This window comes from Pinus tabuliformis, chromosome 4_2, assembly GCF_031772625.1.
Source record: "Pinus tabuliformis cultivar Carrire ecotype Pingquan chromosome 4_2, CPIR1, whole genome shotgun sequence".
NCBI lineage: Eukaryota > Viridiplantae > Streptophyta > Pinopsida > Pinales > Pinaceae > Pinus > Pinus tabuliformis.
The window spans coordinates 1,093,630,412-1,093,774,590 of record NC_142304.1 but is presented as its reverse complement, the minus strand read 5'-3'; the positions used below and the strand labels follow the sequence as shown (position 1 = coordinate 1,093,774,590).

General features: G+C 38.4%; 3 protein-coding genes across 3 annotated transcripts; 1 reads left to right on the top strand and 2 right to left on the bottom strand.

Moving 5' to 3' along the window:
* Positions 1–26,538: 26,538 nt before the first annotated feature.
* On the bottom strand, positions 26,539–121,828 carry LOC149173457 (SUPPRESSOR OF GAMMA RESPONSE 1-like). The gene is made up of 7 exons (XM_089427944.1): positions 121,605–121,828; positions 87,268–87,400; positions 28,605–28,791; positions 27,972–28,438; positions 27,308–27,643; positions 27,114–27,210; positions 26,539–27,007 (listed from the first exon to the last, which is right to left on the bottom strand). Exons 1-6 carry the CDS (start codon positions 121,610–121,612, stop codon positions 27,145–27,147), a joined length of 1,197 nt encoding a protein of 398 aa, XP_089284070.1. The 5' UTR covers positions 121,613–121,828; the 3' UTR covers positions 26,539–27,007; positions 27,114–27,144.
* A 6,133-nt stretch (positions 121,829–127,961) lies between these two features.
* On the top strand, positions 127,962–133,071 carry LOC149173456 (uncharacterized). Its single transcript, XM_089426704.1, has 2 exons — positions 127,962–131,932; positions 131,991–133,071. The coding sequence occupies exons 1-2, from the start codon at positions 127,962–127,964 to the stop codon at positions 133,069–133,071; spliced, it is 5,052 nt and encodes a 1,683-aa protein (XP_089282830.1).
* A 3,486-nt stretch (positions 133,072–136,557) lies between these two features.
* Positions 136,558–140,219, bottom strand: LOC149173455 (uncharacterized). The gene is made up of 2 exons (XM_089426703.1): positions 136,973–140,219; positions 136,558–136,853 (listed from the first exon to the last, which is right to left on the bottom strand). Exons 1-2 carry the CDS (start codon positions 140,217–140,219, stop codon positions 136,558–136,560), a joined length of 3,543 nt encoding a protein of 1,180 aa, XP_089282829.1.
* Positions 140,220–144,179: the final 3,960 nt, after the last annotated feature.

The window sequence follows — 144,179 nt, the reverse complement described above, 5'->3', positions numbered from 1 at the left end:
TTGTTAAAAATTATTTATTCTTAAAGGTAGGCGTGGTTTTCTTCCCACCTTGTGTGGGGTTGACTCAACATAAACCCTGGAAGACGTAAAATGGTCAATTATGCTTCTTTAAAGAGGTGATGTTTGCATCTCAAACATTATATGTGAGTTTTCAAGCATGTTTCCCTTGAGATGCAAGATTTTTACCTAATTCTTTAAATAGGTAGAAATTTTGTATCTCAAACGCTAGTATGAATCTTCACGCTTATATTTTTCTAAAGGAAAGTTTGTAAAACTTGTTGTTTCTAAAATGGTGGCTTGTTGTACACATTTATCCTTTTGAGCAGTAGGCTTGTTATTTAAGCTTATTCTTAGAAATAGTAGGCTTGTTGTTTGAATTTATTCTCCTAGGAGGTACATTGATCACCCCTATATTTTCGAACAAGTAATGTATCACCGTTATTGTGAGATAATTTTTTCCCCTATCACAAGGTAATATTTTCCCACTATAGCAAGGTATGTTTTTTCCCATGTGATGAGGAAAGTTGATTTTCATCGCACAACTTGTATGTGAGTGGTCATTAGGTTCACCCTTAGGGAAAATTTCTTCACCTTTATTGGTACCCATCATAGGATAATATATATATATATATATATATATATATATATATATATATATATATATATATATATATATATATATATATATCTGTTTGAATATAGAAGAGATATGAGACACAATTGATACAAATGAGGGCTCACTTTTATACCTAGGTAGGTGCCCTTTCATTGAATGGTCATGTCCTTAGAGATGTGCCTCTTCAATACTAACTATTAGCTAATTAATCATTATTTATGATTACTTATTGTTTACATTATTTTTACTATTTTTATATAAATTATAATCTTAACAATCCTCCCTTACTCCTCCTTGTTGCCCATATGCAATATTCAAAGGTGAAGGTGGAAAATACCTAAATAAATTTCAAATGGGGACTTATCATTGAAGTGTGGACTTCTCTATTATAAGAGTGTTGTATATATGCCAAATTTTCATCCCAAGTCTTTGGATGCTTCCGATCGTAATCCCTCAAAAGTTGCACCAAATTCATATTGACTACTTTTGTCTACCCATTTATCTATGGATGGAATGTTGTAGACCTCTTCAACCTTGTTTCCATATTCTCCCATGATACAGTCTAGAATGCACTAAGAGATATCGTTTCTCTATTTGAAACGATGCTCCTTGGTATATGAAATTGCAACTAGAATTGTCCAAAGGACAAGGGATCAGGAGCTCTAAATTTACTAAAACTTGAAAGTTGTAAGAATGGTGTGGAACCTGAACGACCACGTAGATCCCGTCATCCTGAATCTGGCGCAACTCGTTTCACACAAAACGGACAAAGTATGCTCCCAGAAACGTGATTTGTTCACTTTGTTAAACAGGTAAAAAAATTGCAGGTTGCTGACAAGGATGATGGATGGGAATCCATGCCGCCCAGGTGGGAAGGGGAATATTCATGGAATATTCCTATAATATTCTTAGAATATTTTGTTGAGTTTCTGACGTCCTATTGATCCATTTGTTTTCGTTAGGGCCAATGAGGAGTTGACACGTGGCTAAGTCGGAGGTCGCCACGTGTCCTCATAATGGCCTATTAAAACTTTTGGATGGAAGATAGGGTGGAGGTCGGGCTCAACCCCGCGACCTCCCTTAGCACAATGCAAAAACTTACCAACAAGCCCGCACATTGGTTCTTAACCAATTATGGTGACGGGTTGTATTTAAAGTTTGTTGCGGCAAGATATGGGGGGGCCGACGGACTTAACCGTCCCCCATGTGAACACCAAAATCGCCAGTCGTAGACTGTTTGATGTGACTACCATGATCACCTCCACTGCCCACCTGACTTTCAGACTAACCTTCCCCATGTGAACGTGTGGCTAGCATATATTGTGACCGCCGACGGTCACCACCACCGCCTAAACCGTTGGACTAGCCATCCTTATGTGAACCCTTCTTCATAACCACTAACAGTATCTGTGACCCCCCAGAGGTAGGGGGCCAGCATCACGGGTTAGCCCTGGGCGCATGGTCCCCATATGACCAAGCTTTTGGTTCTAAGGCCTCAACGGAAAAATTAACGGTCCTACAAATTTGTCCAAAATACAGGGAATTTGTCACTCCGTTAGCAGAAAATGGGGCGAAATTGTAGGATGATGTCGTATTTTGTGCAATTTGTAGAGCGAATAGTGGAGAAACTAGGAAAGGTCATAACTTCTCCAGTTTTCGACCAAATTGGGTGCAAAAAGAGGCTAGGTAGCCATTTTTGGACATTTTGGACTCATTGGAGTAGGTTTCAGAGTTTGAAGATGGAAATGACCTTGTAGGGATTTTCTAGCCTCCATGTGCTTTCTGAAATAGCCATTACATCAGTGTTGTAGCTTTTATTCCTCTTAAATTTCTCTATATGTGTTTTGGAGAAGAGACTTGTTTATGTACTTCAAGTGGCTTGTGGTATTGTTTAAGCTCTTTGAAGTTCGAGTATGGGGTCTTGGTGCAAGATGCCTATATTTTCTGAAGGTTTACATTTTTTACTGTAGGTTAGCATGTGTATGGAGTGATAACTCTTGTAGAATTTTTTTCTTTGAAGGAGAAACTAATCATTCCATTTCAGCATTTTATGTACTTTTCTTTTTCTAGACATTAAGCATAATGAGAAGGGGACATGCCATTTGAGTTGATCCAAGGAGATGTAGCCCAGGAGGGGTGAACTCATTTAACAATGGCTAGTGTATTATTGATTGATGCATGCTTCCATTCAGTGTTTTGATTTCGTGTTTAAAGTTTTTCATGAAATTAACTTAACAAAACACACATAAAAACTCATATTTTTACTTGTTAGTTTGGAGTACAAACCTCAAGCACATTTTTCTATTCTGATGAGGATCTTAGCATAGAAATCTAATATTCCAAATTGAGATAAAGTTGGTATTAGAGCACTGGTTTTCTTTGTGCAAGGAGAATTTTATTGTTGTTTGCAAGTGAATGTGTTTTGAAGCTCAAGTGAGGAGAAGGTTTTGGAAAGGAGAGTAAGATTGTTACAATCTCTACCACCAATTCTACCACAAGTTGCAGTAGAAGCTTCAAGTAAAGCATGTCTCAAGGAGGAGAGCCTGCAAGAACTTCACAAGATGTGAAGTCTTTTATAAAGGCTTTCTTAGATATGGCATAAATGGTTAAAGTCCTCTATGAAGAGAGGAATACCAAATTGCAAGGTGAAAGCTCTAGACCTCCAAGAGGAGAATGTTCTCCAAGGGAAGCAGGTAACAAGAATGGTGATAAACCACCATCTTGTCCACAATCTTCATGTTTTTCTACAACTCTTATGCAAAATGCTAGTGTAGGAAGTCCCTCAAAGAAGGAAGATTGACAAGTTTGTACCTTTTTTCCACGTGATGTGGAAGATGAAGTTCTATCAACACCCAAATTCAAGGAGCTGAAAGAAGAGAGCCAAACAGTCCAAGAGGACACATCCAGAATCAAAAGAGATTTTGAAAACATCTTTTTATGTCAATCAAAAGATGAGGCAAATGGTAAGAATTTACATGCTTCTTCTTTACATGAACGTGTTGATGTAAATTCATTTGCAGCCTTTGAAAAACATAGTAAACGCATTGGATCCAAGCTCTTGACCAAGATGGGTTACAAGGGTGGAGGCCTTGGAGTGAACCATCAAGGCATTAAAAAACCAATTGAGGCCAAGGATAGGCCTAAATATGAAGGCTTAGGCTATGTTTAAAAATAATAATGGTCTTCTAGTGACAACTCATGGGTATTATGTTCCTTTTGCCATAGAAGAGGACATGAGGAGGAAAGATGTTGGGATTTGCATCTAGAATTGGTACCTTCTTGGTTCCTCAAGAATAATGAGGAATTGAAGTGCAAAACATCTCCAAAGAGAGATGAACAAGTTGAAGAAGAAACAAAACTAAGTTCTTCTTTCCATGAAAGTTCCTCACGCAAGAAGCGTAAGCCAAAGGACAACAAAAAGAGGTATAATCGTCCTATTAATTCAAATGCTTTTCATAATGGAAAACAACATGATGATTTGAATAAGATGTTGAGGAATGTGTTTCCATGCACCTTTTTCATTTCATCTAACCATTGTGTAGGTAAGTGAGATAAAAGGAAATAAATCATCAAGAAGATATTTATGTCTACTGGAATTGAGACCGAAAAGAGAAAATCTCATCCAAGGTTAAATACATGTGAGCCAAGAGAAGCTCAAAAGAAATTTTGCACACGTTGCAATATCAGTGGGCATTGGGTCGAGAAGTGTTGGAAATTGTTTCCACAACTTCATCCTGGCAAGGGCAAGCAAATTATACAAGCACCAGAAGAGGAAGAGACAAAAGAAAAAGTGGTGCAAGATGCGACCATTCCTGAAGCAGCTTCAGAAAAAAGAAAAAGTTCAAATAGAGGGTTCATTTACCTAGTTGGGTAAGAAATGGGCGAACTATTTGTCCAACTGAAGTTTGTAAATCTTTGTTTTGCACTAGTTTCATATCCCCATAGTTGGGAAATTTGTAAAAGTGATGTTCATAAATAAATCACTTATATGCAACAGTGTTTTCTTTGGGCATTGTTATGCTAGTTTGACTTGTTGATAGTCAATTTGAATGGAAAATTTGGGAGTCAAGTTTATTCCATATTGTAAAATGCATTTCTATTTGTAGTTTAAGAAAGCATTTTAAAACTGTTGTATGAGTAGTTGCAGCACATTTAGTATGTTACAAATGTGTTAAGCACTCAAGTTATACAAGTATTCACTATGTGAAACTTGTTTTGGTTCATTTGTCAAAGTCTTTTTGGGATCTTATCCTTGATAAGGATTTTGCAGAAGAGTGCCTTGGAATTCTTCTTGGGAAGGATGTTGTTGTGGATGGCCATAGCGACATGGACAAGCCGAGAAGAACATTGAACTTGAATTCTTTGGTCAGGTTATATTTCAAGTTTAGCTTGAGAAAGAGCCAAGACAAGTACAAGTCAAGGCACTACAATCATCGATTGGATCGAGTTTGGAAAAATGAAGGAACTGTACCTTCAAATGTTGAACAATTGAAAGTGAACTTTTGGAGACCAAAAGTTTTTAGTGGGGAAGAGTGATCAGGAGCTCAAAATTTACTAAAAATTCAAAGTTGTCAAAATGGTGTGGAACTCGAACGAACACGTAGATCTCGTCACCCTGAATCTAGCGCAACTTGTTTCATGCAAATCAGACACCATATGCTCCCAAAAACATGATTTATTCACTTTGTTAAACAGGGAAAAAGTTTGTAGGTGGCTGACACGGATGTTGACTGGGCATCCGTACTGCCTAGGTGGTAAGGGGAATATTCCCAAAATATTCTCACAATATTCTATTGAGTTGGCGACTTCTTATTGGTCCATATGTTTTCGTTAGGGCCAATGAGGAGGTGGCATGTGGCTAAGCCGAACGCTGCCACATGTCCTCCTAATGGCCTATTAAAATTTTGGCATAAAAGACAAGGTGGAGGTCAGGCTCGACCCCGTGACCTCCCTTAGCACAGTGCAATGACTTACCAACGATCCCACACATTGAGTCTTAACCAACTATGGTGACGGGTTGTATTTAAAGTTTGTTGCGGCAAGATATGGGGGGGCGGGCGGACTTAACCACCCCCCATGTGAACACCGAAACCGCCAATCGCAGACTATTTGATGTGATTGCCACAGTCACTGCCACCGCCCACCTAACCATCGGACTAACCATCCCCATGTGAATGCACGACTAGCATATATTGTGACCGCTGACGGTCACCACCGCTGATAATCGCCACCACCTAAACCACCAGACTAACCGTCCTTATGTGGATGCTTCTTCATAACCACTAACGGTAACTATGATCGTCGGAGGTAGGGGGCCAGTGTCGGGAATTAGCCCCTAGGTGCAGGGTCCCCATATGACCAATTTTTTGGTTCTAAGGCCTCAGCAGAAAAATTAACGGTCCTACAAATCCGCCCAAAATCTGGGGAATTTGTCGCTCTGTTGGAGGAAAACGAGGCGAAAATGTAGGATGATGCCAGATTTTGTGCAATTTGTAGAGGGAATAATGGAGAAACTAGGAGAGGTCATAACTTCTCTAGTTTTCGACCAAATTGAGTGCAAAAAGATGCTAAGTAGCCATTTTTGGAATTCTGGACTCATTGGAGTAGGTTTCAAGATTAAATGAGCACTTCTAGATAGTTTTTTTGCAAATTTAAATCTATGGGTGCCATGGTCAACCAAAGTGTTGATTCAGTTTATGGAGGAGTTTGAAGATGGATATGACCTTGCAGGGTTGTTCCAGCCTCCATGTGCTTTTTGCAACATCCATTACATCAGTTTTGTAGATTTTATTCCTCTTTTCTCTATATGTGTTTTGGAGAAGAGACTTGTTTATGTACTTCAAGTGGATTGTGGTAATGTTTATGCTCTTTTAAGTTGGAGTATGGGGTCTTTGTGTAAGATGCCTATGTTTCCAGAATATTTACATGTTTGACTGTAGGTTAACATGTGTATGGAGTGAGAACTCTTGCAGAAGTTGTTTCTTTGAAGGAGAAACCAACCATTCCATTTCAACACTTTAAGTACTCTTCTTTTTCTAGACATTGAGCATAATGAGAAGGGATCATGCCATTTTAGTTTATCCAAAGAGATGTAACCTAGGAGGGGTGAACTCATTTAACAATGGTTGGTGTATTATTGATTGATGCATGCTTCCATTCAGTGTTTTGATTTCATGTTTAAATTTTTTCATGAAATTAACCTAACAAAACACACATAAAAACTCATGTTTTTACTTGCTATTTTGGGGTACAAACCTCTAACACATTTTTGTATGTTGATGAGGATCTTAGCATAGAAATCTAATATTCCAAATTCAGATCAAAAAGTTTGTTATTTCTTTCTCGTTGATGGTATTTTTATAGGGCATCAGAATGCACATCTTGCTAAACATGTCAACTACCACAAATAGGTAGTCATGTCCCTCCTGGTTGGTAAACCTCCCACAAATTCCATGGAAATGCTTTACCATGGACAAGTGGGTATAAGTAAGGGATGGTATAGACCCTAATTCTTGTTACTATGCATGTTGGTACAACAAAGCATGCATCCTCTTATAAACCTAGATACCTATTCTTACATCTTGGGCCAATACACATACCTATGAAAGTTGGCCATTGTCTTCCCTACACCAAAATTCCCTGCAACCTTGGAGGTGCGAGCCCCTCTAATTATCTACAATGGCTCAATTTTAGGAACATATAGCTTCTCCAGCCTGTAGAGTAACCCATTTTGGAGATGGTTTTTAATGGTGTTTTCATCATCATGCACATGACTCTGACTCTACAATTATTGAAACACCTACTTGAAGTCATCATCCTCTGAATATGCCTCTTTATATGCATCATGGTTGAATGGATTCAAGTGCATCATAGTTCCCAAAGTTGTGATCTTTGATGTGGGTAGCCTTGAAATAATGTTTTCCAACTTGTTTGCGTTATCATTCTTATACTTGATGACTAAATGAAACTATTGTAGAAACCACATAAACTTGTAATTCCTAGTCTACTGTAACTTACTTTGGGCTTGCAAGTATTATAGTGGCTGGTGATTTGTGTGGATGAATGTCTCATTTCCCATCAAATAGTGCTTCCACTTCTTCACAGCTTGCACCAGGGCATCGAGCTCCTTGTCGTAGGTAGGATAGTTAAGAACTATCCCATCAAATACTCCATAATGGTAGCACGTAGGCCTTCCTACTTACTTCAAGACCGCTCCCATAGCATACCCACTCGCATCTATCTCCACTTTGAAAGTTCGTTGCAATTTTGGTAATACTATAATTGGTGCTTGATTGATCTTCTCCTTTAACTCTTCAAAGGCCCACTACTGACCCTTTCCCCACTAGAACTCTTGATACTTGTTGTTATGTCTGGAGTGGTGCTACTACCGTTGAAAATGAGGCTATGAATTTCCTCAAGTATTGTGTCACCCCAAGAAAACTCATAACCTCAGAAACATTAGTAGGCACTGGTTATTTCATGATGACCTCGATCTTAGCAAGATCCATCTTTAGCTCTCATCCACCCAAATACACCAATGACTGTTGTGCAAACTCATACTTCTTGAGATTTTCTAGTAGTTGGTGTTTCTTTATTATCTCCAACACTTATGTCAAATGTGAGATGTGCTCCTCCCAGGCAGCACTGTATACCATTATATCATACAAATAGACAATAACAAATAAATCTATAAAACTTTATACTATATCATTCATTAACATCATAAACGTAGTTGGTGCATTTCATAGGAAAAATGGCATGACTAACCACTTATACAAACATTGTCTGGTTTTAAAGGTGGTCTTGTAGGTATCTTCTTCTCTGACTCGAACCCAGTGATATTCAAACTTTATGTCTATCTTGGTGAAGTATTTCGCTTGCTGCAACTGATCTAACAAATCATCTATTCTAGGTAGGGGGTACCTATCATACATTCCATTAGAGAAATTTTGAAGTCTAAAATGGGCCTCATAAGGAATATTATAAGACAATTGTGGAAATAATAAATAATATCATATTACATCATCAAATTTTAGAAGGAAAAATGAAAAAACTACTTTTTCAACTCGTATTTTCAACTTATCTCCCTACGATTTTACTCAAATTTCAAGTGGGATCACTCGTTGGATGCATAATTTAATTCCTCATCCAAGTAGTACCCATGTTGCATACTTTCAATGTATCCTGTTCTATGAAAAATGAGAAATAAATGAAAAATGTGATTGCAAACACGTTTTTCATGTATTTCTCATTTTTTGTGTAGCAGGGTCCATCGAAAGTATGCAACATGGGTACTCCTTGGATGAGGACTTAAATTCTACACCTGCTTGAAATTTGAGTAAGGGAGATAAGTTGAAAAAGTAATTTTTTTTAATGTTTTTGCTTTTTTACTCAAAAAATGGTGAATCATCCCATATGGTTGACGTCATCATCTTGAATCCTATTGGTTCTTATAAATTTGATTTTGGTTATATGTTTTTGTTTTGAGGCCCATTTTTTACGTCAAAATTTCTCTAATGACATCCACCAAGTCCCATCCTTCTTTGACACAATGATGATGGGTGACCCACATGGTGATTTACTCGGTCAAACGACACCCTGCTCCAATTAATGTTGCAACTATTTCCTTACCTCACTTTATTCTTTAATATATTTTTTGTACAGCACAATTTTTGACAATGGGGAGTTTGGCAATAGCTGGATCTCGTGCTCCACTTCCCTCTTAGGTGGTAACCCTTTAGGCTCCTAGAACACATCATTGTATGCATGTAGAAACTCTTCAAGTTGTTTTTGTTTCTTAGTACACCCCTCAAGGGATGCCTTTTCTCTTATCAACTCTTCTACAAATTTATTTTCTCTTAAAAATAGTAAAACATACTTCATCTTGGAACTGTTCAATTTCTTGGCTTGGTTGGCACTTACTAGCAAAATTTTCGATTTACCTTTGTGTGCGTTGATGGTGAATGATTTTCCATCCTTGATGAGTCGGTATTGGTTGTCTCTCTGCATGAATATTGCATATTGCATATACATGTTGGGACTTCCAAGCACCATTCCACATACATCAAGTGGAACTACATCTAGTTCTACTTCATCAACAAAATCAACATTGATCGAAAATCTAATTTTGCATTGTTTTCTTACCTTTAACTTTGCATCCTTACTTACCCATCCCAATGGATATGGGGTTGGATGATCATGAAATTCCAATCCCAATTGTTGACCAGCTTTGCTACAATCCTATGTCAAAGAGAACATCAATATTTGTCTTCTTAACTTGTATATGTATGTGAAAGAGTTTGGTCGTTTCTTTCTCTTCATGTTGTTGAAAGCTACTCAAATTCACCTCCTTTTTCACTGACGTACAAAGTATCTTCTCATCCACATATGAGCTACTTTCAATCTGGTTTCTCAAATCAGGGGCCACGAGATTCTTCTTCTTATTATCTTTATTTTTTTTCTTGGGGTTAAGCTTTGGATGCGATTTCCAACACTTCTAGTCTATATCATCGTCAATGTTACAATGGCTATAGTGGTTGTTGAGATCTTTGCACTGGTGTGTGAGAATTTATCTTTTTATCTTTTACCCATTTCCACTTCTTCTTCCCTTTCTTAGAAGCATTATGTTCCTCCTTTTGCTTTGATCTGCTTTATTTCCCTTTCTTTTGGCCTATGTTCTCCAACTGGAAGGTCGGGCCACTCTACACTCTTTCTCTAAATAGAAAATCAATGTGAGTACAAAGAAGTATGAGATGTGGCATGTGGGATACTACAGTGCACAAATCATTTATGTGTGCTCTCTCAATATCCCTCTCGGCTACTCTACTCATTTATGGAACAAGATACACTCGAAAATAATGGAACCCCTTTTCCTCCTAGTGGTTCGGTTATAACATAGCCTAATAGCCTATTAGTGGTTAAGTTTAATTTCATATCTTAACTAGAGGTATGATATTAACCCTTCTAGAGTCTTTTTCATCATAATCATGTGGCTAACCCATTTTCCATGAGTTATGGGGGCTAACATGGCAACCTCTTAAATTACGATGGCCAAAACAAGAAAGTCAACTTCCGGGTGGCATAAATTTTGCATACAGACTCCAATTGAGGCGATTATTGAACAACTTATAAAGGGAAATGGATTTGTGCGACTAGGGAAAGGCAGATTCCCTAGTTTCCTTTGCCCTAGTCCATGCCTCCTTTCCGTTGGCGTTCCCTTACTGCTATGAGGTCCATGGCGTGCGGTGGATCTTGGTGTGTGGCGTCTCTTGGCATGGACGTCTAGTGTTCAATTGCAGCATGGACATAAGGTTCAGGGTTGGAGCTTTGTCATCTTCTAGTGCAGGCTCGTTTCTTAGCACGGTAGTTTTGGGGTTAGCGGCTCATGGTTTCACCCCCATCGTCAAGATTTTTGTGCAAGGGTTTATTCCCTTATTTTGTTATGTATTGGATGCATGTCTTGGGCTCCGTTTGTCATCTTTGACATGGAAATGGGAGCTGAGGGGGCAGGGTCGATGTGACTTCTCTCCTGTGTTGGCCCTAGTTTCATATCCCTTGTCTCTTCCCTTGTGGTTGATCCCGATACTATTGTGTTTTTGCCACAATTTCTTTGGGGTTTTTTGGGTTATTTTGGCGGCATGTGCCTAGGTTTTGTCTAAAGTTTACTGCCAGTTTTTTGTTGCCTGCTAGGTTTTTGTTTCACCATGAGGCATTTATTTTGGTAGGCTTCAGCTAATGTATCTATAATGCCCCCGGGCATCTGCAAAAATGTAATATTCTCTATGAATAAAGTTACAGTTTTTTCCTTTTGGAAGAAAATAATAATAATAATAATTTGAGGTGATTATTGCGTCATTGGAAAGGTCTATATGTGTAGAATAATAAAAGAAAGGAATTGCAGTGAAAGGGAGGAATTTTACCCCTAAAAAACGTCATTTGACGCCTCAAATTGCCCCAGAAGGTTTCAAACCCCAATTTGCCAAACACGGTCTCGCCCATAAAAATGGTTCTATGACTAATTCCTCCACTTTTTCCACTCTAAAAGCATCGATATCGATGAAAAATAATACAATGATCCAATCTAGATCATTCATTATTATAATGATTTATTTTAATATTTAACATTTAACAAATTTAATCTAATGTTAATGTCCCCGGTATAAGGTAGATGTGTAGACATAAACATTTAACTTTTATATGTCAGCTCGGTTAAAAAATAATAAAAGGTTAAAAGTAATATAGGAGATGTTGTAGTGTAAAAATTTCAATCTTGGCTCAATTAATAATAAAATGTTAAAGGTAATAAAAATAATAAAATTCAAATGGTTATATTTAATAATAAAAATTTAAAAGTAATAAAAATAATAGAATTCAATTTGTTATGTTGTAATTATTCCATAAATAATTATAAGTTACATTGGCCATGCTAAATTAATAATGGTTGATAGACAAATCATGTGAAGAGGATAAGTAAATTGTTTGCTCAAGCATAAGAACTTGCATAAATTTTGGTGGGTAGTAACCACTTGTAAGTCTACACACTTACAATTTTACTCCTACATGTGCGGAAGAAAACATAAATAATGGTGTGAAGTAACTCTTGTAAGTATATTTTTTACATCTTATTCCTATCTATTTTTTAAGCAAAAACTTGCTTAAATTATGGTGGGAATTAATTGGTGGTAGACATGTTATTTACTTGAGGACTAGGTTTTTTCAAGTATTTTCTTTTGGGATGGTTTTCTTGCAAAGCTTAAGAATAAAAAATCACTACATAAATAGATGGAAGGAAGAAAAAAGACAAAGAAATAGAGGCAAAGAGAGAGGGAGTGGCAAGGGAGAGATGGAGAGAGAGGGAGAGAGGAGAGGGAGGGAGAGAAAGGGAAGAGAGAGAAGGAGACATAAATATGGAGGGGGAGAGGGTGGGCGCGAGAGAGAGAAGGAAAGAGTTAGGTAGATAGTGATAAAGTTGAAGGGTAGAGAGAGAGATTAGGGGAGAGACAAAGGGAGGTGGGAAAGAAAGAGTGAGTAAGGAAGAGAGAGAGAGAGGAGAGAGGGAAGGAGAGAATATAGCAGGAGGGAAGAGAGAGAGAGAGGGAGAGATAGATCTAGTCTAAACATGGTATGTGTGTATATAAAACCAACCTAGATCCATCTTAACCATGGATCTATCAAGCATCGAGAGGGATCAAATATCTTTTCACTTTAAAAGAGGTTTGTAACTCGAGATTTGATCCCAAAAGAGAATTATCCCTCTCAATGCTTAATAGATGTGAGGTTAAGATGGATCTAGGTTGGTTTTAAAAACAATATTCTCATCTTTAATTTTGAAATGGTATATTTAAAAAATAGAACATGAGCATAGAGGTTATTAAAGAAGTGTCATTCATTAAGACTAGAAGTATCCACTGATATTTGAGATTTGTATCGCATAAGTGTGAAAAAAGTGGCTCATAGGGCTTTGAATCAATGGTGAATGGATGCCCTATTAAGGCACTTCGTGCAAAAAATTCAATGGGTGTTTACCCTAAAAAGAAAGTGTGGAAAAAGTAATTAGATAACCACTATTAAGATATAAATATGAGTTCAATTTTCATTTTGATTTCCAAAATGGTTTAAATTCATCTCTTAAATTTATTATGTATTCAATTTTCAATGAAATTTAAAAAATGGTTTTCATTTTGATTTCCAAAATGGTTGAAATTCATCTCCTAGATTTTGATAAGAAGTCTGGAGAATTCCATTGATTCAAATGTTGGAATATATGCATTAATTCATTCAATGAAGGTTACATTTATACTTGAAAATATAACTAAAACAATTATAACTAGAAATACCTTATTTATAACTAAATCCCTAACTATACAGAAATCCCGAAGGATTACAACATTTCCCCCCTTAATCTGAAGGGACATCTGACATACCAAGTAAAGATCTAAATTTATCGAACTTTTCACGCCCCAATGCTTTAGCAAAGATATCTACAATTTGTTCTGATGTTGGACAATGTGTCAAATGAAATGTTTTGGCCTCTACATGATGTCGAATCAAATGATACTTGGTGTTGATATGTTTGGTTCGATCATGAAACTTTGGATTCTTGGCCAATTGAATTGTAGAATAGTTGTCAACAAATAAAGGGGTTGAAGCTTTTTGTTTCTCCTGCAAATCTTCAAGTATTTTCCAAACCTAAATGATTTCCTTAGTGGCTTGAGCTATTGCAACATATTTGGCTTTGGTGGTAGAATCAGCATGAATAGATTGCTTGCGTGATCTCCAACTGATGGCTGCATATCCAACATTCATCAAATAGCCAAAAGTAGAGACTCCATTCTCTTTATCTCCATCAAAATTTGAATCTGAATAACCAGCAAGATGGAAGTCTAAAACTTTGGTATATTTTATGTCGTAAGTTTGGGTTCCTTTTAAATATTTTAGTTCTCTTTTTGCTACTACCCAATTCCCCTCACAAGGATGATGCATAAATCTGGAAAGTATTCCTACAACAAATATTATATCAGGACGAGTAATAGATAAATAAATCAAACTTCCAACAAATTGTCTATACTTTGTTGGATCTTCAAATGATTTTCCTTCTTCTGAAGTAAGTTTCAAATTCTGCTCCATTGGTCTAGCAACAGGATTACAATCCATCATACTATATATGTTCAATAACTTACCAGCATACTTCTTCTGAGAGATGAAAATATGTTGTGGTTTTTTATCAACATCAATTCCAAGATAATAATGAAGTAAACCTAAATCTGTCATATCAAAAAGCTTTTTAAATTCCTTCTTAATAGATGATATATATTCATCATTGTTTCCTGTGATCATCAAATCATCAACATATACAATTGATCTTCCAACTTTCTTAACGAAAAGAGTTGTATCATCTAGGTCAAAATGTTTATAATTTAACTTTAGAAGATGTTCAGTTAGTTTCTCATACCATGCTCGTGGCGCTTGTTTCAAGCCATACAAAGACTTCATTAGTTTGCAAACCTTTTGTTCTTTCCCTTTAACGAAAAAACCTTCTGGCTGAAACATGTAAACATCTTCTTTCAAATATCCATTTAAAAAAGCAGTTTTGACATCCATATGATGAATTTTCCATTCTTTCTGAGCTGCAATAGCAAACAAAGATATAATAGTGCCCCATTTAGTTGTAGGAGCAAATGCCTTTGTATAGTCAATACCCTATTTTTGTGCATATCCCTTCGCTACAAGTCTTGCCTTGTGTTTGTCTAGTGAACCATCAGCTTTATACTTAGTTTTATAAATCCATTTGCAACCAATAGGTTGGATGCCAACAGGAGGATCCACCAGCCTCCATGTGCCATTTTTTATGAGAGCATCATATTCCTTTTGCATTGCATCTTTCCACTGATCATAACTAGTAGCTTCTTCAAAACAAGTAGGTTCACAATCCACAGAAAAGTTAAATTCACAATGAGAATAGTTACCTGAGGAACTTCCAGTCTTAAACTCATCATATTTCTTTGGAAATGTTCGAATATGAGATGATCTTCGCAAAGGTTGTGTAGGAAGTTGCTCATCTTCTTCATTATTCTCAGTTCTTTCCATTTCTGTCCCTATCAACTCTGTTGTAGTTTCTGTTCCTGTCATGACTGTAGAAGCACTTGCATCAACCAATTTCTCATCAATAGAAGAATTATCATCATTGAGAGAAGGAAACTCCACAGACTGATCTAATATAGGTATCCCCCCTTCAAGATGTGGAAGTATATTATCTGATTCATAATAAAACTCTTGAGGCACAAACTTTTCTATCTGATTAAGTTGTATATCAACAGTGAGGGAATCTTTATCAGATTCAAGAAAAATTACATCTCTTGACAAAATAAATTTCTTTTTCTCTTCATCATATAATCGGTATGCCTTAGAAGTCATAGAATACCCTAAAAAAATACATTTTCTGCTCCGTTCACTCAACTTAGTCCTCTGTTGTTTAGGAATCAAAGCATAACATTGAGAACCGAAAACTCTGAAATGTTTAACAGCAGGAAGACGATTATACCACATTTCATATGGAGTTTTGTTGTTAATGACAGAGGATGGGCACCGATTTCTAATATATGTTGCACAGAGCGTTGCTTCTCCCCAAAACATCAATTTTACATTCTTAAAAAACATCATTGACCTTACCATATTAAGCAATGTTCTATTCATTCGTTCTACAACACCGTTTTGTTGTGGATTATATGGTATTGTGGTCTGGTGTTTGATGTCATTCTCTTGCAAATATTTTTCAAAGACATGTGAAGTATATTCTCCTCCATTATCAGTTCTTATAGTACCAATATTTAGTTGAGCTTCATTTGTAATCAAGAGATGAAATTTTTTAAACACATCAAAAACTTGTGATTTTTCCTTAAGCAAATAAACCCAACACATCCTCGAATAATCATCAATAAAAGTCAGTATGTATTTATTGCCATTTGTAGTTGGTACAGGCATAGGCCCACATAAATCAGAGTGTATGAGACTTAATTTTCTTGTAGCTCGAGAAGTAGAATTCTGAAAAGATTGTTTGTGATGCTTGCCCAATATACAAGCATTACATGGGGTCAATTTTTTGGGAACTGTTGGAAGTCCTTTAATCCCTTGCTGTCTCATAATTCTAATACTTTCATAATTAATATGACCAAAGCGTGCATGCCACAATAAAGAAGATGACAAAGTATCATTTTGTTGAACCAAATAATTAGTGTTCAATGTAACAGACGACACACCTTTCAATTTCAACAATTTATCTTCTTCTACACCAGTCATTACAGTTTTATTGTTGGCTGCTCTTCGAATTTCCACTTTACCATCAAATATGTGGATGGAATGTCCCTGTTGTCTTATTTGTACAAGAGATAATAAATTTCTTTGGAACTGAGGAATGTAAAGAACATCATTCAAAGTATAATCAGAAAGTCCAGGAATTTTTAACTGAATAGAACCAATCCCCAATGGTTTGATTTGAGACTTATCAGCAAAATACACTACTCCATCAATATTATCACTGAATTGTTCAAACAAATCTCTTCTAAAGGTCATATGACAAGTGGCACCTGTGTCTAAAATCCAACTGTCATGCCATGAAGAAAAAGAGGTACTAAATATATCTTCCATATGAAAATTACAATGAACAACAACATAATGTGCATTCTCAGAAGACTATCCTTTTTTTGGAATTAGATGATCTTTCTTTTCAAGAATTTGTTCTCTTCTTTCATTAATTTTCTCCCAGAGAATTCTACAATTTGCAGCTTTATCTCCAATTTTACCACATCTAAAGCATTTTACAGCTGTTTTATCAAGAAAATTTCTTTGTTTATTATTCTACTGTCTATCTCCCTGAATATTTATGCCCCCCCCCCCCAGCTCTATAATTCTTCCTACCTCGATGTCTATTACCCTTAGAATTTCTGTCAGATTCTTCTTGAGGTTTTTGGTATTTTTGTGCAAGACATAAGGTTTCAGTATTAGAATTATGTGATGTTTCTTTCTTGCCAAAAGCCTTCTCTCTTTCTGCAATTTTCCATACTAATTTATCAAAATATAAATCTTTTAACTACCCACTAGCTTGGAGAGATTCCAAATAGTGTGAATAACTAGGGTAAAGAGCTTTTATAAAGGCAGTGAGTTGCAGATCAACTTTAACTCCAGTAGATTCAATTTCATGATTGATGGCTTTAATTTTAGAAGCAAGTTTTAGAGTATCATTATCTTTCATTTCCAAATTAAATAGCTTCAACAATAACTGAATTATATCCAATTCAGAACGTGAATCATAAAGCTCTTTTAGTTTTGTTATGGCGTCATATGTTGTTTTATTATGAGCAATGTATTTGCGTACCTCTTCTGAGACTGAAGTGGAAATTAAGGCATAGGCCTTTTTATCCTTACTTTGCCAGATTGCTAAAGGTTTCTCATCGTTAGGTTGATCTGGTGAATTCCCTTCTTTTCCTTACAGATTCCATCCCACGTATCATTAAAAATAAGTGTATTTTTAACCTTCCTGAACCATTCCTGGTAATTTTCCTTTCCGGATAGAACAATCCCAATTAAAGATACCAAGGAGTTCATCTTCTCCCTTTTTTTTTCTTTTTCTTTTTTTTTAATCCAGATAATGACAGAATTCTTGAAAAAAAATTGTTATGATTACAGGAACAAAATTCTTTAAAAAAATAATGTTTCAACCATTATTTTTTTTTTTATTTTTTTTTTTTTATTATTTTTTTTTTTTTCCAGCTGGTTCACGGACCCTGGTCAGTTGATCCGCTACTCCAGGTTCTTTGCAATCTGGGTGGACCCCACCCGAAGGGGGTCCACCCCTCGGTCACCACAGACCTAACCCCAAGAGCTTTCGGGTTTCGACCCTGTGACCTCCCATTGGCGAGGCCCCGACTTGACCGATTGAGCTAACCCTTGGGGCTATAATGTTTCAACCATTACAACATAAATTTCCTTCTTTTTTTTTAATATTTTATGTATTAACTTACAGATTCAATAGCCACCAATCTGTCTGCTCCAAGGCACCATATGGTGGTCTTAAAAAAACTATTAACAACCCAATGGCTATATATTAAAAACAGCCATAGCAGAGTTTCCACCAATATTAAAAATATTGCCAAAGCAAAGTCTCCACCAAGCACACCTTTACCAACGCTGCTGACTCCACCAATGTTGTTGCGCACACTACCAAGTCACGCCTCTACCAACGCTGTTGACAGTTAAGTATTCAGGTCAGCGAGCACATCTTCTTTGCTGGTTTACAACAATGGGGGATCTAGGCATTCTGGTTCAACGGAGTTCGATCCAAGCTTCGATACCACTGATAAGAAGTCTGGAGAATTCCATTGATTCAAACGTTGGAATCTATGCATTAATTCATTCAATAAAGGTTACATTTATACTTGAAAAATATAACTGAAATAGTTATAACTAGAAATACCTAATTTATAACTAAATCCCTAACTATACAGAAATCCTCAAAAATTACAAAATTTATTATATATTCTAGTTTCAATCCAATTTAAAAAATGATTAAGTTTAAAAGCAATAATCAAATTTGAAAATGCTATAGTCTTAAACTACATTTAACTCAATAAATGTTATGACCAATAATATAAAGAAATATATATATATAAAATTTTCTCTCCATATATCATAATGTGAAGTTTATATCCAAAGATTTTGAAACAATACATTAAAAAGATTAAAACATTTTAAATTATATTCAATTTTATAATCGTTTATTTAAAATTTTGAATAATTTTTGAATTTCCTAATTAATTTTATATTTTTAATTTAAAATTTAAAATTTAAAATAATTTTTAAATTTCCTATTCAATTTTAGGATTTTAATATAAAATTTTAAATTTTAAATTTTAAATCATCTGAAAATAAAAATTTTAAGGTACATTATGTTATTATTCACATATTTCGAAATGTTGATTATCACATCAAGAAAATCTTCCTAATGCACTCATTCACTAACTAATCTACACATCCTAAAACACAGTTCATATAATATTCAATACCTATTTTGTTTTTTCTTTAATAATGTTCTTAATGTGTTATAGTTGTTATTTTTGTTAATTAATCTGGACTTTCTTATAAGTGGTTAATTTGACTTTCATTCTCCAGATGTACTTTTCTATCTCGAGACATTAGGTGGTACATTTTTTTATTTAAAAAATAATTTTCCGGTTTAGTTTTTTAATAATTATGGTAAAACTCAACAAACTCGTTCACCAATGACTCTGCAAATTGTGAAACACAATTCATATAATATTCCATACTTATTTTGTTTTTTCTTTAATGATGTTCTTAATAAATGTGTTATATTTTGTTTTTTTAAATGATGTTACCTTTATTAGTTAATTTTGATTTTTTGAAAAGTGGTTAATTTAATTTTCATTTTTGAGGTATATTTTTCTATCTCAGAACATTACATTATACATTATATTATATATATATATATATATATATTTAAATTTTTTAACAATTATTGTGTTGAGAGGTGCTTTTTGTTAGTATGAGAGATGTTGTAATGTAATATTTAACATTTTAACCAAGTCAAATTACATAAACATAATATAAACATTGTAGATCTTTATATCTCCTTAATATAATACATTTAGATTTTCCTTCTGAAAAAACATAAAAAAATAAATTAACAAATTAATATACTGTAATGTAAACATTTTAATTGACTCAAAATAAAATAAAAAATATATAAATATCAAAAGGAAAATAACCTTATAAAAATAACATGGCCCATGATATTGAGAACCTATGGTATTGACCCATGGTATTCATGTGGAATATGGCCTATTTAAAGGGGGAAATTAAACCAGCCTAGATCCATCTTAACTTTAGATTTACCAGGGATCAAATCTCTTCAAACCTCTTTTAGATTAAAGAAAGATTTGATCCCTCTCGACACTTGGTAGATCGGGAGTTAAAGATAGATCTAGGCTGATTGTAAAACTCAATATGTGTCTTGCTTTTTTAACAATATTCTCAAAAAATAAACTATAATTGTGGATTTTGTTACTTTAATCTTAACTTTAATAAAAGTGATTAAATTAAATTCAATTCTATCTATGATGGGTTTACTATATATTTTTTAAGCCATGGTATTGAGTGACACATAATATTTTTCCATAATATTTGATATGGCCAAAGATATTTAAAGATTTTGTATACTGCATTGTAAAATGTTGCAAATAGTAATATACCATAAGTGGCCTATGGTATTTGAAATAGCGAAATGTATATAAAGATTTCGTATACTCCATGGTAAGATGTTGCAAGTAGTAATATGGCCAAGAATGAGGAAAGGATATTTACAGTTTTCACATATTCCATTATATTCCAGTGGCCCAAGGAGAATGAAGTTATTTTCAAATGTTTGATTTTGGAGCTGAGAATGAGGTGGTAACATAATGATCTAAGGATATTTAAAGATTTCATATATTTCATTATATTCCATTGTAAGATGTCGCAAGCGGTAATATTGGCCAAGGAGAATGAAGTTATTTTGGAGTAAAAGTTTGCACAGTAAGTTTAAAGTAAAAAGTTTTCATGGTAAGTTTTTGGTAAGTATATTCAATCAATATATTGTTTATATTTTTTTTATTATTCTCATTTTAATAGTTTAAGTATCAATTATATTTTTATTTTAAAAAAAAATCTTGATTTTTCTATTGTTAATTATATTTTATTTTTGGGCTTTTTTTTACTAGGGTTTGGCAATACAATAGTGGGTGTTAGTGAATCATTTTTGCAGTTTGAGGCCTTAGCATCTTATCTAAATATGTATATACCCTAAGATTTACCAGTTGATTATTGGCTATCTTTACCCTTATTGTACTTTGTAACTTTCTTATATGTATATTTATGTATTATTATGCACTTATATAATATGATAAAACATTGTTCGATATATTTTTAATGTTTGTTATGCATTATTCATTTGTGAAATTGTTTTGTTCCAGGAACTTTAAGCAACATTCATTTTTATCATAGAACAACCAAGACTTATACAACTAGTGCTAGTAAGCATTCAAAAATTGACCATTTTCATTGTTTCAAGACAAGAATTACAAGGATCTTACATGAAAATAGAGAACATATAGAATGTAAAAATATAATGATTATCTAGGTGACTTTAATAGGAATCAAACGTGGAGAAAATAATTTGGATGATGAGTGAATGTCATCTTGGCACTCTGTAGAATGAAAAGGAAGATTCTTGTTTTAGTTGGTAATAGTTCATATTTTGTTCCCTGTTTTTGAAATTGCTACTCCAACATTTAATGGCATACATTTATGCCTGAGTTTTGGAATTTCATTTTTTATATGGTTTAGATCTTTTACACAAACTTCATCCAAAACATTAGATTAAAATTCATTAGTATTTTTTTTGTGAATTTTAGTAAACATCCAAACAAATGCATTTGAACTTCTCTATGTTGACTTGTCTATTTGAATATATGTACGTTAATATATTTGACTCCTTAAACTCTCTCAAAATAAGTTGCAGACCTTTATGCAACAATTCATTGGCCTCCCAAACCTAGTGAAGCATAATGTGATGGGAAAACTTACCTTGTAGGTGTGAATATGTGATGGGCAAACTTACCTTGTAGGTGTGAATATGTGATGGGCAATTGAATCTCAATATTTTGAAGACTCTTAGGAACAAGTGGATGGGCCCTTGTCAACAAATACTTAAAAACCAAGCTTATGAGGACAATGTTGAATGAAGAAATGGCATCCTCTAATTGTCTAATTGTGATTAGATTGGTGGGAATGCACTTGAAAAAGAAGTGCATCAACCTTCCTATTATGATCCAACATGCATAGACTTTGATACACCACTAGATGGGTATATTCAATATGTAAGCACTTGGACATTTAAATTACATTTATGCCCTTGCCTAAAATGATTACTTTGTTTTCCTCTGATTTTTACTTCATTTTATATAATGAGCTTTTTTCATTTATTAGTTTAAGAAGCTAGACCATAACTCGTATAAATAAATTATACATTTTGTTAAATTCTATTTTAATTCATCCAAACTAACTATTGTATGTAATCATTTGCATATTTGAATAGGACATTCATGGAAGCCATTTTGTTTTGAGAGCTCCATATTGTTTATTTTGTGTATGTCATGCTTGAAGACCATTATGTTTTGAAAGGAGTTGGATATTGTTTCTCTGAATAGGTCATACTTGGAGGCCATTACGTTTTGAAAAGAGTTGGATATCCAATCAACAAATTTAATTTATTATTTTAATTTACATTGTATTAAAAGTCATTTCAATATCTTCAAATATAATATATATAATATTAATTTTGATTTCTTTCTCTAATATATAAATACATTTTATATAGAAAGAAAAGCATACCTCCATCCCCGTTTTTATTATCTAAAAGTAATAACCTACCTTGAAAATAAAAATAATAACCTATTTTTAGAGTTACCTACCTCTTCCATAATATCATTAACTACTTCCATAATATCCTTCTCCCAAAAATGAAAGAGAAGACTTGAAAGTCTTGTCCACCTCTTCCATAATATCATTCTCCCAAAATGAAGGAGAAGACTGGGAACTCTTGTCCAAATAGAACAGTCTAAATGACCATCGAAATGAATTAAACTCAAAAAAAATCCAATTCTTACCGTTTCTATCGTCAGTTTTTTAAAGTAAATTAAAACCAAAACTCTAGTGCAGAAATTGGACATTCTTTTTTGGCATTAATGTATTTTCCCAATGGATCTCCATTTAGTCAAGCCGGTTGAACTACACAAATAGCATTTTATGTGAGAATTTGGAGGCCTTATTAGGCAATGTCACTGGGAACACTGGAACCAACCACAAGTTTTCAATGGTGAAGTTGCCCCTGAAACAGCGGTCGTTTTGCACAAAATGTCAACATGTCTATGCGCCGTGATTAACTATGTCCCACAGACACAAATTTGTGCCATTAAACAAGGGAACCTTTAATCTCAATGTTAAGAAATTCTTGAAAAGCAAGAGTTAACAAAATGTAATGAGTCTTGACACAAGAAAGAAAGGGATGCCTAGAAAAGGCAGAAAAGATCCCAAGTCCTCCTAGCTAAGCCAATAAAAGAATCAACGGCCTCTACCCCATCAGCACTAGCAGAGTGGACCATGTCAACTCCATTATAGCCACATCATCTTAGACATAGGTGTGGGGGCAAAATTGTTAGCGTTCTTGATTAAATGAGAGCTCCAAGAAGTAATGGAAGTAATGAAGATGACAGTCATGATCAGACTGTGAATGTTATATCAGCAACCAAAAGGTTTAGAGCTAGGATTGTACAGCGATGCTGTGATAGTGACAAGTAATACTGTAAACCGAGCTGGCAGTGAGAGATAGCCTAGGTATACCAAAAAGATCAATACTTACCAGGGTAAAAGTGGGTTGTATGTCACACAAATTTCTCAAATGAAATCGGGAGTTTTATTACCCATGAGAGATTTTTTCAATTCAGTTTTTGTTTTTCTGTTGTTAACTGTGCGCATTATTGTTGTCATTAATGTCGGTCCTTATTGTTGTCTCTTGTCGAATCAGCCTGAGCTACAAACAAATCAAACATAGAAGTGTTGAATTTTAAATCCTTAAAAATTTGAAGATTGTTTTGACAAATTTGTTTGAGTACCCACTAGATACGAGGTAAATAGATCTGTACAGGAGGGATGCACCATGTCTTCCTCCAAGTTTCATTTGTACAGCAAGGGTCTATGTCGCATGCATGCCAATGATTTATCTACACAGCGAGGCAATTGATTTCTATACCAATGAGTTAGATGGCCTAATCGATTTTTCTGCTTATCATGGAAAGGGTGCCCCTTGGCATACTATCTCCTTGATCTCACTGCAGATGCCATTGTTATTTTGTTGGATGTCCATTGTTTGCAATGGTTGATTGTTGATGTAGACTTCCAAGTGTTTTTAAAATAATCACTTTGTAGATGACTATTTGTTATTCGTTGTGTTATAGATAGCTTGTCCATGTTTTGCCAATGCCCCAAGGTTATGGTTAGTGACCAAGAGATTGATTACTGATTGGTCGGCCTAGATTAGCCCCTTAATTGTATTCTTTTGACTTTGAGATATCTTAGCATCATTTTTAGTGTGGTGTTTCTCTCGAGTAATTACGTGATGTTGGTGTTAAGAGTGTTTGTAGTATAAATGTTTTTTGGTAATAGAAAAACTTTTCCTTCTATCCAACACTATCACCATCTTCTTCTTAGTCAATCCTACTCTGATCATAAGATTCTCCCCTTTACCATGAGGGAAGAGATATTTTTCCTTGCATAGGGCAAGTGGATTTTCTTTTCCATATCTCTCCCTACTCCCTTCGAGATAGATCTCACCAGAATTCCCTTCACCCCTGAGAGCAAGCTAATGATAATAATGTCCTCAAGATGTTTTTCTTATAAATACACATATGACAAGCATATACTCCATATTCATTGAACTACAACCATTTTCATAATGTTCTCTCGATCTTTATGTATAGCATCATTTCCTCTCATGTGTCTCTCACACATATATCTTTGCATTTTATTTTCAGTCTCTAATTGATGCTTACATGGATATTGACATTAGACAATGCATGAACATACTAACCCCACTCCACTGTACCTTATCCTATCAATCAATTATTAACAACATCTAACCCTAACCCTTCCTTCGGTTTACATTTGTGGTTTATATATGGACTAGGTGTGTTGGTTAGAGGTGTACCCATGGTGTGTGGATTAGAAGTGTACACAAATAACTGTTGTAAAATATTATACAAACAGTACACTAACAAATAAAATATATATAGATAGGTAGATATAGATATAATCTCTAATATATATACTAATAATGCAAAAAAAAAAATGAAAAAAATACGTATAACTACTGAAGTAATCAACAGTATAAACAATGAACTAACTAGTAAAATCAACTTCCTTACCATTAAAAAAAATACCTACTCATTTAATTTCACCCTTTAAAATATAACTTCACTGCAAAATTTTTCCCAGATATAAGATACTTTTCTACGTGAACTTAAATTGAATAAAATGCAATACCCATTAGATGTATACCTAAACGAATTTCAACCATCCATCGAACAACCAATCAAAGAAATTATAAATACCAATCTTTATGTAGGGGGTCAACTGATGCATGTTATAGGTTAGTGGTTTTACTGTTATCTCTTGTAGTGCACTTTCAAGATGAAAAGCTGCAACTCTTCGGCAAAATTTGCCACAACTTTCTATTTATGTGAATCAATCTGAATTTCATAATGTTGGAAGGAGATTAGATCTCATCTTCCATATATCGTATCCCCTCCCATAGATGGTTACAAGGCAATGTTGTTGCTCCCTTCTCTTTCCGACGTACCCCACAGGCGGGAGCACAATACCAGGTTTTATTATGCTGGGAACCAGTGTAAGAACAGTCAACGAAAAGATTTTGGTTAACTTCGAGGCTACTACCCTACTGAGCCCTTCTTGGCCTCGACGTTCTCCAGCCAATATGATCAAGGGCTCAGCAATGTAGGATCTGGTCATTCTATATTCTCATTTCTACACAAGGATTTTGAACATTATTGTTCCATGTTTCGGGGGTTAGCCTTTTCCAGTTACCTTATCATGCTATCTGTTTTATACTTCTAGTTTGGATTGGTTAACCAGGAATATATGTTTTATACTTCTTGTTTGTTGTTATTGTTGGTTTTCAGAGCACAAACACGATTTAGCAGAACAATAACGCAAAAAGAACTATAATAGTACCCAAGAGTTTCCGTAGTACAACCTGACACTTTGTCAAAGAAACATCCACGAGCAAAGCAAGGCAAAGGTTTTATTGCGGGCGAAATAATACAATCACGCTTACACCCACACAACCTCCTAATATCTAGAAATCATATAAAAAATATAGGCACTGTTACAATAATTTTTTATAATTATCTTATGACCATCAGAATGACCACAACAAAATAGCTAAACATAGTTTTACATTGACATTTTCTTTTAACATATTGTTATCATATTCTAACAGTTATTACTCCTTTCATAAACCATTTTCTATGCCCATTTCTGAAAACTAGTAATTTCATTTCATTTAATATGAGACTGATACGAGGGTTTTAAGAAATGACTGTTCTCTATGCATGTTATTGATAATATTACGACTTTATATTTCATACATGCGTTGCAAACAGTGAAATGATTCTGAGTAGTCTATGGCATGCAGAAAGAAAACAACAATAATTTGAACCCTTCAAGGTAACAAGTTCCCAACAATTCTCCAGACTAGTACTGAATTGCACACAGTGGTAATGGCATTCTTAAATATAAATTATAACTGAAAACTGGCAATGAACATATTAGATGGGTCCTATTTTTCTGTCTTTCTATATACACTGTTCATATAATAGAGATAAATATCAAAATCAATAGATTGCTAATTGCTTCCGAAGACGGCAAAAATAGTTGAGAGACCCCAATTCACCAGACTAATTAGTTCATTGGCCCAACTTCGGTGTTTTACCAAGTTGCAGACTGTCATTTTGGGAATATAAATGATAAATTATAATTAAGCAAATGCTGGCACACATGTGACCATACTATATCGGTCCATTTTTCTGTTCCTCCATAAATAGTGCTGATATACTAGAGATAAAAATGAATATCAATAGGGTATTTATTACTTCCGAATTCGGTGAAAAAACTTTTTAACGGTTTATTGATTCCAAATGTAAATCGAAACAGTAAATCTGTAGATGGATATTCAACTCCTTTGAAAACAAAATAGCCTCCAAGCATGACCTGTACAAATACGCAAATTATTAGATACAACAATTACTTGAAATGAATTAAATTGGAATCTAGCAAAATACATAATCTTGTTAAGGGTATTTGACTGGCTTCTGACCTTAACATGCATGAAAAGTTCATCATATACTTCATTGGCTGTTACCAAAGTTCTCTAACCATCCTAAAAGGCTTTCCTGGGAACTGAACTGTGAATCCTACAGAATAATGAGAGTTAAAAAATAAAAATCAGAGGCAAAAATGAACTAGATATTGCAGATGAGGACGTCAAGTAATTTATATCTAAGTACTTACAAATGCAATGGGCCCATCAGGTGGCGTATCAAAATCTAAGTTTGCTAGATCATAATATGAAGTTTGATGCATTTCCTTTTCATGTCCATTCCCTCCAATCCGACCACAATCAGACAAACCAGGGATGTTGTTCGTTTCTTCAACATTCTCCTGACAAGATCCGCTTCCAAGTATCTCCTCGCAAGAAAAATGGCCAACCATCTGCTTCTGTGAATCTTCGAAACACTGAGATTCCCCTGCCAACCATGAAGTCACGCCTTGAATATAGATCTGTCCATCACATTCTGCTTCAATAGGTTTGGAAGGCAAATGAAATTTTGGATCAAGATCTGCAGCCTATTTCCAGAAAGTTTAAGAAATCACAAAACAACAACTGTATCAATAAATTCATATATTGAAGGCCATTTGAAAATGCAAATTGATTTGAAAAAATCAACTAAAATTTATAAATAAGAACCTATTTTTTAGTATAATATTTTGGATTGACACTGTCAACGACCTAGAAGTATATGAACAATGGAATTCCCAAATTTTCTAAACTCAAACAATGTATACCGTCAAATGTTGAAGTGACAATTTCAAATGCCAACATGGAACACAACCATGAACTATTGTCAATCAGAGCAAGACCATGTTATTTAATATTATTCAGCAATGGTTATACCTGAGGTGATGATGCACGGAACATATGTTCTTCCTCAATTCGATCGAGACAAGAATGTTGCTTCTTTGAACATGGTTGAGGAGTACTTGTTGTAGGTGTTGATGGATCACCTTTGCTGTTTGAAGTCCCAGCATCCTCCTCTTTAGGTATGCCTGGAACACTTTTATCACAATGCTTTAATCGTATTTTTGACACAACAAACTCATCTTCTTTTTCATCCTCAGTCCCAAGATGGTATTGGTGCATCACCCAATTTGTTTTCACTGATTTTGAGCCTTTTGAAGGAATCGTATAGAGGACCATTCTTTTTTTGCAACCAATCTGTTCCCCATTTTCACATACCTTCTCTGTTTCTCCTGTCTTGTGCCAACGAAAATTGTCAACCTTTCGACGCTTACGAGTTCCAGTTGTATAAGCCTTGCTTGTCCTGTGAAAGAAATGGGTGCTGCTTCCGTCTTGCTTGACCCCTATTCTTCCAATAAGACAATTGTACAAATGAATATTACATATCAAAAAATAATGGGATATTGAGCAATGTTTGACCCTATTATACAAGTTCATAATAAATGCATACATATAACATGCATGCATAATTAATGCATGCATAAAATATATAAGATAGCCAACAATCACCTGGCAAATTCTCAGGGTGTGTATAGCAAATGCCATCACGTTCCTCTATTGTCAAAATGAATTCATTGATGAGTGGGTGAGGGCTTGATTTTCCTATTCCAACTTTTGCTGCTAAATGTCCTACAAGCTGTTCGTCACTAGGCTCAAACTTTACACCAGAGGGAAGCCCCGGCCACTCTTGAGTCACCTGAAAATAATAGGGTCAGAGCATAGCATATGCAAGGAATGAATTTTCAATAAATAGCACTTCAACTATTTAATCGTGATTTGTTTCAACTTTCTTCTTTGTAGAAGAAAGAGAGCTATCATATAATTCAGCTATAAAAGCAAAGTGATAAAAAGGATCAGCAATTAAGTGCATCATATATTGGCGTATCTCTTTCAGATTTTCATAAAAAATTGGATCAGCAAAACCTTATAAATCTGAGCGTGCTTTGGATTCCTCTACCTTCCCTTCATTGAAATTTGGAATGACGAGGGATTCTGATGTCCGTAGTCTGCACAATGCATAGGGCCTTGGTAAACTTTATTCTAAAATGTCAAGAGATGATGGACCAATTTAAATTTATGCCTATTTATATTGGAGGAATCTTTTCCTTCATTTCCGGAACTTCTTTTTTAAGCTCTGGGCTACATGTCTCAGATTTATCTCAGGTTGTTAAATTTGGCAACTAGGGCCAATCATCACTTTGAGGAATCCAAGAGGTGTAGTATTGATCTAAAGATCATCCCATTCTGACTTGTACAAATGAAGTTATAAATTTATTTTGATTATGGACAAATTGTCAAGGTCGGCCAGCCATCAAATTAGCCTCCTCCAGCCTTCAATGTTGCATATAAATACAAGGTGCCTCCTCATTTAGGCATCTCATTTCATTCATCTTTCTCTCTCATCTTGATTGGGTACGGATTTCTGAGCCTCTCTCTCTCCAAACATGCGAAAGGAAGACTGTCTTTTCTAGCTGCTGCATTGACCAGATTTGACCGAAATTTCAGGAGGCCGTAATTTCAAGACACTGACTTTGACCAGTGTTGACCTTGTTTGACTTCGGTTTTGTGAGGGAGACTTCTATTTGGACAGGCTGCTGTTCTGGGCACAGAAACCGAGGCAGTTTGACCCCTGTGTTGACCAGCATTGACTACCCTAACTCAAGTTGCTGCATTGACTTTTGTTGACCAGATTTGACTGGTTGTTTTTGCACTGTTTTGGGCTGCATTATCTTGCTGTTGGAGGCTGAGTTGACCAAGGTTGACCGAGCTGTTTTGGGTCAATTTCAGCCCTGTTGACCAATGTTGACTTTCTGGTTAGGGCTGTCTGTTTCTGCTGTTTTGACTCATCATTTTGGGCAAGTGAATATTGTAAATTGTACTCTCTTTCTACTGAACTTTTGAAGAATTATAAGAAGAATTTATCAAGGGTTTCCCCACATTGGGGTTTGTCCCTGGTTGGTGCCATATCTTGTGTCCTCTTGTGTTGGTTTGTCTTCTACTGTTATTGTTTATGTTCTATCTGCATTTTACTATCATGTTGATGTGACTGCTATACTGGGTATGATATTGGGCTAATAAAGAACATTGAAGTAAAATTGCTCTAAGCATAAAACATACCATTGTTATCCTAGAATTAACATGGTATCAGAGGTGAGGTGAAGACAAAGCCCAAGCAAGAGTGAAAAGCAATCACTAAGAGGAGCAATTACTGATCAGGAACAAGTCTCAATGGCCTCCACATCCTACTTCAAGTCTGATGATAAGCTTCATGATAAGTCTGATTATCATGCATGGAAGATGTCTCTTGATTTGACTTTAGAAGAACAAGATGTCATGGATTATGTGCAGGGAAAGATTCTGGAACCTCCTTCAAATGCATTGGCTACTACTAAGACATAGTACAAGAAGGGTGAAGTTAAAGCCAAGAAAATCATGAAGGATTCTATTCATAAGCACTTAGTCGCTTACATCTCTGATTTAGCAATGCAAATCAAATTCTTTTCCTCAAGAACAAGTTGAAGCATATAAAGAAGGGAAAAGGTGAAGATATTCAATCCTACTTCATGAGGATTACCGAGATCAAAAAGGATCTTCTTTCGATTGGTGAAGCTATTGCTGACAGGGAGGGAGCTCACTCTCATTGCCCTTGGAAGTCTTCCTCCTGAATGGCTTGTGTTCAACACTACTATTCTCAATAACGACAATTCCAGGTTTAGAAGAATCGATGACTAGATGTTCTCAAGAAGAAACAAGGATGATGGAATTGGAGATGCCTTCGAATAGGAATAATCCTACCATATCCTCCGCTTGTGCCAAGAGGAAGAACGATGCAGGTTCAAAGAAGCAAAGTCAAGGAAGACTGGGATCCAAAAATGGAAGGAAGGGAAGATGCTTCGTTTGCAACAAGCTTGGTCACTATGCCAGGGAGTGTCCAAATAGAAGGGACACATCTCATGATGATGATCACAATCATTCTAGGGGCAACAACAACAATCAAAGGAATGGCAGGTTCAACAACAAAGGGAAAAGGAATGCTTCCGCTACTCAACTTGGAAATGATCGAGCTTCTAAATTCTAAGCAAAAGGAATTTTATCTTATATCTGCCCTCTCTACTGCCTCTCCTCCGAATACTTTGGGAAATTGGCTGATTGATAGTGGTGCCTCAAGGCCCTTCACCCGGTACAAGGAAGCTCTTTCGAATTTGATAGAGAAGGATACAAATTTGGAAAGTACCCTTGGAGACAATGCCACCTATCCTGTGAAGACAGTTGGGAATGTTAACCCTTCAGTTGAATCAACATAACACCATTCATCTTCAAGAAGTACTATATGTACCTGATCTAAATAAGAATCTAGTGTCTATCTCGGCGATGGAAGACAAAGAGGTGGCATTCATCGATGGAAAGGTACGTGTGTGGAAAAGAAATTTCAAAGAAGCATTTACTCTTGGATTCAAGGTTGATAGTTTATATCAAATTGGAGTTAGTCCACTAGGAACCATGTCTTGCAACACATCACTTCAATTTGAACTATGACATCAGAGGTTTGCTCATCTTCACCGTAAGCCTCTACTCGATGCAAGGAAGATCGTTACAGGTATGCCTGAATTCAAAATAGAGCATGAAGGTGTATGTCAAGGATGTGCCAAGGGAAAACATACAAGAGGACCATTCCCCTCAACTGATAGCAAGACCAACACACATTTTGCAATTGGTTCATTTTGATCTATTTGGTATGTTGCCTGTGACATCATTAGGAGGATATTTATATTATGTTGTCTTCATGGATGACTTCTCTCGCAAAACTTGGATATATTTCTTGAACAAGAAGGATGATCATTCTCATGGTTTTGTGCCTTCAAAGCCTTGGTGGAAAATCAAACAAGGAAGAAGATCAAGATATTGAGGAACCGATAAATGGAACCAAGTATGAGTCAAATGAATTTAATGACTATTGTAGAGACGCTGGCATTAAGAGGGAGACTACTACTGCATATACTCCTGAGCAAAATGGTGTTGTTGAAAAAAAGAATCGTTCCATTATAGAAACCACTCGTGCCATGCTTCATGATTAAGGACTTCCAAAGTTCCTATAGGGAGAAGCTGCCAGCACTGCTGTGTACGTTCAAAATCAATGCCCTCATCAAACATTGGACTCCAAAACTCTTGTAGAAGTTTTCACCGGTAAGAATCATGATGTTTCTCATTTTAGAATTTTTGGTAGTCCCGTATACTTTCATGTGTCGAAAGAAAAGGGAAGTAAATTGAGGCATCTAGGAAGAAAGGAACTTTTGTGGGCTACAGTGAAACTTCTAAGGGATATAGAATCTATGTGCCTGGTCAAAGAGAAGTAGAGTTGAATCATGATGTCACCTTTGATGAGGATGTTGCCATGAGGGCAAAGAAGCAAATGCAGGAAATTAGGGTGATTCGCAGGATGAGCCAATGAAAACCGATGGATCCCATTGATCCTCCTCCTCCTCATGAGCCCTCCTCCTCCAAAAGGAGACCCTCATGGTTGAGGGAAACTCTCAAAGATGCCGAGAGACATGTTGCACCGAGGGGGACATTTCGTGAAAGCAAGAAGCCTAATAGGTACCAAGGGTACATAACTGCTATGAGCACCATTATTCAGTTTGAACTTTGCTCATTCGAAAAAGTTGTGAAGCAACAAATATGGAAGGATGCTATGAACGAAGAGTACGCATCAATTATGAAGAATGATGTCTAGGATGTGGTCCCTAGACCCTAGGACAAATCTATTGTCACCTCTAAATGGCTCTACAAGATCAAGCATGGTGCTAATGGAAGTGTTGAAAAGTTCAAGGCCAAATTTGTTGCTCGAGGCTTCTCCCAAAAGGAAGGTGTATATTATGTTGAGATATTTGCACCCGTTGCTCGCTACACCACCATCCGTTCGATTATAGCCCTTGCTGCCTCGCAAGGATGGAATCTACACCAGATGGATGTCAAGACTGCCTTCTTGCATGGTTCACTTAAGGAGGAAGTCTATGTGGAACAACCTAAGGGGTTTGAAGTTCAAGATCATCATACACATGTATGCAAGTTGAAGAAAGCCTTCTATGGGTTGAAGCAAGCACCCCGAGCTTGGTATGAGAGGATCGATAGCTATCTGATGAAGCTGGGATTTACAAGAAGTGAAGTTGATCTAAACCTTTACTTTAAGGCTGAGAATGATAGACCTTGGATTTAAGAGATCTGTGGTTTGTGTCTTTTAAATCAGTGATCGGAGAATCCACAGTTTGAACATCTTTATACCTGGACGATCTTGGTACTCTATGTGGACGATCTCTTTCTAACAGGTGCAGACCCTCTTATTCATCAATTTAAGGGAGATTTGGCTTCTGAATTTGATATGAAGGACTTACAACTAATGCATTATTTCCTAGGGTTGGAGGTTTGGAAAAAGCCAAGGGAGATTTTCCTTTTTCAAAGGAAATATGTTGTGAAGCTACTTGAAAGATTTAGGATGGTGAACTGCAAATCTGTGACTACTCCGTTGGAACTTAACTTCACGAAGTTATGCAGAAGTGTTGTAGGGCCCGATTTGGGAAATCCTTCTGAGTATCGTCAACTCATAGGGACCCTGATGTTCTTGGTGAACTCCCGTCCAGACATATGTTTTGTAGTGAACACATTGAGTCAGTTTATGGTCGAGCCTCATCATATACATTGGATGTCTGCCAAGAATCTCTTCAGATATCTCCGGGGCACAATCACTTATGGACTAAGATACATTGTCGGGAATGTGATGCTCCATGGTTACTCTAATGCAGACTGGGCTGGCAGTGTGGTGGATCGCAAAAGCACATCAAGATGTTGCTTCTCTCCAAGTTCTGCTTCAATATCATGGATGAGAAAGAAGCAAGCGTCGATTGCTTTAAGCACCGCTGAGGCTGAATACATCGCTGCTAGTTTGGCCCCCTGTGAAGCTGTCGGGTTGAGGAAGCTCTTTAGGGAGCTATTTGGAAGTGTTGGATTCTGTGATCTTCTGTGACAACCAGAGTGGGATTCGTCTATCTGAGAATCTTATGTTTCATGATCGCTCCCAACATATTGATACTAGGTACCACTTTATTCGGGATATGTACAGCGGGGAGCAATAAGACTCCATCATATTGGGACCGATGAGCAGGTCGTCGATATTCTTACAAAGTCCCTCGAGAAGGTCAAATTCTTAACCTTCTATGAGCGACTTGGAATTGTGGAGAGACCCTCTTATGAGGGTCTTGTATGATAGTGAGCTCTAGGAGCTCTACGGGGCTTGGGGTACTTCTTGGAGCGATGAGCGACCATAGGGTCACTCACCCTCCGTAGATCTAACCCAGAAATACTATAGATCTGATATGAAAATATAAGAAAATGCAAATAGACCCAGAAATAATATGAAATGATTCTTTATTGATCAAAACCCTTAAGGTAGGGCAACACCATACATTCACTCCTTAAGGAAGGAGAACACTCCACAAGCCATATGTCTATTCATACAATATTCCTTCACTATATTCCTTGACATGGAGTCTCTAGCCTCTATATAGGCCTCATACATACAATACCATGGGTCATTACCATGGTTCCCTCATACCATCAACTAATACCATGGGCCTATTACATTATTATTAACTACTTGTAGTCCCCTACATGATATGGGTTAACCACCTTATTTATTACTATGGCCCATCCCATTATTACCTTGGGTACCTCCCTTGGTACCCCATATTATCCCCCCTAGGTATATAACATGGTGTGTTGTGTACAGGGTGAATGGCTCAATTTTCCCAGTGATACCCCATGGTGGCATATGCATAGACTGAGTGGTTCACCCTCCCCTATCGCATATAAGCAGGATGAATGGTTCACCTTCTCCTATCGGCACATCCTACCCATGCAATTCGGGACTCATGGGAAGTACCTCTCATCTGGTCAATGAGTAAGGAAATGAGGATAGGGACCATAGTACTACTTATGGATGCATCGTGTACTACTGTACTCCTTATGCTAGGATGTTGATATTGATCTAGGATCAATGGACATTGACTATGGGTCAGTTAAGAGTGGTATGACACACTCTGTTGTTCGAGACTGACTTCAGGTCAGTGGAACGAAACTGAGAAAAGGAGAAAACAAAACAAATAAGAAAATGGACCCGAAGAAAAAGGGAAAATGCAACCAGTGTAGGGGATTTTAACACAGTTCTTGACACGAAAGGACAGATAAAAGATTGCATCCAAGCGTGGTGGAAGGAAGAGCAATCACGCAAAGAAAAAGAGAGGATCAGGATGGATAAAGAAAAACAAAAGAATCGGAAAAAAGAAACACTTGAAAACATTTTTTAGCAAAAGGAGAGAGAGAAAGAGGTACGATATCTCAAAGATGAAATACTGAAGATCCTACAGCTCCTTTACTTGTCAAGGAAAATGAGTTTCAAGATAATGCAGATAAACAAAAAGGAAAAAGAAAATACATTCTGGAAACAAAAATCAAGAGTCACTTGGTTAGGGGAAGGAGACAAAGAAAATTATTTTAAGAAATAGGGGTCAGAATGGGAAATCACGAATCCAAAATGCTAATGGTGTTGTGATGACAGATTGAAGATGCAGCAAGAGACCCTATACTGGTTATCGTCGAGCAAAATTTGAGGTTATGGAGAAAAAGCTTCCCTTGAAGAAAATGTCATCTTTGATCTAGAAAAGAACAAAGCTACAAGACCAGATGGATTTCCACTTGATTTCCTTCCCTTTTCTACAATATAGTGAAAATACATGTATGGAAATCATCAAAGTTAAAACAATCTAGACAACTTCTAAACTCACATAGGTCCACCAGCACCTTCATTGATCTAATTCCAAAAATGTAGGTGCATACTTTGGACAGCATTTGCACTAAGTTGCAGGAAATGCCCAGACAACCCACATACCATTACCAAAAACGCAGAGAAATGCCAAGAGAGCTATAAAGTCCCTTGGAAACGCCTTCCCTCGAAGAAAAAGGTCATCTTTGATCTAGAAAGGAACAAGCTACAAGACCAGATGGATTTCCACTTGATTTCCTCCCCTTTTCTACAATATAGTGAAAATACATGAAGTAAATCATCAAAGTTGAAAAAAATCTAGACAACTTCTAAACTCACGTAGCTCCACCTTCATTGATCTAATTCCAAAAATGTACATGAATACTTTGGACAGCATTTGCACTAAGTTGCAGGAAATGCCCAACCAACCCACATACCATTACCAAAAACGCAGAGAAATGCCAAGACAGCTATAAAGTCCCTTGGAAACACCCCCAAGTCTTTGGAAAGACTGTACAGTATAGCATTGCCCTAACTTGCAGGAAATGCCCAACCAACCCACATACCATTACAAAAAACGCAGAGAAATGCCAAGACAGGTATGAAGTCCCTTGGAAACACCCCAAAGCCTTTGAAAACCATCATGTTTCGACATGTTTTTTAAGTTCTTCGTGTTCATGCAAGTTCTCACAAGGAGTGTGGGATCCATAGGAGATCTAAAAATCTCTAATATAGGAGCTCCATAGGTGATCCAAGATTGAATGATAGGAATTGCAGATTTAAGTAGTTTTGCCATATGAGCAACACCTCAACAAATGCAACATCTCTCCTTTCAGATGCAACAAATGCATAGAACTATTCTTCTCTAATTCACTTTCTACAACATTTGCTTGTTTCTTTCTTAACTGCCCGCGGTTGTTTTTTTCATCCCACAACCCTTTTCTATAATTTTTTCTAATATGAGCAAATTTATGAACATAAATTCCATTTTATTCCTGTGTTGTGAATTGGAGGGATTGTGTTTCTATTTGTAATTGGAAATTTCCTCCTGCGGAGTTTCATCCTAAATTTCCTAGGGCTCTTTGCTCTGTGTTTATTTCTGGTTGTCTGGGCGAACACTATGGTGTACCTATCACTCTGGTTTAATTCCTTTTTTAAGAAATCTTGGCAGCTCTGTTTGTTTCCCATAGGTTGCAGGAAGGCTTAAGACTTTTGAAGAGCCTTCCCTAAGCATGAAGAGACCATTCATGGCAACAGGGGCTTCCATTTTTCCAATCACCACAAAAGTTCATGAAAATGAACATCAGTGAGCAGCTCAAAACTCCATAATCATGACAACTCTAGCACAACATAACCAGCAAACATATTCTCCGGAAAGGGAATGCAAGATGCTCAGGAATTTGGTAATTAATTTGAGTAAAAGTTCTCAATCTATGGCATCAAGTTTCAGGATCTCTACCAATTCAATTCACTTGCAGGCCAAGGAGGAGGACACTATTCATCGGATGCTTATCAAATCTTGTGGCTGGAATAAGCATAGACTTATCATGCCTTTTGTTAATTTTCATGTTTTACAAAATATTTTGTAGCTTGGGAATCTTTCTATGAAAGTTAACCAGTAAGAAGAATTGGGATATTCTTTCTGAAGACTTATCATGCCTTTTGTTAATTTTTATGTTTTACAAAATATTTTGTAGCTTGGGAATCTTTCTATGAAAGTAAACCAGTAAGAAGAATTGGGATATTCTTTCTGAAGACTAACTATATGTATGCAGATGATAAAGAGCAGACTAACTATATGTATGCAGATGATAAAGAGCAGACTAACTATATGTATGCAAATGATAAGGAGCAGGCATTTTTGCTTGAAATCTACAACTAGCAATTTTTGTAAAATCTGTTGTTAAGCCTCAGCTACAGCCTTTTATCTAATATAATTCTATCCTAGTTTCTGTAAAAATAAAAATAAAAAGAGAGAGCTCTCTCAATATCTAAGCATTAGATCAAAAGACAAACAACCTTGACTCTGTCCAAGTATGTATCCTAATTTTCTAAAGAAATAACATATATATTTCATATAATGTATCTGCACCTATGCAAGTTAGTGCAAAAGGCTTTGCTTAGTAGGCATAGGTGAATTAACAAAAATGTTGATTACAATTTGAATGGTGGCAAATATGGCAACCTTCTTTGATTAGAAAATTTATGTGATCTGGAAGCAAAAACATAACAGCCCCAAGGGTTCGATATTGTAGATAAGGAGTATCTGTTGAATATATTGATAACAATCCTTTAGAGGTTGAAACAAGCTCCAAGAACCTAGTATACAAAATTTGAGAAAATTCTTATAGCATCGAGAGTCAAAAGAAATCCTTTTGATCCAAACCTTTATGTTAGAAGCATGGACAATGACTCGTTGATTATACTGGTTTATGTGGATGACATAATCAGCATATGCAGTGAGGTTGACATAGCTCAAAAGGTAAAATCTGATTTGTTCTTAGTTTTTGACATGACTGATTTATGCCACCTTCATTACTGAGGTCAAAACTGTAGAATTTTCTGAAACTAATGGATGTGTAATTGTGTTAAAAATCAAGTATGCCAAGAAGAGTTACTTAAGGCCGAGTTTGAGCAGTGTTTTGACTTGTTGAAGCCTGTCTTGGTCATCTCAAGGACTGCAATTTGAAGCAGAGGTAAGGCTTGTCTCTGGACTTGTTGAACAGCTATTGAAGGACAGATCTCTTGACAAAATCTGAAGCAATCAGTGGCAGAAAAGGCACACCTCTCATCAGCAAACTAATTAAGGTATGAAACAAGCTTTTGTAAATTGTTCAGTTTGTATTAGTGTTGAATGTTGAGGCAAGACCTGGATAAAAGATTAGTAGGCAGACCTACAGCAGGATACAAGAACCAGTTTTGAAATTTGATATCTCAGGTAATAAGTTTGTAACAGTTTGACAATTTGACAAAGTTGATTGACATTATACCATTACATATCTGACATACATCAGCAGAGACAACAGTAAGGGTTTATTTGTATATCATTGTAAGTGGGTCATTGTCCCTAGTACAAGAGCCCACATTTATTTTTCTATCTTTTATTTTCAAGGTGCTTGGGTGGTGCAAGGCAGAGATTGGAGAATCCTCAAGTTGGAGCCTGAGAACACTTCAATTGGCAGGGTGGTGCTACGGCAAATTTGAGCTTGCAGGGTGTTGGAGCATCCTTTCAGTCGGAACTGATAAAACCAGTGTGTTGGAACATCCTTCCAGTTGAAGCTGATAAAAGCAAGGTGTTGGGGCATGCTTTCAGTGGAAGTTGATAAATGAGGGGGTTGGATTTTCCTCCTAGTTGTTGGAGAATCTTGGAAGTTGGAACTTCCTGTTGATGTAATTTTCAAGACATATATTAAAAGTGTTCGGTGGTTTCTCTCTTGGAAGGGTTTCTACCTAAAAATCCTTGTGTATTGTTCATGAGATGTGATGCATTATCTTATTTGATTTGTGGTTATAGTATTTAATGCTCTGAAAGAAATTAAATTTAAGTGAAATATTGATTCAAACCCTCCCTAACAAAAACAAGTGCACCTTATATCTTCCCTTCATTCATCCGTCCAACCCAAAGAATATGTGGGTGGGAGGTGAGAAATGCACAAGGGTTGATTTTTTCATCTAATTCTTTAGTGGTCATGTTGGGTTCTGTTACTCCTCATTTTTACTTTAGTGTATCTCATTTTCCTTGCCAGATATGACCAACATATAAGCAAATCTTGTGCCTAAAGACATTAACATGTTGAGTAAAAGTTTCAAGCTTTCAAACTTTAGCTTTCACTTTTCCTAATTTTCAATTTTGTAGCTACAGTAAAAACAAATTTATTCTTGTCATCATATTCAAGCATGCAAAACTCGCTAATGTTGTAGTCAAGCTTTTGTCTAGTTTCTTCTTCAATTTGTAGATTTTCCACAGAATTCTGATCTGCTAGTATGAACAATCTGAAAACAATTTTTTTTCCACATAGACACATAATTTCTCTACCAAATAGCAATGGAATAGAACAGAAATAATTGCACAAATTCACACAAGAAAACAACACAATTTTTCTAGGAAACCCAACAGGGAAAAACCTTTGCTTGCTCCAGAATTTTATTAAAGAATAATAAGATACAGATCTCTTACTACCAGCTTGTTTCAATCAGAAAAAATACAATATTCTGTCTGCCATAAACTAGGCTTGAAACACATGCTAGAATACTGATCTGCTCCTCGAAAACTGTGCAAACCTGAGCTCCAAATTTATGTGCATTCCTTAGGAAATATGTCCCTATTTCCTAGCGCATTCCTAGCTCCTAAAAAATAGGAATTTCCTCCTATTTTTCAGCGCACTTCTCAAAGCTGCCTTCCTTCTCCAACTCGCACAAGAGAAAACTTCTTGGCTCGTTCCTCTCACAACCTCACTTGCTCACAAATTCATGCTCAATAAATTATTAATACAAAGTGTGCCTTCGATCTCCTTATAAGCAATTTGATTTGGCTATTGTTAGTGAGTTTCTAAATTAGGAAGTTGAACTGGACTTTTTCTAGTTAACAAAAGTCAACACACTTAGTTAATTGGATCCTCCTAAAATTTAGGAGGCTAACTCCACTTAGGCATTCAGTTCCCAATTTAACTCACACTAGAAGACAATTAACTTGTTCTACCACAAACTCGCACTAGTCAAATTGCTTCTTGAACTCGTCCTCATCACTGGAACTCGTGCATGATTAAGAAGATCAAAAACTTGATTCCATGAATTAAGGCACAAATCAAGGAATCAATTCTTTCACTACTTTTCAACACTCCCTCTCAGCGAGGAAGGAATTTTGTACAACTCCTAACTTATGTATGTGATGAAAAAAAGTGCTTCTTATTAATGCTTGGTTAAAATATTTGTTGTTTGCTCCCCTATTGGAATTTACAGTGGCTTGACTATCCCCTTTTGTACGCAATCTCTAAGATGGTGATACTGGATCTCGATATACTTTGAACGATCATGAAACCCTGGATTCTTAGAGAGTTTAATGCAACTATGATTATCACAATGTATCATGGTAGCCTCCATCCTTTGTCTAAAAAGTCCAACAAGTAACTTCCTCATCCAAATAGCCAAAAAAAGTTGTCTAGCTAGCAGCGATGTATTCGTCCTTTGTTGAATTGAGTGCAACTGATCTCTGCTTCCTACTGTACCAAGAAAGTGTAGTTGACCCAATGTTGAAGATACCACCTGAAGTACTCTTCTTGTCTTTGGAGCTCCCTGCCCAATTTGCATATGTGAATCCCTCAAGCCTCACTCCATCAACCTATGTGTACCACAATCCATAGTATGTTGTGCCTCTGAGATACCTCAACACATGCTTTGCAGCAACCAAATGCACTCTGGTCAGTTCAACCATGAACTGACTCAACTGGTTGATTGCAAAGGCCATGTGTTGACCAAGTACATCAATGACCCAATGAGTTGCCTATATACTGTAGGTCCACTCGTTCTCCTCTGCCAGCATCCATCTTACACCAATTTGTGATTGGCGGTGTCACCATGGGCTTGTAATCCTGCATATGAAATCTTTGGAGAATATTTGTTGTGTACTTGCCTTGTCCCTCGAAGATCTCACCATCACTCTGCTAAACCTCCAAGCTAAGGAAACAGTGCATAAGCCACATATCCTTCATCTCAAACTCCCTTGCAAGGTCCTCCTTACAATCTTGGATCGAGCTCTCATCTCCAGTCAATATAAGGTCGTCCACATAGGGAATTAGAATGAACGGAAGCCCTCCAACCATGATGTAGTACAGGATAGCATCTGCCTCACTCTTAGTGAAGCCCAATCCTCGAAGGTAACTGTCAGTTTGAGTCTACGATGCTCTTGGAGCCTACTTGAGCCCATAAAGAGCTCTCTTCAAAAAAGCACACATGTGTGTCTCTATTGAACTGCTTGAACCACTCTGGCTACTTTATATAAATCTCCTCCTCAACAACTCCATTGAGAAAGGTTGTCTTCATGTCCATCTAGTGGATCTTCCCCCCATCTGTGTTGCAAGTGCCAGAATAGTCTTGATGGATGAATATCGTGCTACTAGGGCAAAATTATCCTCATAGTTTATGCCCTCAATATGTGAGAAGCCCTTGGCCACAAACCTGGCCTTGAACTTCTCCATGCTCCCATCTACTCCATGCTTCAACTTGTACACCCATCTGAATCCAACTATTGATTTCCCCTCAGGTCATAGAACAACCTCCCAAACATCATTCTTCATGATAGAGGAATACTCCTCCACCATGGCATCCTGCCAAACTTGCTGAGAAGTTGCCTCCTCATAAGAAGGCTCAGTGTCCACCAACTTAGTCATCAGTGCCATATAACTTGTGTACCTCTGTGGTTGTTTACTCTGCTTAAACATGGTGCTAGGAGCCTCGACCTGCTCCTAAGCCTCCTCGATCAACATCTCAACCCACTTGACCTTCTTCCTCCCTGTGGTGGGTGGCTCTAGCTGATCTATTTGCTCTTGGCCTGTCTTGTCCTCCTCATCCTGCTGCAAATCCTCTTGCCACTGGATTGTGGTTGTGGCTAACTTTGAGGTGCTTGTTGTGACTCCTATTTGGGAGCAAGTAGCTCCTCAGGTACTATAATTTTCTCACGCTCTAAAGAAACTCTCATAGCCTAATCCTCCTGGAATCTCACATCTCGCCTGAGAATTGTATTCCTAAGTCCTAGAAGATACACCCCGTATGCCTGAGATGTCTCACTATACCCCACAAAGATACCCTTCTATGTTGTGGCATCCAACTTCGTCATGTTATCTTTGGACAAATGATAGTAGACCTCTGTGCCAAAGACCTGAAAGTGTGAAACATCAAGTTTCTTGCATGTGAAAGCCTCCTCTAGTGTGACTCGTCCAAGCACCCTGTGTGGGCTCCTATTCTGCAGAAATACTGCAATATACATGCTTTTGCCGACAAGAATATAAGCAAATCTTGATCATGCAACATATCCCTAGTTGCTCCAACAATGCTCTTGTTCTTCCTCTCGGCCACCCCATACTACTGAGGGTTATGAGGTGCTATCAACTCTCTGCTAATACCTTCCTTTGTCACTTCTCACTGCCTTGATTTTCTTCTCGGTCTACTTCTCTACCAGGGCCTTAAACTCCATGAACCTATATAAGACAACATCATTCTTTTTCATGAAATAAATCCAAGTTTTTCGAGAAAAATCATCAATGAAAGTAACATAATACCTATGCCATCATCAATGATGGAGAAGAGAAGGGCCCGCACACATCTGAATGCACCAGCTCCAAAATACCTTTGGCTCTACTATCCTAACCATGGAAGGAAGACTTGGCATACTTGCCAAGTGTGCACCCCTTGCACATTCCACCCTTGTCAAGGCCTCTTGTTGATAATCATGTGGCAATCTGCTAAAGAATCTTCAGCGCCCCATGAAGCAAGTGTCCCATGCGCCTGTGCCAAAGTTCACCAACATTTGCACATCCTGCCTTGATGCTCAAGGTTGCATCTGTCTCTACCTGCAACTTGTAGAGATTCTTCACCCTCTCACCTATTTGTTTCTTATATCCAGAAGCCAAGTGATAGAGGCAAGCCTTACCTCTGCTGAAGATGACATCATACCCTTTATCCTCAAGGATAGCTACTGAAACCAAGTTCTTCTTCAACCCTGGAACAAAAGGAACATCTTAAGGAGAGTGCTCCCAGAGTCCCTCTCAAAGCTGAGAGTATCAACCGCCTTGGTCGCATACTTGCCATTATCTCCGAGCTCGACATTCACTGGCATATCCTTCTCATCTAACTGGCTGAAATACTCCATGTTCCCAGTCATATGGAAAGAGGCCCTCGAATCAATATACCATATGTTGATCCCTATTGAGTTTGCCATGCAAATTATCAATGAGAAATCCTTCTCAAACTGAGAGGCAAACTCATCTACCTCAATTGATGCAGCGACATGCTCTTTATTCAACCCCTTCTTCTTCCATTTAGGACACTTAGAAGCATAGTGTCTGAAAGTATGGCAACGGAAGCATTTGATCTTACTCAAATTTGTTTCTTCTTGTCACCCTTTTGATTGTTTTCACTTTTCCCTTTACCTTTCTTGCCTTTAACTTTACCTGCAAGAGCAAGATTATCTTCCTCCTCAACCTTGGAACCATTGCCATTACTACTAGAAGTCTCAACTAGCCTAAGCCTTAGCTCCTCCCGCATGAATCCACTCCATAGGTGTTCCCAATTCGACAACTTATCTCATCTAGTAATACTTTGAACAAAAGTATGACAATCTTTGGTAAACCCATACAAAGCCACGGGCATTAGCTCTGTGTCCATGGGCTTTTCTCCAAAAGTTGCTAGCTCATCACGGACTTCCTGGATTTTGGTGAGATGGGCAGCTACACTCTCACCCTTCTACATCTTGATTGTCCTTGGGTTCTCTTTGAGGACCATCTTTTGATTCTCTAAAGAGTTTTGGTAGAGCTTGATTAAGGCATCCCACATGTCATTACCTGCAACATGAGGAACTACATGATATCCAAGTCCATCCAAGATCATTCTCTTGGTCTTCGCCATCTATCTTTAGAAGAGCATCAGCTCGTCTTGCAACACCTTTCTTAGCAAATTCTTTCAACCCAAACTTGTCCAACAAAAACAATATGCGGACCTTCCAAACACCAAAATTGGAGGAGCCATCCAGTCTATCCTACTCCCTCAATCCTAGTCTTGTGTGAGTTCTCATCTTGAAGACTATATGCTGATTGATCTTTGTTCGTAGCTTTAATACTGTGCAGATTTTCCACGAAATTTTGATCCACTAGTATGAACAATCTGAAAACAAAATTTCTTTTCACAGTCACAAAATTTCTCTACCAAATAGTAGCGGAATAGAACAGAAATAATTGCACAAATTCACACAAGAAAACACAGAATTTTCTCACCCAACAGGGAAAACCCTTGCTTGCTTCATAATTTTAATAAAGAAGAATAAGCTACAGATCTCTTACAACCAACTTGTCTCAATCAGAAAAAATACAATATTTTGTCTACCTTAAACTAGGCTTGAAACACCTGCTAGAATATTGATCTGCTCCTCGAAAACTATGAAAACTTGAGCTCCAAATCTATGTGCATTCCTTAGGAAATACATCCCTATTTCCTAGCGCATTCGTAGTTCCTAAAAAATAGAAATTTCCTCCTATTTTCAGCGCACTTCTCAATGCTGCCTTCCTTCTCTAACTCACACAAGAGAATACTTCTTGGCTTTTTCATCTCACAAGCTCACTTCACAAACCCGTGCTAAAGAAATTATGAATAAAAAGTGTGCCTTCGATCTCATTATAAGCAATTTGATTTGGCTATTGTTAGTGTTGAATTGGAGCTTTTCCAGTTAACAAAATTCAACACAATTAGTTAACTAGATCCTCCTAAAATTTAGGAGGCTAACTCCACTTAAGCATTTAGTTCCCAATTTAACTCACACTAGAAGACAGTTAACTTGGTCTTCCACAAACTCGCACTAGTCAAACTGCTTCTTGAACTCGTCCTCATCACTAGAACTCGTGCATGATTAAGAAGATCACAAATTCGATTCCTTGAATTAAGGCACGAATCAAGGAATCCATTCCTGCGCTACTTTTCAACACAATTCTCTATAGGATCAAATCGTCTTCAGTATGGACTCCCTCACTAGCCAAGGGATCATCCTCACAATATAAAGTGTTTCACATATTCCAATAATATTGGAATTATCGCGATACTATCAAATTGCCAAAAGACCCTCTACCAATATTATCGCCGAAAATGTCCTTCATATCTATTTCTCTTTCAAGATCTTTTACAGATGTTATTGTATTAGACATTTGATCAATTATCGTTTGTTTTTGCTAAGTGAGTAAGAGCTTTGCAACCAAAAACCTAATGGCGGCAAGGCGGTAAACCTTCGGGGAGGAGCGAAGGATCGGCTAGGGAGCAGACATCAGAGTGCTATTGCAGAAGCAAAGGCTGACATCTGAGAGACAAAAGGCATGATAGAAGATGTCAGGAGGGGAGAGATCCCCTCCTATTGAGATACTGTGACAGGAGACGGTCAGAGCAGTCAGGCTACAAAGGAGAAACAGAGCGTTGGACCAGTGCTGGGAGCAACCTGGCAAGCCGGCCGAAGGGGAAGATGCCTGCCATGTGCAGAGGAGAGACCCAGGTTCGTGATCCCATCGAATAAACTGGAAGGGTACAGAAGTTATATGAAGGATCATGCCCTTATCTGCAAGTTCGTGGGCGTTTGGCCGTCAGAAAGAGAACTTACCAAGTGGATTCAGCAAAAATGGCAGCCCCAAGGCCACATTGAGCTCAAGCTGGGAGCGAAGGGTTTCTTTACGGTAATCTTCTCAAACCTAAAAGATAAGGAAAAAGTTTTTGAAAATGGCCCTTATTTTTATTATAATGTTGGTCTGTTTATGCGTTATTGGGAGGAATGTTACAACCCTGATAAGGAAAAATTTCTAGTAGCGCTAGTCTGGGTCCGACTATTCGGGCTTCCTATAGATTTCTGGGACTTGGAAATATTGGAGGGGATAGGAAACTCAATAGGAAGTTTTGTAAAAATAGCAAAAACCACGAAGAAGGGAAGGTACACCTCGTTCGCCACGATTTGTGTCTACATGAACTTAGCAAACCCCATCCCAGATTCTGTGGAACTAGAGTATCATGAAGAAGTCTGGCAGCAAAACTTAGACTACGAGCACATTCCATTTAGATGTCGTAGGTGCCATGACCATGGCCATCTGGCTAAGGAATCTCCGATAACACGGGAAGAAGAAGAAAGGAAAAGTTACCTGCAGAAGGGAGGGCCAGCTGACCAAGAAGGATTCCAATAGGTGAAAAGTAAACAGAAAATGAACAAAAAAATCTCTAAGGAAGACAAGAAAGAAAAACAATCAACCCCAGAGAAATCAAACAGCTTTGAAATATTACAGGAAGAGGGCGAAGAGGAGGACCAAACCATGGAAAATCAAGAGGAAAAAGAGTCAGACAATAGTGCGAGTAGTGAAAGAAACCACACAAAAAGGAAAGCCTCAAGCGAGACCATGGACAAAAGTAAGGAACAAGAAGAACTAACAGAACAGATGGAGATGAACTTAGAGACAAACAGGGAAGATTTAAGTCAAGAGGAAGAAGTCCTAAGAAAACTCCTGAATGAATGGAGGAACTTGGATGAAAGGTTCATCCCGGAAGATCAGAAGAGGTTGTATGCGGAAACCTTTCAGCAGTATAAGGCTAAACTAGAAAAAGGTAAAGCTACGCCAGAAGAATATCCAGAGAGCCAGAGGGAAAGCAAAACAGATCAGCAAGGTCAAGGAAAGGGGGGGGGGGAAGAGGAAGGAAAAATCTTAAGGACTCCATCCAATTAATGGGAGAAATGTTGGTGAATACAGGGAGAGTGGTACCACTGTCAGCGGTGTTTCAAAACCTATCCCAAAGTAATCAATGATTTTGACATCATGGAATATTAGAGGCCTAAACAACAGACGGAAACAGAGACATTTAGCAGCAAGACTGAGGAAGGACAAACCCCAAATCATGCTTATTCAAGAAACTAAAATTTCAGGACAGAAACTAGAGGAAATTCTTAATAAAATAAAACCAAGATATGAACTAGTTACCATAGACGCCAAAGGAAGTGCAGGTGGGATAGCAGTTATCTGGAATCCAGCAGAAATCCTATCAGACTGGTGGATAGGAATGCCAAGAATCATGACTGGAAGATTCAGACTCATTGGGCAAAGTGAATGGGTGGTGGTGTCGGCTATCTACGAGCCCCATACCCAGGCTGATAGGAGCCTATTCCTGACCCATTTAGAAAAAACTAAAAACATGCACCAGAAGCAGCGATGGATTATTGCAGGGGACTTTAACCTGATAACATCAAGAGAAGAGAAGAAAGGAGGAATAAGTAGAGAAGATCCAGAGATGGAAAGATTCAGAGATGTTCAAACAGAATTAAGGCTGGTAGATATTCCCACTATAAACGGGAAATTCACCTGGAACAATAGAAGAGGTGGGGCCAAACAAATCGCGTCAAGATTAGTTAGTTTCGGAGCTCATAATAGGGATGGATATCTTCTATGAAGCCCTCTATCCTACCCTCTATAGGGTCTGATCACTGGCCAATCAAGCTAGAAATAGCTTTGAATGATCAAAATAAAAAGAGACCCTTTCATTTTGAATCCTTTTGGCTCAGAGCCCCAGATTTCTTGGACAAAGTAAAGATCTGGTGGCAGGAAAGTAAGATGGGAACAGAAGGCCAGAACAAAATGCATTCGTTCCAGCTCAGACTTAAGGAAATAAAGAGCAAAATCAAAAAATGGAACAAGGAAGAATTTGGCAATATACAGCAGGAGAAAGGTAAACTTCAGACTAGAATGGAAGAAATACAACAACAAATCATTAAAGACAGAAGGAATGAGGAAGTAGCTAAGGAGGAAGGCAGGGTAATCAATCAACTAGAGGAAAGACACAAACAGGAAGAAATTCTGTGGAAACAAAAATCTCGTGTCCAATGGCTAAGAGAGGGAGAAAAGAATTCCAAATTCTTCCACAAAGCGATGTTGAATCACCGGCATCACAATAGAATCTTCTCCCTGAAAGATAGTCAAGGAAACAGAGTGATGAAGCAGAAAGATATGGAAAGGCTCCTGGTGGAGCATTTCAAAGGCATCTTAACAGAACCAAACATTAATAGAACAGAGGAAATAGACAAGGTGTGCCAACACATCCCTAAGAAAGTCACCAGAGAACAAAACATGGCTCTGCTCAGGGTAATCACCAAGGATGAATTAGAGGAAGTGGTTAACAAAATGGCAAAGAATAGGGCACCGAGCCCAGATGGCTTTACCATTGACTTTTACCAAGCAGCCTGGAGCTTTATAGGAAATGACCTGTTGGACTTGGTGGAGGAATCAAGGTGTTCTAAACGAATGCACCAGGGATTGAATGCCACTTTCTTGGCCTTGATCCCGAAGAACGGCAGTTCAAAGGAACCGCAGGGATTTAGGCCCATATCCCTGTGTAATGTAGTGTATAAAATCCTAGCTTCAATTATGGTAAATAGACTCAAGCCGATTCTGCCGGAGCTCATAGCGCAAGAACAAACAGGCTTTGTCAAAGGGAGACAGATTACGGACGGAATCATAGTGGCCCAGGAAGTGATTCATTCCCTGAAAAATTCCCGAAACCCAGGTATGCTTATCAAATTAGACTTGGCTAAGGCGTACGACCGCATTAGCTGGAGATACTTGGAAAGCATTCTGAAAGCCCACGGATTTGATCAAAGATGGGTAAATTGGATCCTGTCAATGGTAAGCTCCCCAGTAATGTCAGTCTTGTTGAACGGTACCCCCTCTGAAGCTTTCAACCCATCGCGTGGATTAAGGCAGGGAGATCCCCTATCTCCTTTCCTCTTCATCCTGGCCGCGGAAGGTTTGGGTAGGCTGGTCAAGGCCCAAGTAGCCAGGGATCAGATAAAGGGGTTACGAATATGTGGGAATGATCTCCCTGTTTCGCACCAGCAATTCGTCGACGATGTTATGTTATATGGCCAGGCCACACTCAAGGAGGCCCAGAAGATTGTTAAAACATTATCAGAATTTAATCAAGCGTCTGGGACAGAGATTAATAAGGAGAAATCTGAAGTTTTCTTCTTTAACACCCAACTAGCGATCCAAAGATTCTTGGAACGCACCATGGGGTTCAGAATTGGAACCTTCCCGACCAAATACCTGGGCATTATGTTGAATGAGCACCAATACAAGGCCGTTAACTGGGAACCCTTAATTAAAAAAATCAGGAACAAGATGGAAAATTGGACCTTTCGCTCGTTGAATGCCCCCAGCCGGTTAATTCTATTAAAAGTTGTTCTGCAAGCTATCCCAATCTACCAGATTTCGTGTCAAGCTATTCCCAAGTCCATTAGTCAAAAGATGGTCGCCATGTTCAAGAAATTTCTTTGGCAAGGAACCAGCAAGACTAGGAAATGGGCCTTAATTTCGTGGGAATGGCTAAGTAGGCTATCCAAAGACGGAGGGTTAGGATTAAGGGACCCCTTCGTTCTCAACCAAGTGATGGGGGCGAAGCTTTGGTGGAGATGGACTCAGGGTGGCCAAGATCTGTGGAAGGTGATATGGGAAAGGAAATATGAGGTAACAAGGGAACCCGAAGATAAAATGAGAAGCCAGACAGAGGCTAGAGGCTCCACAATTTGGAACCTAGCAAGGGGCAACAAAGATCTTATAAAAGATTATAGTTTTTGGGAGATAAGAGCTGGAGATAAAGCCAAATTTTGGGAGGAATCATGGCAGCAACGTGAAAGGCTCATCCATAAGAAGAACCTTAAAGTCATCCATGATTTCACGTCCCAGACAGAGGAGAAGGTTGTTGGCAAATTCTGGAAACCAAGGGTAGGAGGATATTGGCGTAATTGGAAGCAGAAAGAAGACTGGGAAAGGGCCCCTGCCACAGACAGATGGCAAGATTATTACAAAGAGATGGCCTCTCGAAAACTGGCAAGGAAAACGGGGCCAAATATTCTAAGATGGGGCACCCGAATTCAAGGCACTTTCTCAATAACGGAAGGATATTATCACAAAGCTAAACAGAATCAACAGACAGAGACAAAAAAATGGAAAAATCTTTGGAAAATTAAACATTGGCCGAAAGCATCCTTCTTTGTCTGGACTATGCTACATGGCAGGGCGCTTACTTGGGACCAGATACAGAGGAAGGGGCGGCAAGGTCCGTCTCGCTGTGCGCTCTGTAATTCACAGGAGGAGACTATGGAGCACTTGATGAACCGATGCATAGTAAGCAACACCCTGTGGGAAAGCCATTTCAAATTGTTTGAGCGCCGCCACAGAAATTATCAAAACATCATTAAAACCATAGAAAACTGGCCAAGGAAACCTTACCAAAACCCAGTGGTTAATCGTGCGTGGATCCTCTCCGCTGGTTTCATGATCTGGAACATATGGAAGGCACGGAATAGTATCATCTTCAAGGCAGAAAACCGAGCTCCAGCAGACATATGGGAGCAAACCCTCAAGAATATGAGAGAAACGATTTTAATGGAGAGTTGGAAGGACGAGGACTGGCAGGCATCACAAATAGAGGAGAAAATTATAAAGAGATTAGAGGTAAACCAGAGTATGGTAAGCGGGAGTGTCCAAAGAAAAGTCCAAGTCAGAGAGGTGGCAGAAATCACAAAGTACAGACGACCCCCACAGGGATTCATGAAACTAAATTTCGACGGTGCTGCCAAACACAACCCGGGAGAAGCAGGTATCGGGAGAGTCTTCAAAAATGACTATGGAAACACCCTGAAAATATATGCAATGGACTGCGGGGAGGCGACTAATAATGAAGCGGAACTGCATGCCTTGAAGCAAGGCCTGGAAATTGCGGTACAGGTAAAAATTAAGAATCTCCAAATTGAAGGGGACTCAAAATTGGTGGTAGACATGGTAAGGCAATTACAACAGCAAAAACCAGTGGAAAAAATCAGTAAAAGCTGGCGAACGGCGTGGCTCATCGGAGAAATAGGGAAACTCCTGACCAAGATCGACTATCTCATCCCGTCCCATGTTAGGCGCTCGGGCAATAAACCAGCTGACTGGTTGGCGAACTGGGGTAGTCGGAATCGGGGCAAGTCGATTGACAATGAAGGAATGGATGTGCTACTCCCGGAGGAGCGCGAAAGATTACAGCAATTACTTGACGATGATAAGGGTGGCAATGGTAATCTTGGGGCCATCGGCCAAAATCAGATAGGACGTAATAGTTGCAGGGAAAGATTGCAGCGAAAGGACAGTGTATTCGTAAGAAAGGACAGGAGGGAAATAAGTGATGGAGCAGGGCAGATGACGGGGCAAGGGCCACCTAACGGGGAAGTAGAGAGGACCGAGGGAGTGTGGGAAGTCGGGATAAACGGAAGAGGAAGGACGACAGGTGGCATCAGGGGTACAGAAATGGTACGGCAAGAGCAACCGGGAGAATGTAGGAGTAATGAAAAATAAAGGAGGACAAACAGGTATCGCCAAATCCCGAGGAAGGGTTGGGGGATGAGAGCCAGGCAATCAATTGGCCAAGTGGCAGTCAAGGTGAAAGGACAAAGGAGAGTTTACAAGCAAAGGCCGAAGGTGGCAAATAGAAAGTTCATGCAGCATAGCACGAAGAATGAAGGATCGACGAAAGGTGGCAGCAAGGCTCAGCGTCCAGCCCTCAGCTCAAGTCTTGGCGAAGAAAGGTAGACAAACCACAATAAATTCAAGGTTTAAGGACCGCAACACGATGGCTTCGAAGAAGGTGAAGCAAGCTCGAACCAGGGAAGAAGGCACAAGCATCAATCCAAAGCGGAGAGGAAGGCAGCCAGACTCTGAGAAAAACATGTTCATGATAAATGCGTATATGGCAGGGAACTCCCTGGAAACTCACGCTCAAATCCATGGGTGGGAATGGGAGCTGAGGTCCATTAGTGAGAACAAGGAAATCCCCAGATGGGAATGGGAAGATCTAATTCCAGACCCCGGGACAACTAGGGGCAAAAATTCTTTGTTCAATAAGACATTACAACAGTATTGGATAATGAAACACGTGGTTGCCCGGGCTATGGAAATGAACCAGGCAGTCCGAGAAGAAGAGGAGGAGGACAGAAAGCAGAGAGAGGAACAGGAAAAAGCCAAACAAGGGAGGAAACAGAAAATCTAAAGGCTTCCCTCCTGAAAGAGATTGTGGCCGTCCAAGTCCAGACCGCGAGAAACCACGTGCTGCTGCGAAAGATGGAACAAATGTTACAGGAAATGAAATGGACTATGGAACAAAAGAAGGTGAAACCTGGGTGCAGCGCCACGGCGCCCACCCCGGTTAATTCGTCAGATGAGGATTGACAGAGATGAGTCTCTGGTTTTTGTGCTTAAAATGATGTTAAAAAAGAATTGTGCCTGGATATTTTGTTATGGTCGTGTAGTAAGTTCAGTTAGCAGTAGTCAAAAACGTGGGTATGACAGTATGAAGGAGAAAAACATTTTTAAATTTTGGTCTGGTTACAATGCTGATAGGTGGCGGTCTGGTTTCCTGCGGGCAGACTAGCCACCTGAACAGTAGTTTGCTGTAAATTTTTGTTATCGTAATATAGTAAGAGGAATGCCTAAGTTTACAAAAAAAAATATTATCGCCGGAAATTATTGCGGTAATTTGCCATGGTCAAATTATCGCGATAACTGCGGGCAGACTAGCCACCTGAAAAGTAGTTTGCTGTAAATTTCTGTTATCGTAATATAGTAAGAGGAATGCCTAAGTTTACTAAAAAAAAATATTATCACCGGAAATTATTGCGGTAATTTGCCATGGTCAAATTATCGCGATAATTCTGATCCCAAGCCAATGGGAAATTATCAGCATGCTAGAAAAAAACATGAATATAAGTTGCGGTTTGGGTTTTTTCTGGGTCATTTTTGTTTTTTCTTGTGTTAAGATTGAGCTTTGAGGATTGTGTGAGTCTTGTGACCATTTTTTATTAAGCAAACAAGAGGAAATCCGTAGTTTTCTTTGCCATCAATTGAGCATTTCTGGAGTGGAGATTTACTCCAGTATACCATATCCATATTTATTATTTCCAAGTATATAAAAAAATATCTTGCTTTTCTTTGTTTTCCAAGATTAGTATATACTATAAATTTAGAGTATACCTCTTCTTACCCTTTTTTGAATTTCAACATTTGTTTTGTGTGATAGGTCCAAAACTTCAACATTTAATCAAAGCTCTACGAAATGACAAAGCCATTGGACCAAATGTGGGAGTATAGTGAGCCCATGTAAGAATGATAATAGAGCAAAGCTGAGATTAGAGGGAGGAACTAAGGAATTTCATGGGAACCACACGCTTATCAGATTATCGTTATAGACTTATAGTATCTAGAATTTGAATGCCTCGTGATGATCATCTCATGAGATACATTTATTTTTGTTTTAATGTGATTTTGTATTAAGTTTTAACTATTATCTTGTCAGTACTCAGAACTTATGACTAAGAAGTCAAGACAAAATGACAAATATCATATTTCAGACTTTAGTATCTACATCTTATACATTTTGTATTGTAGTTTTATTTTCATATTTGTGTGACAATGTGCTTGTTAATTGTTTGATGTTGATGTTTGCTTTAAAAGAATAAAAATTTGAAAAAATGTCAAGATTCGAACAAATATCATATTTCAGTATCTACTATCTACTATCAATGATTGATGTACCACTTGACATCCTATACATTTTATATTGTAGTTTTATTTTCATATTTGTGTGACAATGTGTTTGTTTGATGTTGATGTTGCTTTAAAAGAATAAAAATTTGAAAAACAAAAAAGATTATTTTTGTATTTTTTTCAAGTTTCCTAATAATTTCCGATATTTTCCCCAATATTGCCAATAATTTATATTTTGGACCCTTAGCTATAAATTGTCGATAACGACACATGTAACATTGTTATAAACTAAATGTGTTTCACTCTCTTTAATTTGATGGGTGTTATGTCAATCAAGATCACTAATCTTTTCAATTTTTCTCTTCTTCAAGGAACCAACAATTCCCATGGCATGCTTCTAGGTCTTTTAGAGTGCTTAGGGATCACCATCATTGCCACCTCCCTCACTTCCATAAATATCACTTTTTTTAAACAAAAAGAATGGAATTATGTTCATTGGCATACTATTTGCTCCAATGGGAGTAGTAGTATCACTAAAAGAACATGCGAAGCTTCCAAACAATTCTCCCATAGTGGGCTCATGAGTAGCTCTACCTAAGAATGTAGGGCCAAGGATGTCTCTCCCTATAAAAATCTCAGTATTGATAGTTTCTTGCATCCTCAAAATGATTGGCCTAACTAGCCTAGCTAAATAAGTCTTGGATATAGTGGCAAAAATAGTTGGTTGTGTTTGTAGGGAATTAGGCAAATGACAGGCTAGAATGTTAAAGGCAAGGTAGTTGTGTTTGTAGGGAAGTAGGCAAATGACAAGTTAGAATGTTAAAGGCAAGGTACCTTCCTACTAATAGAGTAATAAGAGGAGAAAAAGTAGAGGATTCTACCTATGAGTACTCGTATTGCTATTGTGATACTTCTTCATCCCTTAACCTACAACCTTCATAACTTGCTTGTCTGTCGCCATTTCCTCTTGTGTTGCTTGAGGTTGTAAGGTTGTCATCTTCATCTCCTAATTTGGTGAGGTTTCTCCTTCAACTTTGGACCATTTCATAGCCATCAATGTTTTTATCCCTCTCATTTATAATACAATGAATAACCTTCCCTTCCAAAATAATTTTGGAATGTGATATCAAACATGGAATTCAAAAAATAATCAAACTTGGTTACATTATCCAAGTGCCATTTGTTACCAACACAATAACTTTTTAATCCAAACAGGATGGTTATGAATTCTTTCTACCCTTCTTGAAGGCTACATCATGCAAATGTTTAAACAAACTTGCAAGTTCTTGAAGAATATATTAATCACAAACAAATCTAGGAAGCTTGTAGGGATTGACATAAGATCCATATAATGTGATATAGGTATTTTAGTTAGCCACAAAGAAATTTGTCGTTCCTTGTAGGAATTTCTTGGCATCTTATATAATCCTATTAGTGAATTGGCCAATTATTATTTCCTTGATAGAAAAATAAACATATCCTGCATTGTACAAAAAATTTTGTTTTCCTTCCACGACATTAAGTGACAATCTACATAGGGATTCTCTTTGCTCTCACCCCAACTTTGTAGGAAAACCCTCATAATCCAGAGAGAAAAAGCATAAAAAGGTCATGCTTGCAATCACTTTTGGATTACTCCAATGCTCCTTAAGAAATAAATTCCCTCCAAAGAAGTAGAGCTCTCATCCACCTTTTCAACAATGTAAGTCAGATACAATTGGAACATTTGTGTGGACCAATATCTCATTGCACTTTACCATGATCCTAGCTAACCCCTTATATGGATTCCGCAATTGTTTCATCTCAAAATTCGTGGCAAGGATCATGCCATCACCCACATGATTTTCTATACGACATATTAATCATAATAGTGATTCCATGAGCGTAAATGTAACAATGTGGTGCTTGACTAAAGTAGTGATTTGTAGCACAAGGAAGATAGGACATCTATTTTATATCACAGGGTTGACAAAATATCACACTTACCTCCTTCCAATGAAGGAATCCTTCTAGTGGTACAACTTTAGCAATGAACACATCAGCACACTACTTTGTGTTTAATGATTTCAAGTTCACGTGCATTATGAACCAACCCAAAATTACACAAGCAATTCTTTACATCTCTCTTCACAACATTACAGTGCACTTGTAAGTTGTAATTCATATCAAAGCCTTTCCTAGTCTTCTCATTATCTCCTACAAATGGTTGTCCCTTTTGTGACCTAGTAGTTGTTGCTCATAGTGGATAGGAGAAGTACAGTGAAATCTTGACTCACTTATAAATGCAGTGAAGACTACAATTCAAACTCAAGAACAATATCAAGATAGCTCAAATGCAATGAAAACGGAAAAACGCTATTACTTTACAAAAGTTACATGATAGATAACAATGTTATTCCTTTTAGTACCTTGTATTTTATATCTTGAAACACATATTATTGCATTATTACTATTGTGATTTCACTACATTTGATTTGAAGAATGAAAATCAGATTCTATGTAGATTTCCATTTGAAACTATGCCCAAAAATCATGCCATGTGAACATGTATCAAAGCCTTTGGCAATCTAAGAATATATGTAGAAAAGTTCTAATGGTGTATATCAAGGGATCCACATATATATAGACTCAAAATTTCATAATTTCTAGCAATGGAAAATGTTGAATGTAATGCCATAAGAATGCCACATATCTACATACATTAGCACCTTACTCATTGGATGAAAGACAAAAGGGGCAATCAAGGGGGTAGGGGTTCTTCAAAACAATGCCTTTCCTTTAACTTTGCCAATTTGTTGATTAAGCTTTAATCAATTGTAGCTCGACAAACATTTAGTATCCAATGGGAGAGTTTAGGTATTTATCGACCCATAAATTACTCAATGTACCTTGATAAGATGGTTGACCTCCAAAATAAAGGCATGCAAAGGAAACCTTATCCAGGTCAATGATCTACAATCCCAAAAGATTATACACTACAAATTAAATTCCCATTGGGTCTTGTTATCGCTCGAATTGTACAGGCTAAATGTGACAACAATCAAGGTGTGGGTTGTCACTTTGATCCCCACCCTCTCCGTTCTAGTTGTCTCCCTACAACAAGCTATGGGGGCTATTCCCTATGAAATGTGAAGATGGAAAAACCCGTTGACAACCGACAAGTTCGGGAGACACCACTGAATGGCCTAGCAACTTGGTTACTTTAGCAAGTTTAATGATTAGATTAGATTATCTTGAAAGACTACCGCTAGCAACTTCGTTACCTTAGCAAGTTTAATGATTAGATTAAATTATCTTGAAATATCAATGCCTTAATGGAGTTAAATAGTTGCTTTATGTTAATTATATACCAAGCCACCGGATGAACCACTATTGTTTTAGGATGTTTCACTATCCTATATGAAATGTAACACCTAAAACAAAGTGAAATGCAAGACTTTGATTAATTTTAAGTTAGATGCCTAACTAGATGAATCCTTTCCCTTGGCTATTTTGAAACTAATATCTAGAGTAGGTTGTGGAGGGAAACCCAAGGAAAGATAGCAATGGCTATATAAATGATACCTCACTTGGAAATCTAACCACTCGATGCCTCCAGCGCTGCAGAGACTGTGGCTTTGATGACTACAAGGTCACCTTGTAAATTAATTAAATGCAAGGCTAATCCTAAGATGCAAATGCAAAGTGAGAGATTACCTTTAGTGAGATTTGTTAAAAGTCTCAAGCACTTAGAGACAAATTACAACAATATTTATCTTAGAACCATGAAGTACATAAACCAATGTGTAATGACAATCTTCACTAAAAGCAGAAATATTCAATGATATAAGATAGAAGGTGCCAAAATGTTGTCAAGACCAAGATAGACAATTGCTCATGAAATAACCATAAATACAATGTTTCTCTCAACAATTGGAGCATTACAATTAATAATAAAGTGTCGATGTGTCAATTAGATACACAAGATAGAGAGCTTAAACACAATTAGCAATATTTGGATTACCACAAGACTACTCTTATTAGGATTAAGATTATCAATTGAATTGATTAGCAAAAATGGAAACTTAGATAAGAAGTTCGCTTGCGATACACAATATCAGCTATACTTGTCACAAAAGAAAGAATTCCACAAGAAATGCTTATTCCACCAATTCAATTAGCCTTTGAGAGAACTTGCACGCAAATTTGTAAAGATGCCAAAGATGAATGCAAAATGTTTGTGCAGAAGTCACAAGACACTAATGAACCTTTGACCAAATTGCAAGTCCAAATCACTTCAATAGTGAATGTTCATGAATTAGATTTGTTCCTTAGTTACGTTTAGAGCCTTTAATGCAATTTATTACTGCTGCAACCTTGTATTCAGAGGTCTGCAATTTTATATCAGGCTTTGAAATTATTATATCAGCCCTTACAAAATGATGTGAGATGTCAAGAATGAGCAAAAAAATCAAAGCAAGAGTTATAGATCAGACTTTTAAAATTCAGATCAAACCTTAAAAGAGCATATATCATACCCATACCAACTCAAAAAATCAATGATTCAGTCCTCCAAAAAAGCCAACAAGGTGCCAAGAAGTTAATGGTACATGAGCTCCAATGATTAGTTAGTGAAATTAAGTGATTATTTGATGATCTTTTGTCACTTTTAATATATTTTTTTATTAGTGTTATGGGACTGAATAGATGGCTGTAGCAAAATCAGAGAAGAAATGGAGGGATAGAGGAGCAAACCAAGAGGCCTAAAGGCTTAGTTGAGGGCTAGAAGGCTTGGAGATTACTTCCACTTCCCGCAACCACAATATTAGCAAGAAAATCACTGCAACACAAGATGTTAGTTTACTAAAATAATGCAAAAATCAGAGATGACTGAATATAGGGCTAGGGCAAGGCTATAAGGCTAGAAGAGGCAAAAGATGAGGCTAGAGGCTAAAGAAAGGCAACAATGGAGGGAGAAAAGCCTAAAAGGACCGCGGATGAGGGAAAGAGTCCCACAAGGGCTAACATCAAGCCCTAGAAGGCTGACACAGGGCAAGGGAAGGCCCCTAGAGCGCCCGCAGCACAAGGAAAGGCCTCCAAGAGGCCACGGCAAGGGCAAGGAGGGTATGAGACCCCTCTAAGGGCACGAAAAGCCAACAAAGGTATGCGACCTAGAGAAAAGGCCCTAAAAAGGGCATCCGAGAGCCTAAAAAGGCTTGACAGCAAGGGAACAAGGCCGAATGGGCCTGCGACCCTAAGGAAGATGGCCAAAAATGGCTTGTGGCAATCCTATGAGGGCTAGCGGCTGACCTAAAGGAGGAAGGACCACAACTAGGATGGAGGAGGGGACAATTAGGCCTTAGAAGCCTTAAATGATTTTCAAAACCCTGCAATCACAAAATTTCTCCAAAAAATTGCCCAAAAATCACTTCCTTGGGGTCTCAAAAAGTTGGACAACTTTCCTCTTCAACTGGATGTTGAGTTGCTAGAAGTTTGGGAGGCTAGATCTTACCCTCAATGGCCTAGATCAGCCATCCTTGCTTGGATGAATAGCCCAAAAATGATTTGTTGCTTCAAACCCTTGAGCTATCACCTTTTTTTTTCCCGTAGAAAAAGTCGTAATTTCTATTAATCAAAAGAAATTACATTCTGTAGATGCTGAGCATATGCATACTGAGGCTGTTTGCCTCTCAAAAAACTTCTAACAAAAGACTGTTCATTGTTCCAGACAACTAAAAAACCAGATAAGCTAGACAGTAGTCACTCCTCTCACCAAACTGTTTGTCCACGCAGGGAGTTTGGAGAGGTATATATCCAAAAAATAAACCAGCAGAGAAGATTTACATAAGATTTCCATTGTTTCGGTCATCACTGTGCAGCTGTAGCTTGCTGCCCAAAATAAACAAAAAATAGCTGTGTTTTACCACCATAGTCCATAACAGAATATATATAAAAACATGTAAACAAAAAACCAGTAAAAACTGAGCATGTTGGGACCCCTTTCAGATGAGAGCATCCCTTTGAGCCTGATAGTCATCAAAGGGTCTGTGATAGTGCTGAAAGTAGGTGCCATCCAGATCTTCTTGTATTAACCAGTCCTCTTCTTGCCTCTGCGCTGCTTGCTTGGATAGGTAGTCCGCCCGAGTGTTGCGCTCCCCGAGGAGAAGACCGCTCCCTTTGCAGCTTTTGAGCGCGTCAGAGGAGGAGATGGAGGCCGGGGCGCGTTTGATGCTTGCTTCCTGCGGCGAGGTGCAGAGGGCGCTTCCACCGTATCCGAGGTGATGATATGATCCGTTCTCGGTGCCATAGCAGCCGGAGGGTCTGGCATCCCCTCAGAGGAGGGTAAATCCTGGCCTGTAGCTGTCTGCTGAGTCTTCTGGAGGAGGGGGCAGTCCTTATATAGATGTCCCACCTGGTGACACCTTCTGCATCTGTAGGGTATGCCCTCATAATCCAGCTTCTGCTTCCTAGAAGTGGCTTTCCATTGAATAGTAATATGTTCAGGCACTCCCCCTCTGGTATCCATATGTACTAGGATCCTTGCAAAAGCCATAGAGCCCGTCGAGATGTAGGATTTATCTGTTTCCATGAAAGTTCCGAGGGCATTCCCAATTCTTTTGAAGATATCTTCCGACCAGTACTGTAAGGGCAAGCCCGGAAGCCTAACCCAAACTGGTCCAATGCCCAAAAGCTCCGTCTCCGGGTCGAAGAGGGGCGTCCACCGTTTGAGGAGGACCGGGGCCTTCTCAAAATGCCAGAACGAGGAAAGAACCCAGCTCGTGTGGTCCGCCCTTGCAAATCTGAGCGCAAACCATCCTCGTACGAACGTCTGTACCGATGGGATCTCCACAAGGTATTGCCCCCAAATCTCGGTCGCCCATTGCTTGATTCCTTGAGCTATCACCTACACAAATCAATAAAAGAATTCCAAACCCTATATATATATATATATATATATATATATATATATATATATAATTTTAAAACCCCAAATACCCATGTGCTACAAAAAAAACAAGGGTTAGAAAATAATTTACAATATTTTACAAATTTAAAATTACAAACTCTCATTAGCAAAATAATTCATTTTTTAGCCCAGGATAAAATAAAAAAAATTTGAAAAATATTTTTTAAATGGATTACAATGGATGAATAATTTCGAAAGAAATATTGGCCAAAACCCTTTTGCAAAATGATTCACCACAACAAAAGCTTAGAGCCCAAACAAGGTCAGCTCTTCCTCACAATCTATGAGCTTGAAGCCTAAGGGCTAGCATACCTATAAATCTTTATAATTTCTCAAGATAAAAATGTTAGATCATATAGTGAATCAGATCACCTAAAATAACTCATATCAATAGAATGTTCTTATCACCGACAAATGAAACAACAATTTAAAAATTATTCTACACAATATAGGATAAACAAATAGCTAACACATACCACAGATCAATAGATAGAAGAACACCATGAACTGAACCCCAAAGTCTTTCTATTATGATAAAAAAAATGTTCCCAACAGAGCAATAAATCAATACCAGCTTTACAAAATTGCCTCATCCAAATAATGGAAAATAGAAGCTCAACAATTTCTTTATATAGAGAAACCCCTCCAAGTGGAAAATAAAGGCTAGTTGGCCTGATCCTCATCAAAATAATCTCGACCATCAAAAATAACTTGATCATCTTTTAATCTCCATTGTCGAATTTTTATTTTTGAGGAAAAAATCGAATTTTCTTAAAAAAACATTTTTTATTAACCCAAAAATTAATATTTTGGATTAATTTCCTCAAAAGTTTGACTTTGACTTAACCACAAGATCCAAGGGCTCAATTTTTCTTAAAATATCCATTTTTCCTTTGGTGGGGGACCTCCAAAAATTGACTTGTTTTTTACCCACGAATTTTTTTATTATTTTCCACTTGGAGAGAAATTAATTTCTCTATAATTATTTTTTGACTCAAAATTAATTAATTTACTAGCTTAAGATTTTAATTCAATTTAGCCAGAAAAAATTAATTAATTGACTCTAGAGGGGATTTAATTATTTTTCCACCCTCAAATATTTTAGCCATGGTGTCTGACTGTGAGGGACCATGCACTAAAATATTTTTACATCCAAAATATTAGAATTCAACCCTTGAAAGGGAAAACACCTTTAGACATAGACCCTCAATAATTTACCCAATTTTGCAACACAATATCATCTAGTATGAAACTAAATGTGCTTATAATAGAATAATTTAGCCAGTGTCTGACTGCAAGGGACCATGAAATAAAATTATAACACACTTTTACAATAGACTCGATAGAATACTAGGACTCACCTAAGACCTTGTCAAAGAATTCCACCTTAGCTTTAGGGTTTAAACTAGAAGTAAAACTCTGCCGATTAGGCGTGTTTACAAACACACATAATTTGGGGAGGTTAAAAAACTTCCTAGGATGAAATTCTTTGCCAAAACCATAGGCCTACCTAAGTGTTGTTACATAATTAAATGGTCATAATAGCATCATTACAATAAAACTTGCAGAAATTGGGTTTACAATGATATATGTTGACACTTAATCTTTGGGATTAGGTAAATCCATGTAAAATAGTGTAAATATAAAATAAGGATAGAAAATAAGGAGAGTTGGAATATGAAGAGACACTAGGAGATGAAGCCCAAGAGTCTCTCCCTCCGTGCATATATCTATCATCAACCTTAATGCAAAAACACAATTCGTTTTGAGGAGTTACCTCTTGGCCTAACATGGTATCAGAGCATAGGTCCCAACCTCTATTTTTGGCTTCCTTTCTATCCTTGTAACTCCCTTCTACCATTTTTTTGCAATTTGTCATATTTGTTTTTATCTCTGTCATTATCCTCTGTCCCTTTGCATTCTATCTAACTGTGCGTTAATTCCAATTTTGTGCATTCTATTCTAACGATTGTTGCGTCGAATGGTTGCCTGGAGATGCAATGTTGCACGACTTGTACTCGTATAAGACTCATGACGGCATTGACTCGTATAAGACTTGGGAACGACCCTTATAAGACTTGTATAAGACTCGTCAAAATACACAACAACAAACAAACAAAGTAACACAACAAGAAATAAACACAACCAACAAAGAAAGAAAAAATACTTAAAATGTGGTAAATTTTAAGCACAAAAAAGAAACTAATGACAATTCCAATCCTTATAAGTTATAAAAACAGCAATATGTGCAATAATTCATAACATCATCTCATATCTATAAAAGTATGTCATAACATATTCGATTTTTGTAAGCAAAACATTAAGATACTGAATAAGAAAAGGACTCATGATTCCATAATTAAAATCAAAAATATCAGCAAGTTCAAAATTCAAATACATATGTCATAAATGATAAATGATTGTCTCATAACAATCTTGAGTCTCAGCACTCATGGACGACCATGCCTAAAATAAGCCCTCGTGGAGCTAGTGGTAACATCGGAAGACTGAAGCAACTATGAAGCAGGTGTATTTGGAGTCTCCATTTGAGATGACAAACTAGAGAGATCCTCAGTCTCTTCATCAAGCCAACTCAAATCAGGGGCCTCCTCCTCCATAACCCAATCAGACTCTAAATCAATAGTATCCAATAAAATTGGATCTGTATCCTTCGGTTGCACTTGTTTTGTGAGCATTCGAAGGTTGTAGTAAGATGAAAACCAACTTCTCCAACCTCTCATGCTCCAACTTGTTTCTCTTTTTGTTGCGGATGTGCTCAAACACTGACCAATTGCGCTCACAAGAAGAAGCACTACAGGGTTGACTTAGAACTCTCATGGCAAATTCTTGTAATTGTGGTGCCTGAGTGCCACAATCTATGGATACCAATGAGCTGTAAAAAAAATAACAATAAAGATTATCAATTTGCAATGCCAAACATATAAAAGAGAACTAGCAAAATTACAGGCTAAGTTCTAACAATTTGCACTTACAAGGCATTTTCTTATCCTTGAGACGTTGGCTTGAGCTGAATCCAAACATGCCAGATGCTTCCTTGTACATATCTCATTGTAAGTTGATTTTGTCCTGAATATCTACATCTGGGAACATCTTCTCAATGCATATTATGACACCTCTCATCACCTCGGGATCTCTTTGAATGCTAGACCCCTCATTATAGAATAAGTTTGGATTGAGATATGCTCCTGCTACATGCAATGGTGAATGTAGTTGCATGTCCCACCTGGAATCAATAATTTGCCATATAGAGAGATATTTAGATTCATTTCCCTTATAGAAAGTCTTGATGGCCTCTTTGGCCCTGTCCATGCCCTCATAAATATATCCCATTGCAGGTTTCTCTCCATCCATCAATCTCAAGACTTTCATAAGGGGCTCAGTGAAGTTGACAATCTCAGTCACTTTGTCCCACAAACTATCAGCAAAGATAGAGGTTTTCATAGACATTGCTTCCGGTTTTGTGCTATCTTTCCAGAATACCCATTGTTGGCTACAAAACATTCTTCTCAAAGTTTGGTACTCATACAAAAGGCTTTGGAGGGAAAGAAAGATTGTAGCAAACCATGTGACAGTTGGGCGACTAAGCTCACCCTGTTTGAATTCCCTCATAAGGTTCAACACCCAAGCATGATTATAATATACTTGGTAATATGCTTGCATTCTTGCACAACGCCTTGCACCCACTCCAATTTCCCAATGTCCTCTAGCATCAAGTCTATGTAATGGTCAACGCATGGAGTCCAAAAGATGGTGGGATATTTGGCACAAAGCAACCTTCCAACTGCCACATAATTTGTTGCATTGTCCTTGATTACTTAGACAACGTTTGCAACCCCAACTTCCTCCACCACATCAGTCAACAATGAAAAAATCAAATGTGCATCGTTTACACTTGTAGATGCATCAATGGATTTTAGGAACATGGTTCCTTTAGGGCAAGCTACAACAAAATGTATTATTGTTCTACCCCTCTGATTTGTCCACCCATCAGACATAAGTGTACAACCTGTAAACTTCCATGAGCTTTTAATGCTCCCCAACTGTTCCTCGACACACTCAAGCTCCTCATCTAGCTCTTTCCCCCTAAGTGCATTATAAGATGTGGCTTTGTATACAAGGCCAGCACATGCAATGGAATCCACCATGGGCTGATAAAAATAAGACTTTGCATAGTTGAATGAAAGAATGTTATGGTACCAAAACCTCTTCACTGCCATATCTACCTCCTTCCTCTTCTTATCATTGAAACTATCCAAGGTTGGTTGAGATCCTAGAGTTGTACGAAGACTGAAAAAAGAAGAGGTTATACTCCTGTTTGCCATAGCAGTTGAAGAGGAGTTACCAATACCTAGAATTTGAAACTGTATTTCACTCTGAGATGAAGATCTACCTATCCCAACAATCTCATCCTTCCTTGTTGCCCTCTTAGAACTTGTTTCTTTAATGGATTCCAAAGCAGCTACCATTTCAATAGTGACTTCGTCAGGGCAAATTTAAGAACATTCCACACCATGCCCAGGAATTCTGGCTAGGTGGTATTTCAGCCTATTTATGCCTACATGCATTGTGGCATTGCAATAATTGCACTTGTTATTGTGGTTATTACCGAGAATGATTCATTGACCATGTGCCCATGTCAAATCACGAGACTGTTTGTAACCCTTTGGTGGCATGGTAACAAAATCTGGAAGAAAAAGAAATAAATTTAAGTTTTTTTTTTGGTTTTAAATTATTTTTTTTGCAGAATTTTTTAGTTGTGTGGGTGGGTCTCAGCCACACAGGGCCACTATGTCGACGAGTTTCTCAGCCACACAACGGCCCTATGTGGCTGAGAAACTCAACCATAGGCATTCCCAAACAAACAAACAAAAATTGCAAACATAACAAAAAAATAAATACATGGAAAACATTCTAACTAGGTTCATGAAGCCTACCTGAACCTTAGTCTGATCCGATGAAACCTCCTTTAGCCTCCTTCACGCTCCTTTAGCTTCACTCTCAAGTTTCAACATTCACACAAATTAGCCAAACACACAAATGACAAGTGAATGAGAAATGGAAAAGAGAGAGGTGCTTATAAAGCTTTTTTTCCCCTCCAATTTCCCTTTTCCTCCACCTCATTTCCAAAAAAAGAAAAAAATCGAATTTCTAGACAGTTTGGGTGTTTTGATGCCCGGAGGGTCTTATAGGGGTCCGATAGGAGTTTAATAGGCTACCCACGGGTTTGATGTGGGTACTCGGGTCTTGTACAAAACCCGTAGTGTAAGGGTAAAGACCATGGGTTCTATGCGGTTCACCCGTTCTTACCCGCAGGTAACCACAGGTTTCATAAGTGTGGTGCTTCACTGCGGAGATGTTGAATGTGTGATTACGGTTCAATAAAGTTTGAACATGGCGTGTGAGGGACCCATTTGTTCCGGTAGTTAACACGTTGAAGTCGAAGGTGTTGTGGCTGGTCTGCACGCCATTTGGTATGTTTGTATCGACTCCCCTTGTGTTGTAACATATAACGCTGCAAACCACCATACGCCGTAATAATACCGCCACTTCAATTATCCTCTCCCAATGTCTCTTACCACCGATTTTCCCTTACCACTGTCCTCCTCTCGTCCATCTTGCGGCATCAATTATCACAGTTACCACCGCAAGAACGTTGCAAGAACGATGGTGTAAGAACGTTGTAATTGGCATATGTATTGGTCTTCCCCTCGGTCGAGCTTGTGGTGCAACGGGAGATATACCATTGCATACCACCCATCGTGGCCCCATAAACTACCTCCTCCACACCACATATCAACCATCATACCACTCCTTCCCCCGTACGTTAAATAGCTCATGCAATTACGTATCACCTCTGGTATACTCCCCAATATCGTATCACCACTGGTATACTCCTCCCCGGTATCGTATCACCTCTGGTATCATATTACTCCGACAGTCATAATATACGATGAATGGTATTACGTAAAGTTGAATGGTATTACCTTTGGTAATGTTTTGTGGTGGCTGACAGTCATAATATATCATAGTTATATTACCACAGTTACGTTGTCTGCCTCACCTCCCCTTCCCCATATAACCCTCCCCCATATATCAATTCTGCTATATATATATATATATATACACCAAAAGTGGATTTTTTTACACACATTACCACTCAAAGTGCAATTTTTTATTTTTTTTACTATATATTGCCAACAGAGTACATTTTTTACACAATACACAAATTTTAAAATGCATTCACTAATATCAATTGTTGGAGTACTTCTCTCTAGAAAAGAGAACTATTGATCCAGGAGCATGAGACTTGGAGGGAAAATCTTCAAACTTATTCCAAAAACACAAAAAAAATCTACAAGCAAAGAAGTGGGATCCTTTAGCCATCAATTTCCATGTTTTTCTAGTTTAGCCTAGAGATAGGATTTAGGAATAAATCATGATATAATAAATACTAAATAGTTAAGCCATAGTGCAGGTTCTTGGGGGGATGTCCTCACTGAACAGATAGGATTAGTTAAGCATAGTGGAGGTTCTCGAGGAGGATGTCTTGCAGAATTGGTAGTTGTATTAAATAAAGCCCCTGTTTTAGGAACTAGTTGTTAACATGAACCAGTACATATGTGAGTTTAATGTTATTGTAATAGGATTTTGACCGCATATCTTTATCACATATTTTTCCAAAGGAAGAGGGGTTTTTCTCTGTGTATTGGTCGATCCCAGAGGCGTGGTGACCTCCGAAAGCCTTTCTGTGCATCAGAAGTTTGTTTGTTGTTAACTGGTATTTGTATGTGTATTTGGTTTCAGTTCTTTTCTTCTGAACCTTATTAATGGTGATTCGGCCTTGTTTTCCTATTAACACTTAGATTTAAGCCTGTTGGAGTGATTTCCTTTCATATCGGCATGCATGTTTCCCTTACATGCATTGTTGAGTTCCGTGGCGAAAACTCTGTTTTACACAAGAAAATGGTGAAAAACCTTAGCCGGAACTGAGTTTCAGACTTGAAACTCTATCAAATAGGGTTGATACCCTTATCGGGTCTGCCCCCATTATCGCATCACTGAGTTGAAGCAGGGAGGAATGAGCCTTTGAAGTGCCGAAGTCTGAAGTGCGACTTTCAGACCCGAAACCTTATGCGAGAGGCTTTAATAATATATCGGGTCCGCAAGGCTTGTCACATCGCTAGCCTTTAACGGGAAAAGCTTAGCGTATCGGAATCGCCGATTGCGATTTCCGACAATACATGTGTTATCACATCGGGTTATCAGAGCGTTATATTATTATATTGTTCCATGTGGAACTGCCGATAGCGATCGCCGATAGTGCCTTTGAGTACTAGCGCGTCCCTTTAGAAAAACTGTGCCGATAATGTATTTTATATGTTAACGCTTTCCTTTGTAAAAGTCCATCGATAGTGTATTTACATGTGGAATAACATTTCGGCAGGGAAACTCTGCCGATAGTGTATTTCCACGTATAATCACATTATGGTGATTTCAACCCGCCGATAGTGTATTTTATACACAATCGTGTTAATTCCATTTAAAACCCCTCCGATAGTGTATTTTATAATTCCTATGGAATTATAGTCCCAATAGTGGAAAAGACGCCTTATTGTGAAATTTGTTCCCACTAACAAGGGTTGGGGTGATTAAGAGGGAAAGAGTGGCGACTGATACTCCAGTGAGAATAGAAGAAGGGTTTCAGCCAAAATTAGAGGAAATTATATCTGGATTTGGGCGTTTGTCTATATTGCCTGCACCCAGGCCACCATTAGTGGTATCAGAGCCAGGTTTTGACACTGAATTGAATCTCAGAAGTGGAAGAAGAAAAGCTAATATGGCTTTCAAAGTTGGAAGAGGACGTGGTAGAAAAGGACGGCCAGTTGCAAATGCTAAAGTGATGGAAGCTATGCAACAAATGCAAGCAAGATTAGAGGCATTAACAACAGAGAGAAATATAGACGATGGGGATGTTAGTGAGCCTAAGGTTGAAGCTGGAGAAGAGGAGGAAGCTGTAATAGTTACTCCTGAGATGAGATTCTTCCAGTCAGTGTTGAGATCCACAGCTAGGCCAAAGACTGAGGTTTCAATATATGAAGGAGGACTGAATCCAGAAGAATTGATAGACTAGATTAATGACATGGAGAAATTCTTTGACTATGAAGAAACAGAAGATGAGAAGAAAGTAAAGTTTGTTGTCACCAAGCTAAAAGGCCATGCAGCACTTTGGTGGGATGGAGTGCAGGCAGAAAGGAGGAGACTTGGCAAGCAACCAATCAAAAATTGAGGTAGAATGGTAGCAAAGCTAAGAGGTAAGTTTTTACCAAGTAATTATCAGCAAACCTTGTTCAGACAGATGCAGAATCTTAGACAGAGGTCTATGACAGTGAAAGAATACACAAAGGAATTCTATAAGGTAAGCATAAGAGCTGGACAAACTCAGGATACAGATGAGAAGGTGGCTAGGTATGTGAATGGTCTTAGGATGGACATTCAAGATGAGATAAATATATTGTCTCCTAAAACAATAAAGGAAGCTTATCAGATGGTACTGAAAGCTGAAGAAAAGCTCATGAGGAAGCAGTCTGCCATAGGAAGAGGTACTTTCCGAGGAAGGAGAAGTCAAGGTGGTAGAGAAATATCTACAGCACCTAAAGATGGAGCTAGCAGCAACTCAACCCAGCATGGTGATGCAAGTGGCAGAGGGAGTTTTTCTAGAGGAAGAGGAGGCAGAGGAAGAGGAAAAGAAGTAAGATGTTACAGATGTAACAAACTGGGACATAGAGCTTTTGAGTGCCCAGAGAATGCAGGAACAAGCCAGAGGAATGCAATTGTTGCTCCAGTTGAGGGAGAAGCAACAGCAATAGCAATGGCAGAAGAAGAAAATATACCAGAGAGAGGAGAATCTTTGGTAATCAATAAAGTCTTGCTCAAGCCAACAAAGGAGATAGCTGAACCATCACAAAGAAAGACCTTGTTCAGAATAGTGTGTAAGGTTCAAGGGAAATGCTGTCAAATGATCATTGATAGTGGCAGCACTGATAATTTGGTCTCTACAGAGGTGGTGGAGAAATTGAAGCTAAAGACAATGAAACATCCAACACCTTACAAGGTGTCATGGCTACAAAAGGGACATCAGCTGTTAGTGAATGAACAGCGTGAAGTAGAGTTGCAGTTGGGCAAATATAATGACAAAATTATATGTGATGTGATGCCAATGGATGTGTGTCACATATTGCTTGGAAGACCTTGGCAATATGACAGAGGAGCTATGCATGATGGAAAAAGAAACACCTATAAGTTTGGTAAAGATGGTATCAATCATACACTGCTGCCTATGGAAGAAGAAGATGCATCAGCAAAGAAGACTGATCCAAAAACTCTATTACTGGGAGGAAAGGAATACTTGCAGCAGATTGATGAGAATGGGGTAAATTTTGCTATAATTTGCAAGCCCAAGTTAATAATGACTTCCACTAAAGTTTCTGATTTACCCATTGAAATTCAAGAAATGTTGGACAACTATTGTGATATAATTGTTGATGATTTACCTAATGAGTTGCCACCCATTAGAAATATTATCATCATATAAATTTGATTCCTAGAGCAAGTCTACCTAACAAAGCAGCTTACAGAATGACTCCTACAAAAAATGAATAGGTTAGGAAGCAAGTTCAAGAACTGCTTGACAAAGCCCTGATCAGAGAAAGCTTGAGTCCTTGTGCAGTACCAACAATGTTAAGTCCAAAGAAAGATGGAGGCTAGAGAATGTGTACAGATTCAAGAGCCATCAATAAAATCACAACCAGGTAGAGTTTCCTTTACCTAGGATTGAAGATTTAATGGATTGTTTGAGTGGAGCAAAGTATTTTTCAAAATTAGATCTTAAAAATGGGTATCATCAGATAAGGATAAGAGAAGGGGATGTGTGCAAAACTGCCTTTAAGACAAATGAGGGATTGTATGAGTGGAGAGTAATGCTTTTTGGGTTATCAAATGCACCAAGTATGTTTATGAGACTCATGAATGAAGTACTTAAAGAATTCATTGGTAAATTTGTAATAGTATATCTGGACGATATATTAGTGTACAACAAGTCTAAAAAGGAGCACATGGGACATCTGAATTATGTATTATAAAGGCTATAGCAAGGGAAATTATTGCTGAATTTGAAGTGTTCATTCATGAGAGAAGAGCTAATGTACTTGGGTTTTGTTATTTCTGTTGAAGGGCTGCAGATGGATCCAGAGAAGATCAAGGCAATCATGGAGTGGCCTTCACCTAAAAGTGTCTTTGAGGTAAGAAGTTTTCATGGTCTTGCTAGTTTTTATAGAAAATTCATAAAGAATTTTAGTAAGATCAATGCACCTATTATTGAGACCATAAAGAAGGACAAACAGCCATTTAGATGGACTGCTGAAGCAGAAAGGAATTTCCAGCTGTTGAAGAAGAAAATCACTGAAAAGCCTATTTTGGTTCTACCTGATTTTAGTAAACCATTCCAAGTGAAGTGTGATGCCAGCGGAGAAGCAATTGGAGGTGTTTTAAGTCAGGAAGACAGACCTATAGCCTATTTTAGTGAAAAGCTGAATGATTCCAAAAATAAGTATTCTTCTTATGATAAAGAGTTCTATGTAGTTGTGCAGTCATTGAAGAAATGGAGGCATTATCTAATGTCAAAGGAGTTCATACTTTATTCAAATAACCATGCACTACAATTTATTATCTCTTACAAGATGGACTGTTGTTTAAGAGAAATCAGCTGTGCATACCAAACTGTTCTATGAGGGAGAATTTAATCAAAGAAAAACATAGTGGAGGACTTGCAGTTTTGGTATAGAGAAAACTTATGAACAGTTGAATAGATTTTATTTCTAGCCAAAAATGAGGTCTGATGTGGAAAACTATGTAAGAACTTGTAAAATCTATCAATATGCAAAGGGAAGAAGCAAAACACAGGTTTGTATGTTCCATTACCAATTCCAGATAGGCCTTTGTAAAAGTTTGCCGATAGTGTATTTACATGTGGAATAACATTTCGGCAAGGAAACTCCGCCGATAGTGTATTTTATACACAATCGTGTTAATTCCATTTAAAACTCCTCCGATAGTGCATTTTATAATTCCTATGGAATTATAGTCCCAATAGTGGAAAAGAGGCCTTATGGTGAAATTTGTTCCCGCTAACAAGGGTTGGGGTGATTAAGAGGGAAAGAGTGGTACTTTTGAAGGTAAAGGGGTATTTATAAACAGTCAGCCTAGAAATAGGTGACTGATACTCCAGTGAGAATAAAAGAAGGGTTTCAACCAGAATTAGAGGAAATTATATCAAGATTTGGGCGTTTGTCTATATCGCCTGCACCCAGGCGACCCACTGTCCTGAATGAACAAGGAAGATAAAACACACTCTCACAAAGCCCACTTCAGATAAAGAGATTTCCATTTGGGAAAACAAAAACAGCAAGGCCTATGCCTTGATCGCAACATCTGTAAATGAAAAGGTGAGTCGCCATATTTCACCATTTTCAAATGCTTTTGAAGCCTTAAAGAAGCTGAAGGAACTGTATGACTCACGCTCTGAACTTGAAGTTGTCCAATTGATGATTAAATTGTTCAATCTTGAATTAAAAAATGATGGCCCTCTTGCCTTAGCATCAGAAGTAAGATCCATTATGCATGATATAAAAACCACTAGTGTTGAAATAGACATTCCTCTCATAGCGTATGTCACGGCGCCATATCCCACCTATTCACATTATCTTGTGTCATTGCAAGCAAATGGAAATTTCAAGAAGATTACCTTTGAATCCCTTGAAAAGAAGTTTGTTGAGAGAGAGAAGATGTTTGGGAAGAAGACAGCTCCTCAGTCTTCTGAAGAAGTCATGTGTCTTGCACATAGAGAGAAGAATCATGCATGAGATTCTTCTAGAGGAAGAGGAAGAAGGAATTTTAGAGACAGGGGGGTAGAGAGTTCCAAGGAGAAAAGTTTGATCTTCATTGCATACGTTGCAATAGAGTTGGACATGATGCATCCACATGTAAGTTGCCTTGGGACAGAATTGAGCAAGAAAGAAATGAAGGCAACGGTTAAACCAATGACAAAGGGAAAGGTAAACCACCCAAATCCGCTCACTATGTTGTGGCACATTGTAATAATAATGGAGTAACTGAAGACTTGTTTAATGCTTCACTTGCTTCTTGGAAAGACGATTGGTTGCTTGATTCAGGACCAACTTGCCACATGACTCTTAAGAGAGATTTTTTTGAAGAATTCACTGGCAATGTTGATGGAGCTGTATATTTTGCAGACAATTCAAAACTCAAGCCATCAAGGCTTGGCACCATCAGGCTCAAATTGCCTGGTCTTCCAGACTTTCTTCTGCAGGATGTTTTATATCTCCCGGAGCTAAGGAGAAACTTGTTGTCTTTGGTCCACATCCATCAACAAGGACACTCCATTCATATGTTTGATGGCAAGGTTGAGGCCAAAAAAGCATCAAATCACTCACTTGTCATGACAAGGATAGAAGAAGAAAGACTTCAGAAGCTGCAAGGAACCTTTGCTCATGCACAGAACTTCTCATACAATTCTCACTATGATGAAGGTACATTTCCATCAAATCTTTTACGGCATGCTAGATTTGGACACTTGAATTATGACAGCCTTCGTTTGTTGAAGAAAAATGGTGTTACTGGTTTGCCTACAATTCCTAAGAAACTTAAGCAATGTGATGCTTGTATATTAGGAAAGCACAACAAACAATATTTTCATGATTCTCATTCCCAAGCACATAGAAAACTTGAACTCGTTCATTCATACTTATGTGGCCGAATGCATATGTTCCTTCTGCAAATGGTAATAAATATATGATGACATTTATTGATTACTACACCAGAATGTGTTGGGTTTATTTATTGAAGAACAAGTTTGATGCTTTTGAAATATTCAAGAATTTTCATGGATGGATTGAAAATGATACACAATCTAATATTGGCTATATTCGCACTGATAATGGAAAAGAATACACTTCAAATGAATTTGAAAACTATCTTCGCCAGCATGGTATCAAACATCAGACAATTGTGCCTTATAATCCCCAACAGAACAAAGTAGTTGAAAAAATGAACAAGACAATTTTAAATATGGTACATTCGATGATGTTTTTCAAGAATGTTAAACTGATGTGTTGGGTTGATTTTGTTCTATATGTTGTGTATATAAAGAATAGGTGTCCATCTAATGCTATTAGAAACAAGACTCCTTATGAAATATGGTATGACCACATTCCTTCGGTAAAGCATCTCAGGGTCTTTGGTTCCACCTGTTATGCCTTGATACCTAAGGAACAAAAAGAAACAAACTTGGTGCAAGGAGTCACAAGTGTATCTTCTTAGGGTACTCAAATACCTCCAAAGCATATCGTCTCTATGATGAAGTTAATAAGAAGTTATAGTGTCTAGAGATGTGATATTTCTTGAATCTTCCAAGACTAACAATGTTGTTGAGCGGCAGCTTGATCGCTTGGATAGATTCGGACATGTAAAATCTTTTCAAGAATTTGATAATGAGATTCCACATCTTGAAGGGGGGATTCCTATACTGGATCAATATGTGGAATCTTCTTCTGAAGCACTCTCTCCCCCACATGAAGTTCCACCCACTGAGGAGCCTGGGCCATCTTAGAAAAGTCCTCCAAAATGGCTGACAAAGACACTGGAAAGTGTTCATTCTGATGAGGTTGGAAACACAGGAACAAGAAGCTCAACCAAACAGAATGGAGGTGATGTAGACGATTCTAATTCACCTGTTGATATGGATGTCTCTTATGATTGTGAACTGAATTTTTCTACAAATTTTGAACCAACTTCCTTCAAAGAAGTCGCTTCTCATGATGAATGGAAAGAAGCGATGCAAAAAAAATATGATGCCCTGATAAATAATGGCACCTGGAAGCTGGTTGATCCTCCATTGGGAACCAAACCAATAGGCTGCAAGTGGGTCTACAAGAACAAATATAAAGTTGATGGCTCACTTGATAAGCACAAAGCCAAGCTTGTGGCAAAAGGTTTTGCACAAAAGCAAGGGGTCGACTATGAGGAGCCTTTTGCCCCCACAGCAAAATGGGCTACCATCCGGACACACTTTGCCTTGGCAGCACAGAACAATTGGAAAGTCCATCAAATGGATGTAAAAACTGCTTTCTTAAATGGAGATCTGAAAGAGAATGTTTTTATGCCCCAACCAAAAGGATTTATTGTGAAGGGTCGAGAACATAAAACATGCAAGCTTGTAAAATCCTTGTATGGCCTCAAGCAAGCACCGCAAGCCTGGTACGAGAAGTTAATTGAGCATCTTCTGAAACCCAACTTCAAACATTATGATCTTGATGATGCAACCTTGTTTGTCAAGAAAGTTGGCAAAACAGTTGTATATATTGTGGTGTATGTAGATGATATTTTGATGACAAGGAACAATGAGAGCTATATTGCATCCATAAAGAAGGAATTGAGAAAAGGTTTTGAAATGACAGACTTGGGGTATGTTCACTACAATCTTGGTATTGAAGTAACTCAACATCCGAAGTTTATATTCCTCTCTCAGAAGAAGTACATTGGAGATCTGTTGAACTAGCTAAGTGCAATCCTTCGACTACTCTAATGGAACAAAACTTAAAGCTCACATCCATTGAAGGAAAAGAATTTGAGGATGCAACAAAGTATAGACAGCGTGTAGGAAGTCTCAACGACCTGACTACAACCAGACAAGACATTTCATTTTCTGTTGGAATCCTCTCCAGGTTTATGCAAAAGCCTTGTGAGGGACATTGGTCTGCTGCAAAAAGAGTTTTACAGTACTTGAAGGGAACTCAAGACTTTAGACTTAAGTATACACAGGTGGGTGACTTCAGCTTGATTGGATACTTTGCTTCAGCTTTCAATGGAGATAAGGAAACAAGGGTATCTACTTCAGGTTAATGCTATGAGTCTTGGATCAAGACATGTCTCCTGGAGGTCACGCAAACAATCAATTCTGGCAAATTCCACAATAGAGGCAGAATATGTGGCAGCAGCTAAAGCAACAAAGGAAATTGTGTGGCTCAGGAAAATTCTGGCAGATTTGCAGGAGAAACAAGTGCATATTCAACTCCTCTCATGATTGACAACACTTCTACAATAAAGTTGGCCAAAAACCCAAAGTTCCATTATCGAACAAAGCATATCAATACAAAATACCATCTGATTCGACATCATGTTGAGGCCAAGACAATTCACCTACGCCATTGTTCCACAAATGAGCAGATTGCAAACATCTTCACCAAAGCACTTGGAAGAGAAAAGTTCGAAAGATTCAAAACGATGCTTGGACTCACCAACATCCCTTCAAATTAAGGGGGGAATGTTGACACCTAATCTTTGGGATTAGGTAAATCCATGTAAAATAGTGTAAATAGAAAATAAGGAGGATTGGAATATGAAGAGAGACTCTCCCCCCATGTATATATCTATGATCAACCTTAATGCAAAAACACAATTCGTTTTGAGGAGTTACCTCCTGGCCTGACAATATATTTATGTTGGCTAATGACTTTGATTCTTGAAAAGATTTGTACACTGCTTCTTCAGACTATTGACAAAATTGAGGATAGCAGGTCTAAAGTCCCAACACATAAATTTTACAAAAACCTTAAGAACTCCCTTTGTCGAGCTCAATCCTATTGCCAAATGGCATAACCTAAAGCTTCCACTTGTCCCCTTGACTTGTACCCTATTGATGCCATGGAATCTCATGTCAACACTCTTGGTCTATCTCGACATCAACATAGTATATGACAGATTTTGAGGCTACCACATGTTATACTAATATCAACTCCTCTATCAAGCCAATGTCATCTACTTGTTGTCTGTGCACACAACAATACTTTCAAATTTGTCCTTTCAATTTGGTACAACCTACTTGGTATTCGAGCACACACAACACTTTCAAATTTGTGCTTTCAATTTGGTACCACTTGCTCAAATTTGCTAGCCCCTTTGTGCATTAGAATGTTTCATAAGCATCCCTAAAGTATTGTGAACACAAACAACGGCTTGTGGATCTAAAATTTTTATCAATTGTAGCTTAAGCAAGCATATGGCATCCAAAAGGAGATTTTAGGTCCCAAAGTTCAATTACCCAACAATACAAAACCTTGAAGTTTTATGTAATGCACATTAATCAAACAGCTAACCTTTGGAATAGAGGCAAGTAGAGGCACCCTTTCCAACTCCAAAAATCCATGAACTCAAAAGATTATGCAATGCAATTTGAATTCCCATGGGGTGTGCACTCCAACACCTAGAAATTTTCATGAAAACCTTGAGGACATTAACATGTCAATCATATGGCATCTAAAAGGAGAGTTGAGGTTCTAAAGTTCAATTACCCAACAATCCAGAACTTTGAATATCTATGTAATGCACCCTTGACCAAACATCTAACTTTTAGAATACAAGTAAGTAAAGGCACCCTTTCCCACTCCAACAATCCATGAACTCAAGCAAACATATGTCATCCAAAAGGAGAGTTCAAATTCGAAAGTTGAATGGCCCAACCAAAAGAAGAATTTAGGTTCTAACATTCAATTACCCAACAATCCAAAACCTTGAAAATTTACGTAATGCAACTTGATCAAACAACTAACCTCCAAAATAGAGTTAAGTAAAGACATCATTTCCAAGTCCAACAATCCATGAACTCAAAAAATTACACAATGCAATTGGAATTCCCATGGGGTGTGGGTTCTGACACCTAGAAATTTTCATGAAAACCTTGAGAGCGTTAACATGTCAAGCTCAATCCTCCTATCATATGGCTTAACATGAAGTTGCCACTTATTCCCTCACTTGTAACTTGTGGATGTAATATGGTCATGCATCAATACCTCACTGGTCCACATCCCTACCCCATTATCCATGTTGACATCATCATAATGATGTGGCATCTTTTAGGATTGTCACATGTCCTATTGAGACCATCTCCTTTGTTGAGTCAGTGCCATCTAGTTAATGTTCTTGCATTCATGGTACCTTCAAGTTTGTTCTTTCAAAAGAATGCAACTTGCTTAGACAAACATACCTTTCTATACATTTGAATATTTAGCAAGGCTCCTCAAAGCATTTGCGGACATGAAATATTATGGGATACAATAGTGGTAGAGATTAGACATTTGCCACCACCTTGGGGAGAAAAGGAACAAACAAACCCTCCAAACATCTACAAGCCAAAAACTTTATAAAATGCAACGAGTGCAAAACTTTGGGAGCAAAGAAGCCATTATGACTTCAATTTTTCATATTATTAGAGGTCCAAAGAGTTTTTCATCATCATGACATTTGACCCAAACTATTACAAGATATCAATGGCAAACGTTGTAAATCCACCACCTTGGCGACCAAAGGCACAAAACAACTCGTCCAACCATCCATAACCCCAAAAATTTGTAAATAATAGAGTAACAAAGCCATTCAGTATTTAACACATCTAACGGTCCAAAAGGGAGGTTTTTCATCATCATAATATTTGATCCAAAAATGATTAGTGCAAAGCACAATCAACCCCAAGACCAAAAGGTGAGGAAAATCTACAAGATTAAAAACAAGTCCAAACAAAAGACACCCTAAACCAAAATTATAGAAAGGATTGCTAAACTTTGGAAGGTAAAGATGGAACTCACATCAAAGGAAAAGTGTGTTATTCAACTTGCATTGAAACTCCTCAAAAAAATTAAGAAACAAAGCATTCCCTCAAATATTGGGGGTAGTAGGTGCTTCCACACAAACAATACATATCACATGGTCCAGCTAGCCCAATCCCATTTTGTAGATTTCCTCCTTCCTACTAATCTCAATGCTTACTAGGAACAAGTATCATTCAAACACCCTGACTTTAGACACACACAATACCATATTAGTGAAACCATCCAAATCCTCCACTTCAATTACCAACAAACTTGCTTCCACAAGACTATAGAGTGGAACCAACAATCAACCAATACTTGTCTAGCACCCTAACTTCTATTACTAGATTCTTCTCAATGACATCACATGTTTAAAGAATTTCTATTTATTGCATATGGTTTCTTCTTAGGATCACCTAGCTAGACCTTCTCAAACCTCACAATGATTAAGGCAACAATAGAGGCGCCTAGCAAAGCAAAGGGAGTGAGCATTCGTCCTACACTTCTACATCATACTTAATGACAAAGTCCCTTATATTTTTTATATTTACTTTACCTTCTTACTTGCTAACATTTTTATTCTTTCATCAAGAGTACCGTTAGCACTTCCATTGTTTGTTATTATTGGTTGTTTTTCAGTCACATTGACATATTTTTTTGGGTTATTCCTCCTTCCTACCTATCTCAATGCTTACTAGGAACAAGTATCATTAAAACACCCTGACTTTAGACACACGAAATACCATATCAATGAAACCATCCACATCCTCCACTTCAATTGCCAACAAACTTGTTTCCACAAGACTATAAAGGGGAACCAACTTTTAATGTGGAGAAATCGACCAATACTTGTTTAGCACCCTAACTTTTACTAAATTCTTATCATAATCTTTTTTTGTGTAAATTTGGCATTGGTGAGGCTACATCATGGTCATGTCCAAGAATAACACCTGAATAGGGTGGGGAATTGAATCAGTGACTTAACATCTAAGAGTGCCTTAACAGCGCACCCAATCCCTTATCTTTTTTATATTTACATTAACTTCTTGCTAACATTTTTATTTTCTCATCAAGAGTACCCTTGGCACTTCCATGGTTTGTTAATACTGGTTGTTTTTTAGTCCCATTGACCTATTTTTTTGGGTTATTCATGGTCATTAATGAAATTATCTTATCTCATCTATTCTACAGAAGCCTTATCATCATAGCTCCAACTTCAATTCTTGCTAAAATAGACAAAATTAGAATAAATTTTCAGAAACAAAAAAATGCCCAAGGGGTCAACTCAATCAACTGCGACCAATGTTGCCAAGCATTTCACTAGTTCCAAGCCAACAAGTGCTCAGCTCAAATCCCCTCAATTAGGTGCACTAGTCTATGTCAACAAGTTTACTAGGGATGTCATCAATGAATGTGGGGAAGCATCCCTTAGGTTTTCCCCACAAGGTTTTCCTTGGAAAAAAAATTATATACATATATAAAAATATAAATATAAAACAAATTGCAACCTACACTTATATAATCACCAATGACAAGTCTCAAAAGGTTACACTTCGAGGTGAGAATCAAATCAAGGTTGAGATTTGCAAATGTAATAAACCAGTGTTGCGGGGGAGCGCCCCCCCCCTTCGAACCCACTCCCGAAGCGCGCTCAGGGCGGGAGCGGCTCGGGAGCGGGTCGGGAGCGCGCTCCCAAAATCGCTCCCGGATGGGAGCGATTTTCGAGAGCGCGCTCCCGTAAAAAAATTTACACTCCCTGGTCTGTTAGGGAGCGATTCAGGGAGCGATCGCTCCCGGAGCGTTTTTTAATGCCCGGGAGCGATCGGGGAGCGATCGCTCCCTGATCGCTCCCAGGCATTAAAAAACGCTCCGGGAGCGATTTCAGACGGGCCAGGAGCGGTTCGGCGGAAAAAAAATCCGCCGGACCTAAAATTTCCAAAAATTTTAGAATTTTTTTTTTATTTTATAAGCCCAATGGGCCAAAAAAAATTCATTTCAACTTCTTTGAGCAAGAGATTGAGAGTTGGAGCAAGAGCAAAGGAGCAAGGAGCAAGAGCTGAGGAGCAAGGAGCCAGAGCTGAGGAGCAATGAGCCAGAGCTGAGGAGCGAGGAGCAAGCCTGCAGAGGTAAGTAACTTAATCATTTAGTTAGTTTAGCTGGTTAGGTAGTTAATTTGGTTAGTTTAATTTAGCTGTTTGAGTTTAAAGATCATGTATTTAAATTAAATTAATAAATTAAATGAATTAATCCCAATAAACTAAATTAATTTGCAGATTCAAGACTCAAACCCTACAAACATCAAACACCATGGACCTGGGGATATTTATTGGCATTTTCCTCTTCCTGGTCCCTTTTATGGTTATTATGGTGGTGGAGAGTAGGAAACGGAGGGGGCCTAAAACTGAAGAGGTGGATGAAGAAGCCGGAGGAAGTCAAATGGGTGAAAACCCCAGTGAGGAGGAGGTGGAGGAGGGTGAACATGACCCTCAAAAAACTAAACAAGACCAAACTCCATTGTGGAAATATGTTCACAGGGCTGAAACAGGGAGAGGGGGTAGAACCACTAAATTTCATTGCCCCCATTGCAACACTGATTACACAGGCTCATACACCCGTGCTAGAAGACACCTCTGCGGGAAAAGGCCATGGGATGGAGAGAAACAAATAGGAATCAAAACTTGTGCAGCGGTGTCAACGGCAGATAGAGCGAAATACATAAAGGAAGAGGAGGACGCCCAATACAGAACAAAAGGATCAAGGGGTTTCTTTGAACCAATCTCACCATCACAAATAACTCCTTCAGCATCCTCCCAAGGCAGTGGATATGGACATGAAGGCACAGGGTCATCATCTTTAAGGCGTAGAACCATATCAGATTTCCTTGATGAGGGGTGTAGGAATGATGTGGATTCAAAAGTTTATAGGTTCCTCTATGCATGTGGGATACCATTCAATGTTCTACGCTCACCTTATTGGCACGAAATGGTTTCTGCCATAAATGATGCCCCTAAAGGATACAAGAGCCCTGGGTATGACAAGGCAAGAACTGTTGGCCTTGATCATGAAAAAGCAAAAATATCACATTCTTTGAATAAAATGACAAGTTCTTGGACTGACAATGGGGTGTCCATTGTATCTGATGGATGGACAAATGTAAAAGACAAGCCATTGATAAGTGTTCTTGCTGTGTCCCGAAGTGGTCCCATCTTTCTAGCTGCACATGATTACTCAGACAAGTTCAAGACCGCTATCAACATTGCAGAAGCATTGCTTGAAACAATTGAGCGTATTGGCCCATACAATGTCATCCAAGTCATCACTGATAATGCTCCTAATTGTAAGGCAGCGGGAGCAATTATTGAGGTTAAATACCCGAACATATTTTGGTCTGGATGTTTGGTTCACACATTGAACCTTCTGTTGCATGATATTGTCAAAAACAAAAATGAACAATACGAATGGATTGGTGATTTGTACAAGAAAGGAAAAAAAATGATAAAATTTATTACAAATCATAGCAATACCCATGGCCTTTTCCGCAGTCACTCGAGATTGGAGTTGCTGAAGATTGCAAGGACTAGATTTGGTAGCTATTACCTCACCTTCAGGCGCCTTTTGAAGGTAAGAGAGGCATTAGCTAGCATGGTATCAAGTCCACATTGGCAGGTGTTAAAGGAAAGGGCTACAAATGTAGCTGACATGGCAGGTTTTGAAACGGTGGAGGAGGCCGCTCTTGATGGGCAGTTTTGGACAACTGTGAGACATGTATTGGATTTCACCAAGCCAATTTATAACATGATTCGGTTTGCAGATATAGACAAACCAGTGATTGGCGAGGTGTATGAGCAAATGGATACCATGTTGGGGGAAATAAAAGACATTGTTCATAATAAAGATCCCAACTTGTACAAACTGATTCATGATTGTGTGTGTGAACGGTGGAATAGGCTTAACCTTCCACTACATTGCTTGGCGTATATCCTTACGCCAAAATACTACTCAGAATCTTGGTTGGGCAAACCTGCAGCAGGGGGTGGTGTTAGGACCAAACCCCATTTAGATCAAGAGGTAACTAGAGGATATCTGGAAGCATTAGAAAAGTTGGTGCCTGACAGGGAGGAATGTGCAGCTGTGCGCCTTGAAATAGGCAGATACTTCAGTGGCAGTGGTTTGTATGGTAACTTCCATGCAATGGACGACAAAGATAAATTTGATTCTCTCACATGGTGGGAAACATATGGCGGCCACGGACTTTTGCCAAAATTGGCAAAAAAAGTTCTTTCACAGGTTGTAAATTCTTCTTCTGCAGAGAGGTGTTGGAGCACCTACAGTTATATACATAATGTGAAAAGAAACAGACTCAACGAAAACCGAGCAGAAAGCTTGGTTTATGTGCACTACAACTTGAGGTTGTTGAGCCATTACTGTGATCGGGCTAATGAAGATCCCACATATAAAATTTGGGACAATCACCCTGAGGACGACAATTTGGAGGATGGCATTGTACATATTGAAGAACTAGAAGAGGATCTTGTACGGGATAAAAATGAAGCAGCTGCAGCAGCCATGCCACCTCCACCTCCACCAGCCAGTAGCAGTTCTCGGGGCCCGAGTCTTGTTCCATTGCTGTCGCCACCTCCATCGACACCCTCGCGTGGAGGCTCTAGTTCTGGTCGTCGGTCTGTGCGGGAGACTCCTAGAAGACCACCACGACCTGCTTATACTCCTGGAGACTCTCGTGGCAAGGGCAACTTGTAGATTTACAGTTTACTTGTCTTTTTTAGTTTCTATTAGACTTTAGTTTTCATAACTGTTGAGTTTTGAGTCCTTGAATCTTGACTCTTGACTCTTTCATATCATTATGACATTATGATATTTTTTGTAAACATTATATCATTGTGACAATGAAAATTTGAAGTTTGAAGTTGGGCCTTGGCAATTATAACTCATTGGTAATGATTGTGAATTATGAATATGATGCTTTGTGAAAGACTAAAGTTGTTTCATTTCATCTCATTATTCATGTTTCATTTTATAAATTTTTAACATTTCATATCATGTTAACAGTTAGAGGTTAGGACTTAGAAATATCTTCGATATTACTTCTTGTAATGGTTAAACTTGGCTTACAAGTACAACTTGTTACTTTGGTGATCAATGATGATAAATGTTATTGAATTTTCAATTCTGAAAGCTTGAAGTTGAAACTTTAATATTGAATTTGATGAATCATGATTTATAAGACTCAATATGTTGCAGTTGTAATATGTATTTTACTAACTTGTGGACATGGTTGATGACGATTATAATTTCTAGATGATTGATGTGATATGGTTCAATGATCAATTTATGTTTTTTTATGTTTTTTTATGTCTATTTCATCATTCTACATGTTTTTGTTGACATATATGTATCAAAAATTAAAAAATATAAAAAATATATATATTTTTAAAAAATCGCTCCCCGATTCGCTCCCAAACCGGGAGCTTCTGAAAATGGTCGCTCCCGCTCCCACTTCCGCTCCTGCTCCCCGCTCCCGCTCCCGCTCCCAAGTAACATTGTAATAAACCAAACATTGATTAAACATTCCATTCTAATTCCACGAGAAACCATCAAAAGCTTATGGTCCATGACTCCAATCACTCCTAGCCTTATTCCTCCCAATTCTATTCAAAGCAAATGTTGATTGATATCTCCATCAATAAATATAACTAAAAGAAGTCAAGCAAATTGTACACAGTGACACATTACTTTAGGATTGGGTGAAACTTGCAAAAATTTCTAACCCAATGTCTAAGTAACACCATTATTATATTGCACAAAATAGTAACATGATTGCAACTAACCTTGAGCAATATTGTTTAAAGAGGTTTCATCTACTCAACCATTATTTAACCCAATCGGAAAGCTACAACATGAGGGACATGTGGATGATCCCTTAAAATTTTCCTAAATTTTTCCTAGAACTTCCCCTAAAAGACCTCATGCACCCAACAAAGTCCTTAAGCATTCTGGAATGTTTAAAGTTCCAAAATCCCCAAATGTCGAAACAATGGAAAGATGGGTTTTAAAGGTGGGGATGTGTCCCATGCAATATAGACAAATTCGAGGTAACTTTCTATGGCAAGGAATGATAGAAACTATTGAAAAGTCACAACACCTAAAGGGTGCTAAAAGATGTGGCAAACAAATTTTTTGAGGCTAAGTTGTACTAAAAGATGTTAAAGGATCCAAAGCTTTAGAGTAAAATTTAGAGATCAAATTACATTATCAATGCACCAACAAAACTTATAATCAAACAAAATCCTCTTCTCAAAGGGGTGAGTATTTGGAATGTAATTCAAACGAGATACCTTAATAGACAAATGTCTCTTTTGGGGACTTATAATTACAATATTGTAATAGCTCAAATTGTTGGGAGTTAGTTCTAGCACTCTCCACACCTAGGTTCAAATCCCTAATGAGACATTTGACCCATTGCGATAATACTAGAGAGGTAGATGCACCTAAGAGTGGGGCCCTCGTTGTGGATGTGTCTTCAAACATTTCGACCCTTGCTAAGTCATAAGTTATTGGCATATCTGTTGCAAATATTTGGATATACTCTTGAGTTGTAGTGGCAAGCAATTGGTTTAACCCTAGGCCTGGCCCAACGTACTGTAACAAGTTATCAATTTCCTGGGGTTTTAAAAAAATTTATAATTCCAATTCTAGCCAGAGTCAACTGGTGCTATGTATCAAAAAAAATTATTATTTCAAACAAGACTAACCTACAATAAGTGATCCCATGGGAACATGTAGACCAAATTCAACCACAAAAAATTATCCTCCCCTAGAAGCTTGACGAGCTCAATATGATAACCATCCTAGCCCAAGTCGGTTATGATAAGACAAAATTTCGAAGAGCCCATCGATGTTGAGACCTCAATTTAGATCTTATTAGAGGATGAGGAACCTCCAAGTTGCCCAATGGCAAAACACTATCATCACAACCAATAAGATGTCTCGATTATCTAATTGGTCTACAAACAACTCTCAATTTTGTTATCTTGAGTGTGGAAATTTTGATGTACATCTTTTGTAGTTCACTGAGTCCTCTAAAAGTTGGGCAGCTAAGCACTCTATGTGTGGTGGTAGTTTGGACACGGTTGCTTTTGGTATGGACAGTCATGATGAATATTCTATGTACAACACTATGGTTACAATAGGTTGGAAAGCCAATCTTACTCTTAGGCATAAGCGGATATTTCCAATGATAGAGAGAATCTATGTACAACACTATGGTTACAATAGGTTGGAAAGCCAATCTTACTCTTAGGCATAAGCGGATATTTCCAATGATAGAGAGGATCTATGTACAACACTACGGTTACAATAGTTTGGAAAGCCAATCTTACTCTTAGGCATAAGTGGATATTTCTAAGAGAAAAAGATGCAAGATTCGGTATTGGAACTAAAGAACATAATTCATCTCCCTAAGCAACTCTAAATGAACTTAGAGAATTGCATTAGATAGGCCATTTATAGGGGATGGAAATTGAAATTTGTAGTTTTCTGCTTAAGTTAAAAATATTCTCAATTAAAATTTGAATAGTTATAATATAAATATTAAAAACTATTGAAACGAGCAAATCGAGATAGGCAATAGCGTTGAGGTGAATCAAAACATTTGCAAAATCTGCATGCCACTTACATTTTCCTCAATGTTGAAAGAGAAATGCGAGCAGTTAAATTTGCAACCCTCATCATTATCCGTGAGCCCAAATAAAGAAGTTATATCAAACTAATAATAATCTCAAATAGCCACATATACCTCTGGTGGAATTTCATAGTCAAACTAACACTAAAAGCTTATATCCTTGTTGTAAAGCGACCTCACCCAACAAGTTTCAAACTGTGATTTATTTAATCAATTTGGCAAAACTGACGATTCGAGAACGAGATGAATGATTTGAAACTAGTATTTGTGATCTATTATGTCACTAAATGTATAGAATTGGAGTTGTTTACTTGCACTCCATGTAAGAATATATGTTTGTGAATGACTGAAGCTACTTATACTGTCATTTTATGGCATTGAAGTTTATTTTGTCAATAATTGGCCATATTTAAAAGATCAAGCAATGCCCTTTTACTCTATAAAAAGCACAACATAGTTGATTAATCCCCTTACCTGGGTATTCTAAATTTCGATTCTACACCATACATCACAAAATAGATAATTTACTGTTGACAAGATAGACTCGTACTCAAGCTAGTTAAGAGACCTCTTCGTAAAGCTATTTCATCAAATGATTGAAATAAGGAAAATAACGTCAATGATGAACAAGCATCGTTATTCAAAAACCATTGCCATCAGCAAGTAGAGTGCTCAGTGTAGTACATGGCTATTGTCAATTTCATAATCGCAATTGGGGCAAGCTATCCTGACATCATTTCTCCCGTTCTCGTTTTCGAGAAGTTGTGTTGGATTTCTTATTTTCATTGCGATTCTCCTACCATCAGTAATCCATGGTCTGCATTCACAGAAAAGAGATTGTTAGACTCCCTTTTATGGAGCATAATAGAACATAAACAAGTGCAAATTTTGAAAACCAGTTACATTGGCTATGCATTAAAACAAATACGAAAACAGCAATTAAATATACCAAGCAATTTGTATGCAAACTTGGTCGCCATAAATTATTGGAAGCCAACTCCTAGAAAGCAGTTTTAAGCTGGATATTTTACCATCACAGAGACGTTGAAGATTGTTTTATGCCAAACTCATAAGCAACTATATAGGTGCTCAAGTGGAATTTCAATTTTCATTGTATTGCAGACAAAACTCTCATGTTTCAGTAGACATGGAAGGTTGTGGGAGTTTTACCCAACAAACATCCCGACCGAGTTTTAGAAACCAAATCAAAATGGTGGCGAATGACCAAATTCCAATCTCAGTTGGCATTTAGCCACCACAAAGGTGTTCAAATAAACGTGTAATGCTCATAGAAGCGGATGTGTAATGATTACATGCCTTTGTTTAATGCTCATAGAAGCGGATGTGTAATGATTACATACATTTGTTTAATGCGCTCATTGAAGCGGATGTGTAATGATTACATACCTTTGTAAAACAGAAAAACAAAGATGATTCACAAAAAATAATGTACTCCGACAGTTACATTAATGGACTTGAAATAAGCATTGGTAAAAATCATTTACCAAAAAACTAATTAAAATTTCGAAAAAAATCAAATTAAAAATATAGAATTTTGGGTCTAAATTTAAATACGCAACATATTTTTGAAGTGAGATTAGAAATAACAAAATACGGCAATGTGAATAATAAAATTAGAAAAGCAAAAGGAATTATGTGGGTTTTTTATTCACAAGTTTGTCAACTAACAGTGTTGACATGATCATTGCTCGTGAGAAGTGAATACATGTGGATAAAGATTAACCGTACCAAATGCACTACCTCATTATAAGAAAAATATATATTAAATCATTTTTAATTAAATAAATATGAAATAAATTTATTTTAAATTGTAAAATTAACAATCTCAACTCTCTTAATATAAAAAGTTAAATGTAAAAATTAAGAAGATAAAATTCGGTACCCTATTTTCAACCCCACAGCAGAAGCACTTCCTTTCACCATTGTGGTGGGTTCTTAACTTTTAATGTTTGAATCATTAAGAACAAACAAGGAAGGATTAATTAAGTTTAATTTTCAACACCCTGTTAGGTTTCCTTTTCACCACCGTGTAATAGTGAAGAGGCCTATCCCCACTTTTTCAAAGATCTGCGTAGACATAGACTTTCTGAAGTCGAATTGCAAGAGACCCAGCCCAAAAGCTAAATATTATCTCTGGATACAAAATCTCGATTACGAGCAAACTGCCTTTTAGTGTAGATCATGTTTCAAAGTAAGGCATGTGACAACCCTCTACGCTAACCAAAAGTCCAAAAGGCTTCATGCCCAAAAGCGGGGCAATCGAAGACCTACCAAGTGGCAGAGTGCCACTGAGCAATACCACGTTGTGCAAACACAGACACCCAAGGAGGAGATCCTGGATCTTAACAATACCATTACTAATAATAATAAAAAAGCACCTTTGCCATTGAAGTAGTCATCAATATTGAAACACGAAAAAGGAGCAAGATGCGAAGGTTTCTAGCTCTCTATGGGAATAATCACAGATGTCAACCAGAAATACAGATTTTTGTATCTAGCAAGAAAACCACCACACAATCAGAAAAAGCACTCGTATTCATTTGCCAAGTAGACCTTGGGACCTCAAGATCTTGCAACTAGTGAGATGACATACAAAATGGGAAGAAGTAGTAGCCAAGATCAATCTAGCAAGAGAAGCTATTGGATCTAGCGAGGAAACTCCAACATGGGCGAGGAAGTTGTTACTCCTGTCTATGCGCCAACCATTCCATTTCCGGATAAACATGAGGAATGGACCAATGAGAAATTTAAGAATCATCAAAAACTGACTTTCAATCAATGTTTTAAGACTCCGACTCGGCCGAGGATCGACTCCGACTCCGACTCCGAAACGGTAATGACTCGGCCGGCTCGATTTCAATGACTCGGTCGTTGTAAAAAATACATTAAATATTTATTTTTTTTATAAAAAAACATAATTTTAAAGATTTTAAACATAATTTTAGAGATTTTCATTCATGTTTCCAAACACACCTACAACTGGAGTCCTTGCTGGCTGTGAGACTGAGGATGGTGGATTGGGATCTGCATTCAACTGAACAACATGTTCAAGTTCAATTGATGTCTCGATATCTAAATCTAAATCAAGATCCTCATCAAGATCAAACTCTGCTGGACGACTCTCCACTACCCAATCTCATGTTGGATCAATGTCTTCCAACACAATGGGATCTGAATCAGGTCTTTTGTTCAGCAAATGGTTTCGTCTGAGCCGGAGGTTGTATTGGACATAAACTAGATCATTTAACTGTTTTTGATCCAAACGGTTTCTCTTCTTTGTGTTACTTGGGAGCAGGAGCGAAAATGGGAGCGGGAGCGACATTTTCAGAAGCTCCTGGTTTGGGAGCGAATCCCAGAGGAGTTCGACAACCAATGTCACTAACATCAAGGTACATAGAGGGATTGGTGCTCTTGATTAAATAAGAGTTCCATACCCTAATACATGACAAAATTCAATGGAAACATTGCAATCCTCCAATCCTGAAATCCTGAAAAACTGATAAGTCTGCTGGATTTTGAATGAAATCTAAAATTCTACTTTCTCCATATGAAATCCAATGAGGCCGAAACCACTCTCAAACATCCTGAGTCATTTCATGGTAATGTTAAAAATTTAAGTAAAAGGATGAAAATGAAGATTAAGGAGAATGTCACTTTTACTTTAAGAATTTAACATTACCATGAAATTTGAATAGCATATCAATAGTAGAGAGCATTGAGTGTGTTAAATAGGGTTTGGGAGGGGGAATGGACCCCAAATGACATTTAGCAAATTCATATAACACCTTGGAGTCCAAACCAATCAGAAATCACCTTAAAAATCCATTAAAATAATATTAAATTGCTGTTTAACGTGTTCTGGGCTGGCTTTTTGTGACTCAGACGAGTCATAACAGAAACGACCGAGTTGGCCGAGTCATGGCTGACTCGGCCAAACGTACCGTTTCAAAGGCCGAGTCATGGCTGAGGGTATCGGCTCGGATCAACTCAGCCGTTTCGGTATCAAAACGGCCGTTTTTTAAAACAATGCTTTCAATTACATGAACAAATCCCAGAAGGAGAAGAATTTATAAATAAATGAACAAATCCCCGCAAAGATTTTATTTTAAATATATTATTTTTACATATTTCTATCACCAATTTATAGGGATCTACTTTCTTTATCTTAAAATTTTGAATCATCCCTATCCCATTTGGAATGGGATATAAGATAGATTTTAGAAACACCTATGAACGAGGACGAGGAGTCCATACCCAAGTGAGCTTTTTAATTAATACAACCAGAAACAATCCAGCGTGAAGTTAAATTTAAAAATGGATTTTTTAAACACCTATGAATCTAGTAAAGATATTATAATGGACGAGGAGCCCATACCCAAGTCAGTTTTTTTAATTAATCCAACCAGAAACAATCCATCACAAAATTAATTTAAAATTTTATTTATAATAAAATAAACTTGAAACATAAGATAAGTTTAATAGGTCATGACACTTGCTCAGTGCATAAGTGATAAAATGGAGTGGAAGTAAGAATGCCATTGTCATAAAATGGAAAAGCAAAACTGATCTATAAAATATAAGCTCTGCACCCAGGCAAAGAGGATTTATAAACTGAACAGTAGTTAGCATAGAATTTGTTTAAAATAAGTAAGAAATGGAACTGGAAAATAACTATAATGTAACTGAGGGTGGTTCCTCAACAGTATGAGGCTGCCAGCAAATATAAATAGGCAACCCAGAATCAAAAGTGGGGTGGCTGCCATCTAGATGAAAAAAAGGAAAGAAAGCATAACTTTGAACAATTTTTTTTTTTTTATGAATTTAAAGAAAGCTTACAGGTATTCACTGTTTCAGAAGCAACAAGTATAAATTACTGTGCATAGCAATTAAACGACAAATTGTGTGATAAACATTCAAACTACACACCGACACTGAAAGGATCAAATACGACAGAGCCAAACCATCCAAGTACATTACCAAATACATACTATTTGATTTAAATTAGAAATTTACAATATATATATAATCATTAGGTCCACGGAAGTACAGGACAGAACTTCCAGATTCCACACAGGCCTCAAGACACAGGGCCCTCAAAAAAATAACCAACAATCCATACAAAGGAGATAGGCCAAAGAGGGTTTCCACAACCCAGATAGACCAAAGCAGTACACAGACGAAACAACAGACACGACAACCAACAGCAAAAGGCCAAAACACATTCCCAGAACAGAAAACAAAATCGACAAGATGGGCTCGTTGCACAGGAGGCAACCAAGTATCGACAGACCAACAAACTAAAACCCCAAGGATTAAACAACTATAGCCCAAAACCAAAATGCAACCACAGAGCGCAATCAAGGAAGGACCCTACGCGATTTAAGCACATCGGACCCAAATCTTCAAGGACGAGACCATGGCGTTTCATCCCTGAGAGCCAGCGCCTTTAAAGAGGAGAGGGATATCTGCACAGTGACAAGAAGATTGTTAGAAAGCAAGCATGGCTATATAGCACACAACAACACCAGAGAAAAAACAAGGAATTTGACCCACGACGAATACCTGAAGGGGAGGTCGGACTCCACAACCGAGCCACGAGTTGAAACCCCAACCTGAGCGCAACCAACGGCCGAAGTGCCATGATACCACAGCCTGCTCACCAAGAGTAAGGCAGTTAATAAAAACTACGAGAAGGCGAAACAGTGGAATTAGAACAAGGTTTTTACCTGTCAAATAAGTAGCCAAGCCATCGACGAGAGTAACAGGCGGAGGGCCTGTGAAATGTGACCAAAACCCAGTTAGAAAACATCACCTGCAAGTTGTAAAAGAATCGTTCACAGACAATCAAAATAAGGCATACCCAGAATGACAAACCAAACCTGAGACCTCCACAGAAAACCAAGTGTACAGCAGCCACCAAGTCCAACGAAAAACATTCATATAACTAGCAAACGATAGAGGACCGGAACCAGAGAAGAACCAAGAGGATAGCGGGCAACAGAGACCCATCTTCTTCCAGAGCCGAACTAGACGAGCCACAGAGGAATGGAAGCATAACTCAAACAAACAACAACGCAAATGAGCCCAAGTCGAGCCATACCATAGACGTCGTGCTCACACAAAACGAGACCAACCTCAGGCCGGATGCGCATTGAAGGCGCCATAAACCCTCACCAAACCTTGATGTGTGCTAGCACGAGAAGGACCAAGGATGGGCCAACTGCCACGTAAGTCTTGCCACGCAACTGTCTCGGGATCGCCATCAAATTTTGGTATCAGAGCAAGGTCTTTTTTCAAAAGAAAAAAAATGGAAGTAAGAAGAAGAGATCGAGGTAGAGCTATCAGGAGAGTAGTTAATGAAGCGTTGCGAGAAGAAATCAAGATCCTAAGTGCCTAATTGGCAGTAGTGGAAGCAGGGAGGCATAGGGATCCAGAAGGTGGTGATGATAGTGAAGAAGAAGTTGCAGCCACGACGGATGGGTCAGACAAAGAGGGACCAGAGATAAAATTATTGAGATCAGTTTTGTTGGCAAGTAGCAAGCCGAAGCCAAAGCTTTCGAATTATGATGGCAGTTTATCTACGGAGGTATTGTTGGACTGGATTAGTGAGCTGGATAAATATTTCGAGTGTGAAGAAATCAGTGAAGATAAGAAGGTCAGGTTTGCAGCCACCAAACTGAAGGGACATGCAGCACTATGGTGGGACAGTGTGCAGGCAGAAAGGAGAAGGTCAAATAAACCATTGATCAAAAAGTGGAACAAGATGATTGCCAAGATGAAGAGCAAGTTTCTACCCAAAGATTATCAGATTGCTCTGTGTAGGCAGGTGCAGAACCTGAAGCAAAGAGCAACGACTGTGAAGGAGTATACGAAAGAATTCTACAGAGTGACCCTACGAACAGGTTATGTTGAAGATACCCCGGAAAAGACAGCAAGGTTTGTGAATGGCTTACGGATGGAGATACTAGATGAGATTAGTAATCTTTCCCCAAGTCCATAGAGGAAGCCTATCAAAGTGCTTTGAAGGCAGAAGAAAAGATTGCCAGAAAGCAGAATGCCAAAAGAGGACGTGGATCTGGCAGAGGAAGAGGACAGTCTTTTGGCAGAGGCAGAACTGTCAACAACAATGAAGAGGGCAGCAGTTCAAAAACTGCAGGACCAACTGAAAAGGAAGGTAACACTAGAGGAGGAAGGCCTTACCAACAAGGAAGAGGTAATGGCAGAGGCAGAGGAAATGCCTATCAGTGTTACAAGTGTCACAAGTGGGGACACAGGTCTTTTGAATGTCCTGAAAGTGATCAACCAGAAGAAGCAGAGGCACCGCCACAAGAAGTGGAGAACATGCCTGAAACGGGAGAAACCTTAGTGTTAAACAAGGTATTGTTGAAACCGGCTAAAGAGTTAGCTGGCCAAACACAGCGGAAAGCACTGTTCCGAACTGTGTGTAAATCACATGGGAAATGCTGCAAATTGATTATTCACAGCGGGAGAACTGACAACCTGGTAGCCACTGAAATGGTAGAAAAATTGGGTTAAAAAGATTAAAGCACCCAACACCATACAAGGTCTTGGTTACAAAAAGGACACCAACTGCTGGTTGATGAGCAGTGCGAAGTGGAGTTTCACATTGGTAGGTATAAGGATAAAGTAACTTGTGATATCATGCCGATGGATGTGTGCCATATACTGCTGGGCAGACCATGGCAGTGTGACAAGAAAGTTGTCCGCGATGGGAAGACAAACTGTTACGAGTTTGCTAAGGATGGGATAAAGCATACGCTAGTACCCATGAAAGAGGAGGATACGGCAAAAAACAATGGAACAAAAGCATTACTGTTAGGAGGAAAAGAGTTTCTACAACATATTGGAGATGATGAGGTAAAATATGCAATTGTGCGAAGGCCAAGAGCGGTGTTAATCCATACTGAGATTACTGACTTACCTGAGGAGATACAGGATATGCTGCAGGAGTTTAGTGACATTGTGGTGGATGATCTACCAAATAAATTTCCACCAAAAAGGAGTATCAGTCACCATATTGATTTCATTCCAGGGGCTAGTTTACCAAACAAAGCTGCTTACCGGATGAGTCCAAAGGACAATGAAGAGATCAGGAAGTAGGTACAGGAGTTGTTGGATAAAGGGTTGATTCGGGAGAGTTTAAGTCCTTTTGCGGTCCCAATTGTTTTAGCTCCCAAGAAAGGAGGTGAATGGCAGATGTGTACTAATTCTCGAGCAACTAAAAAGATCACTATTAGGTACAGGTTTCCTTTACCGCGTATGGACGACATGATGGACTGTTTGAGTGAAGCGGCATATTTTTCGAAGATTGATTTGAAAAACGGATATCACCAGATTCGGATTCATGAAGGGGATGAATGGAAGACAACTTTCAAGACCAATGAAGGCCTGTATGAATGGTTAGTCATGCCATTTGGACTGAGCAACGCACCTAGCACATTCATGTGCTTGATGAACGAGATGCTGAAGGAATACATTGGAAAGTTCGTGATTGTATATCTAGATGATATCCTTATTTTCAGTAAGACGGAGGAAGAACATTTCCGACATGTCAGGTATGTCCTGGAAAAGTTGCAACAAAACAAATTGCTGTTAAATTTGAAGAAGTGTACTTTTTTAAGAAAGAATTGATTTATTTAGGATTTGTGATTTCAGAAAACGAATTAAAGATGGATCCGGAAAAGGTTGCAGCCATAGTTAGCTGGCCATCCCCCAAGAGTTTGTTTGAAGTGCGGAGTTTTCATGGGTTGGCAAGTTTTTATCGAAAATTTATAAAAGATTTCAGTGGGATTTGTGCACCCATGGTGGATACCATTAAAAAAGCAAATCAACCTTTTCATTGGACGGAGTCAGCGGAAAAGAGTTTTCAGCTGCTGAAAAAGAAGATCACCGAAAGACCAATTTTGAGGTTGCCAGATTTCAACAAACTTTTTCAAGTTTGTTGTGATGCCAGTGGGACAGCCATTGGAGCAGTACTCAGCCAAGAGGACAAGCCAGTGGCCTATTTCAGCGAGAAGTTGAATGAGAGTAGGCAGAAGTATACGTCTTACGACAAGGAATTTTATGCAGTGGTCCAAGCACTGAAACATTGGAGACATTACTTGATGGCGAATGAATTTGTTTTGTTTTCAGACAATTCTACATTGCAGTATGTTATGCAACAGCACAAGCTGAACCATAAACATGCGAAGTGGGTGGAGTACCTCCAGAGTTTTACATTTGTATTGAAACACATCAGCGGTCAAGCCAACAAAGTGGCAGATGCGTTAAGCAAGAGAAATTTGATTTTACAGGAAAGCAAAGTGCAGGTGTTAAGATTTGAGCATCTTAAGGATTTGTATGAAACAGATGCAGACTTTAAGGAAGCATACGAAGCTTGCCAGAATCCGTTGTTGAGAGACAACAGTTCATGGCTAGACTATAACATACAGGAAGGATTGTTGTTCAGGGGAGGACAGTTGTGTATTCCGGAATGTTCGATGAGGGAAAACTTAATCCAGGAAAAACATAGTGGGGGTTTAGCCAGACATTTTGGCATTGATAAGACTTTGGATCAAGTGAGCCACTTCTATTATTGGCCAAAAATGCGTAGAGACGTACAAAGATTTGTGGCTAGGTGTAAGATGTGTCAGCTTGCAAAGGGACACAGTCAAAATATAGGATTATATACACCCCTGCCTATTTCGGACAGACCATGGGACTCAGTCAATTTAGACTTTGTCTTAGGTTTGCCAAGAACACAGAAGGGGTTCGATTCAATCATGGTGGTGGTGGATCGCTTCACCAAGATGGCGCATTTCATTCCCTGTAGGAAGACCAGTGATGCCACACATGTAGCACACTTGTTCTTCACAGAGATTGTCAGATTACATGGCTTGCCAAAGTCTATTGTTTCAGATCGGGACGTGAAGTTCACAGGTCATTTTTGGCGGACTTTGTGGAAAAAGCTAGATACCAAACTAAACTTCAGCTCAGCTTATCACCCACAGACTGATGGGCAGACTGAGGTGGTGAACCGAAGTTTGGGGAATCTATTAGGTAGTCTAATTGGTGAAAATTCTCGACAATGGGATCGCATACTCAGACAAGTAGAGTTTGCTTATAATGATTCACCCAACAAGAGTACGAGCAGAAGTCCTTTCCAGATCCTATACGGGATGCACCCCCGTGGTGTGCACGAGTTACGGGATTTGGGTCGGTTGGAACGAAGGAGTGCTAATGGTGAAGACTTCGCGAAGGTGATCAACGAACTTCATGAACAAGTGAAATCCAAATTACAGGACAGTAGCCAAAGGTATAAACAGAAGGCAGATTTAAAATGGCAAGAAGTGCAATTCAATGTAGGGGACCTGGTACTGGCACATCTACGCAAAGAAAGGTTTCCTAAAGGCGAATATAACAAACTGAAACTGAAAAAAATAGGACCTTGCAAGATACTACGAAAGTTCTCTGCAAATGCATATGAACTACAACTACCCTCGACTATAGGGATCTCACCCATCTTCAATGTGGCAGACCTGTGCCCTTACATTACTGCTAATGTGGAGAGAGTTCGACAGAACACACACGGGACACCCAGGGAGACACTGAGTCATGGGTCAAACAAATACCTCCAGCCAAACCTCTAGAGATCGAACAAATATTGGATACTCAGGTGACCAGGTGGACTCAACGGAAAGAGTACTTACAATACCTAGTCAAATGGAAGGACCGTCCAATTGAGGACAGTTCTTGGTTGGATGCAGGTCAGATTCAAAGTGTTGACTACTTGATTGAAGAGCTCATGGACAAGAGCCATGAGATTCATTCACCCCGGGAGCCTGATGCAGGAGCATCCAACTAGGGAGGCGACAGTTGGACAAGCTGTTTTGATTAAGTTCACTTTTAGTTAGTTTTATTTTTATTTTTAAATGAAGGTTGTTACAACCAATGTTTTTATTTATAAACTGAATAGTAGTTAGAATAGGATTTGTTTAAAATAAGTTAGAAATGAAACTGAATGAAACTGGAAAATAACTATAATGTAACTAAGGGTGGTTCCTCAACAGTATGAGGCTGCCAGCAAGCATAAATAGGCAACCCAGAATCAAAAGTGGGGTTGCTGCCATCTAGATGAAAAAAAGGAAAGAAAGCATAACTCTGAACAATTATTTTTTTTTTATGAATTTAAAGAAAGCTTACAGGTATTCACTATTTCAGAAGCAACAAGTATAAATTACTATGCATAGCAATTAAACAACAAATTGTGTGATTAACATTCAAACTGTGCACCGAGACTGAAAGGATCAAATACGACAAAGCCAAACCATCCAGGTACATTACCAAATACATACTATTTGATTTAAATTAGAAATTTACAGTATATATATATATATATATATATTCATCAGGTCCATGGAAGTACAGGACAGAACTTCTAGATTCCACACAGGCCTCAAGACACAGGGCCCTCAAAAAAATAACCAACGGTCCTTCATACAAACGAGATAGACCGAGGAGGGTTTCCACAACCCAGATAGACCAAAGCAGTACACAAATGAAACAATAGACACGACAACCAACAGCAAAAGACCAAAACACATTCCCAAAACAGAAAACAAAATCAACAAGATGGGCTCATTGCACAGGAGGCAACCAAGTATCCACAAACCAACAAACTGAAACCCCAAGGACTAAACAATTATAGCCCGAAACCAAAATGCAACTGCAAAGCGCAGTCAAAGAAGGACCCTACCCGATTTAGGCACATCAGACCCAAATCTTCAAGGACGAGACCACGGCATTTCATCCCTGAGAGCCAACCCCTTGTAGCCACAGTAAAGAGGAGAGGGATACTTGCACAGTGACAAGAAGATTGTCAGAGAGGAAGCATAGCTATATAGCACACAACAACACCAGAGAAAAAACAAGGAACTTGACCCATGGCGAATACCTGAAGGGGAGGCCGGACTCCACAACCGAGCCACGAGTTGAAACCCCAACCTAAGCGCAACCAACGGCCGAAGTGCCATGATACCACAACCTGCTCACCAGGAGCAAGGCCATTAATAAAAACTACAAGAAGGCGAAACAATGGAATCGAAACAGGGTTTTTACCTGTCAAATAAACAGCCAAGCCATCGACAAGAGTAACAAGCGAATGGTCTATTAAATGTGACCAAAACCCAATTAGAAAACATCACCTGCAAGTTGTAAAAGAATCGTTCATAGACAGTCGAAATAAGGCATACCCAGAATGACAAACCAAACCTGAGACCTCCACGGAAAACCAAGTGTATAGCAGCCACCAGGTCCAACAAAAAACATTCATATAACTAGCAAACGATAGAGGACCGGAACCAGAGAAGAACCAAGAGGATAGCAGGCAACAGAGACCCATCTTCTTCCAGAGCCGAACCAGACAAGCCACAGAGGAACGGAAGCATAACTCAAACAAACAACACCGCAAATGAGCCCAGGTCGAGCCATACCATAAACGTCGTGCTCACACAAAACGAGGCCAACCTCAGGCCGGATGCACACTGAAGGGGCCATAAACCCTCACCAAACCACGGTGTGCGCCAGCGCGGGAAGGACCAAGGACAGGCCAGCTGCCACGTAAGTCTTGCAACACAACTATCTCAGGATCACCATCAGATTACAATGCTGTCAAAGAGGGAACAGATAAAGGAGCCTCGATGCTCCAAGTGCATGTCATCAGAAGGAAGAAAAAGAGTGTTGTACAAGTGCATGTCATCAAAAGGAGGAAAAAGAGTGTTGTCCTTTTCTAAAGCTGAATATGCTGCTCTTACTATCCCAGGCCTAGTTTATCTCTAAATAAAGGGTTGGCTGGAAGAGTTGTATCTTGCTCGCTATTTGGAACCTGGGGGAGTGGTGGGGGAGGGCCACCTCCTAGTCTGGCTCAACCTGCTATTGGAATATAAATAGAAAATAAGAGAAAAAAAAGGGTAAATATAAATAAATATTGGCAATCTGCTTTTGTAAAGCTTGTAGTTCAAATTCAACTGAAAGTCTTGTGGACCAATGTTATCAGAACTGGAGTGGAACCAGTCAATTCTGCAGTTTTTGGCCCAAAACAACCAGGCTCCGAAGTGGAATAATCCGAACCAGTTGGTTCAGGACCCGGTTCCATGTAGATTGTACTTTCTATGGTCTTCACCTTAATATTCAAGCCTATGGTCTTATTATTGCTATGCAATTCATGGTCATGTTTAAAAGTGACATTCTCTTTAATTTTTCATTTCCATCTTTTTACTTAAATTTTTAACATTACCATGAAATGACTGAGGATGTTTGAGAGTGGTTCCAAGTTCCAACCTCACTGGATTTCATACCGACAAAGTAGAATTTTAGACACTCAAAATCCAACAGACTTTTAACAGCTTTCCAGGATTTCAACGTTTCCATTGATTTTGTCGTGTACGAGGGTAAGAAACGAGTGTTTGATAAAGAGCATCAATCCCTCTATCTACTTTGATGTTAGTGGCACTATCATGACTACTAAAAATGTACCCATCACTCAAACAAAATCTTGACTTTAAATGCTAAGTTTTTTCTATCTTATTTTAATGCTTAGAGAGTTATATTGACAGACTAAGATCTCAATATAGGGATTGATTTTGATGATATGTAGGTATTTGTTGTAGCATGATGTATTTGTTGATGTATTTTTGGTTTAAGGATGGATTGCACTCAATACTATTTTGGTTATATGCACCCTTACATGCTATAAATGAGAACTTCTACTTATTTGTGTATAAATGGTTTGGATTCATATGGATGCACACACACACACACACATATATATATATATATATATTTTATGTATTTTTGGTCAACTAATATTTTGGTTTTTTTATTTTTTTTACTACTTCCGACAAGTTCCTGGTTCACAAGATTTATCAGTTCGATCACCAATTCAATTCTAATAACATTGTGTGCCATCAATAAAACGGACATAGATTTACCTAGAAGTTTAGTGAGCCTAAAATAAATGTCATTAGACACCTTGTCTCCAGACATCCCAAATTGTGATGACTCCACATCATACTACTATTTACATACATCAAAAAAAAAAAAATTATAATACAATGGGTTCGCACCTTTATTCATTCTATTTAATAGCCATAACTTTAATCTTTACTGTAGATGAGATGAGTACATTTGAATTTCCATGTCACAGGGTTCTCCTATATAGTTCTGGTTGCCAAACCTATAATTCTGGGTTTAAGTGCCAACATTGATTTGAGTCAACATTAAATGTCTCTGTCCTCGCATTCCTAATCCATTACTGCTTACTGCCCTCCGCACTCAAGTTGTCTCTGTCATCAAGCTACCACTGTGTTTTCTATTCGAAGGAAGTGATATTTGTTTTTTATTTGGCATTGAATGCCCTACTTTGTCCTGGTACATGGCACGGGCAGGTCATCCCACAGCAGCTGCTCCTCTTGGGCTTCCCGTTATCTCAACGGTGGAGGGATTGGGAACCTAATCTGACGGCTGAGCTGCTTCTGGGGATTAATCACATTCTCACTTGCGATGGCAGGGCTTTTCATTTGCTCCATTCTTCCTCGGCGCCGCTCCGGTTCCTCATCCTCTCTTGCGGGCCTGTCATACCAGAGCTGCAACGCAAGGCTTTGCTCAGGGACGGGGTTATGGTTTGGTTTCATGCAGGTGCTCCTCAGGTAAGCTCGCATACACAGGCGTAATTTTTACTTGCTTACAGAAAATCGTTTTGCACAATTTCTATTACCCAGTTGCTAATGTATGGTTTGGTCTACAGGAGTCTCGGCTACTGGCTTGGGGTTTATGGCGAAGCCCGAAGGATGGTCGCTCCACAAACTCTTGGTCGCTTCAGTACTCCCAGGTAAGATTTAACTCTGGATTGAGTTGTTCTGCCCGAGATGGAGCTCTCATAGGTTGCTTGGGCTAGAGCTTCGACTCTCTACAAAATAAGTTTTCTCAATATTGTTGAAATGATGCGGTCTCTATATAAATTATCTTTAAGGTTTTTCTCGAGCGATTACCACCGTTGTTCTGAGGTGTATGTAAATATATCCCGCTGTAGGAGTGGGGGTTTTAATGTCCGGCTACAGACCCGCGTTGATGGCTGCGCCGGTGGTTGTTTGCATGTTAATTTCTGGATTTTTAGTGGAAGTTTTATATTTATGGGAAAGAGGAACTATTATCCAATTTTACAGCTTTTGGGGTTTGTAGCCGAGTCGTCCCTCTTATATATGAGACTCTGGTTCTATTTATTAATCAATGACCAGATTCAATGTGTAAATCTCTTATGTTACATGGAAATACTTTTGAACTTTAGTCGATATTAAAAATGTATTTGATTTATCAATCTCTGTATTTACCTCGGATAATATTACTCATAAGTTTGCAATTTGATTGGTTCGATTAGGACCCACTGTAGAAGAACCCGAAACATGGTTTTCTTTGTTTAATTTCTCTGTTTACACAACACTGTGTCGAATATGTTTGGTTAATGTCTGTTGCGTGTTTGAATATATCCAATTCTCTGCTTTTATGGGATCATTTGGTACTTTAGTTATTACATTTGTTCGATGATTGAATTTTGTCAAAGTTAATAGTTTGGCTTTAGCCCCTTGTAGGGTTTTAGGAGTCTTCAAATTAATTAACAAACCTTTCTCGGGACAAATGAGGCCAGGTCGGCACTAGGGTTTTTCTACCCTTAAGCCCCTGCCACATCAACCCTCCTAAGTTTCCTTCTTGCTTCGGGTATAAGGTATTTCCAGCTTGTAAAATCACTTCCTAATTTGTCTAAATTTCGCTCGAGCAACAAAGAGCAACTACTTCTAGTTCTTTTCTACAGTATTTTAATATAACCCTCTTTTCGTTTATGTTTAAAAGACTGGTACGAAATTGTAACTCTATAGTAACTCTCTTGCATTAAATTACCTATACAAATGCTATTTACAGTAATTCTATGTTAATCAATTCTGCATTGAAAGATCTGAGTAGAGTATTTTCTATAAATAATGTGTTTCAGATTTACAGGGAAACTCCCTTACTCTGTCTTTTAACGATTCTTCTGTAAAAGATTACTATACTAGTTTTCTGAATTTCCGTAGATAGAAATTATGAGTTCTTTGCATTCACTACTCTATCTTTAGACACACCTCTACATCATCTTTCATTCACAATAATAGACACAGAATTTAGATTGTGCAGTAGTCTAATTTCAGATGGTTTCACATACCTGAGCTGCTTAAAGAAAAATACTCCAGTGATAGAGATCACCTCTATTTTTTGTTGCTAGTCAAACCTCCCGACCATGAGATTGTCTTTTGGGACCAAATCTCCCCCCTAGCTTGCTTACAAGACTTTCTGTCTCCTGCATGTTGCTCGCACAACGTGCTCTTGCTATCTGGTCATCACCAGACTTAGCAATCCCCCTTTAATGTCTGTCATTACAACACAGTCCTCTACCTTCCCCCCCCCCTTGCTTCCTTTTCCTTGGAAGCATTTTTCCAATTAGGAAAGGTAGTTAGGGTTTCTTTTCCAGCAACTACCTTTCCAACTTCTTTTCTTCCAGAAGTTACAAGATCCAATGATACTTTAAATCATTACTCATTTTCAATAAATAAAAATATTATTCAATTCAAACAGGTAATAACACTAATTATTTAATCTGTTCTTACTGCGGTAAATAAAATATTTACAGCTTTTTGGGGACATTACATCTCCCCCTCCTGAAATCAAACATCGTCCCGATGTTTTTCGACCTCAAACAATCTTGGATAAGCTTCTCTCATGAGTTGTTCATCCTCCCAAGTGGCCTCATCTGGCCCAAAGTGTTGCCATTGCACTTTAACCTAGGTGATGGCTCGTTTCCGCAGCATTACTTCTCTCCGATCGAGTATATTCAGCGGCTCGACCAAGATTTCTCCTTCCGGCTCGACTTGAAGCACACAATATTTTAAGTCAGTTTTTTCTTTAACAACAAAACTGATTGGTCTACCTATGACACTTTCTTACCTGTATGTCCTGCCAACTGATTACGTGCTTAGGATCATAAACATATTTTTTTAATACAAACACATGGAAGACGTTGTGGACCCGAATGTGACTTGGCAAAGCGAGCTGGTACACTATGGGACCAACTCTTGCTAAGATCTGAAAGGGTCCACAAAACCGGGGTGCCAGCTTGGCACACCCACTCCATTGTAATGTGCTCTTTTTAGCTCGAATTCTCACATACACATGATCCCCTACTTGGTATTCCTTAAAATTTCTCTTTCGGTCGGCGAAGTTCTTTTGCCTATCTTGGGCTGCCTTTAAATTGGATCGTACCTTCTTGACCATTTCTTCCATTTCTCTAAGCATTTTGGGGCCCAGCATCAACCTGTCCTCTAGCCCTCCCCAACTTGCGGGTGTTCGACATTTCCGTCTGTACAACACCTCAAACGGGCTCATCTGCAGGGATGTATGATAGCCATTGTTGTACGCAAACTCAACCAAGTGCAGATAATCTTCCCACTTGGATGGTTGCTGCATAACATATGCTCTTAACATATCTTCCACAACCTGATTCACTCGTTCTGTTTGTCCGTCGGTCTGCGGGTGATAAGCGGTACTGAAATTCAATTGAGTCCCCAATTCCCCAAACAGGGTTCTCCAAAAGACCGATGTAAATTTTACGTCACGGTCAAAGATTATAGTTTTTGGTAACCGGTGCAGCCTAAAAATGTTTTGCATAAAGACATGGGCAATCTGCACCGCTCTAAAGGTGGATTGTACAAGTATAAAATGGGTTGATTTGCTTAATTTGTCCACCACCACCATGATGGAATCGTTGTTTCTTTTTGACTTGGGTAATCCTGTTATGAAGTCCATAGAGATGGTTTCCCATTTCCACTCCGAGATTGGCAACAGATGCAATAACCCAACAGGGTGCTGGTGTTCCGCTTTAACTTGTTGGCATTCCAGGCAACGCATCAAATATTCTGTTACATCCTTTTTCATACCCGGCCAATAATACTCCTTCTGGAGTGCAGTAATCAGCTTCTGATACCCCGGGTGTCCAGCATAATGACTTTTATGAAATTCATCTAAAATCAAGTTTTTAATGTCATTTTGGTTGGGCACATACAGCCTTTTTTTGTAATTCAGCATGCCAGCAGCATCCATAGCATACCCTTGCTGATTTTCTTTGTTGGCTGGATTCTGAACTTGTTGTCCTATTTGTTGATATTTTGAATCTTGTTCTGCTGCCTTTTTAATCACTTCTCCGAAGGTACTCTGCCCTTCACTGCAAGAAATTTCGTAGAGACATTGTACCTTTCGACTTAAAGCGTCCGCTACCCGGTTCTCTTTCCCTTTCAGATGCTTAATCTCGAAGTCAAAACCACTTAGGAAATCCACCCACCGTGCCTGCCTAGCATTTAAGGTGGGCTGATTAAAATAACTAGTCAAACTGTGATGGTCCGTCATTAATAAAAACTTTTTTCCCATCAGGTAATGGTGCCACATTTTTAAGGCATGAATAACAACTGTCAATTCCAGATCATAAGCAAAATATTTCTGCTCATGTTCCTTTAATTTCCTAGACTCATAGGCGATTACCTTTCCTTCTTGCATCAGTACCCCCCCACCCCTTCCTTACTCGCATCTGTGCATACCACATAGTCCTTACCTGGATCTGCTATACTTAATATAGGTGTTGTGGTGAGCAGATGCTTGAGTTGCTCAAAACTTTTTTGGCATTCTGCGGTCCATTTAAAAATTTTCCCTTTTTTCTGCAAGGAAGTGATAGGGTAAGCCCAATGTTGCACGAAGCGGAAGCGAAGCGGAAGCGCGGAGCGCGGAAGCGTCATTTTCCAAAAATCTAGGAAGCGAAGCGTCCGCGGAAGCGTCTGCTATATATATATATATTTTTATATTTTTTTGCATTTATACTCAAAACAAACATCCCAAATACCAAATTAATTGTAGAAGACATGAAAACATGCATATTTCTGCGTCTACTAAATACACCTGTCTTTCATCTGCCATTTGGGAAGCAACACCCAAATCCATCCCTCCCTTGACACTTATAAATTTAATTTTTTTTATATACTCTTCTTGTTCATTTTTAGGTTGAGATCAAAATTTTTGAAAGGTTTTGGTATTAATCTTGTGGTTCAGAAATTTGTCGAATATTTTATTCACGGCTGCAAGCTTTCAAGGCTTATCCCTCTTGCCATAATTTTATATCCAATAACCCCTGGTAATTTTGTAGAGAATTAAATTGTTTTTGTTTGCAGGGATTTTTTATCAAATATTGGGGCAAAGAAATTGATTCCGCGGGTCTGGTTCATTTGCAATTCTTTTTCTGAAAGAAAGCACCAAAATCTTCAGCCCTTTTCCTCAAAGTCATGAGCTCGAGAGGAGCCTCTGTCCACTGGTGTGAAAAGCCAGATTGAAGGAGGGGTTTCTATAAACAAATTTACAGATCTAAAACCTTAAGAAATTTACCCAGAAATTGAAACAAAATTTAAAATTAAACTTTAATTAATTTTCTGTGCTAGTTTGTAAGTCTAGATTGACCTCTCTCTCATGCATCAAATTTTCAACTAATCCTCATTTGTTTTGCAGGGTTTAGATTACAAATTTTGGAAGGATTTTTGAGGACTACCCTTTGTGAGTTTCAGCAGAACTGAAAGCCTCTTTTCCTCTCATTACCATGAACTCAAAGCTCTCTCTAAGGCTTTCAAGCCTCTTTTATTGCAGGGATCGTTTAGAGTTCTAACAAGCCTTGTCATGCAGATCTAAATCAGGATTTAGGCATAAACCACAAGCTTCAAAAACCAGGAATCGCTCCAAAATTGCGGAATCGCGCTTCGGAAAAAACGGAATCGCGCTTCCTTTGACGATTCCGGAACGCTTCCGTACGGGACGCGATTCCGGCCTAGGATCCGGAGGGGGGCGCTTCCTGCAACTATGGGTAAGCCACTCTCGAAAAGCCTTCCACGAATCGCCTATAGTAACCTGCTAATCCCATGAAGGATCTTATATCTGCTACATCCTTTGGCACTGGCCATTCCATTATGGTCCTTATCTTCTCGGGATCCACAGCAATCCCACCTTTAGAGATTATATGTCCCAAGTACTGAATTTGTCCTTTAAAGATGTCGCACTCGCTGTATTTGGTGTATAATTGGTGTTCTCAGAGAGTTTGCAATACCAATTTGAAGTGCTCCTTGTGCTCCTCCCAATGTTGCACGAAGCGGGGACGTTTTTCGGAAGCGGGGATGCGGAAGCGTCATTTTCCAAAAATCTAGGAAGCGGAGCGTCTGCGGAAGCGTCTTATATATATATATATATATATATATATATATATATATATATATATATATATATATATATATATATATATATATAGTTTTTTGCATTTATACTCAAAACAAACATCCCAAATACCAAATTAGTTGTAGAAGACATGAAAACATGCATATTTTTGCATAAATCAAGATAGATAAAACATCCATTGTACATTAATGGTTAATTATTCGAGCATCAACCATTTAGATGCATCAACCATCTAGAATCTAGATTCTTCTCCTCTTGTCTAGCCTTTGCCTCTACCTCGATTCTCTAGGGATATTAGTCAACATTGCCCAATTTTGATCAAACTACCTAATTCAAGACTTAAAATATGGTAGAAAAAGCTTAACATGCTTGATCGATGATTTTGACTTGATTGAAAGGTAATTTTTTGCTAAGGGCGTGCCGCGTGACAAAGGAGTTCAACAATTAACACCACCAACACTAGGGTACATATAGGGCTTGGTGCTCTTGATTAAATGCTAATCGCATACCTTCATACTTGATATAATCTAATGAAATGCCACAATCCCATTGATCCTGAATTCCTGAAAACTGTTAAGTCTGCTAAATTTTGAATAGGATATGAAATTCTATTTTCTCCATATGAAGTCCAATGAGGCTGGAACCACTCTCAAACATCCTGAGTCATTTCATGGTAATGTTAAAAATTCAAGTAAAAGGATGAAAATGAAAAATAAAGGAGAATGTCACTTTTACTTTTAGAATTTAACATTACCATGAGGGAGCATCTGCTATATTTATATTTTTTTTATATTTTTTTTTGTCTTCATTCCTCATCCTAACCCAAGGTGGACCCAACTCCAACAAGCAAACTCACCTAAAATTGAACAACAACAAAAAAAAGAAAAAAAAACAATTTAACTTCCGAAATTTACAGGAAGCGTCCAAAACAAGCGAAAGCGCGCTTCCGGGGACGCTTCTTAGACGCATCCGCACGGGACACGCTTCGGGCCTTGGAACGTAGGGGGTGCGTTTCCTGCAACATTGGCTCCTCCATATTCCGGGAATATATCAATATATCATCAATAAAGATTAACACGAACTTGTCCAAATACTTATGAAATATGATGTTCATTAAGCACATGAAGGTCATAGGGGCGTTGGTTAACCCAAAGGGTAATACCACAAATTCATAGTGTCCATATCGAGTTCTAAAAGCAGTTTTGGCTATGTCTTCCTCTTTAATTCCGATTTGATGGTATCCTGATCGTAAATCAATTTTTCAAAATACAATTGCCCCTTTCACCTGATCAAAAAGTTCATCAATACGGGGTAAAAGGTACTTATTCTTAATTGTCAATTTATTCAACTGACGATAGTCCATGCACATACGAAAGGTCCCATCCTTCTTTTTAACAAACAGCATAGGGGCTCCTCAGGGCGACACACTGGGGCGGATGTAATTCTTGTCCAACAGCTCCTGCAACTACATTTTCAATTCTATTAATTCTGGTGTGCTCATTCGATAAGGAGCTCGGGATACCGGGGCTGCCCCTGGCACCAATTCGATAGTGAAGTCTATGTCTCTCTTGGGTGGCAGTCCTGGTATCTCCTCTAGAAACACATCTGCAAATTCTCGTATTACTGGGATACTTTCCAATGTGGCAGTCTTATCTTTTGAGTTGGCATAACCCACTTGAATGGCATAAATCTGACATCTTTTCCTGATACACTTTGCCAACTGAGAGGCAGTTATTGGCCGAATCTGCACTGGCCTCATAATACCTTGCATCTCCTGCTTTTCCCCGAGTTCATCCTTGTAACAGATAGTTTTTGTTTTACAATTTATAATGGACCAACGTTTTTCCAACCAGTCCATGCCTATCAATACATCATATGATCCAAGGGGAAGCACGTTTAGATCTGCCATCACCGGTTGACCTGCTATCTTCAAGGGGCAATTATTGACCTTAGCTAACACACGTCTCTTTGCCCCTGTTGCCAGCTGTACTAGCCAAGGGCTTTTAAACTTAACAGTTTGTAACTTACACTGTTCCACAATCTTAGGGCTAATATAACTTAATGTAGCTCCAGGATCAATTAATACAGTTACAGTATGATCAAAGATCTTACCTTCAAACTCCACCATAGTCGGCTGGTATTCTGCCTGACGGTCTTCCAAAGCAGCATTAATTCTTGGTAAACTTCGGGCCATGTCGCCAACCGTAGATGCTTCATGGATCTGCGAAACCTGTTCATTACCCTTTGGGTGAGGACAATTTTAACGTAATGAGGCCCTCCACAACCCCAGCATTGTATTAGAGGTCTCGCTGTCCCTTCATTATCAATTTTACCAGATTGTTCACTGATTCTGGATTCAATGGGTGGCTTCAATCTGAGCGGGTTCTTATGCAGATTCCTGTTATTTTGTCCTTTGGGAACTCCTTTGCTAACACTGCCCCGATTTCCTTTAGTGCCTACACCCTAAGACACCAAGTTCGTGTTCGAGTTTGAGTTCGGAGACCATGAAATTCGAATAAAGTTCGGCAACTAAAATTTTGTCAATAAAGTTCGACATATAGAATTTCGATAAAAAAAATGTGTGTATATATATATATAATCAATTTAAAGTCAAATTCAACTAAATTTTTGGCTTAGCAAGAGAACAGAGACTAAAAAAGTTGAGCATTTTCAAAAGGATTGTTGGCATAACAGTTTAGAATTTTCATATGACAGTGATGTAGTATCTAGATGATATCATAGTGGATATCTGGTTGACTAAGCACTGTATTTGTTATAGTTTCTGCTTTTTTTTCAAGACAATTTAATAGCCTAGTGGATATCTCGTTGACTAAGCACTGTATTTGTTTCTTCTTTTCTGGATGACAAGCATAACTGCTGTTGACATGGTCATTGAGTCAGTGCTGTGTATAAATATTTCTCATAAAATTTAATACATATTGTTTCATCATTTTTGTTTTAAGACATGCGTATAGGACTAGTGATATGTCTGTGATCTTGAAATGGTCACAGACAAAACAGATAAGATGTTGTCATAGTCATCAACTCAGTGCTATCACTGCTATGTTTATCTCTCAGAACGTAGGCTAATGTTTTGCATTTTTTCCTTTTTAAGACACGGGTGAGTGATGTAAATGTCTATGATTTGGAAATCACAGACAAAACAGATAAGATGTTGTCATAAACTCAGTGCTATGTTGATCTCTCCGAACGTAGGCTAATGGTTTGCATTTTTTCCTAATTAAGACATGGGTGAGTGATGTAAATGTCTGTGATTTGGAAATGAATACTAATCCCGAGATTAATCTATGAACTAAATGTCTCAAGATTGCTGCTCTGTTGTAACTTGTATCAATGTGTTCTAGGGTTTGTCAAGTATCCGAAGGTGCTAATGGACCCAAAACACCTATCATCCTACAAATCTTTATCCTCCAAAACAGATATCAATATTTCCAATATTCTTCCATTGAGATCAGGATATATTTTCCTCATTTTGTTTATCAATGGAGCTGGATATTCTTTGTTGTCTTTCTTTGACACAGCACTGTCTTAAGATCTTTTGACAAAATACATACCTGTTCTAGGATGGATCATGGAGCAGGTCAGATAATATGTTTCGCACAGACATCAACCCATACCTGTGTTAATGTTCGTGTACATGCGTCTTAAAATTCAGTATTGAGCTCAGTACTGTGATGAAATTGTTTCTAATCATATATATAAACTTGCACTGATTTCTATTACTAATCCAACCTCCAACCTGCGTATGGAGCCATTCGATGAACCTATTGAGGTTGCTCAGTTGAATCCTAAACAATCGGAAAGCTTTGATGCTTCAACGGACTTAACAGTGTTGCTCAATTTTGGTTGTGAGAGTTGTAGTCTTAGGCTCTATTTGACAGTCGTGACTACGTCTTACAAATTAAACATTATTTATTATGCGTCTTTCCCTCAAAGTCTCATACGAAGCATTGAAATGTAATTTCATGCATTGGTTTAAAAAAAAATAAAAAATTGTAAGCCTACAGGCTACAGGCTAGCCGCTACATCATACATGATACATGATACATCCACCCGGGCCTGAGTTGAACACTGACAACCTACAGCCGTGACAAAGAAATTAGGCTCGGATCACTTACTTGGAAGTTGGGATTCGGAACACTGGTGACTGGACTGCAGACAATGAAACCCTTCGGCGAAGCTGCGATTAGCGAACAATGAAACCGGGCAAAACGCGCGTAAAAAACGAATTTTTTTCAACCCTAAACGAATTTTTTCGAACTGCAAACGAACTTCAACGATTTTATTCACCAAAAAATTCGAATTCGTCATTAAGTTCGAGTTTGCCATAAAATTCGGCGAACTCGAACGATTAAATTTTCCTTTCAAATTCGGCGAATTTCGAACTTCAATGATTTTGTTCGCCAAATCTGGTGACTTAGCCTACACCCATCTTATTACCTCTCTTGTCTACCCACCTCTTTCTTAGGACTTCTCCCTTCTGCTTACTCTGTTGATAGCATATCCTGGCCTTTCGTATCACCTCATCCATTATTTTTGGGTTATCGAACTCAATTCGTTCCCTCATCACCAAGGGTAGACTACTGACGAACCGCTGTACCTTAGCCTTCTCATCTCATATGTAAGGCACATAACGGAGTAACGTGGTAAATCGAGTGATAAACTTGTCCATTGTTTGCTGCCCAAGTCGCAGGTCATGGAATTCCCTTGCCTTTTCATCGTAGAATCGTTCAGTCAAATATCTCCTTGAAGTATTTTTGAAATTTTTCTCAAGTTATACTTTGCTCACTTACTCCTCGTACAATCTTCACTTCTTCCCACCACAGGGTAGCCTTCCCTCGTAATTGAAATATGGCCAGCCACGCTTTGAGGTTTTGATCATATTCATACAATTGAAAATATTTGTTCATGTTAATCAACCAAGCTTCGACTGCCTCTTCCAGCTCTCCATCAAAGTGTGGCGGTTTTATTTTCCAAAACTCCCCTTGTAATTCTATCCGCTGCCTTTTCGATGTCGGGTGTTCAGAGGCATTATCCTATTTTTCCTCTCGATTCTCTTCCCCTCCTTCGGTTTCTTCCTGATCATGTGGTGGCCTTGTTCCTCTGACACTCATATCTATTTGGGACTGGGATTCGGCTGGCACTGGTTCTGCTTATCTGATAGGCTTTTTATGAGTTTTTCCTGCTCCATAGTTAATCTTGCGTTGTCCTCCCGCAGGCGGGCCATTTCATTCTTCAATTCCTAAATTGTCTCTAATATCGTAAGGTTAGTGTTGTGGGCCTCCTAACCTAACTGCACCCATATCTCAGGATTAGTCTCAGGGCTTGCTACAAGTTCTGGTCCAGTCACAATCCTGTGTGGAACACTATCCGTTCTCCTCATTCTGCTGTTGTTCGTTTCCTGTTCTTAACACAAGTAAAAGCAAAAGATTAACACAATAACTGTTTTTTATCAAATATATTTGCCAGAGGCCACAAGTTTTGTAACCTGGGCTCTGATACCACTTGTAATGACTCCACATCATACTACTATTTACATACATAAATAAAAATAAAAATAAAAATAAAATAAAATAAATAAATTATAATACAATGGGTTCGCACCTTTATTCATTCTATTTAATAGCCATAACTTTAATCTTTACTGTAGATGAGGTGAGTACATTTGAATTTCCATGTCACAGGGTTCTCCTATATAGTTCTGGTTGCCAAACCTATAATTCTGGGTTTAAGTGCCAATGTTGATTTGAGTCAACATTAAATGTCTTTGTCCTCGCATTCCTAATCCATTACTGCTTGCTGCCATCCGCACTCAAGCTGTCTCTGTCATCAAGCTACCACTGTGTTTTCTATTCGAAGGAGTGATATTTGTTTTTTATTCGGCATTGAATGCCCTGCTTTGTCCTGGTACGTGGCACGGGTAGGTCATCCCACCGCAGCTGCTCCTCTTGGGCTTCCTGTTTCCTCGACGGTGGAGGGATTGGGAACCTAATCCGACGGCTGAGCTGCTTCTAGGGATTAATCACATTCTCACTTGCGATGGCGAGGCTTTTCATTTGCTCCATTCTTCCTCGGCGCTGCTCCAGTTCCTCATCCTCTCTTGTGGACCTGTCATACCAGAGCTGCAACGCAAGGCTTTGCTCAGGGACGGGGTTATGGTTTTGTTTCATGCGGGTGCTCCTCAAATAAGCTCACATACGCAGGGGTAATTTTTACTTGCTTACAGAAAATCGTTTTGCACAATTTTTGTTACCCAGTTGCTAATGTATGGTTTGGTCTACAAGAGTCTCGGCTACTGGCTTGGGGTTTATGGCGAAGCCCAAAGGATGGTCGCTCCACAAACTCTTGGTCGCTTTAGTACTCCCGAGTAAGATTTAACTCCAGATTGAGCTGTTATGCCCGAGATGGAGCTCTCATAGGTTGCTTGGGCTAGAGCTTCGGTTCTCTACAAAATAAGTTTTCTCAATACTGTTGAAATGATGCGGTCTCTATATAAATTATCTTTAAGGTTTTTCTCGAGCGATTACCACCGCTGTTTTGAGGTGTATGTAAATACATCCCGCTATATGAGTGAGGGTTTTAATGTTCCGCTGTAGACCTACGTTGATGGCTGCGTCAGTGGTTGTTGCATGTTAATTTCTGGATTTTTAGTGGAAGTTTTATATTTATGGGAAAGAGGAACTGTTATCCAATTTTACGTCTTCCGGGGTTTGTAGCCGAGTCATCCCTCTTGTATATGAGACTCTGGTTCTATCTATTAATCAATGACTGGATTCAATGTGTAAATCTCTTATGTTACATGGAAATACTTTTGAACTTTAGTCAGTATTAAAAATGTATTTGATTATCGATCTCTATATTCACCTCGGATAATATTACTCGTAAGTTTGCAGTTTGATTGGTTCGATTAGGACCCACTGTAGAAGAACCTGAAACATGGTTTTCTTTGTTTAATTTCTCTGTTTACACAACACTGTGTCGAATATGTTTGGTTAATGTCCGTTGCGTGTTTGAATATATCCAATTCTCTGCTTTTATGGGATCATTTGGTACTTTAGTTATTACATTTGTTTGATGATTGAATTCTGTCAGAGTTAATAGTTTGGCGCCCCTTGTAGTGTTTTTGGAAGTCTTCAAATTAATTAACAGACCTTTCTCGGGACAAATGAGGCTAGGTCGGCACTAGGGTTTTTCTACCCTTGAGCCCCTGCCACATCAATCCTCCTAAGTTTCCTTCTTGCTTCGGGTATAAGGTATTTCCAGCTTTGTAAAATTCTCTTCCTAATTTGTCTAAATTTCGCTCGAACAACAAAGAGCATCTACTTCTAGTTCTTTTCTATATTATTTTAATATAACCCTCCATTCATTTATGTTTAAAAGACTGGTACGAAATTGTAACTCTATAGTAACTCTCTTGCATTAAATTACCTATACAAATGCTATTTACAATAATTCTAGGTTAATCAATTTCTTACATTGAAAGATCTGAGTAGAGTATTTTCTATAAATAATGTGTTTCAGATTTACAGGGAAACTCCCTTACTCTTTCTTTTAACGATTCTTCTGTAAAAGATTACTATACTAGTTTTCTGAATTTCCATAGATAGAAATTATGAGTTCTTTGCATTCACTACTCTAGCTTTAGACACACCTCTACATCATCTTTCATTCACAATAATAGACACAAAATTTAGATTGTGCAATAGTCTAATTTCAGATGGTTTCACATACCTGAGCTGCAGAGTTACTATAGAGTTACAATTTCGTACCAGTCTTTTAAACATAAATGAATGGAGGGTTATATTAAATTACCTATACAAATGCTATTTACAATAATTCTAGGTTAATCAATTTCTTACATTGAAAGATCTGAGTAGAGTATTTTCTATAAATAATGTGTTTCAGATTTACAGGGAAACTCCCTTACTCTTTCTTTTAACGATTCTTCTGTAAAAGATTACTATACTAGTTTTCTGAATTTCCATAGATAGAAATTATGAGTTCTTTGCATTCACTACTCTAGCTTTAGACACACCTCTACATCATCTTTCATTCACAATAATAGACACAAAATTTAGATTGTGCAATAGTCTAATTTCAGATGGTTTCACATACCTGAGCTGCTTAACGAAAAAATGCTCCAGTGATAGAGATCAACTCTATTTTCTGTTGCTAGTCAAACCTCCCGACCATGAGATGGTCCTTCGAGACCATATCTCCCCCCTAGCTTGCTTACAAGACTTTCTGTCTCCTGCATGTTGCTTGCACAACGTGCTCTTGCTATCTGGTCATCACCAGACTTAGCAATCCCCCTTTACTGTCTGTCATTACAGCACAGTCCTCTACCCTTTCCCCCCCTTGCTTACTTTTCCTTGGAAGCATTTTTCCAATTAGGGAAGGTAGTTAGAGTTTATTTTCCAGCAACTGCCTTTCCAACTTCTTTTCTTCTAGAAGTTACAAGATCCAATGATACTTTAAATCATTACTCATTTTCAATAAATAAAAATATTATTCAATTCAAAAAGGTAATAACACTAATTATTTAATCTGTTCTTACTGCGGTAAATAAAATATTTACAGCTTCCTGGGGACATTACACAAATGTATCGTAAGAGGGTTAGCTAACGAGAAAAACAGATAGGACATTAGGCAACCATGTGGTAAGCTACGTATGGAGGTGACAAAAGTAGGGATTGAAGCTATAATCGCTTCATCCTACACCAGCCCTCCCATTCAATGGTTTAAACACAATTTGACGTGGGCAGGACTTCTATTGATAATAGAGAGACGCGGCTTGGATAGCTAGGTCTCTGTCAATCTTTACAAGGGTTAGCTAGCGAGGAAAACAGATGACAACATTAAGCAACCATGTGGGAAGGTGATGGATAGGTGACACGTATGGAGATGACAAAAGCAGGGAGTCAAGCCATAATCGCTTCATCCTACACCAGCCCTCCCATTCCATGGTTTAATCACAATTTGATCTGGGCAGGACTCCCATTGATAATAAAGGGACGCGGCTTGGATAGTTAGCTCTCTGCCTATCTTTCAAAGCAGTTATGATCTAGGTCTTATGGGTCTAAGTCTAAATTTAGGGCTTTAATTTCCAGTTTGCAGCATGTAACTAATTTCCCAATGAAGGAAAGACAAAGCAGTAAACAATGCATAACATTTTTCCTTTGAGGAACAGCTTACAGACTGGACTAGTATTTCTTATTATACAGATATTTCTTATTGTACAGATGTAATATACAAATAGTTAATTTGAAAAAACACATTAAAAATCATAAGAAACAAAATAAGAATATTTGAATTAAAAACAAAAACATTAAAAATCAATGGAAACAAACTAAAAAATAAAATTTAAAATTTTATTTAATAAATAAATAAAAATTCTGGAAAAAAAAAATTAAAAATAAATCCAAAAAAGATATAATATATAGATAGTTAATTTTTTTTAAATTATTAAAGATTAAAAATAAAATAAAAAACATAAATATTTTTTTTAATTATTAAAGATTAAAAAAATAAAATAAAAAACATAAATTCAAAGTCAATTAGTGTTATTTTGAGTTGTTGAGGGAAAAAATTGGAATCCTGAAAAAAATAATAAAAACTAAAAAAAATATATACAATGCTCTAGATAACCGGATTCGCCCTAGAGGCCCGTCGAATCCCGAATCCAGCGAATCCGACACGATTCGGTCTAGATTTGTGTCCAAATCATATGACACGTCATGTCCTTTTCTGACTCGTCGAATCCGAGGTCGTGTCACGATTTTCAAAAGCGTGTTGCGATTTTGGGAATCGTGTCCTGTTTCCAGGACTCGCTAAGCTCAGCGCAGGTATGAAAAGGGGGTGTTTGCTCATTAATATTTTCATTTGGCAAGTGATTTGTGCTGTTGGCAAGTGATTTGTGCTGTTGCAGCAGGGAGTATAGCATTCAGCAAGGAGAATCGACCACCGGTCCACCAGGTAAGTGCATTTGCAGCATTTCTGATCTCACTGTTCAGTGTTTGTATCAATGACTGAACAATGACTTGACTTGGTAAAAGTTTAAAACCCGGTGTTCATATCCATTCAAACTACACATTGCCAAGAAGTGCGCTCATTATGTTTGATACCAGACTTCAGATAACTAACCTATGCGGCTATGCCTGAATTTTGAAAGTGAAAGGTTAATCCGGTGCCATGCTTTTGAAAGTTAACCTGCATGAAACATGCCAGACTGTTCTGAACCTGAATAGCTACCAATTTATAATAGTATGGACCCTGCGGTTGTTATGAATGGGGTCGATTTGTAATGAAATTCAAATAACTTTATATCTGGACAATGGAATCTATTTAATTATGTGTATTCAAAAGACAAATCTGAAATCATTCATGAGGAAAAGAAATTGAAAAAAAAAAAGGGAAGAGCAAAGTTGAAGCTATGGATTTGTATGATAATAAGAGCCTTGAATTTAAATTAGGCAATAAGTTTTAACTTTTGGCTTGCCTCTTCATAACCAATGCTTGGACTCTGAACAGTGAATACTAATAGGGTTCCCCATTGATTGAGTCAATTGCTGTGTTTTAACTTTTGGCTTGCCTCTTCATAACCAATGCTTGGACTCTGAACTGTGAATACTAATAGGGAATACGCTAACGGGGAACCAAGGCCCCAGCAAATATACATAAAGAATGTTTGGAACTGGCAGCCAATTCAGTGTGTTTATCTTACTATCTTGTAGATGTAAGTTGTCTTTCAGTTATGAATTATGAATCATGATTTAAGTTTTTAATAGATTTATCATTTATGTGACCAGAGCCACTGACATTTATTTGAATTTTGTATGTACTATGCATGCTAATAGCTATAGATGAAGATCTATGTTTGAAATCAATAAATTTGTATCATTAATTAAAATTTGTGTAAGAAATATCTAATTTCTAATATATATATATATATATATATATATATATATATATATATATATATATATATATAAAATAATATATAACGAATCCTAACGTGTCCTGTTCTGGGGGTGAGCGTGTCCGAATCCGACACCACGAATCTTGAATCCTACGTGTCCCGAATCCCCGTGTCAGGTGACTTAGACAATGCTAAATATAATTAAAAATTCGTATTTATAAAAATTATAATAAATATAAATGAAAATTTTGTCAAAACAGTATAATGACTCATTTTCTCATAACAATATAATGATTTGTTTTTAAAATGGCCCAATGCTAGTAAAACCCAAATAAACAAATATCAAAACAGCAAAAGATTATCACAGAGTATAGATATCATTTAAAAAAAAAACTTTGATTTAGAGAATTGTGGCGGGTCCGAAAAATCTGTATTCAGAATGGATTTGTTTTTAAATATGGTAAAACAGTAATTTGATAGAGCAATCTATATGAATTTTATGGATATACTTATAACAATTAAAAATCTTATGATTCTGTTATAACACATTCATAAATAGGATGAACCGCTTTCCCTCAGGTACAAAGCTTATGATTCTGTTATAAGCACATTCATAAATAGGATGGACCTCACGTACAAAGCTTATGATTTTTCTTCCGGGTTCTAATTCAAATTGTTGGGAGTAAGATTGGTTTTGGTTTTTCAAATTGTTGGGAGTAAGATTGGTTTTTTTTTACTGGTGTTTAAATTTTGGGAGTAAGATTGGTTTTTTTACTGGTGTTTAAATTTTGTCTATAAAGAAATATGTTAATCAGTTGTAATAAGGTTAAAAAGATAGATGTTTTTATTATAAATAATAAAACAGTATAATGATTTCTAACATTATGTGAATACTGTTAAGGTTAAAAGAGTAGATGTTTTTAAGTCAATATTATTAAAGTTAAAAAGTAAATGTTTTCACTATTAAAAAAATAAAACAATACAGCAATTTTTAATATTAAGTGAATACCATTAAAAATGCTAAAATAAAATCTAACTAAACAAATAACTTAATCATGAATGATTAAAACATTGAAAATATCATGGAGGATAGACATCATTTAGAAAAGAAAAGAAAAGAAGAGACAGAGTAGGGGACAATTTTTTTAACCATGGTGAATTGTTTTTTGTTGGAAAAAATTGTATTTGCAATGCATTTATTTTTAATTATACTAAATTAATAATAGTAACTTGTTAGAGTAATCTATATTCAAGACAGATTCTATTGGATATCTAGATCTTGGGACAAAGGGTCCCTAAGTTAAAAAGTTTATGATTCTATTATAAGCACATCTATAAATTTTTAACTATACTAAATCAATAATAGTAACTTGTTAGAGTAATGGGATACCCCTTTGCCTCGAGGTACAAAGTTTATGATATTTTTTCTGGGTTTTAGTTCAAGTTGTTGGGAGTAAGATTTGTTTTCACCTCCACTAATGTTCAATTCCTGCAAAGGAACATGTTAACCCCCTTATAATAAAATTAAAAGGGTTAATGTCCCCACAATAAAAGATGTCTCCACTTTTACTATGCGGTAAGTTACCTATTAGACACTGAATTTCAAACACTGACACTAACCTAAAAGTTATAATGACAACCTCCAACTTTGCTACGCCCTAAGTTACCTATTAGACACTAAATATCAAACACTGGCACTAACCTAAAAGTTATAATGACAACCTCCAACTTTGCTACGCCATAAGTTACCCACTAGACACTGAATTTCGAACACTGACACTAACCTAAAAGTTATAATGACAACCTCCAACTAACCCACTAGACACTGAATTTCGAACAGTGACACTAACTAAAAGTTATAATGACAACCTCCAACGATGCTACGCCATAAGTTACCTATTAGACACTGAATTTCCGACACTGACAATAACCTAAAGTTATATGCCTACCATTAGATTTTGGTAGGCCAGTTGTCCAATGGATATGCCCATCATTAAATTTCAGCGGGCCATTAGATTTTGGTAGGCTAGTTGTCCAACGCATATGCCCACCATTAGATTTCAGCAAACCAGTTATCCAACAATAAGCATATATAACAGCAACTCATTTAATACCCATTGACAACCCACATATTTATTGCTACACTGTAAATTACCTATTATACACTAAATTTTGAATACTAACACTAACTTAAAATTATGATAACCACCACCTGGAACCAACCTCCAACTTTAAACCTAGATCTCACCTTGAAGGTATAATGAAAACCTCGGACTTTAAACCTAAACCTCGCCCAGGGAATTTAGAAGTTACCAATTCCCCTATAAGAAGTTACCCATTCACATATATTATTAAAGAAAAAAAGAAAAGCTCCTCTACTTTGTAGATGATATTTATCACCGTCTCATGCATCGTTCGCGACACTTGGGCAAAATCGTAGCCAGAGCAACGTGAGAATGAAGTGATCGGAGAACTGCGCATCCAGCTTCACGCGGCATTAATTAGCAGTTTTAGAACAGACAAGTCTAGTGGCAGAGTCGACAGCAGCAGTAGCAGAGTTGACAGTCGCATTGGCAGAAAAGCAGAGGGTGCATCGGCGCAGAGTTTCCTCAAATTGGAGAGGGATTTCGCACAGCAGGCATACCCATTACAGGAAGCAGATGACGGGAGTTCAAGCCCAAGCACCCCATTTCAACGAGCATCGACAGGACATGGATACGCGCATCAATGAGGGTTGGAAGAGAAGGGTCAGTTAAAAGGATTTGAGAAAGAATTGATCGAGGAGGACTTCAAAGAGGAATCCAGAGTTCAAGTTGAAGAAGGCCTAATGTCCTAGGCATACAGCAGAAATTATTGCAACACATGCGGTGAATGAGCAAAAGCTTCAGAATAAATTGAGAAGCGTCAAACAACAATTAACACGGCAACATTTGGGCAAAATCCTAAACAGAATACCATAACAATGAAGTGATCGGAGAACTACGCATCCAGCTCTCGGTAGAACTCATTAGCAGTTTCAGAGCAACCAGTCTAGTGACAGAGACGACAGCAGCATTGACAGAGAATGCAGCAGAAGGTGCAGCGGCGCAGAGTTCCCACTAATTGGAGAGGGATGTCGCACAGAAGGCATACCCATTACAGGAAACGGCCCACAGCAGTTCAAGCCCAAGCACCGCATTTCGAGGAGCATCGTCGGGACATGGATACATGTCGCATCAATGAAGGTTGGAAGAGCAGAGTCAGCTTAAAGGATTTGAGAAAGAATTGATTGAGGAGGACTACAAAGAGGAATTTAGAGCTGAAATTCAAGAAGGCCTCATGTCCTACTCATGCAGCAGCATTTATTGCAAGACATGCAGTGAATGAGGATAAATTGAGAAACCTGCAACAACAATTAACACAGAAATACAGCGAGGCATGTTGAAGGAATCAGAAGCAAATGGGATTCTCCCTGAGATCCTTCCTTTCCCCAGAGGCTTGACTTAAGATGTTTACAGCTTTCGTAGTTTTGGGGAGCATTAGCAAGTTAGTACAACATTTTTAGGGGCCGAGAAACCATTCAACCGCTGTACCTTTAGAAGACCAAGAAACATTCGAAAACAGCACAAACATTGCATGAATGCGACCCAAATTCAATCACAACACAGTCGAAATGCTCTCAAAATGAGCAATTTCTACACTAAACAATCCATGGATGTGAATCAATGCACTTGCTTACCTCGTCATTGAGATCTGGAATCTGCAATCGGTATGAACTTCCAGCTCTCCCGAAGGACGGAATGGTGGATTTGGACAAGTTGAACCCTTACTGAAAACCCGCAGCAAAAGCAAGTGAACTTTCTCAGTATTTGCTCTGCTCAGAGTTTCCACTTTGACAAGTATTGTGATGTCGGAAGGCGGGAAACAGCTTCTTAATAGCCGTTGAGTAGGCTCGAGGATACTGAACCTGAGGCTCGTGGGGGTAAGAACATAGTCCCCAAGTATGCTCTGTTGGCTTGGGATAGGCCCGGATGCGCGGCTTGACTTGGGGATCTAGTCATAAACCACATCAGAAAGCGACGTGGGGATTAAAATAATATAAATATTTTGATTGGTTGACACATAATTACGGATTATTTTAATTTAAAATATAATGGTAGCTAACTTGGTTTGGATGGATTAAAACAATACAAATATTTTAATTATATGGGACACAGTTACGGGTTAACTTAATTTAAAATATAATAGTAGTTAACTTGGTTTTTAATGGGGGCGTTAGCGGAGGCTTCTCAGTGAGGCCAATTTTGGGATCTCGATGAATGCGAATGTTAGAGTTTCAATATAATTTGAAGGTTAGAGTTGTTGATTTTGATTGTCATTGATGTCAATATGGCAATATTTTAGGAGAAGCGGAGCAAGAAGTCATGAGGAGAAACCAAAGGAAAGCCAAGACAGTCAAGCCATTGGAGAGAATATCGGAAGTCATAAGAGCTATCAGAGCAGAACTATCAAAGCAGGGAAGAAGTTCATTAGAAGGAACAAAGAGAAACACGCATCAGGAGGAGAAGCCAGCAGAAGAGCAGTTAAGGGAGGAGCATCGCATGTAATATATGCCAAAGAAGAACTATCAGAATCCAAAGGGAAGACCGATCAGAGAAGCAAGAGAAGCATAGAGGAAGAGTCATTTGAAACCACAATAAGCAAAGAGCGGAGAGTCGTTACTCTGTGTAACCGCGTTCAACAGTTAACCGGCAGGTTTGTAATAGTGGCAGTGGTTATCGAGTGGACGCTAGGCGATAAGTGGTATTTAGAGGAGAGTGCCTGATTCCATTAACCGAACGACACGTAGCACTCGGGTGGAAAGAGAAAACCACTTTTTTGGGTGGTTATTTCTCTTGCAAGTGGCTCACCCGAAATGCATGAAGGTCATTGGATCTAGCGCGGGTTGATCGACGGCGAAGGATCAACGGACGGTTTTGGGTTGATCGGGTTAAGTCGGGACCGTTAGATCTGGAGAGAAGATCAACGGTGGAGGATCACCAAGGAATACCACAAGAGTGTAAAGTCGTGTCATGATAAAATATGTGATTGTGATATATATATATGAACCCAAGGGACCATTACAATATGATGTAATATAATATCGCGTCCGTCACAATATCACAAGCCTCTTTAAAAGCCTTGCCACATTAAAATGCCGATTGCGATACGTATGCGGACCCGCTGCAATGTTATAACATGCCCTATTGTAATATCGCGTCCATCGCAATATCGCAAGCCTTGCTAAAGTTTTGCCACATTGAAATCCGCCGATTGCGATATAATTGCGGACCCGACTACACCATTATAGCATGGCTTAATCAAATGTCGCATCCGTGGTAATCGCAATGTACAAAGAAATGTCAAACCGGTGATTGCGATAAGGATGTGAACCCGGCGGACTTATTAATAACTATTTAATACCATATCGCATCTGCTCCGTTGGCAATTGGGAATCGGCTATGTTATGTGCGAACCTCCGGAAGTTGTGATTGCAATAAAAGGATGATGTGGCATGTGGGACCTCTATATGGGTATAGCCTATTCTATATGATTTCCATAAATATGGAAGACTCTTCACTATGTTTTTAATATTCAAGTCAATCGGCCTTCTTCCACTAAACGCGTCTTTCCATTGTTGAATTCAAAGAGACAGAGGAAGCCAAAGAGTGAGCGCAAAGAAAGTTGAAAGATCAAGCAAGCGTTGAGGAAGTCGAAGCTCAAGCAAGCAGGGAGGAAGCCAAAGGTCAGGCATATCAGAGATATAAAACAGAGAACAAGGAAAGTTTAATGTTGCTGGTGAACTGTAAGAAACAAAGGAAGCCGAAGTTCTGGCAAAAGTGGAAGGAACAGGAGGACAGAAGTAAGTCATAGGTCCAGCAGGGTTGGGAGCAGAGAATTACAACCAAATAGATCTAGACAGTTACAGCAGAGGGTTGGAGCCCTTGAGGTTGGTGCCTCAGAACTAAAAGGATTGGTGTCCTGGGAGTTGGTGCTCCTAAATTCAAGGTTGGTGCCTTGACAAGACAGAGTTAGTGCTCTGGAGGTTGGAGCCTCACAAAGAGTCCAAGTTGGTGCTTGGCAACTAAATGAAACCATATATATATTACTTGACTTATTGCAAAGATCACATTAATAAAAGCATCTATTCCTGTTATCTATTTTGTGTTCCAATTATAAATATGTTTAACTGATAAAAATAATAATTGAAAAGAAATATTGATTCACCCCCTCTCAGTGTTTCCAACAAGAATTTCAATGAAATATTGTGGATATACACCATATGTGTGTATATATTTTATTGTTAGTTATGTATATATCAGTTTTTTTTTTTTTTTTTTCATTTAAGTTTTAAAGAGGATTTTATATATAATATTATGTAATGTGTTATTGAATTTTGAATAATTTTGTGATATATATATATATATGACTTGGAGTGGGTGAGTTTCAAGGTAATGGGATGTAAAGGATGGTGAGTTTCCATGGAATGTCATGGATATACACCGTATGTGTGTATATATTGTATTGTTAGTTATGTATATATCGGTTTTGTTTTTTTGTTTTTTCATTTGGTTTTGAAGAGGGTTTTATATATGATATTATGCAATGTGTTATTGAATTTTGAATAATTTTGGGATATATATATATATGATTTGGAGTAGGTGAGTTTCAAGGTAAGGGGATGTAATGGATATGTATATATATTGTGGATGTGTGTGTATGTTGTTGATTTTTTGGGGTTTTAAAAAAATTTAGGGTTTAGGGAATTGTTGTGTGATATTATGTAATGTTTTGAGAATTTTGAAGTTTTATTATGTTTGGATTTTTTTGGGTGGTTATTTCTCTTGCAAGTGGCTCACCCGAAATGCATGAAGGTCATTGGATCTAGCGCGGGTTGATCGACGGCGAAGGATCAACGGACGGTTTTGGGTTGATCGGGTTAAGTCGGGACCGTTAGATCTAGAGAGAAGATCAACGGTGGAGGATCACCAAGGAATACCACAAGAGTGTAAAGTCGTGTCATGATAAAATATGTGATTGTGATATATATATATGAACCCAAGGGACCATTACAATATGATGTAATATAATATCGCGTCCGTCACAATATCACAAGCCTCTTTAAAAGCCTTGCCACATTAAAATGCCGATTGCGATACGTATGCGGACCCGCTGCAATGTTATAACATGCCCTATTGTAATATCGCGTCCATCGCAATATCGCAAGCCTTGTTAAAGTTTTGCCACATTGAAATCCGCCGATTGCGATATAATTGCGGACCCGACTACACCATTATAGCATGGCTTAATCAAATGTCGCATCCGTGGTAATCGCAATGTACAAAGAAATGTCAAACTGGTGATTGCGATAAGGATGTGAACTCGACGGACTTATTAATAACTATTTAATACCATATCGCATCTGCTCCGTTGGCAATTGGGAATCGGCTATGTTATGTGCGAACCTCCGGAAGTTGTGATTGCAATAAAAGGATGATGTGGCATGTGGGACCTCTATATGGGTATAGCCTATTCTATATGATTTCCATAAATATGGAAGACTCTTCACTATGTTTTTAATATTCAAGTCAGTCGGCCTTCTTCCACTAAACGCGTCTTTCCATTGCTGAATTCGAAGAGACAGAGGAAGCCAAAGAGTGAGCGCAAAGAAAGTTGAAAGATCAAGCAAGCGTTGAGGAAGTCGAAGCTCAAGCAAGCAAGGAGGAAGCCAAAGGTCAGGCATATCAGAGATATAAAACAGAGAACAAGGAAAGTTTAATGTTGCTGGTGAACTGTAAGAAACAAAGGAAGCCGAAGTTCTGGCAAAAGTGGAAGGAACAGGAGGACAGAAGTAAGTCATAGGTCCAGCAGGGTTGGGAGCAGAGAATTACAACCAAACAGATCTAGATAGTTACAACAGAGGGTTGGAGCCCTTGAGGTTGGTGCCTCAGAACTAAAAGGATTGGTGTCCTGGGAGTTGGTGCTCCTAAATTCAAGGTTGGTGCCTTGACAAGACAGAGTTAGTGCTCTGGAGGTTGGAGCCTCACAAAGAGTCCAAGTTGGTGCTTGGCAACTAAATGAAACCATATATATATTACTTGACTTATTGCAAAGATCACATTAATAAAAGCATCTATTCCTGTTATCTATTTTGTGTTCCAATTCTAAATATGTTTAACTGATAAAAATAATAATTGAAAAGATGTCAGGTATCTGGTTAAGCGCGGGATGGATGGAGAGCCCCTGCTCCCTGTCGCGCCCCTGACTCTCTGAGCACGCCCGTGCCTGGCAGCTCTGCTGCTGGGCCGTAGCTCTCTGCTTCTGATCCCCTTCGTCCAGGGCCTCCTGCCCTCTCTGCATCCGGGCCTCCTGGCCTCTTCTTGCCTGATCGGGCCTTCTGCCCTCTCCGCTCTCGGGCCTCCTGCCCTTTCCGCGGCAGCCCTGAGGCTGCTGCTGCCTCCCGCTGCCTTCCCTCCTTCTCAAGGCCCCCTGCCTTCTTCTTCTTCGGGCCTCCTGGCCTCCTAGCAAGCTGCCTGCGAGCCCCTGCGAGGACCAATGGAACCGCCTTCTCATGAGCAAGCAGAAATGGAGAAAGCCTTCGCATCTCTCATTCCAGAGAGCAACAAGGAAAGGATCCGCCCTTCAGCCTCAAAGTTTGTCAAAAAGTTGGATGAAATCCCGGAAGTCTCTCTTCCCCCAGCACTTCCAAGAAGAGCTGCTGTGGCTCTTGCAGAACGTGGCCTGGTTGGACAGTTCACGGGGTTATGGCCTTCCCCCCGCACGGTCCAACGCTGGGTGGAAAGAAACTGGAATGCGATGGTCCAAGGGAAAATCGCAATAAGGTTTTGCGGAAGGGGTTTCTTCACCTTCCTCTTTGAATCAGTGGAGGATCGTAACCTCATCTTCAGAAACGGACCCTATTTCATGGACACCAGAGGACTTTATCTCAATCGCTGGACTCCTGATTTCGACCCAGAAATGGACGTCCCCAATGCGGTCCCTGTCTGGGTTCGTCTGCCGCACCTACCGCTGCACTGTTGGGGAGACGAATCTGTACGTGCTATCGGGAACGCAGTAGGGAAATATGTAGACAGATCGGAGCCAAAGGAGAATATGCATGCTTGTGCAAGGATATGCGTAGAAGTAGATCTGGGCAAAGGCTTACCAGAGGCAATCAAACTCAAAGTAGACCAGTGGACGCACATTCAGCAAGTGGACTACGAGCAGCTCCCCTTCAAGTGTAAGGTATGTCATGAATACGGTCATTTTGCTAACAGATGCAGCAAATCTAGAACAGAAGATATTAGCAATAATGAAACCCCTGAGGAAGCATGGGAAATAGTCAGGAAAAAAAAAAGACAAACCCTCCCCCGGAATCATCTGAGCCCTCATCTGAAACCCCATTCCCTTCCATGCACCCATCTAGTTCTGGGCCTCCCATCCCCTCCTCCTCTAATCCCTTTGAATCCCTGGCTTCAGAGGAACCTCCATCCCCACCTCCGTCCCCCAAGGGCCCCAGAACCTCCCCCTCTTCTCCCCGCCCGGCCTCCCCCCCTCCAACAGTGGAGCGAATTCTAACTAGAAATAAAACAAAGGAAAACATCTCAGCCACGGATCCTCCGAGAAAAGTAGGAAGGAAATCAAACAAAGAAATAAGAGATGAGAATGCGGCAAAAGAAATGGCCACAGGGACCCAGCAACCAATGGACACTTATCTTGATAAGACCAAAGGAAGCGGGGAGAAATTGAAGGAGAAAAGTGGGATCCACAACAAATCAGGTAAATGATGATTTTGGTCTCTTGGAACTGTAGGGGGATGGGCTCCTCCCTAAAAGAAAACGCAGTCCGAGACCTTATTAAAGCAGAACACCCAGACTTCCTCCTACTCCAGGAGACCAAAATCAGTGAACAAGAATTCCAAAACAGCCTGATAAGAAATAGAAAATATGAAGGAATAGCCACGAGTGCAATAGGAGCATCAGGAGGAATAGGGGCAATATGGAACAAAAGTAATTGGAGACTCATAGACAACAGGCAAAGCAGATGGTGGATCAGAATGGATATGCAAAGCACAGACAAGAAGGAGGAATATACAATATACAACGTATATGCTCCCCCTCACTTCAGGGACAAAGCTTCTTGTTGGGACTCCCTAATTGAAGATCTTGAGACAGCACAGGGGAGGAATATTTTCCTAGGCGGGGATCTCAACCTAATAAGGAATGCTGAGGAGAAACTAGGAGGGAAATTTATTATGGATCCCTATAGAGAAAAATTGGAGGACATTATACAAACACATAACCTCATAGACATACCTCCCCAAAATGGCCGCTACACTTGGTCAAACAAAAGAACAGGTAGGAATAACATCAAAGAGAGACTTGATAGAATTTTAGTACAGGAGAGAACAGTCACCAGCTTCCAGAGGATCCGCAGCACAATAATACAGGGCTTCAACTCAGATCACAAACCAGTGGCGTTGTACTTAGACAAAGGAGAAGACATGGGTCCGCTGCCTTTCAAATATAACAGAGCATGGGATTCCAGTGAAGACTTCAAAACCACGATAAAAGAAGCATGGACAACAGAGATAACAGGCTCCCCCCACTTCGTTTGGGAAACAAAGATCAAACTGCTGCGGATTGCCATAAAGAAGTGGGCGAGGAACCACGTGATCGAGGAAAAGAAGGGAAAAAATGAATTGCAAAGGAACTTAGAGCAGTGGAATCAGGAAAAGGAAGCAGTCCAAGAAACGGAGGAAGACCAGAGGAAAGAAAGCGAGCTGTACAAAGCACTTTACAATCAGCATCGTAAAGAAGAGGAAGAAATTAGACAGAAGTCGAGATGTTTATGGCTCAATTCTGGGGATAAAAACACCAAGTTTTTCCACAACAGTCTCAAAGTAAGGAGAGCTGGAAATAACATAGAAAGGGTAATGGTCGAAGGCAAAGAACTTACGGACCAAGAGGAAATCAAGGAGGCTGCTTCTAAACACTTCCAAACTCTTCTCACAGCTGATCCTCTCTACCAAGACAATCCAGAATTCGCCAACATTATAGAGAGAAAGGTCTCAGAAGCACAAAATCGTGAGCTGGACAAAGAAATATCTATAGAGGAGATCGAATGGTCAGTCAATAGTATGCCTCTAGACAAAGCCCCCGGGCCGGATGGCTTCACGGTGAGCTTCTACAAAACCCACTGGGATATCATCAAGAAAGATTACATAAGAATGGTGAAAAACTTCCACTCAAAATGTAAAATGGGCAGCAGTATCAAGTCTTCGCATCTAGCGCTAATTCCAAAAGAACCCAATCCCAAATCCTTTGACAGGTTCAGACCGATTTCATTATGCAATGTCTCTTACAAAATTATCACTAAGATTCTGGCAAATAGGCTCAAAAAAATCCTTCCCTCTCTTATCTCCGATAACCAAGGAGGATTTCTCCCCAAGAGACATATAACAGACAATGTAATCCTGGTTCAGGAGGCGATACACAGTAGCGTTGCTAGAAAGGAGAAGGGTATGATAATCAAGTTGGACATGGCGAATGCCTTTGACAGGGTAAATCACACATTTCTGCGGAATGTCCTTGAGAAGTTCGGTGTCTCAGAGCTCTTCATCAGCAGGATTATGGAAAGCATCTCACAAAATTGGACAGCCCCCTTAATTAATGGTAGGCCTTGCAGCGCTTTCAAGAGCTCAAGAGGCCTGAGGCAAGGATGCCCTCTTTCTCCTTTCCTCTACATCATCATGGCAGAAACTTTGAGCTTGCACCTGGAAAACAAGCGAAAGCTGAAGGAAATAACAGGAGTGGACATCATCCGAGGAGCAAAAGGGATCAATCACTCCTTATTTGCAGATGACACTCTATTAATCGGAGGTGCATCAAGCCTCATGGCCAGGAGATTCAAGACCATCCTGGACCTTTTCCTTCAAGCCTCGGGGGGCAAATTAAACAATAATAAGTGCATGATTTACACCTGGAATGTACCAAGATACATAACCCAAAGAATCTCACTAATAATGGAAATCCCAGCCCAATCTAATTGGTCTCATTTCATGTACTTAGGACTGCCTCTGGCCAAAGAGGCACTCAAAAATGAAGTTTGGATCAAGCTTATTGAGAAGCTAAGAGGGAAACTGCAGAGCTGGGGGATGTATTGGCTTAACTTGGCGGGCAGATCAATTCTCATTAAAGCCATTCTTTCAGCCCTCCCTATCTATCAATTTGCCATCACCCTCGCACCTTCAAGCATACATAAACATATGGAACTGATTCTTAGAAGCTTCCTATGGAAGGGGGGAAAGCAAAACACCAAAAAATTCAGCTTGGTGAAATGGGAAAAGGTCATCCTTCCGATAGAAAATGGAGGGCTAGGAATCAGAATTCCTAGGCTGGCAAATATGGCAATGGGCTTCAAGTTAATATGGAGAATCTTAAAAGAGAAAGGGACCTGGTGGACAGAGGTCATCAAAAGGAAATATCTGAATGGGATCAACAGCAACATCCTCTCCGAAGCAATCACTGACAGACAATGTACCCCTGTTTGGAAATTAATCAAAAAAACTCTTCCCCTCCTCAAGCCTCACATCTCCACAGTCCCAGGTAATGGTAAGCATATCAATGTGTGGAAGGATAGAATTATGGGTACTGAAGCTAGGGAAAATTCCATCAATTTCAGACCTCTGCAGCAGTGGATGTCAGAAGCCAACCTTAAAACTCTTTTCGATATCTCACTCTGGGATCAAAACAGTTGGAAAGGATGGAGAACTTTGCACCTACCTACAGGTTTGGAGAATCTATGGAAAGACCTCAAGCTCTCTCTCACAGGTTCAGCTCCTACAAACAGAGTGATAGAGGATAACTATGTTTGGGATCCAACCGGAGGCAATTACACAGTGAAAGAAGGTTACAAGGCACTCCAAAATTCAACGGCAATCAACAATTGGCAACTCCACAAAGCAGCATGGAGAATTGAAAGCCTTCCTAAGATAAAAATTTTCAATTGGACCTTGCTTCATGGCAAAATCTTGACAGCAGAAAACCTAAGGAAGAAAGGAATTCAGGGTCCATCACTTTGTTTCATGTGTAGGGAGGCGGAAGAAACCATCAACCACCTATTCATTGATTGCCCAGTAGCAAGATCCTGCTGGAAACTCATAACCAGTCCTCTAAACATTGGAGATCTTCCCAATCAGACTTCCCTCCTCCAGAAAGGTTGGGGGAAACTCTTCCCTTACGCCACCAAGAACATGAATCTAGCTAAGAGGATATGGACCAGCATCCCTTCAAACCTCTGCTGGCAGTTATGGTTAGCCAGGAACGAATGTATATTCAAAAACAAGAAACCTAGTATAGCTAGCATTCTGGCTAAAACAACTGCTATTATCGCTGAAACAATTGAAGCTAATGGGATTTCTCATGCAGACCCGGAATACAAAGAGGATAGGGTAAAGGAATGGATCGGGAGATTCAATTGCAAAACAAGAACAAAAAACATGTCAAGAATAGGAGCAGGGCAGAATGATTGGAAACTCAGAGGGACAAAGGAGGAAATCCACAGTTGGGTCCAAAACCAAAAGCGGTTCACGCTTTTCTTTGACGGGGCTTCGAAAAATAACCCAGGCAGAGCTGGAGCCGGGGGAATAATAAGAGATCCTCAAGGGAAAATAATTGTTACTTACGAGTGGGGTTTGGGCACCATGACGAATAATAAGGCTGAGGCTTATAGCCTTTTGTTGGGGATCTCCATCGCCCTGAAGTTAGGCATTCAAAATCTCTTAGTCATTGGAGACTCAGCGATCATCATTGCAGCAATGAACTCCGGAAAAGATTTCAGTCAAATCGCCTTAAACAGAATCAAAGGCCGAATTATGGATCAGATCAAGGGCATCAGCAAAGTGACTTACAAGCACGTTTTAAGAAACAACAATGCGGAAGCTGACGAGCAGGCAAACAAAGCCACGGGAAGACTCAAGGGCCAGGTCAAGGAAAACAATGAAATATATGACAGGGATATTCCATAGTAAAGACGTCCTCCCTTTGCAAAGGACAATTGGTCACCTCAGGCATCCGTTTCAAAGCTGCTGGATTGAGATTATCTTATCTTCATCATACCATATCCTCCTCGACTGTCAAAACAGGCGTTACGGGACAGTGCATCGGTCTCCGGATTCGAGGAATGCAGGCAAGACGGGGATCCTCACAAAAATCAACCCAGACAATATCTCAGGGCGTGATCACGCCCATGCTGAAGACAGACTTCAAGGACAGGGGAAAAGCAACCCCAAAGATCTCCCGGACTTCAAAAATAGATTTACCACTGCTCGATTCAAGCATGAGCGAGCCCTCTTCGTTCCTATAAAAGACAGCGATTCCCTCAGGACTTTCACAACTCATGGTGATCAGAATCAGAGGCGAAGGGTTCTCTACAGGCGGGAGCTTCAGTTAGAAGGATCATCTCAGGATCATAAGGGCAGTTTCTTGCTCAAAGACAACACCGAGCCCCTCTCGGTTTGCAGTCAAGACTCTCAGTTTCTCAGAGTCTACAGTGCCCTTCCAAATCCCAGGCATCGTCTGAAGGCGCTCACCTCGATTCGGAACTCAGCTGCTCATCCATCATCCTGGGTAAACGTTTTTTTCCACTATAGTGCTTTCATCATTGCTAACAGTCTGGTTTTTGTCTCTAGCTTCGTTCTGAGGCCCTTGGCAACTAATCCAGCGAGCAAGCAGATCAGTGGTATCGTTCTCACGCACACTGCCACTTCAGAAACTCCTCGGGGTACTGCTGATTTAGAATCCCAATTCAGAATGGCGGATCAGCAAAATCAACCTGCTAATCAGGCTCAGCCCAGGAATTCTATGGGAAACATCTTCAACAATAAGGACTGTAACATGTGTAAAGCTCATGTAATCATGATAAATGCATTGAACAAACAGGTGAAGGAGCTGACCGAGGATTATCATGCTGATAGAAATTCCAAGCGCAAAAAATTGGAGAAAAGGAAGAAAGAGATCGAAGATTTAAAAGACCGCTGCATTCACATGGAAGCTGCCATAGACCATCTTCGCTCCCTCACCGAAAGCCAGCAGGCTGAAGCCTCAACTAGAGCAAGCAGGAGAGGGCCTCTCCCGGATGACTCTATTACCCAGCACTCCCCTTGATACTTATGCATTGTAAATTTTGTTGGCTAGGAGGCTCTTTTGTCAGGCAATATAGCCGTTTATTTCTAGTTCTGTGTTTAATCAATAGAAGCTACGAGGATTATGGGTCTGCGAACCCAATTTTGAACCTCAGCTCCCAAAATTTCCCTCTTTTGTACCAGAATACTGGACTGTTGGTTTTTTAATATACGAGTAGACGACTTTGTTAAAAAAAAAAAAAAAAATTGAAAAGAAATATTGATTCACCCCCTCTCAGTGTTTCCAACAAGAATTTCAATGAAATATTGTGGATATACACCATATGTGTGTATATATTTTATTGTTAGTTATGTATATATCAGTTTTTTTTTTTTTTTTTTCATTTAAGTTTTAAAGATGATTTTATATATAATATTATGTAATGTGTTATTGAATTTTGAATAATTTTGTGATATATATATATATATGACTTGGAGTGGGTGAGTTTCAAGGTAATGGGATGTAAAGGATGGTGAGTTTCCATGGAATGTCATGGATATACACCGTATGTGTGTATATATTGTATTGTTAGTTATGTATATATCGGTTTTGTTTTTTTGTTTTTTCATTTGGTTTTGAAGAGGGTTTTATATATGATATTATGCAATGTGTTATTGAATTTTGAATAATTTTGGGATATATATATATATGATTTGGAGTAGGTGAGTTTCAAGGTAATGGGATGTAATGGATATGTATATATATTGTGGATGTGTATGTATGTTGTTGATTTTTTGGGGTTTTAAAAAAATTTAGGGTTTAGGGAATTGTTGTGTGATATTATGTAATGTTTTGAGAATTTTGAAGTTTTATTATGTTTGGATTTTTTTAAATATTTAAGGTTTAAAAGTTAGGTGAGGAAGAGTGCTATGCAAGATATTGTTTTATGAAATTAATAATGGTTTTTATGTTTTAATGTGTTTTTTTAATTTATATTTTTATTATTTAAATAATAATTTTATTATTATTAAATAATTTATTTATTTTCATTTCATGTTATATTCTTAGTTTAATTAATAGTTGAAATGATTTTTTTTGTCAGAATTTGGTAGTAGTTTTTTGCCAGAAAGAATTAGGTAATATAATTTTTTGGAAGATTGTGATTTCTTGTAATTTAAAGTGAACTTTTGAATGTATAAATGGATTACGCACTCTAAGAAATCTATAAATTACTTAAAGTTTGCAAATTAAACAACTTAAACTTATTATTATTATTATTATCCCAAGTCAAACACCAATTGGTGTATGAGACTCCCTTGTTTGTGAGATAAGGGACCCACATCCGCCCAGCCATTTGACTGATATGTCTACGAAGGCATATATACTCTACCCCCTTTGGTTTTGAGTTTGTGAGCTCTTAAGAGGAAACACATGCTCTTAGCCATTGTGATTATTAAAAATCTCTGCAAAATTTTGAATGTAACCAAAAATAAAATTAAAAACAAACAAACATTTAATTTATTAATTAAACCAAAAAAATTAATATTAAATTTTAAAAATATACATTTATATATTTAAATTTTATTTCAAAGTAATATTTTACCTATAAAATAATGCAAATTGTAACGTGTCATCATATTTAAAAGATGTTTGAAATGGTCCATAGGGTTTTGGATAGATGGTGATCCATTGCTCTGTTAAGACACTTTTTGATGTGAAATCATTGGTTCCCATCCCAATTAAGTGATATATTAAATATGATGAAGATATAATCCTGCCAAACATACAAAAAAAATTGAAATAACTAATTCACACGTTAAAATTTAATAAAAAATAGAAATAACTTATTCACATATTAAGATTTTGTTTTGTAATAATATTTTTAAAGAAATAAAAAAAATAGAAATAACTTATTCACATATTAAGATTTTGTTTTGTAATAATATTTTTACATATGAAAAGTAAATTATAATATATAATATTTACTTACCATGCTCATAGTTATATTCTAAACTTTTCCACGAAGCAAAGTGTTCCCGAAGGCATTTTTAAATCATTATTTTAGTTTCTCCATTTATTTTTGTTAAGAGGTTATTTAGAATATATTAAAAGATTCGAATTTTTAGCTTTAAGATAAGAGACTATTTTATGGTTATGAAATTTGGAAGTGGTAAAATTATATATATATATAAATTAAGATATTTTATTTTATTATTTTATAAGTAAGTTTTTTTTAGATATTATTATGAATAAATATTTAATATAAAAAATAATATTGAAAATAATAGATTTTTCAAGATTACATTAAAATAGTTAAAATTATTTTCTTCAAGTAAAGTTGTCATAAAGATGTAAAGTCTTAGTTAAATTATTGAAGTACGGAGAAAAAGGTCACCCTACAAAAACACAAAATTATTAGAGTAGTCATATAAATTAAAGGTGTAGTCTAACTTATGGCCGAAATGGTCTTTTATTAAAGGTGTAGTCTAACTTATAAAGGAAATGGCCCAAATGACCTTTTTCACCACCATTTTTTGGTTAATTTTAATCAAAATCTGAACAGAGGTTTTTAAAAACTTGAGTTTAAGTTGTTTAGTTCGAGTGCTCTAGGGGTTTTCAAAGCTGTTGAACCCATTTATGCATTCAAAAATGTATTTTAAATAACAAAAAATCTTGAAATTGTATTGTGGGATTTTGGTGATGGTGAATTCAGGTGAAAAAGGCTATTTAGTCTATAAGTTAGACTATGCGTAAGTTAAATAGTTAGTAAAAGTCGATAAGCATCATTCTATTGTACCTGTCTCGCAATAATATCATAAAAATAAACTAAACAAGTGACACCCATATAAATTAAATGACTAGTAAATGTCTAGAGACATCAATACATAATAAATATCAAAACACTTACTACATCATACATTTTAAGTTGTTAAAAAATAATCATACAAATTAATTAGATTATGACTTTATTTAAAGTTATTATTATTATTATTAATGATAAAAATAATTAATGTATAAGTTGAACATATATACATTTTAAAAAATCATGTAACAAGATTCTTAACCATGGAGATTCACCCCACATTATCATGGAGATACCTAATTTGTAAATAGGCTTTGTTATAATACCATCCCTTATCAATACCACATGCCCAAAAAATAATAACTCATTTCATATGACACTTGTTCATATAACATTTTTTTTAATTAATGAATTTAATTAAAAGGGTAAAAAAGCATAACTATTTTGGAAATAAATTCAAAATATTCTATGAAGGTTAAATCTCTACCATCCACTTAATAATTATTGATAATTAAATTAAACTTAAAACCCTATTACAAAATAGGCATATTTATCGACATAATTATAACTTTATTTTAAATTCCTATTATTATTATTTTTAGACTTTAACGGGTATGGATTTTATTAAGCGGCAAAACAGCTGCCGCGTACTGAAATTACATCACATAGGTAATTCGATCCACATATTTAGTGCTTCATCAGATCTGAGAGCCTGTGTGTTTTTACTATGCTGGAGTGGGATAAGGGTGAATCAGTCCTAGAATTTCCATTGCCCAACCGATGACGCTTCTGTTCCTCTGCCCGGAGTCCAACTTATGTTCGCCCATCTGATGGCTTGACAGTCCAGTGAGACCTGGAACCCAATCATCAGCTCGGTTCTCTCTGCTGTTTGCGGTCAATCCTTTACCGCTTCTGGCTACCAGTCTTTGAGCCCAAGCGTCCAGATGGGTAGCAATGTTTATGAATCTGATTTTAATGCCTTTCTCAGGGACAGAAAGCTCTCCTCGTTCGTATCCCGCCCCTGCAGATTTAATTGGTTCCTTAAGCACGCTTTTTTGGAGGCAGAATCCCTTCCATTCGGCAGTTAAGGGATAATGCAAGTCGATTCTTCTGAGTTAACTAGTAGTGATCTTCTGCAACGGGTAGAGCCCAGGTTGGCTTCCAGGTCGGCTTGACTGTTCAGATGTCTCAGAATGTGAAAGAAGGATATTTTCCGGAATTGGAGCAGCTTTAACTTGATTTTCTTGAATATGGAGGCTAATTGAATCTGCGAAGGAGTTGAGTTGAGGTTCAAAGCTTGTATAATCAGCCTGGAGTCTCCAAAGACCGACAAAGTCAGCAGATTCCTTTTGATAGCCAGCTTGAGCCCTTGCCACAGAGCCAGAGCTTCTGCTCTGTTATTGGATTCGATGCCCAGCCCCCAGTGGAACCGAATTTCAGTTGAACCATCCGGGTTCAGAATAACCCCACCCCCACCTGCAGCTCCGGGGTTGCCTTTAGAGGCCCCGTCGAAGAAAAGACAGTGTTCCCCCAAAGCAGACCGCCATTTGATAAACTCCTGTTCTTCCAGGCGAATTTCCCAGTTAGCTTGATGGATAGCTGGAGGTATGATTTTGGGATCGTAGTTTGGAACAAGTTCTTTGAACCAAATCTCTTCCGTATTGTCCAGAGCTGCTTCATTCTTTAAACCATGTTTGGTGTCCAATGTCTCTCCCAGTAAAGCTTGGATTTTTATGATGATTTTGCTAGAGTTGCATTTTTCATCCCTGAACAGCCTATTGTTCCTCTCCAACCACAGTTTCCAGCAGGTAAATTTAGGAATCCAAATCCAGGCTGTTTTGAGGAGGCATTTTTTTGTAAGATTGAACGGGGACAATTTGATCCAATTGTGAAGCAGGGCAGGAATGTTACCAGGAAGCTCCACATCTCCTGATCTCAGGACCCCCCTCCAGACCTCACGGGCAAAGGGGCATAGTAACATCAGGTGGTTAACCGACTCTTCCTCTGACAAACACAAAGGGCATCTGGATGGCCCTTCCATTCCGCGTTTTCTCAGATTATCTCTGGTGAGAATGCTGTTATGGGCTAACGTCCAACAGAAAAAGTCGATTTTGGGGAGCGAAGGAAAGGCCCAAATAAATCTCCATTGAGTAGGATCAGGGGGGACATTAGTAGTAGCTGTTATGCTTTTGTATCCTTCTGAAACTGTGTAGCTGCCTGAGGTGGAGCCCCACCCTCTTTTGTCTTTAACTGTTGCTTTGATTGGAGATTTTCCTTGAAGATTGTCTATAAGAAGTGAAGCTTCAGTCTGCAGCCTTTGGGGGATCTCTCCCAAGTACCAGCTATCCCACCGTCGTCCATTGTCATTTGTCCAATTTGAAATGTCCCACAGGGTGTTCAGGTTATTGGATTGTAGCCAGTTTTTAATGTTTGTCAGTCCTTCAACCTGATTCAGAGGCTGTTCACCTAGGATTGGATCTTCCCAGATTCTGATTTTTTTCCCATTACCTGGTATCCAGTAAAGTTTGTGACTGAAATGTTCCATAGCAGTAAGACAGAGTTTGAAAATCGGAGAACCTTTGCTGATTTTTGGAGGCTGGTCCAAACACCTCAGCCGCTGTCCTTTGAAGTATTTCTTCCACAACACTCTCTTACTCCAGCTCACCTTTCCAGCAACAATATTCCAAAGAATTTTGGTGCCCAGAGAGAGATTCTGGGCACCCAGATCTCTTAATTGAAGACCTCCTTCCAGCATTGGTTTTTTAATAGTGTCCCATTTAACTAAATGGAGTCTTTTTTCATTATTTTCCCCCCCTTCCCATAGAAATCTTCTCAGCAGACAGTCCATTTTACTGATGAAGGTTTTGGGAGCCAGCATAATGGAGTGTTGATAAAGGGGCATGCTTGTGAGAACGGATTTCATCAGGACAACCTTCCCCGCATTGTTCAGCCAAGTGGCTCCCCAAGCTTGAATTCTTAATTTTAGTTTGTCAAGCATGGGCATCCAATGAGCAACTTTGGGAATGGATTTGAAGATTGGTATCCCCAGGTATTTTAGAAACTCCCAGGTCTGAATTCCTTTCATCTCTAAGAGCCTGGCAATATCAGCCAGTTCCTTGACCGAGCAGTTCCATCCATAGATAGTGCTTTTGCGGTAGTTTATCTTGCTGCCCGAGACCTCCTTGTAAGTGTCCAGCTCCTTCTTAAAGGATCTGGCAGAGTTTATGCTCGCTCCTCCAAGCAACAGAGTATCATCGGCAAATTGGGCATGGTTAATGTCTTTAACATTGGAAGCCATTCTGAGTCCTGGCAGAGTCTGGATTTGTTGACAGCTATCAAGTTGGAAACTAAGCACAGAGGCTTGAATAGCGTAGAGGAGCGGGGACAGCGGGCAACCTTGTCTTAATCCCCTTGATGCGTTGAAGAACTTTGTTGAGCGGCCATTGACCAGCGGCGCAATCCATGGAGAGCCGATGCAGGCTTTCACCCAATTTATGAAGGAGGGAGAGAAGCCCAATTTCCTCATAACAGCATAGAGGAAATCATGTTTCACCCTGTCAAAAGCATTTGCTAGATCAAGCTTTATCACCATGCCTTTTTCTTTTCGCTGGCAACTTGAATGAACTGCTTCTTGCACCAGCACAATATTGTCCAAAATCTTTCTCCCCTTGATGAAACCTCCTTGATTTTCCGGAATGATATCTGGCAAAACATTCTTGAGACGGTTGGCTATTGTTTTGGTGATCAGTTTGTAGCTGGTGTTACATAGTGAAATGGGTCGAAATCTGCCAAAATCCGTAGCTCCTTTCTCTTTCGGGATCAGGGCCAAAAAGGCCGAGTTGGTGCTGCCTCCGATCTTGGAACAGGCTTGAGATTTCCTGATCATTCTCAAAAGATCTTTATTGATAGTAGACCAGCAAGATTGAAAAAATCTGGCATTGAACCCATCAGGCCCGGGAGCTTTATCTGGCTCCATGCCGTCCAAAGCCTTCTTGAGCTCATCCATGCTGATCGGAGCCGTCAGCATAGCGTTGACAGATTCATGAACACAATGAGGGATTCGGTCAAAGGGGTAGGCTTGGAGGTCTAAAGGAGGATTTTCAGGAGCCGTATAAAGCTCTTTGAAGAATGTGTAAGCAACACTTTTGATGCCTTCAAAATCTTTGACCACTGTGTCTTGGGATCGAATTTCTGATATAGATTTAAATTGCTTGCGAGCTTCGGCTTGCTTGTGGAAGAAACTGGTATTCTTGTCGCCAGCCTGCAGCCATAAGTTTCTGGATTTTTGTCTCCAGTACTCCTCTTCTTCCCTACTGTCTCTATGGAGAGTTTTTTGCAGCTCAACTTCTCTTTGAATCAGATTTTGAGATATAACAGATTTCTCCATTGCAGATTGATGGGCAGCAAGGTTTTCTAAGGATTCTTTTCTCTTGGCAGTGGGTGTTTTCAGGTTTTTAGCCCACTCCTTGAGTTTTCTTTTAAGGCCCCTCAATTTTTCTTCCCACACATAGAAAGGAGATCCCAGGATCTGTCGATTCCAAGCTTCAGAAACCACGTCCTGGAAACCATCTTGCTGAGTCCACAAGGGACTGAATCTAAAAGGTATTGGGCCAAGGTTTCCATCAAGGGATAGCTCGAGACTGATGGGTTTATGGTCAGATGTGCAATTTGGGAGAATCTTAGACGAGGCAGTTAGGCCACATGAGAGGAAAGAGGATTGGACAAGGAATCTGTCCAGACGAGCAGCTATGTGGTTGGGCCCTAATCTTTTATTGGTCCAGGTATATTTTCCGCCAGAAGGCTTGATATCCTCAAGATCCCAATCTAACATTACGTCTTCCACCCATTCTCTAGCTGGATCCCTTACTGGGGAGCCCCCCTTTTTCTCATCAATGGTAAGAGTGACATTCAGATCACCTGCAATAATGATATTTCCTGGCTTGTGCAGTAAAAGAAAGGACTGAAGCGAGTCCCAACAAAATTTTTTCTCAACTGGAAGGACCGGAGCATAAATATTAAACATACTTACTTGTTGCCCAGACTCTTTGTGAAGGAGCTGGATGAAAATCCAGTGAGAGCAGATTTCTTCTTGAATCAGTTCATATTTTGAGCTGTCCCAGAAGGAGGCAAGCCCACCAGAGGCTCCCCTTGCGCTGACAGCTCTTCCGGGACCTTTGTGCCAGTATGTCTTACTAGTTTGGAGGAGCGTAATATCCTCCATCTTTGTCTCCTGGATGAGAAGGATTTCAGGCGAATGAATCCTAACAATGTCTTTCAGGGCTTCTTCTTTCAGTCTGCTGCCTAACCCTCTGCAGTTCCAGGAGACGTATTTCATTATTTACTGCCTTGGGAGGTGGTGGCTCCTTTTGGAGCCCTGCTCTGCTTGCGCCCGGATCTGGTGTTCATCATTCCTTTTAGAGTTTTCTGGGAGCCTTGAAGGACATCCAGATACGTTTTCTCCTCTCTCTGTTTCTTCTTGGATTTTCGTCCCCTAGTTGATTTGATAGGAGTGATTTGTGATCCATCTGATTCGGTGTCTCTCTCTTCCGACTCTTCCCCTGAATCAAAGGTTGGGCTGATGTGCTCCTCATTCCCTTCGGTTCCCCTTTGTTCAGCATCTACTAGGGGATCCAGAGAGTTTTCTTCGGTTTCTTTCATTTTATTCGATTGGTCTTCAGTTTCTTCCTGATTCTCTGTTACATTCACCTTTTCAGCTGAAGGGGGGCCTTCTTTTGTGATTGGTTTATTCTGAGAATTGGCCTGGGGGTTCCCCATTGTCCCAGATTTTGTCTGTTCAGTGGCTTTTGAGATTACTTTGCCCTTTTTTATCTCTTTCCATCCTTCTTCTTCCGCCTTGTCCCTTGGTGGGGCTTTAGGGCAGTTTCGTTGGAAGTGACCATGCTCATGACAGATTCTGCACTTGAAGGGCAGTTGCTCGTAGTCCAGTTTCTGGTAGTGCTGCCAATCTCCCACTGTGAGTTTAATGGCTTCCGGTAGACCAGCTTCCAAGTCAACTTCCACGCAGATTCTTGCGCAGGTGTATTGGCCTTTATTATCAGCTTTGTCAATGAATCGACCCAGCCCGTTTCCAATCTTTTGAAGAGATTGGTAGCTCCAGCAGTGGATCGGCAGGTTGGGGAGCCGGACCCAAACAGGGACCTCCTTTGGAACATCGACTGAAGGATCGAAATCAGGGGTCCATTTGTTCAGGAAAAGGCCTTGGTTTCCCATGAAATACGGACCGTTTCTGAACACCAGATCACGGTCTTCCTTGGTAGTGAATTCGAAGATGAAAAATCCTCGGCCGACAGCATAGCAGATCACGCTGTTCTTCAGCAGAGGCCTCCAATTTCGTTGAACCCATTCATCTGTCGATTTTGTTGATGGCCAGCGACCCATAAATTGCCCGACCAATCCTCTGTCCGCCAGTGCAAGAGCTATTTTGATTGGTTGTTCTTCAGGCAGCGCGATCTCTGGTATTTCTTCAAGCTTTTTGATAAACGTTGGAACTTCAGGGTTTGGCCGTTTTTTCCCTTTCTGGGTCAGAAGCTTTTTGAATGCGATTTCAGCAGATAATGGAGGGGGGGGAGAGGCCTCTCCGCCCCCTGGAGCGTCCATGGCGGCGGTTCAACCCGCTGCGTTTCTTGCCCTAATCGATGCGCGCGCAGCTCAGAGCTCAAGTTGCTTTCTCATCTTCTTGCTTCTTCGAGGAGATTATTCATATTGTTGATTCATTTGATGCTTTTTATTTTTTCCCACATTTACAAGGAAAGGAACACTGGTGCAGATAGCTCATCTAAGCATGGCCTTCATCTGGAGAAGGATCTTTGGGCCATAGTGGAGTAGATAAATGATCAGGTTGTCGAGTCTTCTCGTCACATTCAGGGGACTTAGCTTTTGTCCACTTTGCAAATGTCAACTTACTACTCCTCAGACTTGCTAGTTTGACTATCTTTTTGTCAATTCCTATTATTATTATTATCAATTATAAGAAGAAATAATAGGTATGACAAGAGGGGAAGGAGTGCTTTATAGCCTCGAGGAAGTTAAAGTTACAGAATATTCATGGGGCTTAAGATGCATGACAAACAACGAGGCTTAACCTTATGCCCTCTATCAGGGCATTCAGATAGCCAATGAAAAATAAGTAGCTTGTTGAATTGAGGCTTATGTGATCCATATTAACTTTATGAGAGATTTTTTGGCGTACATCACAAGATATTTCATTTGTGGACGCGTTTCGAACCAACTAGTGTGGTTCATCGTCAGGACAAGTTAAATGACGGCTATAAAACGGCTATATTGACAACGGCTCGATTTGACTGGATTAGTTAGGACCGGATTAGGGTTATAACCATTATTTAATTAAAAAGTAACCTTGGTTCGTTAGATTCTTATTAGAATAAAGGTAAATGGTCCATTTTTAATATTAAATATATATTAGAAAATAAATTATAACCAAAACCAATATACATTAATAGTCAGTTAGTTAAAAAATTATTAAATATATAAATATGCCTAAATATCTAGATTCAAACATAAGTCAAAAGGGTTGTTCCATATATTAATATATAAGGTTATGATAATAGAGTAATCTAATGATATTATAATATCATTAGATTACTCTATTATCATAACCTTAAATTACCCTATTATTTATATATATTTGTTGAACTTCTATAAATAACTATTATTTAATATTAATTTAGTTCTTAATTGATTTAATATTTATTTATATATTAATATATGGAACATCCCTTTTGACTTATGTTTGAATCTAGATATTTAGGCATATTTATATATTTAATAATTTTTTAACTAACTGACTATTAATGTATATTGGTTTTGGTTATAATTTATTTTCTAATATATATTTAGTATTAAAAATGGACCATTTACCTTTGTTCTAATAAGAATCTAACGAACCAAGGTTACTTTTTAATTAAATAATGGTTATAACCCTAATCCGGTCCTAACTAATCCAGTCAAATCGAGTCGTTGTCAATATAGCCGTTGGAGTTTCTGCTCTATCTATTTAACATGCAAAGCCTGATCTGCTCATTCAACTTGTCCTGACGATGAACCACACTAGTTGGTTCGAAACGCGTCGACAAATGAAATATCTCGTGATGTACGCCGAAAAATCTCTCATAAAATAAGTAGCTTCTCTCACTATTTTGGGAGACTCCATCATTCTTAATCAACATTTGGTGAATGTCTCCTCTCCAAGGGAGAAAACATTAGAAAGTCTTATGAAAATAATTAGGAAAGTAGTGGAAGGGTTCTCTTCAATAGCATATTTACATGTTCTTCTTGGTCTCAATAAAGATGCGGACTTGTGTGCTAA

Excerpts from the sequence above, each read along its gene's own strand:
- LOC149173457 (XM_089427944.1), bottom strand. Across the intron at positions 28,792-87,267 it reads ATGAAATTGACAATAGCCAT|GTGACTCAAGAGTGGCCGGG; the intron begins GTACTACACTGA and ends TATTATTTTCAG. Across the intron at positions 28,439-28,604 it reads ACACCCTGAGAATTTGCCAG|GGGTCAAGCAAGACGGAAGC; the intron begins GTGATTGTTGGC and ends TTGGAAGAATAG.
- LOC149173456 (XM_089426704.1), top strand. The coding sequence starts at position 127,962 with ATGGATATGCAAAGCACAGACAAGAAGGAGGAATATACAATATACAAC. Across the intron at positions 131,933-131,990 it reads TATGACAGGGATATTCCATA|CTGCTGGATTGAGATTATCT; the intron begins GTAAAGACGTCC and ends TCCGTTTCAAAG.
- LOC149173455 (XM_089426703.1), bottom strand. The coding sequence starts at position 140,219 with ATGGAGAAATCTGTTATATCTCAAAATCTGATTCAAAGAGAAGTTGAG. Across the intron at positions 136,854-136,972 it reads AGCCAACCTGGGCTCTACCC|GGGCGGGATACGAACGAGGA; the intron begins GTTGCAGAAGAT and ends TTAAATCTGCAG.